At 34.0% G+C, this 144179-nt stretch overlaps 2 protein-coding genes across 2 annotated transcripts; both read left to right on the top strand.

Moving 5' to 3' along the window:
* The first annotated feature begins 44257 nt into the window (after window positions 1-44257).
* LOC150109167 (uncharacterized) lies at window positions 44258-64343 on the top strand. The gene is made up of 4 exons (XM_090405912.1): window positions 44258-44292; window positions 46798-46903; window positions 58857-59044; window positions 64227-64343. Exons 2-4 carry the CDS (start codon window positions 46813-46815, stop codon window positions 64317-64319), a joined length of 372 nt encoding a protein of 123 aa, XP_090262038.1. The 5' UTR covers window positions 44258-44292; window positions 46798-46812; the 3' UTR covers window positions 64320-64343.
* Window positions 64344-77219: 12876 nt separating this feature from the next.
* LOC150109168 (major facilitator superfamily domain-containing protein 6-like) lies at window positions 77220-115745 on the top strand. Its single transcript, XM_090401782.1, has 4 exons — window positions 77220-77301; window positions 104998-106452; window positions 115198-115359; window positions 115663-115745. The coding sequence occupies exons 1-4, from the start codon at window positions 77220-77222 to the stop codon at window positions 115743-115745; spliced, it is 1782 nt and encodes a 593-aa protein (XP_090257908.1).
* The last annotated feature ends 28434 nt before the right edge of the window (window positions 115746-144179 follow it).

The raw sequence follows: 144179 nt of genomic DNA on the forward strand, positions 1-144179 counted from the left end.
TTTACCATATGTAATTCACAGTTACATAACTTAATTAATAATATACATTGCCATTCACATTTTTTTTCTTCAAAATTTGAGAAAGTATGATTATACACAATATTTACATATACACAATTAAAATATATTTCCTATTTCGTACAAACATACAGTATAAAGTAAATTCATTATTTACAAACATTTTAGTAATATTAATGTTTTATTACATTCTATTTTCCTGTATTACACAGTAATATTAATGTTTTATTACATTCTATTTTCCTGTATTACACAGTAATATTATTACGTTATGCATAGTAATATTGATATATTATATAATAACATTATTACACTATATATAGTAAAAAGTAATATTTTACTTAATAATATTATTACATTACATTTATATAATGTAATTACATAATAATAATAAGAAGAAAAAGAAGCAACACAGCCGAGAGGTGAAGTATACAAATATTATTTAAGAAAAGATGAAAGGATTTGAGAACAAGAAGCAAAACTGTTGTTGACCGGGTGGCAAATTCGGAAGGCCGATTGGTTTCAGCCAGTTTCATATAAGACAAATAAAGAGTAAGAAGAGTCCAGGAAATGAGAAACCACATTGAAACTTTCTACCAAGTACGTCATTTGGTATCCTGACACAATCAAAGAAAATTGTAAGGAAGTGAAGTAACGTGTAAAGATAACTAAATGAATCATCACAGGGAAGACTTTGATAAAAATATAGAAGATAAATATCAAGATTGTGACAAAGGGATCGGGTAACTATTGGAAAAGTTTAGAAATTAACTAAAGGGTATTGTATAATTTTATATAAAAAGCTGTAAATAAATATATTTTGAATGTCTGGGACAATTGCTTTGACATGTCTTTAAGAGAGAGATAAGAAGTAATAGAATTGATGTAGAAAACATTCAAGAAGAATGAAATTGGGAGCAATCCTTAAGCTAGAACGAAAGAGCCTTCACAAAGATTGTTAATGAAAAAATATGCAGCTCAGTAAATGATAGTCGACCAGAAATACTCGTAATATGGAGGTATAAAGTTTTATAGGGCTGCATTGCATAATAAGAAAAATGATTGAGAAATCATGGGAGTATACAGGAATCTGTATTTAAATTTCCTTAGATTTAGAAACCGCATACCACTAAATGTCGAGAGAAAAGTTTTTCAACACAACAACAACACAAATTATATGGTGTACGGCCACAATTATATACATGTAATGCCACTACTCTATGGGCGTAACCTCATATATTTAAGGTGTAAACAGGATGCTGTGCAGAGAACAGCGTAGTATATATTTAAGTTTTAAGTCAGATGTTAGAAGTGAAGGAAGTACAGAAAGATGATAAGATATAAAATGGAATGTAAGACAATGATACGCACTATCTCCGCCATTACTCATCCTCTATATGAACCACATATAGAAATATTAAACTTGACACCAGAACTGGAAATGAAAAATTTAGCTCTTTGCTTTATGTAGATTATAATATAAAAAATAACCTAATCGAAGTCTTCAGGTTTCTTTAACTAAATGAAATAACTGCTGTAACAAATTTGAAAGAAAAATTGCAAGATCGCGAACAAAAAATATGGTGGTTGATGCTATTAGAAATATTTTAGAAGATTCAAATATAAAAAACAAACTAAGATTTTGAAGTCATGACAAATAACAGTCTAATTGGGGGGAGGGGGGAATTGATGATAAAAAGCTAGTAATAACGTAATTTTAAGAATCCAGTACTATTATAGTATCCTGTCACTCTTTAGGATACATTAGGAATTTGATGATGATATAAAATTCACGTAAGTGTTTTGTAAAATATTTTTCTTAAATAATGGATTTATAAAATTTTCAATTTTTATGAATGTCGATTATTATCCATCAGATTAGCTGACAGCTCTCTGTTTATAAATGCGGTTATCAGACTCATTGTTGACTTCTTTGATGGTATCCTGAGGTATGGTACCTGCGGTGTGAATAATTATTCGGAGTAATACAATAGCTTCCAACTTTTAGACTATTCGTATTCATTATTTTTGATAGCGATGGATTGTTTGTATATAAATTATATACTTAATTTTATGCAGAAATAAATCATTGATTTTTCACAGTATAGCAGATATTTTATAAATTATACTATACTTCAATTCCGAATTAAATTAATAGAAACAAAGAACAGGAAAACTTAAAAAATTTACATGACTATCTAAAGACTCAATTTATTTATTCGTATGGCGTTTCCTCTCGTTTTCTCCCCAGTCTCTATTGGGGCGAGTTGAGTCCCCTCATGGGGGGGGGGGTTAAGTATTTATGGCTGTAGATCCGCGTGTGTTAACGGGGCCGGTTTCCCTGCTTGCCGGATGAAAAACACCAGATAAGCTGTCGTAAAAAACGCTACTGTCCACGTCCAAGACCGGCTAACTTGGCTATGGCTGAGGAAAATCCTCAAATTCCTCACGTCTTCTACGGGAATCGAACCTGGGACACTCCTACCCCAGTCATATGATTGCGAAGCGCACAGCTACTAGGCTAATCGCGCGGAGAAAGACTCTTTGAAGGTCTGCTAGTCATTTTGAGTAGTTCATCATCATGAAAGAAAAACAACAACAACTAATAATGAGGTCGCCGTGAACTAGATTTTACATTGTCATTTACATCACTTGCTTGTTTTTTATACTACAGATTTTTTGTTTATTTTTATCTTATAAGTTGTTTATATTTGCATATTCATAATTTAATATTTTATTCCATTATATTCATATCCTTGTTATTCTTCGTCTCCCTACTACGTATTAGGCCTAATGGCCTGTTAGAGAGCTGACTTGAGCTCAAGTCGTAATCCTTGTTATTCTCTATTTCCATATATGTTTTATGTCTTCATACAGTTTCGTTTCTTTATTTTCATAATTATTTTTTTCTGGATCGTTTGAACTATGATATTGAGATTAGAGTTTAAATTTGAGACTATGATTTGAGATTAGATTGAAGAAATTAAAAAAAAAAGACAGAAAATGGTAGCATATTGCTGTAATGAGTGATGAGCAGGAAATAAAAAGAATATAGGAATATGGAAAAGAAGCATTAGCAAAGTTGAAACATTAACAGTAATTTGTAATGATGTGACAGATTACTGCTAATATTTAAAAATGGAAATATTGGTATATCACCAACGTAATAGACAACAAATAATTATTACGAGAAAAAGCAGCATTCATCTTACCAATATTAGGAATTACGAATAAAGATTGACTGCTATTTTTCACTATTAAGTATAAATGCTTGTAGTGCATTTTCAAAGATCATCCCACCATATTTTTCCTTGGTCTTCCTCTCTTTCTCGTTTCATTTGGTATCCGGGTTCTTTACTTCCTTTGCCCATCTGTTAATCTATATTCTTTTATATGCTTTTTTTCTTCTTTAAATATTAACACCATACCATCTGTATTGGAGTGTGCTATTGAAGAGTTTGAACGTGTAGAGATTTATTAGTATTTAGGATTAAGCTTACATATTCATTTGTTATTTTAGTTCTGGCTATTTACATTTAGGACCTTTAATGGATATATTAATATTTCTTTTTGGGCATTCTTTGTGCGACACACTGTAGATTATAAATGATAGTGGAGATAGCAGAAATTCCTGTCTTACCCCCTAATTAAGCAATCAACAAACAAATTTTTGTGCATTCTTAAATTCTGACTGGCATCATATGTATAAGCTATAAATTATTCTGTGTAAAGGTCCATTTATACTTAACAGATTTAGTATTTAGAAGATATTTTCCTTAGCATTATACGTTTTTCGAGATCCATACAACTTAAGTATAGACTGAATAATTAATCCAAATTTTGACGGAATCTTTCAAAATATAATGGTTTAAATTATTAATGATTTAATGTATTATACGAGGTGGGATCTGGAAAGTTCTGATAAACACCTAGAACAAAAATGATATTAAAGCAACTAATATAACCACAAGTAAGAACAAACTAGTAGCAGAGTTATGAAGGTGATTTAAGTTCATATATTCTTATATCCTGGTATGTTCTTTCTTGTGGTTATATCAGTTGCTTTAATATCATTTTTGTTCTACGTGTTTATCAGAACTTTCCAGACTCCCCCTTTTCGTAATAAGCTTAGTTTTAATTTCTTGATTTGAACTTTACTGGATTCACGTACAACGCTTAATCGATGCATTTTTATTGCTATATTTTTATCGCATGTAAGAACAAATATATATTTGTTCTTACATGCGATATATACAAGAACGATATATATTTTTATCTGCGATAAAAATATATATCTCTATATATATTTTCATCGCAGCGCTTCCCAAACTGTGAGCCGCGGCACTCTTGGGGGCCGTAGGTTTTGTTGAGGGGCCGTGCAATAATGAAAATAAATTTAAAATGTTTTAAGACTAAGTAGATTTATTTATTTTAAAAGAAACGTATTTAACTTTTATAATTTATTATTTCTTTTTTTTATTTTTTATATTTTAATGGAAAAATTCACGCATTGGTGTTGGTTCACAAACTTTGCTTCCTTCGTATTTCGGCGCTTAATGAATATTATAAATATTGCTTATTCATATGTTTCATTTCAAAGCAGTGGTTAATTGTATTTACTTCGAATGCTCTCCAGGGAAGCTCCAAAACTTCCTGTCCCTTTCATCACACACGTTCGTAATCAGGGACTGTTGATATTGACTTTATATACATATCAAAACTTTTTATATTATCACTGTCATCCGAGCTAGTTTTCTGTCACCAATAAAAGTTTCGCATATACTTAACACATGAAAAAAAGCTTAAACAAATTCATGTGGGGAGATAGTAACTCCCTTGCAGTGGTAAACAACACCCCTCTCTAACAGCCACTATACTGCAGAGGCAATAAAAACAAATACTTTTATTATGCTAGTGAATAAGGTATGAGGAGTCTGTGTAATATATTTCTCAACAAATAGTGCAATTAGACACAACTGGAATAAAAACACACTGATTAATGAATCACATGTCCCCTCATACAGAAACTATGCTGTATATATATATAGACAGAAATAAAACCATATGTTGCATGGGCAAACACAGTATCTAACTAAAAACTATTGTTATTAATTAGATGTGTGTGAGTTCGATTTCCCAAGGCAGCAATAAAATTCAACCGAACGTGTCAAAATTCGTAAAAGTGTTAAAACTAAGTAATATATATATATATATATATATATATATAATGAATGTTATGGCAGTTTCAAATATGGAATTCGATTGAAGAGAGTTAGCATTTCAACTCAATTGTCAGCTATGCTTTTATCTTTCGGTTGCGCGATCTTTTGTTAATACCGCACCAATCATATGCACTTTTTTAATAACCTGCCTTTGCTGTCTGTTTCGCGTTACTCTTAATTACCGTAAAGGGAGAAAAGTTACAAAAGAGAAAAATGTTCCTGGTCCGGGGATTCCTTTATTCAGGTAATATTCACTAATTTCATGTTATCAGTCTGCGGTGTGCCAGTATCAGTAAGTGGTGATATTATTTGATCTGGTCTACATTAAAAAATTTAACGCTGAGATGGATAAGTGGCCGATAAAAAATAAAAAAAATCCCGCGAACAATCAGAAGAAGCAGAAACAGACTCAAAAAAAGGAGAGTATTTCATATTTTACCAGAACATCCCGCATCGTCTTCAGAACCAAACGGTAAGAGGCAAGAAATGTAATATATGCATTTGATTTTTGCAATATTCGCTGTGTATGTTTTGTATTGAATATAAATACAATAAATATTATAATAATATATCTCTCTATTACGATTTTTTTAGGGGGGGGCGTGAAATATTTTAATTTTGCAAAGGGGCCCTTACATCCAGAAGTTTAGGAAGCACTGGCTTAGATGACTGATATTAATAGGTTTTTAGTTTACTTGACATGAATAATCTTCAGGTTCATTTAACTAGAAAGTAATGAAAATGGCAACTGAAACCTTCTCAGATGCCATTTTCATTAATTTTCATTAACCATTTTCATCAGTCTAAGTTGGCCTAATTTTTCACTATTTTGAAGAAAGTGCTTGTTAAAAATTGATTTGCAACATTTTCCCCGATGATCTAGCATTTATTTAATCGATTCTGCTAACGTGTTAAACATGATCAATCTGTAAACTGTCAATTTTAGGATTTGCAATACCAGGAGAATTGTCAATGCATTCCAAGTAGGGTTTAATTTTATTTCATCGCTTTGTACAACTGTTAAACCTGTTGTTATAAATAAATAAATAGATAAATGTTTAATTTAGCTTTTCACACGAAATTAAACTTACATTAAATAATATCTCAGTTTTCTACATGTGAACATCATTCCCTCAAGAAATGTTCTTAGACATAAGAACATTTCTTGAGGTATAAGAATTTAATATAAAGTATTATATAATATTATATAATATCATATAATATAATATAAAGTATAATACATCCATTATGGATATCGTAATGGATGTATTATACTTTGTCTGAATATTCTTTAGAATATTCAAACAAAGTATAATACAATATAAATTAAATAGTACAATAAAATAGTATACAATAAATAGTACAATATAAATTAAATTACTATGAAAATTTTCTGTGCATTCTTATATCGGATTTTATTTTACAGGAAAAGAAGTTGATGACAATACCGTATACCAGCTGGAAGCAGGAAAAAACGAAAGACTAGGCGACGGAAGGTTTATTTCTGAAGAACCTTCGCTCAATGGTGAAATTAATGAAGAATTTAAGATGGAACTCTCCAAGAATAGATGACTTTTGGAATTACAACAGTCTCGATGTAGTTTATATAAAATATGTGAAGTAAATCCTTAAGCTAATCCGGGAATTTCCAAAAGTAATTCTCTGTGAGGATTTTCGGTTTTGAGAGTATTGTAATGGAGAAAACATTTAGATTTGTACCATTGCATTGAGAGAGAGAAAATCTATAATTACCATACCATTTTGACATGTGAGATTAAAAATTTAAATAATTTCGAAAAGTCTGCCGAACTGTTCTTAAGTATCGTTCAGTTATTTAGATTGCATAATCAATCATTGGAGATATAGAAGGTTTTTACGTGGTCAATCAAAATTTCGTATGATGCTATCTGAATTTGTGAAAATCTGAGATCATATGTCAACGAATTATTAAAAGATAGCATCAAGCCTACAGTGTATTTGGTCTAAAAGATAAGGAGTAATTTTTGGAAGGGAACGTGAATGTAGCCAGACGAATAATTACTGTAATAAAGAAAAACAAAAGTACACGAGGATGAATTAAAGATTTTAACTAACCTTCGATGCTACAGAAAGAAAGAAACTGAAGTTATTAATGGTCAGTGAATCTGCACTAGGGGCATGGGTGGCCTGAAAGCATTGTAGATTAATTCATCTGAATTCTGACTTTTGAGTTTTCTTAAAGAGTGCAAGATTCTAGACAAAGCTATAGGTCATCTTTAGGAAGTTACCGCCATTATCTGTCGTTACCACCATCACCAGATGGGCCATGTTCTACAAAGAATGTGCATCATTCTTCACAACTGTAGATTATTTTCTTCTGAAAATGTATTTTACTAATTTGAGCAGAGAAAAAAAATACAATTTCCTATTACAATATCAAATAAAAATTATTTGACGATTTTTATGACTTTTTAACTAAATGTAAATTGTAATATCGACTCCATGTTTATCAAAAAAAAGTCGGCCATGTTTAACAGTTTGGGTTCTCTTCTTTTTACATGCGGTGTTCATACAGTCTGTGTTTACGATACTTAGCAGCGTGAGAAGGAGGTAGATGAGCTGAAAACATAGATTTATTTTATTCGGGACATTGACTTCACTAACTGATTCTGAATTAGTCGATCTTGAATCCAGGTAAGATTTTTCCCTTCCAGAAGTACACTTTTTTAACCTCTTATCTCAGTAAATTGAACGAAAAACACCAAGAGCTACACGATGCTAGTTAGGATCGTGTATATACCAATAATATATATCAATTATATGCCTTTTAGTTAGGTACATTAAGATGATTGCCACGGTTGTATAATATATTCTCGTTGGCTTCACATCCCGATTATAGAAAATTGCTGAACGTTATATTTTTTCGTTTCTCATGAAAACTGAAGATTTGATATTTTCTTAACGTAACTTACGAAATCTTTCAGCACAAGATGCTTTAGTATGCCATAATTTATTTCTCAAGTCCAATGACTGAGAGAAGGCATTATTACTTACATTATAGTGAATTTTACGGCTTTTTAAAATAGACGGCTATTTCGTCATGGATCCAGGAAACACCGTGCATTTAACTTCGTTTAAATGGTAATAAAGATTTATAAGAAATTTCAATAAGAGAATAAGAAATTTCACATTAGATTCTTCTAAATACTTGCAGAAATAGTCACAGAATAAGTTTTATAGGCTCAAAAAAAAAACATGTGACTTTATAACAAGTTTCAATTTTTTTCTTTAGGTCTGTTTGATCAACAACGCATTTTAACCTGAGATAATTAGGGTCAGTAGATATGGTGCAGATATTTCAGAGGTTGATCTGACACCTCCTGCAGGAATTTCTTATCAGAGCAGTAGTTATAACATTCATTTACTTCTGCAAGAGGAATTTTATCAGAGCAGTATGTGTGACAATTCTATAAGAAGAAACTCACTTACTTCCGTAACTGTATCTGGTCACAGATACCGTTACGGAAGTAACTGTATCTGTGACCAGATACAGTTACTGTGACCAGATATAGTTATCAGATGGATTTACTGATTGGGACACAGAAAGATAAATAAACTGCTTTATTGGCCATTAAACAAATGAGCGAGTAACCGAGTGAGAGAAAGACGTTCATTATATTTCAGTTAGAGGACAGACACATCAATCATCAAATGCGAAACACTTCACTTTGATTTTTCATTCCTGGTACATTCACACAAGTTTTATCAGCATAACTGAAGTGGTTGTGGCACGTCAGAGATGTCGCATTTGTGAAAACGATACTTCTGATGCGAAGCTCATTACGCATGATTTTCTTTGACCCATTAAAAGTCCTTGATCTATCGCGCAATAGACATCGCACATCAAGAATTGGTTGTAGAAGTTTTTGATTATCTTGCAATATATTATCGTGATATTTCTAAATGACCTTAATTTTTTTATTTTTTTAATTTTATCTTCTCCCCCATCTGATATTGGAAGGATTCAGTATTGTTCGACACCATAGCGGCAATAAATGAGTTTGTTTCTGGTGTCTTCATAATTGGCAGTTTAAAAGGAAATGGGTCTTTTATACGGTTTAAAGACTTTTATACGGTTAGTAAAGCAAACGGGAAACTAAGAACAACACAATTTAGAATGAAAAGATATTTGCTCGATATCACAAGACTAGATCACTTGATAAGAAGTCAAACCAAAGTCTTCCGCATCATAGAAAGAGAGAAATATCTGAAGTAGCAATCGGCTATGCAAACCTCTCGAAGACAAGACCAAAAACGATTGACAAAAAAGTACTGGACTGGATTCTGAATGAAAGAATAATGACCACAACGCCGATCTAAATCGCGAGGGATATCAGATTTTGAAGAGCTACATTTGGAAGAAAAGTCATTGACAATGAGCACGCTCTTTAAGCATATCTTGGAAGCACATTCATTCGGCGGTGGATTGAAGATGATAAAAGAGAGTTGCTGGATAAGTTGTTTGCAATTACGGACGAAGCAATTATCATTATGATGTCAAGTGATGCCGGCCTGGTTGGCCGAGTGGTCAGCGTATTCTCTCTCCAGTCAAAAGGCTGCGAGTTCGAATCGTGCCTTGGGCACGAATGTTCGTGATTGTCTGTGAAAACACTAGTGGCGTTGGCGTAGAAGATGCGACTTGCTGTAGTTAGTGGATCTATTGGTGGAGAGCTGTCGAGTAGGTGTCCTCCCTCGATGAGTCTTTGGACTCCCTGGAGGTATCACATAATAATAATAATTTTTTTTTTATTGATCTCTCAAATATTTACATATATACAATTCTCATCTTGAGTAACATTCAGTATATTATTTTACAAGGTTCGGCACGAAGTGCTGCATATAGTGAAATTTCCATAATAATGATGATAACAGTTTTTTTGCTACCTTCTAAAATAACAATAATTTAAAATTATATAGTTCGGATAATAATAATAATTTTTTTTCTTTTAATAATAATAGTTTATTATCTCTCAAATAATTACATGAATATACTAAATTTTAGGCAACAGTGCAACTTTTTCTTGCAAAATGGTTCAGTAAAAATTATAATTACTCGTAATATCATTATCATTTGCAGAATTTCTCATTGACACAAGAGTAAAAAGTGCGTATTATTACCATTTGTGATAATCATAATAATACTTTACTCTTAATAACTCACAAGATAAACAATATTACTTATGTTGCAGTTTACATAATAATAATTTTTTAAATTTAAATATGTAAATTAAATATATAATTTTAAATTTAAATATATAACTGAAGTATTACTATCACATTTTCTGTTTACTACAAGTATTCATTACAGAATGTTAAGTAAATAATGTTTGATAAATACTACTACTGGGATGTAACTCAACTGCACTCTCGAAGCTTTCTAATTAGCTTATCTGAAGGTGATACTGATATATATATATATATATATATATATATATATATATATATATATATATATATATATATATATATATATATATATATATATATATATATATATATATATATATATATATATATATATATATATTTGTTATTGATTTAGTTGCTGTGTTGGAAGTAGGCAGATGTTTGGGAGGTCAAATGAATGATCTGAAAGGTCTGATCAAAGCGAAATTGCCGATATATCCTGTGTTATTGCATCTGTCTTGATGGTTCACATTCTTTTTATTGTGGGCTTCTTTTCGAGCTATTTAGGAGGCTTTTTTTCACAGTGGAAGCCTTTCTATGTCTTCTGTGTTTTTAATTTGTATCGGCTTTGAAGTTTGTGACTTCCTTATGAATATCTTGGCATCTCTGGTCCACAAAAATTGGTAATTTTTTTCCATTTTTGCTTTTCTTGCTTGGTACAACAGATTCTGTTTGAATGGTGTTAAATATTCGGATACGAAGATTGGTGTATTGTCTTGCTGTGCGTTCAAGTCCTTGGCAACTGGTGTTTTCTGCCTGTTGGCTGTTATGAGATTGTCTCTTGTGGACTTGCTCTTAAGACGAATTATGACGGGGCAGGTCGTGGTAAGCCTTGGTTTTTGCTCTTCCTAGGAATCCGATTTACGGTCTGAATGTCGTTGAGCTGTAGGGGGATATCAATTACATGGCCTAATTTTAAAATCACGTCTCTGAGGTTTTCTGTAGGTGCAGTTTCAGGAAGACCGTTTATGACTAGATCTTCTTTATGTTGTTGCTGATTTAAACGTTCGTATTGTAGTTTTAGAGAATGAAGTTCTTGACGGAGTTCGGATGTCTCTTTCATCAAATTGTGTTGCCTATCATTTAGTGCGTTAATGCTCATTTTAATGTCTTTTACCGTTTGCAACATTTCTATAACTGCTAAATTATTATGTTTTACCAAATCTTCATATTCGCTAGATTTTTTTGTTATCTGTTCGTTCTGTTTATTAAAGAGTTCTTGCACAAGGTCTACTAAGCTGGCTTTTATGGTCTCTAGACCGTTTCCTATTAGTATATTTAAAGAGTTGAAATTATAGGACTCACCTGCATTTTTTTGTCTGTTCAGTTCGTCGTCTAATTCTGCCTCCGGTATAATTGGCTGCGTCGTAGCTGGCTGCTTTAGGTGCGTTTCTTTGTTCTTCCAACAGAGTACGCACTTCCATTCCTCGCGAGTGACATCGGATTTATATTTATGTTGCCCGGTTGTTTCTGAAAAGCCGGCACATTTTAAGTGTAGAATCCTACTGCATTTCGTACAAGTTATATTTTTTCCGTTGGACGATAAATCCTCCAGGCATTTGATACACTTCATGACTCACATTTTTTTCCCCCTTAGGCAGTATGGCGTGATTATAAAGATGGCGACGTCCTTTGTTCTTCGCTCGTTGTTGACCACGGTCCTCTCTGTTCCCTTTTCAATACTTCAAAATTTGGTTTCTTCTCAGCCGATCTCGTTGAATTTTATATCACCGTAGTAAGATAAGTAGGGTTACTTGGGAGCACTTTCACCTTAGAACAGGAGTTGGAACCACTTTAAAACTATATAAAACTGGAGCAGCGATATCATATCACCGTGCGTCCGTTCGTATGCCTACACAGCCCTTTATAATAATAATAATAATAATAATAATAATAATAATAATAATAATAATAATAATAATAATAATAATACGTATGTACATTTTGTATTCTTCTGGTGGGTATTTTTGCTTTGGTGAAAAAAATCCTGAATTTCTAGGAGACAAACACGACAGGCTACAAAACTATCGCATATCAGTGCTGTGTTCATGAACTGCGATTATTGGAAACAAGAACAAAGAAAAACCGATGACCTGTTTTTTTTAAGTGCTTTTCAAAAAAAGTGCAGTTTATTTCGGCAGAACATGTTCTATCGAACGAAAATATCCATAAAAAAAGTATTTGGCAGAAACAAAGTTTATATGGAAAACGAGTGAGATAGTTCTGATATAGAGGAGATGATAATCTTTTAATCAGATTTCCCTCTTCTACATTGCATTCAGCATTTTAAAGAATGATTTTGATTCAGGATTTATATAGAGTTAATTAGCAGCTGTGCAGGTGAAAAGTAATCATTGATGAAAGGAAAAGAAACAGCTTGCAGTTATATTAGATGCTGATGGAGCTATGGATATGTGTTTGTGCTAGCAATTGCTAGAGGTGGAAGTCAATTCAGGAAGAGAAATCAATATTGCTTGAAAGATATGGGAATTCAAGTGAAATTATTCGAGAGAAATAAGAGTGGTGGTACGAAAGTAAATGCATACTTTTCATCTTTCCATTCGAACTCGGCAGAATGCTCTACACATCACCAAGTAGAAGACAGTATTAGTCACTAGTTCCACTAGAGTGAGTGGCACTGCAATCGACGCCCACAAGTTCTTCAAAATAGTGGCTGTTATAGATACATGTACGAAACTAAGATTAGCGATTGAATTGATTCCTTACTGCTTGTCTGAAAAAATCTGCATGGAAACCATGTTGTTGACATGAGTACAGGGCTGGTTTTATCATTAGGCGAACCTAGGCAATCACCTAGGGGCGGTTATTTATTTTTATAAATATCCACATGTGTAGGTGTAGGTGTGCTTGTGAGAATATGACAAAATATATAGAGAGAGACAATGTATAAGGGCGCCTAAATTTTCTTTGCCTAGATGCATCAGATACATCATCCGTGATTTTTAGAGAGCTCAATTAAGGCAGTTGAGACAACAGCATTATGACCGACTTCTGTTATTTTTTGGAACGGGTTGAATACATGTTTATATCCATGTCAGATGTATACCAAATATAACACAGAGTTGGTGTTAATTCTGGAGAAAAGAAATGTTGAATATAACCGACGAAGATACTGGCAGGATCACGTGAGTTACTGGTATTTTAAGCAATTCGGAATTCTTCTGATGTTGTTTTGTTGAAAAACCCCAAAGACATTTTCACTATCCCAAGAACAGTGAGGTGTTCCTGGGGATAATGCTGAGTCATTTGTCGTTATCATATACACAGTAGTTGTAGGAGATGAATGATGCTAAGAAGCCATTATTATTATTATTTGAATGATGATAAAATGCTTTTTCTTAGCACTCTGAGGACACCGTTATGGCATAGCTACTTGGATGTTCTCTATATGATATGACAGTGGTTGTCTTACTTATATATATATATATATATATATATATATATATATATATATATATATATATATATATATATATATATATATATATATATATATATATATATATATATATATAAGATTCGCAACGATATATATATATATATATACAGAAATGTTTTGATCAAGTCTCGTTTTGTTTCTGATTCATAGAAGAAGATGGGACGCTCATGTTTGATTATGACATATTTTGCTTCATTTTAACCAACTAAGGACAATAGAGAAAGTTTCTTCAAAAATTTCTTAATTTTCATGGTCATACATCCAAGTAACTGCTTTCCACTGTCTTGCTTGGATGGTCAAAGTCAACACTATTATGAACATATTTCAGATAAGTTGTAGGAGATGAATGATGCCAAGAAGTCATTATTATTATTGTTATTATTTGAATGATGATAAAATGCTCATATACATATATATATAACATCATATATATATATATATATATATATATATATATATATATATCATATATGTATATGTTAAGAATACCAAGCAATTTTTTAAACCTGGTTTTACTCCATTTCCCAAGTAAGCAAACAGACAATTAAGTCAAGTTTGCGCCTGCAAGTGATGCAAGTCTAGCTGATCCTACAGGTAGTGCAAGACCAAGTCAACTCGTGGTAAAGGTGGCATAAGCTCTGATCACTAATCTTTATATTTACCCTTAATGCCAAAACACATTTCCAAGAAGGAGATGCATGATGTTTTGTATTAAAGGCAAGAAGCCACTACCCAGACCGGTTTAGACCTTTATTGAGGTCTCATCAGTGGGAGCTAGGCTAGAAATACCAAGATTTAGTAATACAGAGCTCATAAGTATTTTACCAGAACAAGTTGCCATAAGGTGTTTTAACCTTATTAAATAAAAATCTCTGGAGGAGATATAAATGTAGAAAAAAAAATATATATATATATATATATATTATCATTAATATCGTAATTATCTCATCATATATATATATATATATATATATATATGATGAGATAATTACGATGAAAAAAAAAACATGCTTGCCTAAAAAGAATACAATGCAATACGGAAATGTTTTGATCACGTCTCGTTTTGTTTCTGATTCATAGAAGAAGATGGGACGCATCTCATGTTTGATTTTGACATATTTTGCTTCAATTTAACCAACTAAGGACAATAGAGAAAGTGTCTTCAAAATTTCGTAATTTTCATAGTCATACATCCAAGTAACTGCTTTCCACTGTCTTGCTTGGATGGTCAAAGTCAACACTATTATGAACATATTTCAGATAAGGAAGAATTGGCTTTTGTTGGCACTATACTTCTTGTCTTATAGTATGTAATTGTCTAACTGGCATGAAGATTATTCGGAAGACCTAATAAGATACACTAGGAAAAGGGTTAGGAGATGGACCATCAATCCCTTCCCCTAACACACACTAAAACTAGTAACATTCAATGACCATTAAGGGATATGATGAAAACTCATTCCTTGACACTCAGAAAACTATATCGCTATTCTTGATGAGTGGGTGTCCGTAGTAAGATATAACATGCACCTAATGCAGAATCAGATGATCCTAGAGTTTGTAATGTATGATTGAGCGGAACGCATAATTTTACTGACTTGTTTTTACAGATTTTCGATACTGCTTTCTGATCAAAATAGGAAGAGCAACGATAACCTCAACAAAACAGTGTTCATCTGAACTGGCTATTCCTCTGACCAGGTTATATAATTTCAGTCTTAAAACAGAGAAGATTTCACAGGTGTCGAAAGAATGTATGATAATCTCATTGCAAAAGGGTGGCATAAAGATCAATATATCCAACTATCGTCCAATCGATATATCAGGAGTGGTGATGAAGATTTTCTAACGGTTGGTTAGGGTTCGCATTCATGAATGGATTGCAGAGAATCTCTATTTTGCAACGAACAACATAGATGTACTAACGGAAAGTCATATCTTCGCAATTTGCTCACCTTCTATAATAATGTTACCACTGAATTAGACGAGGTGAATGAAACTGGAAGACTTGTATAAATTGCAGCATATGGGTTTGGATTTTAAAATATTTGCATGGATAAGAGGATGGCAACTGACAGATATCAAAGAGTAGTATGGGGATGCGAATTTGCATTATTGAAGGTAATAGTGTGTGGCTCCAGGATTTGTACTTGGTTCATTATTATTCTCTCTGTACATTAATGACATTGGGAACGATATGACAGGCGATATACAACTCTTTGCTGTTTATGCAAAGATAGGTAAGGTAATCAAAAGTGTTGTTGATATGCAGTACTTCCAGAATGATTTCAATAGGCTGGTATTGTGAGCATACGAAAATGATATTAAGTTGAATGTTAATAAATGTAAGTTCATGCATTTTAGGGTGACTAGATATCCGATATAGTATTATATTGGTTGGATTATGTTAAAAGAAACTCATCAGCCTAGGGATCTTGGAGATTTAGTAGGCAGGAAGCTGAAGTACAAGGGGCATATATCTCACCTATTGTACATACAAATCAAAGAATAATTACAATGCTGAAACGTGCCTTGACACGTAAGGATAAGGAAGTAATTTTACCCAGGTCTGGTCTCCTGGTTCCCCTGATTATTCTGATACAATGGAGAAAGTGCAAAGGAATGTTACCACTGTGTCCAAAATGATATCACGATTGTGGAATATTGATTGTATTCATACTTCAAATATCTAAAAGGATCACACTGGATTTCAGTTGATCGAATTCTTCATTTATGGAGGATGGAGAGGACACGATGGCATCTTTTGTAAGTTGAGAATGAAGGCTCTCAAGAAGGGGGCGAGAGCTAGATTTTTCTCTAGCCCTCGCCCCCTTAAAAAAACCTTTACTACATTAAAGTTAGAGTCCTATTATTATCTATTAGGTTACAGAATTAAATGGGGATGGAGAGCAACATGTTTATATTATTATTATTATTATTATTATTATTATTATTATTATTATTATTATTATTATTTTAGAATTCATTTCTAAAATAATAATAATAATAATAATAATAATAATAATAAAAGCTTTCATGACTGATACCGAGAGATAAAAAGATGACATTATATATTTGAAAAGATACTATTAGTACACTAGTTTCATTGAATTGATCAACATCTTCAGGCATTACAATCAAAGAAATAAGTCTCTGTAATTCTTTATATATTTCTTTGATTGTTATGTTGATCAATTCAACGAAACTAGTGTACTAGTAGCATCTTTTGAAATATATATATATATATATATATATTAATAACATTAATAACATATATAATAACATATATATATATATTAAGAACATTAATAACATATATAATAACATATATATGTTATTATATATGTTATTGTAGATTTCAACCAACTAGTATGGAATAGTTTCCAATAAAAGCTGAAAATTGCTTAAAGTCCTAAGTATGCTGAATACTAAGTAGGCTGAATATGTGGCATCCAAATTCTTGGAATTTGTATGTCCCCATTATTGTTGAGATTAGGGTGGTTAATCAGAATTTCACAGGCTTCTTTAAATTTTCTTTCATACCAGGTTTTTGTATGATGTAAAGAGCAGGTATTTTCCCAATCAATTTGATTGAGGTGTTGAGAGCGTGATCGGAGAGGCCTGCTTCACAAAATTGTTATATTTCATGTGTCTTTTGTCTTCTTCTTTATGTATAGGGATCGTACGTCCAGTTTCACCAATATAAGGAAAGTTACAGGTGCAGTAGATGCAATGAACTCCAGGATGTGCCAATGGGAGGAGAGGGTCTTTACAGGAGTTGAATTTTGGTTTAAAAGTGGCATTGAGATTATAATGGTGTAAGATTCTATTATTTTTTGATAGCCCTTTATTGTGTGGGATGGCTATGGTTTTACTGTAATTTAACTTCTTTTTTGATGAAGTTTTTTGAAGAACTTTATTAATAGTATTTTTGTTATAGCCATTATTTATAAATGTGTTGCTAATAACCTGTAATTGTTGTTTAAGAACGTGTTGATTGAAGAAAATTATTATAGCTCTGTTATTATAACTCTCCAGAGTTTTGCGATGGGTGATGATATGAGTTAGCATGCATATATTGCCAGTATATGTGTCGGTTTGCGGTAAACCGTGAAGGATACTGCATGAGGGAAGACGTGTGACCAGTGTATCCAGCAACAGGAGCGAGTTCTGCTTTTCAATTTGATTGTAAATTGTATGCGTTCATGTTATTCTTTCAGGTGGTTAAGGAATGTGTTTAAAGTTTGTTGAACGTGTGGCCAGATAACGAAAACATCGTCAACGTATCTAAGCCACACTGTAGTTTTAGAGTAAAGGAATCTAGAGCACTTTGCTGAAAAACTTCCATATAAAAGTTAGCAATTGGGAGGAGGGGATAGTGGAGAACCAATGGCCGTACCATCTTCTTGTAGGTAAACTTATTTTTCCACAAGAAGTAACCGGAACGTAGTACGTGGACAAAGAGGGCCGTAATTTGTTCCGCAGGAGAATAACGTTTCTGCCCTTTTAACAAAGGTTCCAATCACTCACTGATTGGAACATTTGTGAAAAGGGCAGAAACGTCAAAACTGACTAATAAATCATCTTTACCGAGTATTATGTTTTTAATTTTGTTAATAAAGCGTTGCGTGTTCTTTATATAGGAGGGGGAATGATCTACCAACTCATTGAATGTTGACTAACTTCTTGGTTAGGTGATAATTAGGGCTGTCTATTACTTCAACTATCGGCCAAAGCGGAATGTTTTGTTTGTATACTTTAGGAACACCATATATTCTGGGAAAACGGGCGTAATGAGGTATAAGTTTTTATAAAAGTGTCTGACGGCCGAGAAGTACAATCCCAATACGTAAAAAAACACAAAGGACATTAAATTTAACAATTTTCGTGAAACAGGCCTCTCAGACCACTCTCTCAACAGTCTACACCAAATTAAATTCTGATTAACCACCTTAATCACAACAATAATGGTGGCATAAAAATTCCAAGAATTTGGATGGCACATATTCGGCCTACTTAATATCTAGCATACTTTGGACTTTAAGCAATTTTCAGCTTTTATTGGAAACTTTTCCATACCCAATTGGTTGAAATTTATATGTGTATGCATATATGTGTATGTATATATATGTATGCTCCAGATCATGACCTTGATATGAAGGTCGAAACGTCGAGTGTTCATTTTCGTTTATATTAAACTAACGTTTTGGTCTAACATGGCAGTTGTCTCCACAATTTCCATAATGTATAATAATGGAATGATATTATATGAATATACATAACGTTTCTGCATTTTGTCTTTTGTGTTTTTTTTATATTTTTTATAGATTTTGTATTTAACTAAGATATTTTACTTCTCTACAAAAATTCAATATCCAAGTTACTCAGTACGTTATATTTGATATAACGTACTGAGTAACTGAGTTTGCTTGTTGTGGAATTTCTGCTTTCTTCCTCGAAGCTTCTGCAGAGCTTATCTTAGTAAGATAATAATAATAATAATAATAATAATAATAATAATAATAATAATAATAATAATAATAATTTTTTTTATTGTTCTTTCAGATATTTACATATGTACAATGATCATCTATTCAGTATATTAATTGACGAGGTTCAGCACTTTGTGCTACATATAATGAGATTTAAATAGTAATGATGATAAGAGTTTTTTTATATATAACAATCATAATAATAATTTACAATTATATTTTTCAGAGTTACATAAGTTGTATAATATTACATGTTGTAGTTTACTATTTTTTTTTTCCAAGTTTGAAAAGGTGTGATTATACAACAGTATTTACACATATGCAATCTAAATATTATATTTCCTCATTCTCATAAACATACAGTGTAAACTCATGATTTACATTTAAAAGAATTTTTTTTACATTGCATACATTTGTTACAGTTATTATATACATTACACACATTTGGTTACATATGATACATTACTTACATTTGTTTACATATGATATTTACATTACGTACATTGGTTTACATATAATACATACATTAAATACATTGGTTTTCATGTGATACGTACATTACATGCATTTGGTTACATATGATACATTTTGGATGAGAACTAATTTCTTTGCTTTCATCCTCGAAGTTTATATGTAAGCTTATCTGAGGATGACACCAGTTGGTTATTATGTATTCTTTTTTTTTGTGCTGTATTGGGAAGCTACGAAATCTATGATTGAGAAATTGTGTGTGAGTGCGCGCGCGCACACACACACACACACACACACACACACACACACACACACACACACACACACACACACACACACACACACACACACACACACACACACACACACACACACACACACACACACACACACACACACACACACACACACACACACACACACACACACACACACACACACACACACACACACACACACACACACACACACACACACACAGTAAATTGGAATGTATTGATGCATCGCTGAACTTGAAACCTGAATATGAATATATTGTGTTTCATTAAGTTTGTATGGTATTTTGGGTGCGTGTTTCTTGTTCATAGTATGTCCTTAGTATGTCCTTAGAGCTCTTTTCAGGCTATTGTAGTTTGCAAGGTTGCTGTATTCAAAAGGTAATTTGTTTATCATGTCTTGGATGTAGAAGTTTCTACATCCCAGAAGTGATTATTGTATTTATATGTAATATAATTAGTAGTCTGAGGTCTTGTTATACGGTATGTATTTCTAACTGCCCTGTAGTTGGTATCGAAATAATGTTTTAGAAAGGCTGCGTAGTGACATAAATGTTTTGCTGTCAGTATTTTGTGTTCTGACATTCCAATGTTTATAAGGTCATGATTTTCTCTTTGTTCCCAAAAGATCAGTTTTGTCATTTTGTACTGTAGCGACATTAATCAATTTAATTTGTAGGGTGCACAGAAAGCATACATTGTTATAGCGTATCTTAGTATATTTTGGGATAGTGCTTTGTATATTAATATTTTTAGGCGTATGGGAACTATATCTTTTAAATAAAGTTTGCCACTTATTGTTCGGAGTTTGTTGTGTAGATGGTTTATGTGGCTATTCCAGTTCATATCTGCATTGAAGTAAATTCCAAGGTATCGTATTGTTTCAACCTGAGTGATTGTAGTGGTTTTGCTGTTCTGTGTGTTTTTATGTTGGAAAGTGGATGTTGGATGGTTATATATTTGTTATCAACTGGTCGAGTCAGTGGATTTCTGAATATCATTAATTTTGTCTTTTCTGAGTTTAGGTGTATGGAGTTTTTCGTGAGCCAGTCTATGATCAGATTTATATCATGTTGCATATTTATTTGGGCTATGCTTGCGTTATTATGGATGGATATTATTGCTGTATCGTCTGCGTATTGGAATATCTTACCTTTGAGTGGTAACTGATTAATATCGTGCGTGTAAATGTTGAATAGAGTTGGGGAGAGTACAGCACCCTGTGGTACTCAACAGGTTACTGGTAGCTCTCTGCTTCGGTTTGACCAGATACGTATGATATGTTTTGTATTTTGGAGGTAGTTTGTAAACCACCTGTGAAGAGGCACGTCTATTCCAACATGCCTCAGCTTTTCTAACAAGGTTTGATGTGTAACTGTATCGAATGCTTTAGTTAGATCAATAAAGACTACCATGGTAATTTTTTTTGTCTAAGGCGGTATTAATTACGCCTGTAAAGTCTTCCAAGGGATTTGTTGTCCCCTTATTTTTCTGAAAACCATATTGTGTTTTGGGGATAATATGAAAGATCTCAGTGTATGCTGTGAGTTTCTTCAGCATGATCCGCTCCATAATTTTATTGATAATTGGTAATGTTGCTATGGGTCTGTAATTGCTGATTAAATTTCTTTTTCCTTGTTTGCATATGAGTGTGATTATGGTGGTCTTTAGCATTCTTGGTATCTGTCCTGTTTTAAATATTTTATTTATTAGTTTTAGTAGGATAATACTTAAACTAGTTGCATGTTGCTTTATATCTTTAGGTCTGATACCATCAATTCCTGGGCCTTTGTTTGGTTTAATTTGATGTATTGCTGAGAGAAGTTCTGCTTCTTTTATGGTTGGGAACCATATTGTCTGGTTTGATCGCAGTCCAAGTGGAGGGTCTCGTTTTGTGATTGGGGGAATATTTCTGTGAAGTTCTTGGATGGAGTCTGCAAAGTATTGGTTAAAGTCATTTCTTAGTTGTTGAATAAGTTTTGCGTCTTTCATGAAGCTGTGTTTTTTGGTTTCGGAGGCGGTGGTGTTGGGAACAAAATCTAACTTCTCATTAATCAGATGCCAGGTTTGTTTCATGTTGATTTGTGCGGAGGTTAGTTTGTCTCTGTAGTAGCTTCTTTTTGCATTTCTGATTGGTGTTGTAAGGCGATTCCTTGTTATCTTATATTCAGTGTTTAAAGCTGTGTTATTTGGATATCGCTTTAATTGTTTCCATAAAGCGTCCTTTCTGTGCATTTCTAGGATTAAGTTTTGTGTTATCCAAGGATTTTGTGTTGTTTTTGAACGAATTCGGACTTTCTTTGTAGCTTTCTTATATATTTCCTCTAGTGTGAGTTAAATGTTGTTGTACACGATATCTGCTGAATCTGATGCCAGGTGTTCCAGTCTGTTTCTCTTATTCCGTGGTTGACTATTTCTTCGTCTATTATTGTTTTCTGTCGCTTTTCTTCTGTTGGACATTGCATGGATATTGTCTTGCTGTGCAGGTTTAGAGCGGCGAACTAATGGCCTGCTACTTTGCACTTTATGACTGATGCAGCGTACCTATTTGGTGGTGCTCGGACGTTTATATGAATAATAATAATAATAATAATAATAATAATAATTCTAACACTTTATTATCTTTCAAAGAAATTACATTAGTGTGGAGTACATTTTGTTACATGTTATTAAAATTATGTTTAAGGCAAGTAATACTATACTGTAATTAATCAAAATTAATAGTGATCTTAACAAAAACAATTTACAGTTTCAGTTTCCATTAAAAAGTTAAATAGCTATTTATGCATTTTTTCATTTACATTTTAATTTTATAATTCATTTTTTATTCACAATTCACATTAACAATTATTTTTTGTTAACATGCAATAGGTAATTTTAAATGCATTCATTTCACTTTTCACAATGTTAATTAAAATTTAAAAAAATTGACATTTAATATATTTAATAAGAAATAATAATAATATTCAGTTAGGGTATTGTGAGCTGGAAGTTAATTATAGTGAGTGAATAATGAGGATTAGTTCATTAAACCGTGCTAATTCCACCTAATGTGAAGCTAGGGTTAGCATTTATGAAGAGAGTGGGATTAGCATACATTATTTATATTCTTTGGTATTTTTTTATCAATGGTATGTAGGCATTGGATGCTGGTGATTTGTGAAGTGTGTATTGGTGTGAATGCTATATTAATTGTGTTAATAGAGCTCCCACAGTTCGTGTTGTAATGGTCTGTAATTGTCTATGTGTTTCGAATTTTGTGGTAGGTTGTTGAGCAGCTTGGGTATGATATGTGATCTCACTATACAACCCTATGAGTTGTTTAAGGATCTAGGGTTGTAAAGAGTTGTGGTGGGTCATGTTATGCTTTAGGAGTCACTGTTTTTGAAGAAATTCCTTAGTAACATTATGTAGCGTTTCAGATTTTTAAAGAGCTCAGAAATTTGTGCATCACCATAAAGGGTTCAGTTATTGGCTGTTCTATGTGAGGCCTCAAAATAACTGTTGAAATAATTTTCCTATGTGATGTATCTATTTTCGCTACATGACTGTTTGATGTGTTTGCGTAGACTGTTATACCCTATTATACCCTACCTGAATAGCTATTCGCAAATACCGTGATATAGGAGGTTTTTTATGTTATATGGTAACATGCCTTTTACTTCGAAAAGTTTTGCTAATATAAAGGCCAAGGTATTTTATATGTGATTTCAGGATATTGACAGTTATTTTTGTTTTCAATGCAGCTGTATGTGTGACAGTGTATCGATAGTAGTGCGGGCCGCATGAATCTCGGATTATGTATAATTTACATCTGCGTTTTGGTGCTATTCATTATAATTGAGTTTTGGCAGAAGTTATTTGTGATTTCTTTTGGGTCTTGTTGTGCTTTGGAAAGAGTGGTGTTGATGTCTTTGTGGGCTGCTAGTAGCGCAGTGTCTTCTGCTTATTAATATATTTTACTTCGTATGGCCAAGTTGTGAATGTCGTTAATGTATATGTTGACAGGGTAGGTGATATGGCGCCTTGTGGGACTCCATGTTTTAACTGTATAACCCGGCTGTAATGTGTGCCTATTTTTGTTACTTGTGTTCTGTTTGAGAGATAGTTCCTGAACCCTTCTTCCTCTTATTCCGACTGTATGTAGTTTGTTCAGCAGTATGTCATGTTCAAGTGTATCCAAAGCTTTAGTTATGTCAAAAAGTACAAGGACAGCGAACTTGTTTTTATCGAGAGCTATATTTGTGGCGTAGGCGATCCTTTCTATTCAGGTGGTGGTGCTTTTTGTTTTGGGAAGCAGTATTGGTTTTGTGAGATAATGCCGTAAATTGTTCTGTAGTCTTGTGTGCACTATTTTTTTCAAGAATTTTGAAGACGATTGGTTGGTTAGTTATTTGTCTGTAGGTCTGTGTATCATTTCTTTTGCCATATTTAGGTAATGTCAGCAATTTGTCCTTGTTGTGGAATGATACTAGTGTCGAATATTATGTTCACGATTCTCAGAAGTGTAGGATTTATTTGTTCAAAGTGTGTTGAAAGTCTGCGAGTGTTATTTCATACATTATTATTGTATGAAAAATAGTGTACAAAAATTCATTTTTGGTAATTAGAATTATAATATTTAAATTAGAAACCAATAGAAAATATTTTCATGACGGGCCCATACATGAGAGTTTGGAGTCAACTTTCGTACATTAGTATCATGTATGGGAAGAGACCAAGGTTAGAAGAAACTTATTCACGTAGGATTTGAAGACTGTGAATTGCATTCCTTGGAAACAGATGGGAGGGGATGCTGTTCCAGAATACAGCAGCAGGAATGAAGAAACAGGAAGAGAAAATGGAGTTGAAAATCAGAATGGAGTTGAACTGTAAAGAGATGTTCAGTGATTGCTGCTCGTGTTTCAATGGATCTGGGACAGAGAGAGAGAGAGAGAGAGAGAGAGAGAGAGAGAGAGAGAGAGAGAGAGAGTGAGAGAGAGAGAGAGAGAGAGAGAGAAGGGGGATTATTTATGATAGTTTTAATGAACATTTACCACAGATATATTTATAGAAGATGCAGGCAATAGATACTAAACACTTGTGTGAGAGTTGTTGGTGAGAGTTGGTAAGAGATGACTAATTGCTATCTTCTGTAATGCAGCGAGTATTTTTAGGGAACTCTTGCCAAATGTGAGAGCAGTCCTCAATAGATGGGCAGATTTATGATCTGTACCGGATTAATAACTGTTTGGGGATCAATTAATCCCTACAGAGAAAGTCGAATCCTAATTTTTTGAATGCCGAGGAGCCTGTAGTTATTTATGGCATGCCATGAACCCTCTCTACCAAGAGAGTGTTCGTGTCAATAGGAACTATTGATATGAATATTCCTATTTTGTAGGAAATAAGGCAGAATTGAGTTTTGCAGGCATTGAAATTGACAAGGTTATCCAAGCCTGCATCGAGAATGGTTTGATTATCAGAATTTGGGGTTGCAGGGATGGTTGTTTTTTGAGTTGTAGGGGTTTTGTTTGATGTAAGGTTTGTCAACTCAGAAAGAAGAATATAATTTCACTGTTATTGACGAAACTGTATATTGGATTGGTGGTCAACGGCAGCAGGATGTGTATAGTAAAATGTATTTGATGTATAGTAAAAACAGGGTAGGTCAAAGGATAGAACCTCATGCGAAGCCAGCATTAGTTGCATACTTAGAAGATGGAGAACCACCAGCACACGCATAATGCGCCTCCGGTGGGAAAACTGGCAACCTAGTTGCGGAAGGTATGGGATAGATCAAATGATGGAAGCTTATCTATTCCGATTCATTGTTTTTATGTAGTGAGCATGTGACTATTCGCAAAAAATCAGGATTGAATACCTTTTTTGGAATCTCTGACGTCTGGTTTATAACTGCAACATTTGATAGCATAGTTGTATTTAATGGAGCTGGATATATCTGGTATATATTCAGTGTCGTTGTCATTGCAACCACCACCTTTTCTTTTTTCAGATGGCATTAGCGGGCACACTTGGTGGCGGCCGATATTATATGAATTAAAAACTATTAACTAGAGAATTGCTGCTATGGTTTCACTTGATGAAATTTAAACCAGAAATCTAAAAGGATAAAGACGAGTTGCACACGTTTTGGTTGGCTTATTCCAAAGTTCCAACAAGTTAGCTTTTCTTGAGCAAACTTAATTATTATTGTGGTCTCTTTGCCTGAAGATAGAAAAATAGGATTTTGAACAGTTTTATTAAGAACAGTTTCTATCAAAACATAATTAAATAAATGCAATGAAAATTAATGAATATTGATAGCAGGATATCTCAATACAAGAGTTGGATATAACAGAATTCTAAACCTTACAGATAAATAGAGAAATATGCGTAAATAATAACAATAGACGAGTCTCACCAGACTTTTCATTTTCAATAATTTTAAAATAAGTATTTTTTTTTTCGAAAAAAAAAAAGAATATTCATAAATGTATTTGGAATGGTAGGGAAAGCATATCGGTAAATGGCTATATCATTTATATATCATAAAGTATCTCCACATGTATTTGATGTATGTACATGTTTTCAGAAGAAATGAAATTCATTCACATCATTATGTAGCAGTTTTTTAGATTATATACTGGCTCAAATTTGTTGTTTTCTTCTTACTTTTTACTTTTATTTCGTTTTCTTCTTACTTATTAATGATAACAACTTTGATAAAAGAAATCAATTTAATGTTTTAGGAATTTAATAAATAAATATCTATTTATATATGTATATAAATAAATTAAAAAATATTATATATATATATATATATATATATATCAGGATTTCATTTCTTCTGAAAACATGTACATCAATTACATGTGGAGCTACTTTATGATATATAAATGATATAGTCATTTATAGATATGATTTCCCTACCATTCCAAGTATACTACAATATTATTTGCTGACGATCAAATTGTATTCGCGACAATTTTACTGATCTTTGTAAATCAACTTCTGTTGATTTACAAAGATCAGTAAAATAGTAAAGGTTTTCAACGGCCACTTAACCTAAAATTCATGTTACGAAGAAGAAGAAAAAACATGTCTTCTTGCATTATGTTATGTATACAGTTTAAGGATGATTTACTTGAAATCTACGACAGTCTCAACACAACCACTCATATTACTTGTTTCTCAATGACGAATGGTGTAATATTTAAAGACGAATTACCATATAATTAATGGAAGTTCTTCTGTAGTATTCCAACGCTTCTTACACAATGTTGTCAACGTCTACTGTACAAATTATAGGTTCTTTCTCAGACTGTATCTGCAGAAGTACATCATTATTTCGGAGGAGTATTCCTGGGAAAAATAAGAAATATTTTAGATCATTATTTTTAGACGTTCAATTTCATAAAGGAGATTGCTTCGCCTGTAGAAATAGAGAAATTTATTGTAACTTTCAAAAGAATTTTATTCTCGTATGGTCAAGAGCTCTATAAACTGTAAGTGAAGGTATTTCTGATATTAGTTTGTATGCTTTCTTAATAACTATAGTATTATATGAGTATTATGTATAAGAACAATTTAAAGAGAAGAGTTTACAAATATAATGTTTTTTAATGAAATATATTGACACTATAAAACTGCAAAAGTGTTGGAGGAGATTATAAGAGTACCATCTTCGTCATCGTGTTGCAAGATTGCAGCAATCCTATGTCAGAAAGTTGCATCTTTTATCTGTGAATTCTCGGGGGGGGGGGGCGCATAAAAAATTTAAATTGTATGGTTTAGTATCGCTCAGGAAAAAAAGAGAATATGTCATATCCTTTCTAAAAATGGTGGCCACGATAAACATTTTAAGGCTCTTTTCTTCATAACGGTAAATACGGATGTAGAACTTACGATCTATTCCGGTCTTATTTTTAATGTAATATCCTCCTTTGGGGTTTACCTCGGCCATCTTTTCCCAGTTACGGGTGTTGGCAATTTCGTTTACTTGTTGCATTCAACTTTGTTTTTCTTATTTTATTAGTATTATTTTTTTAATGTTTAATTCTTTTAAAACATCTTTGTTTCTTTCTTTCTTTTTTGTTTTGTCTAATAATCTGAATTTTGCAGTTTTTCTCATGAATCTCATGTCACTTGTTTTTATTCTTTGTTTTTCTTGTCTTCGCATTGCCCAGATTTCGCTGATATACAGTATAATAATACAAGTGCTGTTAAAGTACTGTATATTTTTAAGCGTGCCTCTTTCTTTACAACATTCGGATTGGGCTTTCAATTTATCAGGCCTATAACCTGTAAAGATTATTATTGTTTTAAATTTCATGCATTTTTATCATTCATATGATATGATATATCACATTAAGGAAAATCAAAAGTATTTTTCTGTTCTGTTATTTTATTATTAATAATCATTATTCTTCTAACTGGAGTTTGTCCGCCATATGTCATTATTTTAGATTTATGTAAACAAGCAATGCGAATTAAAAACTTTTTTGAAAACAACCAATGCGAGAAACATATCGATATTTTCATTCCTGACTCTTCTACTATAATAGTAGAAGAGTCAGGAATGAAATTTTATATTGCTCTTTCTCAATTGTCACCGTCATCTGATATTATTATCTGATCATCAGCAAATAATAGTTTCTTTATTTTATTATTCCGAGAAATTTCTATATCTAGATCATTGAAGTGTTCTACAACACAGGATGATGGAAGTTGCATTTCCAAACGAGCGAGACTCCGATCTTTCAAGATGCATTTAATCCAAAATGCACCTGGTTTTCATACATATTAAGCATAATGGTATTAAATAAAATATTCAGTACGTATAAAACAAATAACTATTAAAGTAGTTGTTCTTTATTTTAACGATTAATATTTTAATAGTTATTTGTTTTATAAGTATTGAATATTTTATTTAATACTCTTATGTAACGAGATCTGCAGCAGCAGACTCGCCAATCCTCTTGTGATTGCGGAACTCACAGCGGTTCAGCCACCCAAAAGTTCCCGCAAAACGTGTTGGTTGTTTTTCATGTTTCTTCAGATCTTCATACACATCTTTTGCCTTCTTTTGTATGACTGCCCCAGACCATGGCGTGTTTTGATGCTCGATCCATATAGCCAGCATCCTTTCCATTTTCTCAACTGCAAGACATTTAAGATTTCGTTACTGTGGCGATGCTGAGAATCGTGGACGACAGAGCGCTCTTTCCCCTGAACCTGAACTTCCCTCTATCAAACTGATTCAGAATTTTTAACTTCACTGGTGAGATTTCCTAGGCCTTTTCTACACCTGGTCTTCGTTCACATTCTCTTTTTTTCACTTAGTTTCCTATAATTTTTCTCTTAACAGACATCTTACTCAAAGGGCGCAGAAGATTTTATATATATATATATTTATGTATATTAGGATAAAAAATAGACTGTCCTTAATATACATAGAATACACAAAATAAATATCAAAAATTGTTAGAGCTGTCCTAAAAAGAGTTAGGACATCCAGGTCTTACACATTTATACATTGATTTTCATACATTTTCGCATTTATTTTTATTTCGTTATTTTTGCTTATATTCAATATTCCTCTAGTAAAATATTAAGTACATTCATTCTTTGTAATATATATCAAATAGTACATGCCTTTTTTACTTTATCAAATGCTTTCTCATAGTCAATAAAGAAAAGACGAGTTTCTAAATTAAATTCTATATCAAATAAAAGGTATAATTGTATTTTCTTTATAAGTATTTTTTAAAAAAAAGCTGCTTTCACTGTAGAGAATCCTTTTCTAAATCCATTGACATTCTAATAATATTTTTTCATAGCATATTTAAAAGTTTTCATTAATTATGCTACCAAATATTTTGTAGCATGTATTCATTGTTAATTCTGAACTCAAGCGATCTTACGAATGTGTAACCGGTTACAAATGGAAGTTTCGGACAGTGATCTTAATGAGCTGCTTTAGTCTTATACTATGGAACTCTCACCCAATGATCTCCTTGAATTAGAGGAACAAGAAAGAAGCAAAGAAGAAAAAGACAAGACATATAATGAAAATTAAGCATTTAAACTCTCGAAAAAGCTCAAGCAATGTGTTGGAATCACAAGATTCATAGTTTTAACGATTCAGTAAATTTTCCCGCGAAATGAATAAAGTTTCTGCTTGCTGTCGAGCTATTTTAAACGAAAAGAAGCGAAAGTCAACGAAGCAGATGACACTCGAGGCGTTCTTTGAAAAAAAAAAAAGATGCACCCAAGCTTCTTAGTACATCTCATACTACCTCGACGGCTGCCGATTCACTCGGTGATAGAGAAATTAACTAATTGCTTTTTTATTTTTTTTCAAATTTAATTACAATTTTTCCGATCATTTCCGATGTTTAGGAAGAGTGTTGTAAAATATATTACAACACTGTTCCAAAACAGTTTATAAAATATATTTTCCTACGAAGAAAATGACATTTATGTTGGTTTTTGTTGTAGTTTTTCGGGAAGTTATAGCTACAACGTTTTGCAATTAGCTGATCTGTAGTATGGTAAATGGTAAGTACGCATCATTGCTTTTTGTCAAGAAAATCAAACATTTGTGTTCATCGATTGACTGTCTCGTTAGTGCACCTTTCAGTGCAGTTTATGTAAAGCTGCTCGTGATTTAATTACCTTCTGGTTTCCAACAGGGTTCTTTTCAGGTAGGTAGGTGTACGACTGAACTAGAAATATATTCTTGCTTCTTTCTGAGGATTATTTGCCATTTTGAACTGTCATACATATACTGCTTTACAACCTACCACACGATCTATAATAATGTTACCGAACACTAAATTGTGAGCTGTTGGGGTTTCATAAAATAAACAACATATTTCGATCACATTCATCACACTCTCGTCAAAAAGGATGCAACATTTAATTTCATCTATCATTAATAGTATTGTTATACTTAATTTGTAATTATTATAATGGTAATTATAAGCATCTCTCTGTATGTTTCTAGGTTTCTCTTTGGAATGGCAATTTGTGGATCGTGTCCGTAATGTTGAAGTTCGGGATGACTTTTCCTTAGTGATTGTTATACTGACATGTATAAATATACTTACAGTGCTCCTTGTGTATTGTTAAGCATTTCGTTGATCAGGTGCCAAGATTCCTTTATGTTCCGCTCTGAGCTGTTGTTAATTTGTTTCTATAATAGTTCCTTGTTGCGTTTCTAATCTGTGTTGTTAAGTTGTTCCGTTGTCCTTTGTATTCAGCTTGCAAAGCTGCACTGTTAGGCGAACTCATAAGTTGTTTCCATAGGGCATATTTTCTTTGTATATATGTTGATATGTTTTCTCTTATACATGAATTCTGTCTGGTTTAGGAGGTAGTGTTATTTTTATTGTTGCTTTACTATTTTTATTAAATGTAAGTTTAAGATTAGTTACATACAGTATCAGCAAAGCAATTAATATCATTAATACTATTATGCTGTTGTATTCTCAGTGAGTTTTAAGGCTTCTGGTTCAGTATGCAACTGTAGTGCAATGGCATAATGATCTGCTAGTTACATATTATGACGGCTGCTAATAGTTGTTTGGAGTGGCTCGTACATTTATGTGATCAATAAAGGATGAGGTGATGATGTTTTCTTTCAACTATCTCTTCTCGTGTATACAAGTAGGTGGGGTTATGGTATATGCTGATAAGCGTCTTGGTTGTGTTCTGTTGTTATTTATGTTCATAATGTTTATATTCATGTCACCTATTATTATCAGGTATTCTGAGGCGCCTTCGTCTGTAGTAGAAACCCATAAGTTTAATTTATCAAGAAATGTTATGGTATATGCTTAAATTGGGTGGTGTTTTTTTATTTTTTTATTTCGCTGCTTATATTTTCCGAACATTCTTAACTTATAGTTGATTTCTTTTACTTTTATGTTTACTTTCTAAATATTATTATTGCACCGCTTCGTTTAGTTTGTCTGCAGTGTTTGTGTCGTTGAAAGTTTGGCAATGGTAACTCGTTGTGGCTTCGTTTGCTGTGGATGCTTCTGTTAATACTAAAATGTCTTTGCGGTCTCTATCTTCCTTCAGATAAATTTGCATGTTAGCCAGTATTTTTGAATACTCCTGATGTTGATATGAAATAGTCCTTTTTTGGTGGAGGGGTAGTCTCTTCTTTCCAATCTGTTATGTTATCGAGTTTTTAAATATCACAGTTATTGCATTGAGGGATGATTATCTATACCACCAAGCAGAGATAATCACAGTTATTGCATTGAGGGATGATTATCTCTGCTTGGTGGTATGCGCTCATGCGGGTTGATATGTTGTTCCCCTCTTTAAGAGTTTAATGTGGCAGCCTGTCCAGATCTTCTAAGGAATTTATTTTATTTGGATTGTCTTAGATCCTTATGTCTTTCTAAGGAATATTTTACTGTCTCTTATCCATATAAACGGGTTATCCCCCCCGTTTTTACTTTCCTTGTATGGTAGAATAGAATAGACGAAGCCCTTTGGTCGGAAAGGCCTGGGTTCGATTCACATCAGTGACGCGAGGAAGTTTTACCGTCTCTTTCGACGAAAGGTGACTTATGCGTCTCATACAGAAGTAGTTGTTTTTCCCCCACCAGAAACCCGAGTTTTTCGTCCCCACAGAACAGGCACACCTGTCCCGTGAACACACACGGCTACAATCGTAAATACTTATGGCAAAGAAGGCAACGGGAAACCATCTTGCATCACATCTCTCTAGTAATTAGTCTAAGTGGAACTCTTTTAACTTAGATTTATGTAAAGCTTTTAATGGTGGTATGGAGTTCATATGTTCCAATATCCCTGTCTCCATTTTACACTGCACTTCTGTCAAAATATTCTGAGGTATGTTGTCAGCTTTATGCCTTGTAACTGAATTGAATTCCAAAGTTTGATACAGCTACCTCCTGGTGATTTGCTGTTAGCCGAGCTGTTAGTTTATTACGTAAATCTTGTAACTCAAGTTCAGTAAATATTTTGTTACTGAAAATGAAATTCTTTTCGTCCATAAGTCTTTGTTCTGCTATTGCAGATTCTGGGAATTTTCATTTCGAAATTAAATGCATAGGCTTTCTAAAATCTCGTTTTCCTGGTGTTGATCTGTAAAAACATTTCATAACTTCTCTGTTTTCTTCTAAAGTCAATTTTTTACGTTTGGTTTCTTCCAGTCGCTTTTCAGCCTCCTGCCCTGATTGCCCAGCAAGGGTAGCTGGCTCCTATAGCCCACTTGTCGCGTGATGCCTAGGATCCCAACATCTGACGCATTTCTTGATGACCGGGGCGTCGACTGATCCGATATGCATCTCTTTTTCATTTTCACCATTAAGATGGCGGATGGAACACTGTTAGTCTGGCTCTTCAGTTGAGACCTGTCTGACCAGGGTAGCCCTGCTTTCAGCTTTGCCACCGCCAGAATAGCTCTCCTTGCTGGGCAATCATTTTATACTTTTGGATTAATATATAAATGGTATCAATGAACTCAGTTCCTTAACCCTAAAATATTTCGGCTTATGGAACTGAGTTCGTCTTTTCTGAGTTAATTGAACTGCTTTGTCTCTTAAATGTTCAGACGATGTAGTTTCTGGAAGACCGTCTGTAAACTAGGCCTGACGGTTGATTTTAATTTTCATTATTATAATTACTTATAATGTATAATACAGTATATGCTGCAATTCGAGCTGATATGGAATTGTTACTGAACAACGCAGTATTTTTTGGAAAATTAGTCACTTATCAGAATAGTTTAATGTCTAAGAGATAGAAGATATTTGGTATAGGAAAAAGGCGATGGTTGGTATATGTCGAGGGATTTAAAAGAGGGATACTAAGTAATTTTGCATTCTAAGGCTGTTGTTGTTTTCATCTGCTTGTTTAGTAAGAGTTTAGTTTTTCCATTAAAGTATTGCGGTTCAGAAACAGCAAGATATATCGTATCTCTGTATAGACTCACCTAGGGATTTGTCGATGATTTTCTAGTTTATGAATGTAATATGCCTGCTTTTAAGTAGTGCGTTTTAAAGAGTAATATCCGGCTATTTGGTGAAAAAATATTAAAGTTATTCGGAAGTATAAACGGTAAATAGAAATTCGGATATGCGAATCTCGTCCAGATTGGTCAGTGGTGTTGGAAAAGGAAAGCCAGTTCAAGTTGAGGACATTAAGGTCACGTAGGAGGAATACGTCACTATTTGGATAGCTGGCTTGTAGAAAGTCGAGTGTAATTGATAGGAAACTGAAGAAGTCAAAGTAGTTTTTTTGTATCTGGAGAGCGGTCAACAGCAGATGAATGATTAATACTTAATAGAACAAAGGATCCTTCGGCCACAGGATATCATCAACGGGAAGAAATAATTTAGGCATTCTCTAGAGTCTAATGTCGGATCTCAGCAAGGCAGCTGTGCAGCCCTTGCGGCAAAAGCAATCATGAAGTGTGTGATTTGGCGGGGAAGGTTACATGAGGTTGGAAAAGAAGATGTAGTTTGCATTTCTATGAAATGCACACTACATTTTGATTTGATTTTGGAGTCAAGATGACTCCAACGAATCAATATCCGTTGAATTGTTGAAACAGGTTTTTCCAGATAGATTGATTTGTCGCAGTCACACTGTCTTATAAGGAGAGGAGATATACTCTCGGACTAATACAGAGAGCAACCCAGACTGCTTGTCATAACTTGGCTCGAAGAGCGTGTCTCACATACCACTACTCGTTCTCTCCCTCCAGGTTCGACCTCACAGCGCATATAGTAGTGGTAGTAGTGGGATTATGCGCAAGCTGATTGGAGGGACTAGACTCGTTACTGACAGATACGGGACCGTAAATTATCTGTAACGTCGAAGTGGAGGAGATTTCGGGTTCCTAAGTATGTTTAGTACGTCCGTGAAAAATCACTCGCACTCCATGAAGAATTGAAGTGCACACATAGGTAGCAGAAGCAACACACACACACACACACACACACACACACACACACACACACACACACACACACACACACACACACACACACACACACACACACACACACACACACACACACACACACACACACACACACACACAGATATATATATATATATATTAAATCCCCTTAGTATATAATGCAGTATATAATTAAACTAAAGCATTCATTATTAGTTTAATTAATGGCCTCTAAAACATTTTAATATGAGGCACACATTTGCTTTAAAAAATAGAAATAAAATTAATATTAATTGAACTGTTAACATTCTTAGCATTTATACTAAATCTTTGTAACACAGAAAAATGTAATAATAACAATAACAATAATAATAATAAGTAAAAGTAAATAAAAGAAGTGTAAGTAAATAAAGTCATATAAATATAAATAAAGTAAGTAAAAAAATAAGAGTAAATGTGTATATATAAATGATTGTTACACATGGTGACGTTTAACAATTATGATTATGTAGTATTTTGCATATACTGACCGCTGAATTTGAAACCTTTATGCAGATAGTCGTAAAAGCCACTTACTCTTCGTATTGCAAAACACCACTTGGAAACTTGCGTCACCACTAAGCAATATGTAAGACTGCGGCTGTTGAGTAATCGTCAAAAGCGACCTTCACAATGGGGAAAAACAAACGACATTTAAGAGTTCGATGAAGGGCTTATTGTGGGTTTCCATTTATCTAGAGTCACTATTTTGAAAAACAGCAGAGTTAACTCTCAAAAGGTGGAATATCTTGGGTGTTTAATCAATGCAAAAATAACTCGCATTACTTCTTTAAGAGGTTTTCTCAGAGAACGTGACAAATTCTCATAGAACCACAGTTCTATGAGAATTTGTCAGAAACATGATCTTCTTCGTCGTCTGATAAGGCTGGTACCTTCAAACAGTTCTTCCAGTGTGTAGAAATTCACCAAAGCATTTAATGAAGGCCGTTACCTGCCCATGTCTCAAGGAACTATGTGCAGGGAATTTAAGAAATCTGATATTTGTTAAGATAACTACTAAGAACCGGAAAGTATGTAGGTTTTGTCAAGAACATCATGACTGGACAATGGAAGAGTGGTAAAAAAAAGTCATGTAGTCCGACCAGTCACTTACACTTGTTCTGAATCGAAGGTAGGCAGAGATTTTGGCGGGAAACCCACTAAGCAATGAATCTCGGTTGCCTATTAAACACAATTCAAGGCTTTCGATGTTGATATTATATGCGGCACATTTTCTATTATTAACACACACTATTATTAATACTTTTTACAGAAAAAAAAAACAGAACTATATCTGTTGTAAACATGTAATCATATGTAAATCATATGTCTGGAAAATATGTAATCACAATATTTAATCATAAATTTAATAATAAAAAATAATTGAAATAAAAAATATGTAATCAATGTATTTATCACATGTAATCAAATGCATGTATGCATGTAATGTATCATATGTAATTCAAATATGCAATCACAATATGTAATCATAATTTTAATTAAAAATGTATGTAATTTATCTGTTACAAAATAATGTTATAAAATGTTATAAAATAATAATTACGAAATTATTATTATTATTATTATTATTATTATTATTATTATTATTATTATTACATACGCAGACGACACGGCCATAGTATCCATTCACAACAACGCAAATATCGCTTACACAAAATATGCAACACGACATCAATCAAATCACTAACTGGTTAACCGAAAACGGCATATATATAAAAAACAAAGCTAATGATATTTCAAAACCCTCCAAACCCTGCACATTTATACTCCTATACACGAAGCGCAGAACCTAAAATCAAAACCATCATACAGTGAAAACAACATCGGACTTCACTTCGATGCTGGTCAAAGTTGGAATAGCCATACAAACTACCTACATACCAAGCTTAGGATAATAGCAAGCAAACTATATAGATTAAACAACATTGCCCCAACCCACATAAAAATACTAATCTATAAAGCATTACATTATGTGAAAACACTTTAAGATATGCAATAACATCATACGCATTCTGCACAGATTACAGACTAACAGGTTACAATGGTTGCAAGATAAAATGGGAAAACTGATATTCTGGGAACAACCCACACTTATGCAGGAAGCACGGACAAAACACAAAATATTTAAGATGAAACACTTATGCCACTACACAGTCATGTTAAAACATTACTACAACCCAAGCTATAGAGTAATCAGAACAATATATGAGATAACAACCCCACATTCAACAAACTACATTACATATAAGTACAACAATCACCACGGCAAAGCCACCCGAAACTTCTACGTACCGGACATGATAAACAAACCTTGGAACATACAGAGAACTGAAACAGGCGCTGAATAAATATTATAGCGAGAATGAAAATTAGAGCAATTTCTGTTTCTCCCCCCACACACAAACCTATGACAAAACCCTTTTCAGAAACCATCACTAAAAGAACACAAAAAAACCCTATTTGCAAAAAAAAAAAAAAAAAAAAATGTTAAACTGTAATAGCAGTTGAAGTCTTCCAAACATGTACCAACAAACAGTAAAACCAAGACTGGCTTGCGACCAGTATAGAAACATAACCAGGAAACCACCACCATCTATTATCTTCCTCAGATAAGCTCTGCTAAGCTTCGAGGAAGAAAATTATTAACTTGCAATTATCTGTTATTCACAACTGTAATGTGTTGTAAATATTATATATATATATATATAATTATTACAGTATCTATATGCAATTTATCTGAGACATAAAAAATTTTTTTAAGAAATTATTTAAGAATATTATTAATTTGCAAGTATCTGTTATACAGTTGTTAATCGTGTATATATAATTATTACTGTATCTATGTATGTAATTTATCTGACACATAAAAATAAAATTAAAAAAATAAATAAATAAAAATTATTATTATTATTATTTTTTTTTTTCTCCACTACAATCATTCATTAAAAATGCTGAGCACATTCATTTCTTTTATAAATGTGCAAATTATTAATAAAAATAAGCTCAACGATGTTAGCAGTTCAATTAATATTAATTTTATTTCTATCTTTTGAAGCAAATGTGGGACTTATATTAATAAATAAATAAACTTAGAAACTAATAATGAATAATAAATAAATCACACACACACACACACACACACACACACACACACATACACAGAGTCATTGAAGTCCGTGATTCCATAAGGGAATAAATAATATTTTCGGCTATACTTTCGAACAAGACTCAAGCGAGGTAACGTAAAGCATGCACACTGGCAACAGCGCTTTCAGCGGGAAACTCCTCGGTATTCGGCACGTGCCTTCAACAGTTCCCCTAAAATCGTTAAATATTACGCGATGTCTTGTGCAACATGGCCTTACACGCACAATCAAACAACCTAGCGAAGAATCACAGAAAAAAGAGGGTGAGCATTTGATCTTGAAACGAAGTTGGAAGTTATAAAGCAACCTGAAGCTGGTAAGCCCTTCAATGTGATCTCACATGGCTAATATTAGCCATGTGAAATCACAAATTCAAATTGCAACTGTGAGGAAATATAAAAAGTCAGTGCAATAATTTATTTGAATTAATTGTAATTTCATTAATATTAATTTAAGCTGGAAATCGCATATTACCGATGTCGTAAATAAAGAACTTTCAATGAACATGTAATAAAAAAATTAGAAGTCATAGGAATACGAGGAACTGTCCTAAACTGGTTCAAAAATTACTTAAATGCTAGATCACAAATTGTAAAAATAAAGAACAGCTTTTGCAGCTCCAAAACTGTAGACTGTGGTGTACGCACAAGGAACTGTCTTAGGACCAATTTTATTTAATATTTATATCAATGACTTTTGTAATCTTAAACTAAACAGTAAAATAAATACTTTTGTAGATGGTACGGTACTAGATTTCTCTTCATACACAGCCAAAAAATTGCAAACCATAGTGAATGCTGATCTTTTAAAAGTAAAAAAATCGGTTCCAGTCAAGAAAACTCAGTCTGAATGTCCCAAAAACTAAATATGTAAATTTTAACTTGCGAAATACAACTGGCAAAATGAACTTCACTGCACAATTAATTTTGCATGATTGTTATTGCAGGACAAATTCAAATTGCAACTGTGAGGAAATAGAAAAAGTCAGTGGAATAATTTATTTGAATTAATTGTAATTTCATTAATATTAATTTAAGCTGGAAATCGCATATTACCCATGTCGTAAATAAAGAACTTTCAATGAACATGTAATAAAAAAATTAGAAGTCATAGGAATACGAGGAACTGTCCTAAACTGGTTCAAAAATTACTTAAATGCTAGATCACAAATTGTAAAAATAAAGAACAGCTTTTGCAGCTCCAAAACTGTAGACTGTGGTGTACACACAAGGGTCTTAGGACCAATTTTATTTAATATTTATATCAATGACTTTTGTAATCTTAAACTAAACAGTAAAATAAATACTTTTGTAGATGGTACAGTACTAGATTTCTCTTCATACACAGCCAAAAAATTGCAAACCATAGTGAATGCTGATCTTTTAAAAGTAAAAAAATCGGTTCCAGTCAAGAAAACTCAGTCTGAATGTCCCAAAAACTAAATATGTAAATTTTAACTTGCGAAATACAACTGGCAAAATGAACTTCACTGCACAATTAATTTTGCATGATTGTTATTGCAGGACAAATTCAAATTGCAACTGTGAGGAAATAGAAAAAGTCAGTGGAATAACTTATTTGGGATTAAAAATTGATAATTTCATGCAATTTGATAAAATCATGCAAAATTAATTGTGCAGTGAAGTTCATTTTAAAAATCAGCAGTCACTATGGTTTGCATTTGTTTGGCTGTGTTTGTACAGAAACCTAGTACTGTACCATCTGCAAAAGTATTTATTTTACTGTTTAGTTTAAGATTACAGAAGTCGTTGATATAAATATTAAATAAAATTGGTCCCAAGACAGATCCTTTGGTACACTGCAGTCTACTGTTTTGGAGCTGCTATAGCTGTTGTTTATTTCTGCAAATTGTGATCTGGCATTTAACTAACTTTTGAACAAGTTTAGTGCAGTACCCATATTCCAATAACTTCTAATTTTTTTATTAAAATTTCATGTGATACAGAGTGAAAAGCTTTCTGTATATCTAGAAATACTGCTAACGTTAGTTTATGAAGGGAGGTTTAAACTCTATTTGTGAAGTTCAGTCAAGCGTGTTCTGTGCTAAACGTTTGCCTGAACCCAAATTGGTTCATTGAAAAGAAATTGTTTTTTTCCAAAAATTTCACGAGTCTAATTTTTTGCCAATTTCTGTAATATTTTCGAAAAGACCGATAGAAGGGAAATCGGTCTGTAATTTTTTTTTGTTTCCCTTTTTATAAATAGGTATAACTATGGCTTTCTTAAAATCTGTCGGAAACAAGTCTGCCTTCAGTGATAACTTAAAAATGTATGTTAGGTGTTCCATAATGTACATTTGGCATTCGTTCACAATAGGTTTGTTAATACCATCGTATCCTCAAGTTTTGGTTGTGTTTAGCCTAGCTATAACACTTTTCATTTCGTTTTCAGAAGTGGGGAAAAGATATATGGAGTTATCAAGTCTCTTGAAAGAGTAATTCTGAGGGGTGGGTTTAGCATTTTTCAGAATGCATTCACTGACCGTGGCAAAATGTTTATTGAATCCTAATCCTCTGTCTCCATTTTCTCTTTTTCTATGGATTTCTTTAAGTATGGGGAGGTTTTCTTTGCGTGTATCTTTGCCATTTAATTTATTCACAAACTTCCATTGTTTTCTGAAGTTTCCTTGGCATTTTAGGAATTCATTTCTGTAGTATTCGTTTTTACTTTCTTTTAATTTATGATATATTAGATTGCTATAGTACTAGAAACTGTGTTCATAATATTGATTTTGCGGATCTAAAGTAATAGACAAAACGAAAGAATAAAAACTCTGATTTCCTGTGTAATCGAGGGCTTTTTTTCTTTCATTTTGTCTATTATTTTAACTTTAATCGAGTCTTGTATTTTATTGTTCAATATTGCAATAAATTTATGATACGAGAACAACATTTGTTTCCGTCGTATAAATCTTCCCAGGAGACAGTGATCAAGCTACGTTTCATACTCTGGAGTCAATAATTGTTGTATAGGGAATGTTTTCGGTTGTACTGTCTCTGTGCTATACATGCAAACGAATTAATACCGATTGGAAAGTGAACCGCGAGACGTTGGCGCTGAACTACTGCTTGAAGTTTTGTTTCCACTTGAAGTTCTCCCGAATACATGATGTAGACACGTTCTACCACCATTGATTCTCTCGTGGGGACATTAATATTGAGATATTGAGATTAGGAGCTAAAATAACCAAGCATATAAAATTGCTTGGTTATCCTAATATACAATATACCCAAGTTAAAAATTTATTCCCATCAATATCTCCTCCAGAGATTTTTATTAAAGCTTAATACACCTTATTGCAACTTATATAGGTAAAGTTGATAAAGCTCTGTATTACTAAAACCTTGGTATTTAGGGTCTAGCTACTCACTGAGGAGACCTCAAAAAAGGTTGAAACCGGTCTGGGTAGTGACCCCACCCATAATGCATTGCAGTATATATACATCTTCTAGTGAGATGTGCTTTACATTATGGGAAAATACTAAGAATAGTGATCAGAGCTTTACCCACCTTTACAATGAGTTGCACAGGTGTTGTACCATCTTTAGACTTGAACTTTGTTTCAGGCGCAAACTTAATTGTTTGCATACTTGGGATTAGGAGCTAAAATAACCAAGCATATAAAATTGCTTGGTTATCCTAATTATCCTAATATACAATATACCCAAGTTAAAAATTTATTCCCATATATATTCCCATATTCCATATATATATATATATATATATATATATTGACTCACAAAATCTCTCATGGCTGGAGCTGATCGTGTTTGGTGTTCTTGATCCACACGATATCGATTGTTTTCTCAGCAGCTACAAATTTATTCTCTTCCTTTCAAGTAAAATTACCTTAAAATTTTCCGTATTGTCTAGAGGAGAGCAATTCTCTTCATATATGATCCCTCTCTTTCTTAATCATGTCATCCCCTCTCTCTCTCTCTCTCTCACGCGCACACACACATGATATCTCTCTCTCTCTCTCTCTCTCTCTCTCTCACATGCTCTCTCTCTCTCTCATACACACATGCTCTCTCTCTCTCTCTCACACACACACAGTGGTTCTACACTCCTGTCATTGGAAGCTTATTCATCACCTACATACATTTAGAAAAACTTCACATTTCAGATAGAGCCGTTTACGCTGTTGGGCTAGCGTAGAAATTAACTTGCAGCACAGGCAGAAAGCATAATTCCAAAAAATAAGCTTAAAATCCTTGGTCTCAGTGACACAAACACTATAGGATCAAAAATCTGACAGCACATTTTCAAAATTATCTGCAAGTGTTCAAAATGACTTTCCGATATACGAAATCAGCAGAAATATATAATAATATAATATTTTATTATATTATAATACAATATAATATAACAATATAATATAATAACAATTATATTGTTATTATATTATAATAATAATATAATATAATATATAAGATATCCCTCAACAGATGATAGATAAACAGATAATAAAAAACAATTAAGATAGCAAACGACCTTGACCTTGCTTTAAGAACAGTGTGCTATCACTTTTTTTCTTTCATAATATCATTCGATCGTAAATGCTAATAAAAATCTTTAGAAGCTAAATATTGGTCAGTATAATTTTCGGTTTACAATAAAAACCGTAATAAACCTGTGGTGTAGCTTCATCGTTATGGTATTATATCTTACAGCACTACAAGATCTGCAGAATTTAAATAATGATATATCTGTTTCTGCTGTTATATACCTACGAATTCTCAACTATTTACTTTTAAACTATAGTCCTGACAACTCTTACCATATATTGAACCTACCTTGAACTTATTATATTTCAATCCTGTCTACCTTCAATCTACACCTATATACATGACACCTACAGTCTTGGACTTTTTAAAATCTATTTGTTGCAAAAAAAAAAAATGCATATATCCCAGAAATCATTGTCCAAAGATTCAGTGTTGATCTATCTTTAACACTAACTGCTTCCATATTATTCATCCATCAATGGGTTTGCAGAACAATTGCAAAATTCGAGAAACTGCTTAATTGAAAAATAATGATAGTGGTGAAAAAATCTTTGAAAGCCCACATGGCATGGTAGCCTCAGTATTCTTGATTTTGTTGCATACTCACAGAATTTTGTAGCACAAAGTTCGTCATCATTGCAAAGCAACCCTTAAAATGATTGGAGTACGGAATCTAAAACACATTTATCAAATCAAATGGTATTTATCATAGTGGATCCGACTAATGCTTCTGTTAATTTTGACTGTCTCTTTTTGTGATGAAGCCCAATGAAAAACAGCACTGAATATTATATTGATATCTTCCACCTTTTTATTCTTCCTGTGCTGTGACTCTTGCTCCTGGAGATACCGTTATTCAGTTTTGGTATATCCATTTTAAGCTTTTATTATTTTATTTTATATTATTTTTTACCTCGTGTATTTTTGTTGCGCCATTTCATTATAATGCAACACAAGATGAATACAGTTTCTATTTGGATGATAAAAGACAGTTTTGTTATCAAAGGTATAAAATTCCATTTTTTTACAAATAAATAACTCAAATCAAAAATATCAAATATTTCATAATCAAACCGAATATCAAAGACACATATCAGAAAGGAGTACGGGAACAAAAAAGGCGTTAGCTGATTTTACATATTAGAAAACTCAGTAATCTTTTGCGTTTCCTTTGCCTAGGTGGCGTAATGCACTGTGATAATTATTGAAAATGTGAAGCGTCACTTCATACACATGTTCCGTCATTTAATAGTTCTTGCGCATGTGACCCTGACCACCACTGTTTCGGAGGAAACAGAGTGTGTGCCATAATAAAGTGTTAAACGATGACATCGTAGCTGATAAAGTATTTTTTTTTACTAAACTCCACAGAAATAGATGCAGCGCAGTCTTTGGAAGTGTGTGGTAATAACGTCATTTTTTTTTTTAAAAAAAGACAACACCGCATTTTTCACTTCTGAGGTAAGAAGCAAAATTTATTTTTTAAAATCAGATAATTTTAATTATATAATAAATTAAAAAAAATAGATCGTATTAAAATAATATAACAAAACAATAGAAATTGAGCGGAATTCTAAAAATGAAAAAAGAAATAAGCGGAATTCTAAGAATGACCTTCCTTTAGTAAACCCATGCTGTTCCTTGCAGGGTATAGAATGATTGTTTACCCAATTCTGTATCCGAGTTCTTACTAACTTCTCTAAAATATTCACTACCACACCATAAATACTAATAGGTCGGTAGTTAGACACATCAGTTTTTGCACCACCCTTGTGTAATGGAACTATCATACATTCCTTACATTCCTGTGGTATCATTCCTGAGCTGAGACTCAAGTTATACGAATGTGTGAAAGGCCTAGCCAATTCAGCTGAAGATTCCTTTAACAAACTGACTGATATTCCATCTGTCCCTATTGACAAATTCTTATCCAGGTTAGGCAAAAGTTCTTCAACCTCATTTTCATGAACCTCTAACTCTTCATCCAACGTAGCAGTAGCACTATGCACCATGATACAAACACCTAGTTGATATATCTTAGCAAAGTGAGCACTCATTAACTGAACAATCTCCTTAGCTCCAGACACTCGTGTACCATCTGCATTCAGTAAAGTTATTCTTCCACATATATTATTTCTTTTGCTTGCGGCATAACGATAAAATTCTTTTGGATTGTCTTTAGCTTGAATTGCCAATTTCTTTTCATACTCCGTTTTAGCTTTTCTCACAATAATCGTTACTTTTCTGGCCTGAGCGTTATATATTTCATAACTCCTCTCACTCTTATTCTCACGATACTCTTTCCACGTCATCTTCTTCTTGCGTATCTCTAACTTAATAAAGCTTCATATCCACTTCACACCCAACCTATTTGCTCTTCGATCACTAGGAATACATTCAGATACCGCCTCATTCAATCAAGTTTTTAAACATCCCATGCATTGCTGACATTTTTTCCATTCAGTAACTGATACTATGGGACCAAACATAATATTCTTTTAAGTTAATCATAATTTCCAGCTTTTTAATTCATCATGTAGCCTGATTTAATCGGAGCTTGAATACAAGTAGATACTTCCCAAGAAAGAACAGCATGATCACTGTCACCAATTGGTGGTAAAATAGCTATATTCTTGACAGAGATCCCTTCTGACGCTATGAGAAAATCCAACACTCTTTGACCTCTAGTTCCTTCTTTCACATGGTGCTTGAGAAAGTTATCTCGCAACAATTCAATAAATTCCTGTTCTTTCTGAACATGAGATTTCTCTTCTACCCAATCAATGTTTGGAAAATTAAAATGATCCAGAATGATCATTCGATTAGTACCCATAAGGCTAAATTGGCGATGCAATTCTTCGTCCCCTACAACTGAGCTGCCAGGTCTGTAGCAACACCCCACCATATATTTCATTCTGTTAACCTCCACTTCACAACAAATAGACTCAAACTCATCGCTACATGGGACATAGTTACCATTATTGTTTTCATATATTTCTACCCTAACTGGACTTAAGGAAGAGAATGACAGAAGAGATATTAGTCATCTGATATCATCAGTATCAGATGACTAATATCGCTTCTGTCATTCCGTAAAATAGTATGTCCGTTACACTCGATCCCACTTACCATATATGATTCTGATAGTCAGGTTTCACTAATGCCAACAATCTTAAGCCACATCGTATTCAATAAAGTCACATACATAACCACATACATGGTTATGTATGTGACGTTTGTATACCATAGCTGAACTTTCATACTCTTCTGTCATTCCGTAAAATAGTAAAATTGATGATCTAGCTTCCCCGACTCTCTGCATTAAGTCTCATACCAAAAAGTAATTTCTCCAGGCTTCTGATGCCAAATGAAGTCAAGTACAGGCCATCATTCTTATACAAATCTTTTCTGCCGTAAAATACATACCACAAGGCTAAAAACTCACATCCATATCTTCTACATAGCCTGCGCGTGAAATCATTTGCTGTCATCGCCCTCCTTCTTAACTCAGTACTATCATATCTAGGTAGTAATCCTACAAATTTTACTCTTTCACATTTTTTTCTCGCTTCTTCCAACAGACCCTTTTCATATCTTCTCTCATACTATGTTTTTCACCATTTAAATTATTAGTACCAACTAGCACTACCATTTCTTTTACATATATAAACACTTTATTATTATTCACATAACAATTGTGGCACTCTAAGTTAAATAAGGTTGATGAACGCTAGTATAGAGGAGCAGAACTCTATCCTTCAGTTTTTTCAATATAGGCATTCGTTAGTGTCACTTCCCCTGTTACATTCAGTGTTTTCGCTATCGTTGCTAAACGTTTTGCATATTAGTGTTGCAAAAATAATTAATGAAAGGATTAATTGCTCGCAAAGCCTATAAAATATAACTGATGTTTTTAAAGAGATTTATGAAATGTGAGTTGAAATTGTACATTAATTTTATCTAAAGGAAACATTGGTGGAAATGGACCAGAAAAAACAGTCAAAATGGGAGTACTGGAGGCCTAACAAAGATCTGATACCTGCGAAAATAATTTTGTTCTGCTGGTTTGCAGGTAATGTTTTAAATGTATAGCTTTACTTTGAAAACTACTCTAAACCGTGTTCAACGTTAAAGCACTTTAAACAGTCATTGCACAATTATTATTTTAAACATTATTTGAACAATTTTAAATCTAGAAAATTCGAATTTTAAACAGAGAATGGTGTACAGAGAACAAATGCAATTAGAAAATGCACTAAAATATCAATTAACTAAAAATATTTTTAAAAAAATCCAACAGGTTTATAAATATATGAACAGCATTTTCGCGTCTTTCGTATTTTTTCCCTACTACAGTTCATCCCGAGTTTAGGCAAAAGTGGTTTTCATTTCTACTTCATATTTCAATTGCTATGTTTCAATAGTTCAACTTCTTGCTAAGTGAAGCAGATAAAGTGAAAAAAAATCCTTGTTTTACATATGGAAAGTCTTTACTAGTGATTTAGCCCTGCCGACCACACAAGTGATCAAATGACATCCAACGCCTAACGACTTCCTGCAACATATGTGGTGAGCTGCTATGCAAGGAAGTAGTCGTCGACTACAGTGGACTCTTTTAATGACTAAAAACAACCACCAGGAGGTTTTATCAATTATATCCACAATTGGCACGATTAAACACGTACGTTTCAAACTAATTAATTTTTCTATTATGCTTCGCTCTCTTTAGTTGGCTGACATCAACTTCAGGAAGATTTACAAGGGACATACAAAAAAAATCTAAAAGGTTTTTCTAACATCTGTTACTGTACAACCAGAAAGATAGTGACGATCAACTGACTGTCCACCATCTTTTGATTTGAAAAGGCAAATAATTTGATGCTTTTAAAAACATGCTCTTTGTAAATCTTCCTGAAGATGATGGTAACCAATGAAAGCCAGCAAAGCATCTAATAGAAAAAATTAAATTAAACAATACCTACGAGTTTAACATGTTCCAGTTGTTTATACATTTAGCAATATTCTCAATCAGACCCAAGACTAGTACTTCTGAATTCATATATTCTGATCGATGGATCTACAGTATGACCAAAACAAGAGAAATTTCAGGGCAAAGGAATGTGGTATACTACAGCTGATCCAAAAGAGAAAGTTTCTATTTAGTGGACAGCATCTTAGAAATCTTTTACTTGTTTGAAAGTTTCCAAGAATTCACTTTTTCAAACCTTTTGGTATTTATTCATTAATGAATTCGTTGCATAAAGGGCTAGTGCCCTTTATGTAACGAATAAATATTCTCTTGATATTTGATAATGAGCAATCAGTAAGGGAATAGTTATTCAAGAATGCAATCAGTAATGGAATAGTTATTCAAGAATGAAAAGTAACTGTTGAGTATCATGTTGTCTTTAGTACATTATAATCCTAGCCTAAGAGCGTTCTGGATAAGAGTTTTGAGAATTCCGATTATACCTTACTTCCTACTCAAGTATACCCAGGAAAAGGAATCCATTATTCCTTTTGTAATTAAATAATATTATAGGGAACTGGTTGCTGATTTAACAAACAATGCATCGAATTCTTCATTTGAGTATTTTGAAAAGATAAAACTTCATTGTGGTAACAAAAAAAACAGAGGAACAAGGACTGATAGTAGTAAAGGTTCGGTCGTTCCTCCAAGTGTTCCATGAAAGAACTGAATAACAGTAGTGACAAGGTGGACGAAAGACACGATCATCCACCTGCTTGTAGACATTTTATGCCACGATAAGCATCCAGCGCGCAGATCATAATCAAATAATTAAATGCCGCTATTACAGTAAGATTGGCATTGTTCTTCGCGATCGTTCTACCTATAAATACATCACTAGAGGGCCAACCAAATCACAAGTAAATATATTAAATCCATTACTAGATGATGCTAAAGATTTCGATGACACCCTTTATAAAGTTAAGAATTTTTCAACTGGAAAGTCCCTGGAAATGAGCTGAACGTTATATCAGAACGAAACCACATCAAAGTTCACCATTATGGCAGAGCTGCAAACGTGGAGACTTTTGATTTTAGAAATGAATTCTGCTTAATCCTTAATTTACACATATATACCGATTGGCATGCAACTCTCAATCGGTATTGGCAGTTGCATGCCTATACGGAATAATTTCTGCGAAGAATGGGATCTGAACATTGTTGCCAATCAACTCCATCCTAAAATATTGACTTTTTATCCAGCAGGTGACGATTGTTACATGGATGAATGTTACTGTCCATTTTGCAAGAATTGTTCATCGGTGGGTTCAACAAGCATGACAGTGACTTCCACCATCTTCCCTGGCAACCACAAAGCCTGGATATGACGCCCATTGAGAATGTATGGGATATGGTAGAAAAATGAATCTGGGAGCAAAGCCCTCTTCCGTCAAATCTGAGTTACATGAATGACTGTCTGGTATGTTGTAGACATCGATTCAATTCAACACTTTTTGAATCTGTGACAAACTGCATGTGTGCTGTAACTCTGGCTAAAGGATGTCCAACAGGATATTAAAAAAACGTTTCTAATTCAGTGACCAGTATGTATAGGAGGGTGAATTTTGTTATACTGGTGAGAAGGTTAGATAAAAGGATGAATGAATGTATACGGCGATATATGGCTTGCTAGGTGATGAATAATTCGTCTAGCAACTAATTTCTAATTTAATCAATTAGGTAGAAGGATCGCGGTGAAGAAGAAGAATGCTGAGCTTAAGATGATCTTCATCGGAATATAATTGTAATCTGAGCTCATAATTTCATTCCGATGCTGAGCTCACGATGAGAAGAATGTTGATCTTAAGATTATATTCTGTGATTATATTCTGATTATATTCTGATGGTGCGCTCATAATTATATTCATATGAATCCATTATAAATGTACAATTTCCTTTGTGGTCTTTAAATATTGTGGTGTGTTTTAATGAGTGCAGAGCTTTCTATTTCGACCTCTTAATGCATAAGGTGATAATTTTTCACTCCATAAAATATGAGCTATTTCAAAACGTTAATTTGTTATCTGAATAAGAAGGTATATGATGTAAATTACTTTCTCTCTGAAGCATGAAATCAGCATTAGGAATTTTCTTTGGAATAATAGGGAAAGTATGACACCTAGATACTCATTCATTTCATCTTCGGTAGGGGTGAAACAAGAAACGTTTTGTACCTATTTATCTAAGCTGAATAGTCAGCGGTTTACGTTGTGTATAAGTACACACCTATAAGCACAAATATAAACAACCTATAAGCCTTTAAAACTTTGTGCAAGATTTTTGTTTAGATTTGTGAAATGTTTCCTTGCTAGATCCATTTCAGATGTAATTGAAATGGATCTAGCAGTAAACGTTTTTGGATAAGCTACTAACGGGAATTTTTACTTTGGAAAGATCACGTTTTCCACAGCAGAGATTTTTGAAATTTAAATAGTAGCATATAAATAAAACTTATGCTCACCTGGACATTTGAATAGGTTCTTTGATTCTGAAAAGGTTAGGAATATTATTAAACTCGTTTCTCAAACACTTCCATGAGTTTGATAATATTCTGAACTTTTTCAGAATCAAAGAACCTATTCAAATGTCCGGGTGAGCATAAGTTTTATTTATATGCTACTATCTAAATTTCAAAAATCTTTGCTGTGGAAAACGCGATATTTCCAAAGTAAAGATTCCCTTTAGTAACTTATCCAAAAAACGGTTACCGCAGAGTTACATCGGAAATGTAACCTTGATCTGTAACCTTATGAATCTTAAGTGCGCTCTACAGAATTACGTATTGACATTTTAAATTGATCGCAATGTAACATACGAATCTGATTATTAATTCCAAGGACGTTCACAGACATGGCGAGCTTAGCATAACATACTAATAAGTTACGAAAGATACAAAATAAAGCATTTAATATAAATTACTTTTATTTCACGATGAGTATCTCATCACATTATCAGAGTGAATACCCAGAGATAACGGACAGAGTGATGAAAATGAAATGATAATTGACTTTAGGCATGTTTTCTTTCTGCTGCTATTTATCCAGGGACATGATAATATTAGTAACCTGTAGGAAACAATAAACATAGCAATTAGCACACATATAAATAACCTATAAGCATAGCCATTAATTCAATTATAAACAAATTATAAGAATAGCCAATTGGAAATTGAACGCAGGCTGATTACGGGGATGAAGAAGAGACTCTAAAGAGAATATTTTAAAACAATAAAACTGAATAAAGTTGTATAATCAGTCATTGAAATGAAATGATATATATATATATATATATATATATATATATATATATATACATATGCGCTTCATTGCTAATTCGGACTCTCTTAAGATTGTTTCTAGCCACGTTTTTACGATTTTCGGGTTCCTAAGAGTATCAGTGCTTGACCCAGAGCGGCAGAATGAAAACACCGTGTAAAGTGTGTTGCTCCTTCCATTCCGTTTGATGTAACTGTGAGCTCTTTCTGTGTGTTCACCCTGATGGTATAATAACATACTTATCACGAAATATAAGTGTTTTATGTTAAATTATTTGTTTAGTCTTTTGCGTAATTTATGTGTTTTTCATCTTTCTTCTTGTAATAGAGGAAATTTGTGCCGTTCTGTTTTTCGTTTCTTTCTTTTCTCCATTTTATTAGTATTTTTTTACAGACGTCTAATTGCTAATATGAAAAGATTTGATTTCCTCTAAAATTAAGTACATCTCTCACACATGGAGCTGGTTTCTAATTAGTGAGTCACCATCAAGTATAGCACTTCCTAAAAAGGTAAACTCCATAAAGTAGTTTACATATTAGTTCCGTAGTGTTCGGAGATGCATGAACACTTACAAAAACAAGATTCGCATATTTGGTTAACTCTATTTACATATCAGTGTTACTGAACAACGTTATCAGAGTGATAACATTGCTCAATAACATTCCTTCTAACAGAAAAATACAGATTGTCCCTGGAGCTGCTAAAAACATGTAGAAGTGCATGAATATAATATTAAAAAATTCCGCTCTTGTACCTCACGAAATGTTGGTGAGAATAATTGTGATCTTCATTTAGGAAGTACAGAAGAGAAGAGTGTTGAAATCTTGCCATGTCTTAAAATTTCAAATATACGGGTTTCGGAGCTTTTTCTAGAAATTTCATTGATGTGGATATTCGATACATAAATTCCAACCGAAATTTGTTTCGCCATTTTATTTTTTCGTTTTGATCGGATTATTCGCACATCTCTTATCTTAGCAATGATTTCAAAATTATACAAAGCAATAACTCCCCTCTGGCAGCATATAATTAAATGTAATTTTCTAGAAAGGATGCCTGAACTTTACCCATGTATTTTAATTTTGGTTACAGCTGGATTATATTTAACGGTATATTTTTTTAAACTTATTCTAAGTGAAATTAATACACTTATTCTCCAATTACAGAATAATTTTTTTTCTATCACCAAAGTCAGGAGAAAGAAATTATATCCGTAGTGTCTATGTTGACAAGATCACCAAGTGTCGGAAATGACTGCATGCACATAACAACAACAAAGTATATAAGTATAAAAGAACGCAATAACATTTTTTCATAATTGAATTCTGGGATATTTTCATTATTACTAACTGAACCTAGAGACGTTTTTGATATATGCACTGTTTCTAGCATTTTGAAATTATTTTGTAATTTTACGTGATATAATGTCAAGTTTTGCAATTCAATTTGGGCGATTCTACCAAAAAATTACTATTATCATTGCAAATTGTTGTACTAATAAAAACAGAATTATGAAAAAAATCTATTGTAAGTTCCCCAATGGGCCACACATACACGTATATATAACTGTTTACAGATAATAGATAATACAGTTTTTATATTGCCCAGCATTCAGTTCTCAGTTGGCAATCTTTCGATCTGTTTCAATAAGTATTTGTCTATAACAAATATACGCTTTTAAACAGAACTCCATCGAGTAATACTTTTAAAACAGAAAAAAAAAGAAACCTCTATGTCAAAATTTGTAGCTCGTTTATGAAAATATGATACTTCGAAATATTTCGGACTAGAAACATAATTTTTATTATCTTTCATCAACAACATTTTCACATAATCAACATTTTAGAGGAAATAATTTTCCTCTAAACAAATTTTTCCTATAACAAAGTGCATGATTGAAATCGAAAATATAAAGAATCAAAACATTTTAAGAGACATCAGAAACGTTAAACTACATTAAATTTCCTACAATGACGAATTATTAATGCCAGTTAGAAATATATTATTTGCTAATATAAATTAGCCGATTAAATTAAAATTGACCAACAAATATATACTGTGTGCTTTTAGTTCTAAATATTGAGCCAAGTAAGAGACTAAAATTACACAATTATATTAACCTCATTTAATGATATATTCTCAGTTAATGGTATTTTCTGATTCAGTTGAATTTTTTATTTCTTTTCGCATTTGTGTATTTATTTTTACTGTAAACCAAATCATGACGCCTATCTCTCCTTTCAGCCACATCGAGCTTCGATCCTTATCTCATGGTGTATCTTAAACGCAAAGGAATAACCATTAGTGAGGCAACGGCCATACTAACATTAGTTCCAGTTCCAACACTAATGGGACCTCCTCTGGCTGGCCTTGTTGTGGACAAGATGGGAAAATATAGAGTTGTTCTTATATTCTTCATGCTAACTGCCATAGCAATTTCAGTGGCCTTGCTCTTTGTTCCTGCTTCTCCACTTCCGGTTTGCGAAAACACTTCAGTCGATTTCTGCACAAACTCCCGCATTTTTTACTTCATTGGGAACAGTACAACTTGTTTGAATGAATCAAACAATACTGTGCGATTAAGGTTATCTGAGTGCAAGTTGCAGTGCAATGAGTTTTCAAACAATATCGAGGTGGTTCAGGATATATGCATAGGAAATGACGAATTCTCTTGTAATCTCATGGCACTGTTAAATACGACGTCTCAACTTGTGAATGGTTCCAGGCTGATATCGATGGACTATGCGAAACCAAAAGAGAACATGTGTATATTTGCTATGGAATTAACATACATAGATGCTGTACCTGTGAATCAGACCCAATGTCCATTTCCTTTCGTTTTGCAACAAAACTGCACCATATCATGTAAAGTCGATTCTAAAGGTCTTCAAGAAGATACTATGTCCGAGCTATTTTCAGCCACGTGTCAGTACATGTGGCAAGATAGAATGGTTACTGTAGTTCTGTCTTTCGTTTTATATCTTTTGTATATTATGTGTGGAACGATTTGTAGCAGATTACTGGATGCAAGCATACTGACACTCACCAAACAAGTCCATGGAGATTTCGGAAGAGAAAGATTATGGGCTTCTTTAGCTACTGTGATTTTCACACCTTTCTCAGGATTTTTGATTGATGCTGCTAGTAAAAATAGTGATCAAGTTGAATACTATCCATCTTTTTGCTTATTCATTTTGTTCGTACTGGTTACATTAGCTATGATGATCATCCTCAATCTTAAAGTCGTACCGCCTGCAAAGAAGATGTCGTCTAAAGCTTTACAAGCGCTGCAAAATCCAGAAGTTAGGCTACTGGCAGTGGGATTGTTATTCTTTGGTGTAGTTCGCGGATTTACTGGACCCTTTTCGACCTGGTTTCTTGTCGACTTGAATACCCCAAAGTACATTATAGGCTTGCGAAGCACTGTCACAGGATTATTAGCAATTCCGTTACTGCTAGCATCGAAATCGTTAATGAAGAAATTTGGACACGTCACTTTTATCTTCTTAGGGGCAATTGGATTTTGCGTTCGTTGTGTTGGATATTCTTTCTTAGTTAACCCGTCTTGGGTTTTAATTATTGAAATATTGAAACCAATTACTTATCATATGTTCTGGGTCACAGTCGTCACTTATGGTGGTGAATTGTCTCCTGATGGCATGTTGGCAACCGTAATAGCCATGCTAGGAGTTATTTATCATGGATTTGGTAAGATTATAGACTTTAATTCCACAAATATTCATTGGTACGTATCTGAAAGGTGTATTAAATAATGAAGTTAATATTCAAGGAGATGATAAAAGTTTCATATTTGAGATCGTTTTCTTCTCTGCATGCAAGAACTTTACTCTGTTTATTGGAGGCCTAAAGTGGCTTGAAAATTATATCATTCTGTAGAGCAAGGAGAATATTACTTCATCCGTTGTCCACTGAGAGTAATAAATATACTATAGTGTATTTATTACTATGAGTGGATTAAGGTTTACTATAGATTTATAGAGAACCTTAATATGTGGATTTGCATTTAAAAAATAAAGTAGGCCACCTACTGTTTCTGAAAAGTTTTTCAGAACAGATATTCAAATGTATTTTCACAGAATATCGATTGTACTCAGCATTCATAAAACATGAATATTTTTTCATTTCCTTGAATTGTTCAACCACTATGATGAAATTTGAAACATTATGCACGAATGGTCAATGCACGCAGTATATTTAATTCTTCGGTAACTGACCTAAACAGCACGAACACTCTATAGTTAAAGTAAGTTAGCCAAAACGAACTGAAGCTAGAATAATAAGACAGAAAGTTATGGGCTAATATTCGAAGCTTCAGGATTAATACATTGGAATAGCAGACCACATAAAGGCAAACATTAAACATCATCATTCCGAGTACATACTTTCAGAACACTCGTAGGTATGGAGGATATTTTTATTATCCAAGTCAACAAGATGCTTTTATCTCTTTCTGGCGGATAATTATAGGAAAGATTTGTAATTTAGGTGTAGTACGAAATCATTTACGGAGATCATAATTGCAAAAACTGCAAACAAAGTAACAAGTCAGGTAACCTTTATTAGGATTTCTAACGAAAAAGAGGTTATTATTGTGCATCAACTGTCAGAAACAGACCTGCTAATTAGTTTCGACATTGTCTCCCTCTTCACTAATATTCCCCACAAGGAAACAATAGACTTGTTAATTCAAAAATTTCCATCCGATATTGTGGAATTATTCAAATTTGTTATTACATCAAGATACTTCACATGGAAAGAAAAAATTTACAAGCAAGAGGAAGGAACAGCAATGGGCTCTCCCTTATCACCAAATGTAGCCAACCTTTATCTGGAACATCTTGAAGAAAAAAATTTCACGTTTGAACCTAAACCAAAAATTTGGCTACGATATGTTGATGACCTCTTTGCCGGCTGGAGTCATTCTGAACAAGAACTATACCTGTTTCTAAATAAAATCAATATTCTTCATCCTCGCATCAAATTAACAATAGAAAAAGAATCTTTACAAGGTTTCTCCTTTCTGGATTTACACATCCAACAAAAAGAAGATAGTTCCATTTCCACTTCTGTCTATCGTAACCCGACGTTTTCAGGTCGTTACATTCGCAATTCATCTGCTCACCATCCAGCTCAAAAATATGACATCATCATTAAATCATTAGTAGCCAGATCACACAGATTTTGCTCATCCGAAGAATCTTTAAACCAAGAATTGGAAATCATCAAAACTTCAGCCATACTCAATGGATAAAATCCAAAAACAAACCAAAAAATCATCAGTCACTTCTCCACACATCAACCGAGACAAGAACAAGTCCGTAGGATTCCCATATCGTTTGTGAAAGGCATCTCTGAACGTCTGTCAAAAATTATGAAGAAATACAAACTTGCTGCTACCTACAAACCAAATCAACCAGATCTATAATTTGTTACCTTCTCCTAAAGACAAACTATCACTTTTGAGGCTACCTGGGGTTTACGAAGTACCATGTTCCTGTAGGATGTCTTACTACGGACAAACAGGAAGATTTATTAGTAAACGCATCTCTCAACATCAAGACCATATCCGTCTTATCAAACCGCACAAATCTGGCCTCGCACAACACGGAGTTGAAAACCAAACCATAGGTTCAAATGGTGAACCTATGGTTCACCATTTGAACTAATTGGGTTTTAAATTGGGTCTGCAACTACGTTGCAGACCCAATTTAAACCGTAATGACGTTCTTACTATGCCTAAAGTCTGGGAAATTGCCATCTTAATTGTGCAAAATAAATTTATGTATGTTATTTTAAATTAATCTAATTTTTATCAGATATATTTATTTTAATTCTATAACACGCCACTGCACGCATAGTGGGATCCCTAACTTTATGTTATTTCTAGTATTGTTCGAAATAACTATCCTAAGATACTTAGGACGAAATATTTACTTATTGCAAATAATTTAATTACTATGGTTACATGTGCATGTTTAGTTATGAATACTCCACAGGTTTCACTATATATTCTGTCTGTTAATTGCGCATGTTCTTCTGGCTAGTTTATCTGTTTAGTGGAATAAAAATTCTGAGGTTACACATTGAAACACTCTGTCTCCTCCTTCTCCTTTTACCTCGTCATTAGTTAAAAAGCCCTTGTAAAGACCAGCGTATGATTTCCACTTCTCTAGTGCTCAACTAAGGTACTGTTGTATAATTTCCCAGGTTGTATTGCAAAGTCAATTATAGAAAATCCACTTGTCAATTAGCCTGCACGAGGTGTTCACCATTGATTTATGGCGAACATCTACTTTCCACGTGATCTTTTACAGTTTCCTTAGTGGGTGGAGGTTTCATCAGCTTGTCTCCATTCTGTGCATATTGTAGTGTGGGCCGAGTTGGTAACACTCGAGTCAATACAGTAATGTCTTTGGATCCCACGATATCGTTACTTTTTTGGCACGACTGGTTTAACACTTTGGTTGGTACAAAATATACTCATCTATCTACATGCAAAACTAGGTGGGGTACATACCAATGTACCCCACCTAGTTTTGCATGTGCAACATCGCATCTACTTGACTACGTGTATATAGAGACATTTCAGTTCACATCAATTTTCCCTGGTATCTGATATGCAGAGCACTTCCGTCACGGGTATAAAGGCATTAAAGGCCAGGGGTTCCAAAAATACTATGAATGACACAAAAAATCACTGTAAACCGAGATTAATTTAGGATATATAACTTGTGTTCTTGCAGACAACACTCTGACGAACTTCAGCTCTGTCCAGCAGGAAGTTATTTTTACTTCACCTGAATGAGCTTTATTCAGTCGAATTTGCTCCGTGGCAAAAAGTCACATTTCCAAATACATGTAGACTAAGAGGAATTCACTATACTTGACAAGAAATTATCTTGTTTTCTCCTTATTTTACTCAAGCAAGAACAAAACTGTCTGCACTTGAAATATCTTAAAGTCTGGCCTACGTGTATTCAGAGTCAGCTCACTTCAAATCACCAAGTGATATTTCAAAGTACAATATCAAAATAGTTGTCACCATATCATTGCATGTAATCTGAGCTAGAGATAGCTGTTGCTTGAATTAGGCAGTGTACTTACTTCTCTGCTGGAGTACTGTGATAATATGATATACCATCATGCTGCTTATGTAGCAAAATGAGACTCCTACAATTGAATTATCTCTTTCGGTATCTCCACGGGCTAGATGTTAAAGGCGACATTTCCATAAACGTAGAAACTGGTCTGGTAGTAACGCCTCACATGATGCACGATATACATCCGTGAAGAGAAGTTTCTGTACATTATCAGCTAATACGGGAAACTGATATGAGTCAAATTGCCTCTCTAGACAAGTAACCTAATTGTGAATATATTTTAAGTGCAAACGAAGTTTGCACCTATATAATAATGAAAACAAGCGTATAGTTTCTTGTCAGGTATAATTTACGTTTCCCATACTTTCCGTTATACTACAGTAGACTAAGTTGTTTTATCCTAATTCTTATGCAACAGAATACTGTCAATATTTCAGATAAAATTCAAAATAAATCATACATTTTTCTCATATTATAACGCAAATGTTAAAATTTTCGTTCTGATATGAGAAGAAAAAGTTGAGAAACATGAGAATTTACTTGTAAAACAAAAAGACATATTACATATAATCAGCTCATATTTTCGTATCTGTCTTTCAGGTGGTGGTATTGGCAATCTCGTAGGTGGTAGCATTATGAACTATTATGGCAGTCGTATTGCTTTTCGAATAATAGGAGCAATTGCAGGTGTCAGTGGAACTGTATATATTCTCTACTATAAATATGGGTTGCCAAATAGGAAGAGAACAAATATAACAGCAAACGTGACAGATAGCAAAATAATGAAGGTAGGGCTTTATACCAATAAGATATAAGCCTAAAGCTTATAAACTATATATATATATATATATAAGTTTTTTTTTTTACCTTGGGAATAATGCATATTAGGGTTACCAAGTAATTTTATAAACTTGGTTATTAATTACTTGGTAACTCTAATATACATTATTCCGAAGGTAAAAATAAATAAAATAAAAATAAAAATAAACTTATTTACATCTATATCTCCTCCATAGATTATTCAAAATAAAAACACCTTCTATCAACTTGTATAGGTAAAGTTGATAAGGCTCTGTATTACTAAAACCTTAGCATGTAGAGTATAGCTACTCACTGAGGAAACCTCAGAAAAGGTTGAAACCGGTCTGGTAGTGACCCCACCCATAATGTGGGTGGGGCCACCCATATTGCCGTGAGATGTGCTTTATATTATGGAAAATACTAAGAATAGTGATCAGAGCTTTACCACTCTTACAATGAGTTGTCCGAGTGTTGCACCTTTAGACTTGACCTACGTTTCAGGCGCAAACAACTGTTTGCTTACTTGAGATTAGGATTAAAATAACCATGTTTATAAAATTACTTGGTAACCCTAATATATATATAGTTTACACACACACATACACACACACAATGAACAAACATTAGCATTAGTGATAGGGTGTTGGGAAGTTGACACTGGCATCATCCACGCAGAGTGAAACTTACCTAAACTGAATGTAGACGGTAAACCCAACAGTGTATCACAATCGGCGAACATGGGCAAATGTGGCAATCTTAGAGACTTTGTAGTGGACGTGTTGTCGGCTCAAGTCAGGTGGATCATTCTATCGCCCAAGTGGTAAGAACCCGAGGCTTCTCTACGGCAACTTATCAAGGGTCTACCGCGAGTCTACCAACGTACTAGCATCCAGCACACGCCATTGATGACCGAGGTCGAAGTAGACAGTCCAGGCTCGTACAGAACCGCAGGGCAACGGCGGCACAAATCACATCAGTTTCAATATTTTTACAATAAGTTTTACTAGGAAAAAGTGGAGCATGGCTGAAAATCGACAACTCATGCAGTGCTTCGACTGTTCAAACCTCTCGATTAGGGGATTTCAGAAACGAATGTTCCAAATTTGGTTTGAACTACACCCAAATTCGGAAATTTCATTCGAAAGGCAGATACAACAGCGTAGTTCCATTATCAAACGCAAGATAATTAGTGAACTTGAGCTTGAAGCACTGAAAGCTCAATCTGTATGAAGAAGCCTATACTGTCCGTGAATTGACTGAGAATATGACGTAACAGAACTAGACTTCAACGTGCAAAATTCTGAAAATGTAGAAAATATAGAAATAGTTGAAAGAAATCTATCAGAGAAGGAACAAGAACTTGCCACAAAAATTACCTAGTAAATTAACAACAACGTAAGACGAATTAGGCTTCCAGTATTGAGGCAAGTAACTGAACAAAAACTGAAAGCACTTCTACAAGAATCCAATAAAGTTGCAATGGCTATTCCAACTAGAACTATTGGACAAACGAATCAAGTTATGTACTCAATAGCCTACGTAGTTAGGCTATAAGATTAGTAAACCTAAATGCAGTAAGGCTCAAAAACCAAAGTGGAAACATTGAATGTTGAATAAAATTCTTAAACTTGGAGCGGATTTGAGCAATATGAAAAACCTTAAGGAAAACCCGAAAACCCAAAATAACCTCATAAAGAGGTAAAATATTGGAACATGACCCATTGATAAAGTATTAGTGGAACTGAAGCAAAAAATAGTTGCAGCTGCAGTTATAATAAGAAGATATAGTGCAGGCATTGAACAGTACAAGTAAAATTCGATGTTTCGTACGAATCAGCACCAATTTTACACGAAAATGGATTGCTGGCAATGATAATTTTAAAGAAAATATAAAAATAAAATCTATGGTACAATCCTAAAAACTACAATAATAAGGAAAAGTGAATTGAACAAATTACGAATGAATCTCAAGAACGAAAAATGGACCAACACTGAAAATGACAACTGAAATGTTTCAAAAGGAAGCTAAAAGATAAAAAAATTGGTCAACAGCTGGACTGGGTGGTGAATTACATGGCTAATGGTAGAAATATCTGACATGGTTACACGAAAAACTTGCTAACCAACTTAATCATGTTTTAGAAGGACAAAGCAAAGAAGGGTGGCTCATAGCAGGCAAAACGTTTTTGATCATAAAGGAAAAGGCCCAAAGTCAGAACTATTCCAACCAATAACCTGCCTGCGAACAAGTTTTAAGCTACTCACAATTGTACAGCTATGTTAAAGCAAATTCATTTTTTCGAATTGAACAAAAAAAAGGTAGCAGCAGAAATTCGAGAGGCACAAAAGACCAAATGCTGATTAATAAAATGATTTTAAAAAATTGCAAACGTAGAAAACCCAGCCTTCATATGGCCTGGATAGATTATAAAAAAGCATTCGATTCAGTGTTTCACAGTTGGATTTTAAAATGCACAGAAATATTAGGTATTAGCAAGGGAGAACGCTAGTCTTGAAATTCACGCTTGCTCTTGTTATCATTCAGGGAGTGAGAGGTGTGATCGAAGTCTGATTAGCGGGATAATGAATTACTGATCCTTTAAAACTATATATTTAGAAATTTATGTACATTTAATCATACAAATACAACATTTATTTTACAAATGCTATTGTATCATTTTCACTTTAGCTACCTGAATACAAATTCTACCCTACGGTTCTTCTTTGTGAACTGGTCAATAACATCGTCATAAAAAGTTGGTTGTAACTTAATTTTCCCAATCAACACGCACACTTGTAAGAGGCTGTCTGAAGCTCACTGGCTAGAGCGTTCACTGTTGACTGTGTATGGCCTGTGTTTAGGCAACTGAGTGAGATGTCTTGAATTGGCTATGCGCGCACATGAAATCACAGTTCTGCAGCAAGGACCTGGAAGCTCCTACAACTGAGCAAGCCAAGGTAGCTTTGACTAGACGAGCAAGCATCAGCCTTCGTTACATAACGCGAAACAATTATTGCCACGCAAACTTAAGACATCTTGTCTACAAAAATAAAAGCCTAAATGGAATGCTTATAAATGCATGCATTTATTAACAAATAAATATTACTTCTTCTTCAAGTAATGGGCTTGCGCAGCAAGCATAGAAAGTATGAAGAATTCGCCCCTAGTATTAGCAAAAACGTACAAAACGTCTTACAAATAAGCACGCAAAATTGGAAAACAATGTTGGCTCTGAATAGAGAAGAAATTATGGAGATAAACATAAAAATGCGTTATCTCCTTTATTGCTTATCTTGTTATTGATCGCTTTAACTAGATTTTAAATAAACCTGCTCATGGTTATTAAAGTGCACAAAAAAGTGCAAAGATATCTCATCTTTTATAATGGATGTTCTGAAGCTGTACGCAAAATCAAAGAATGAACTTGAATCATTGCTTAATACTGTGCACATATTCAGTCAAGATATATCAATGGATTTTATCTTAGACAAATGTGCAATTGTCGGAATAACAAGAGGAACATTTCAATACCTGAACGAAATCGAGCTGCCTCAATGGCAAAATAAATCAAGGCAATAAAATTCGAAGGTAGCTACAAATATTTGGGAATTTTAGAAGCATCAGAAATTCTGCACACTAAGATTAAAGAAAAAATTAGAGTAGAATACAAAAGGTGACTAAGAAAATTCCTTAAGGTAATGCTTAACGCTGGAAATTTGATAAAAGCAATTAATAACTGGGCCATACATGTTCTGAGATATTTAGCAGGCATTGGTGAATGGACCCAGCTAGAGCCAGAGAATTTAGACCGAAAAACTCGAGAATTAATGAAATGCATCATGTCCTCAATCCTCACAGACATTAGGCTCTACCTATCACGCAAAAATGAATCAGAGTATTATTATAAGTAAAGCAAGTTGTCGAAGAAGAAAAACGAAAATTGAATTTTTATCTGCAGCAAACAACGTAAATATTTCTAATTAAGGTAAAGAAAGAGGGTTTATTTAAACCTACGGAGACCAATCTGGAATACAAGACCAACCAAGTAAACGTGAGAACTGAAATATGGAAAAAGAATGCATTGCATGGAAAGCAATGGTTGAAAAACGGCAGTAAAGAAAGAAACAAGAGTCAGTAATTTTTGCAGCCCAAGAACAGGCCATTGAAAGTAACGTTATGAAGGCAAAAATACAAAAATAAATCATGAAGGCATTAACTGCAGATTGTGCAAAGAGAAGGAAGAAACGGTAGACGACATTATAAGTGGATGTAGCAAAATCGCACAAACTGAGTACCTTTTACGTCATTGCGTAAAAGGTACTCAGTTTGTGTACCTTTTACGCAATGTTTGTGTACAAAATGCCGGCTTAGCTACACGATAATGTAGCTAAGCCAGCATTTATGTAAACAGTACGAGTTTAAAGTATCTAAATATTATTGAAGCAGAAAGTTGACCAAAAGGTGATAGAGAAAGAAAAATGTAAAATACTCTACGATTTCAAAATCCAGACTGACAAAAGCTTGGAATGTAATACGCCCGATACAACAGTGGTTGAACAAAGTGAAAACAAGGGGGTACAGTTTATCGAAATATCAGTACGAGGAGATATCCGAATTGACAAAAAAGAAACCGAAAAAATTACAAAGTATCGCGAGATGCAAATCGAAGATTAACGAATTTGGCAAAAGAAAACGAAATTTGTTCTCATAATAATAGGTGCTTTAGGTGTCATCCCCAAAACACTGAAGAAACATCTCAAAGCACTTGATTTAGAATTAAAAACCGGGCAGTCCCAAAAGGCCCTTTCTACAGCACCTCATTCATATTCAGAAGGTATTTCCACAACTCATAGGCCCTTGGATAGGACTCGAATTTGTGGATTATAACCAGCTTATTACTTAAAGCTGAAGAAGCAAATCAAGCTTGGATGAAGATTATATATATCATCTCGGTCTTTTCAAAATAAGCATTCTTCTCTGCATTTCATGTTAGCATCCTCGGTTGACAAAATTATGCGGCCCTTGCAAAGCATTTGCGACGATTACATGCGTGAGATTACATACTTGGTTAGCAGAGTCGATCCGTTAAACTAGGTGATTTAGTTTTATGTATGATTCTCAACATGATTACGATGTACAATGAAATAAACACTCTTTTTCCCTTTCAGATTAAGCAAGAAGAAATCCCTTCCATTTCTGTTTGCATCGCGGAAACATCAGGAGTTTTCGAACTGGCAAAATATAAACCAATTAATTCATGAGCATGCAAGAAATCATGAATTTATCATGAGTGGATCACAAGTTTTTCAAGAGTCCACTGGGCTAGTGTAAAGTTAATAAATAAATAAAATGAAATGTCATAAGAAGTGAAAAATAAATTAAAACCGGAAATGTAAATATTTAATTGGATGGTCCTGAAAAAAGACATAACGGAATCATCCCACTATCCCTATCTCCTATGACCTGACCTACTGAACACGTAGTATCTAGTTTATTATTATTATTTTATTCACATAATGGATACATATTCAAATTCAAAACAAGACATCTTTCAAACAACAATTTGACTGGTAACACAGAGCAATTCTGATTCTGCCCAAGAATCTAAGCATAGTCCGTCAGATATCGACGTAAAACACGAAGAAGTCCAAGTAATGCCGTTTTTTCTGTAAATCATACGGGGTCTCTTCTTTGATGTTTACTTCTTGTAAATGGTTGGATAGCTGTTTGGAAATTGCACCTAGTGCACCGATAACTATTGGGATGACATTGGTATGTTTAAGCCACAACTGGCCAACTTCGATTACCAGATCTTGATATTTAGCAATTTTTCCCAGTTCTTTGTTGTTAATATTGTTATCACTGGGTGCTGCGATATCCATACTTGTCGATGTTCGAAAATTGTGATATCACGTCTATCGTGTTCCAAATGCTGATCAGTTTGTATTCTAAAGTCTAAAAGAATTTTTGCTGTTTCGTTTTCCAATACTGTCTCTATTTTTTATTGCCACCAGTTATCAGAAGTAAGAAAGTCATGTTTTTTTTTTTTGCAAACATGCAAATGAATTATTTTGTTCACTTGGTCATAGCGGTATTTATAATCAGTTTGAGCTGACTTGCTGCAGGCATTGATTAGACGTTTTACAGTCTCATCTTTCGGATCGCATAATCTGATCTGCTTTTGCTATTATTATTGATCTTCAAAATTTTTTCTTTGTTTGCATTAGTTTTTGTAACGCTTTTTCTTGAGCAGATAGATTAAATCATTCTGTTTATTTTTTAATATATCTATAGTGTAGATCACGTTTTGTTCAGTCAGGTTTTTCCTCAATGTCTCAAAGAAATTGGCCACTCAAGAGTTTATTTTTCCAGCGCACACACATCGATTATTTTGCTGTTCCTTTTTGTAATCTGATTTATTTCCTGTTGCTTTTTTGAAGGCCCTCTTGTGTAATTGTTTGAAGAATTTGCTCAGAGATATTGTTGATGTAACTTTTAAAATAATTTCTTCTTCTTCCACAGTCTGTCTCACTTGCAGCAGACCCCGTCCATCTATTTTCCTCGGTAGGTACAACCGGTCAACATCACTTCGTGGATGTAATGCATGATACATAGTAATTAAGTTTCTAGTTTTGCGGTCTAATTTCTCAAGATCCTCTGTTGTCCAATCTATTATGCAAGCTGTGTATCGGATCCCTGGTATAGTCCAAGAATTCATTGCTCTAATGGTGTTTAATCCATTTAGTTTTGTTTTCAGAATATTTCTAGCTCATTTGGTGTATTCTGCTGCTGCCTGTCGTTTAAATTTCGAGTGGAGAATATCACTGGCTTCTAATATTCCTAGGTATTTATAGGGTTGGTCATCGGAAATCGCTTTTATATATTTCTCTTCGTCAAAATGTTATTTTGATGAAGAGAAATGAATTGATGAATTGCTAGTGTCATTACTTTTTCCTCGTTTATTAAATAAAATTGTGCATTTATCTAAACCAAATTCCACTTTGATGCCCTGACTGAAAATGCGAACTATGTTCAGTAAAGTGTATATTTTCTGGGCAAATTTTCCAAATAACTTCAAGTCATCCATATACAACAGATGAGAAATTTTAATATTACATTTAGGAATTTCATATGCAAGTTTTGTTTTCTTCAAAATCATAGACAAAGGTAACAAAGAAATGTTGAAGAGGAATAGTGACAAGGATTCACTTGGAAAATTTCACGTTTAATGCTGATATCTAGGAATCATTCATTGTTAACTATTAAAGTTGTTTTCCATGATTTCATAGCAGCAGCCAGAAGCGAACATATTTTTTCTTAATTCCAAATATTTGTAGTGATTTTAGGATCCAAGAGTGTGGGAGGGAATCGAATGCTTTCTGATAGTCTATCCATGCCATGTTTAAGTTAGCTTTTCGTCTTTTTGAATTTCTGAGGATCATTTTATTAATAAGGATCTGGTCTTTTGTTCCTCTAGATTTTTGAAAATTGCCTTTTTGTTTAGTCGGATAAATCTGATTATCTGATAAGTAGTGGTATATGGAATTTGCTATGATTGCAGTGAACAGCTTAAGCATAGTTGGTAGGCATATTACTGGTTCAGATATCATCCAGTCTTCCATTGAGCCTGACTGCAAAAGATAATTAAATTGTTCTGCCATTCGATCATTTAGATTGGTTAGATGCTTTAACCAATCTACATGTAGATCGTCTTTGCCAGGTGTACTTCAGTTTTTTTTTTTAATTTTTTAACGTGTGCAGTGATAATTTCTTTAGTGATAATGACATTTTGCATTTGTTTTTGTTTCATTTCTGATTCTGTTTCCTTAATCCATGAGTAATTTTTATTATGTTCAATAGGATTATCCCAAATTGACTTCCAAAATTTGAGTGGTTCTTCTTTTATTGGTGAATGATTGTTTGCATTTGTATTTCTCCGGAGAGATTGAAAGAACTGACGTTGGTTCAGTCGAAATTGCATATTTTGTACAGATTAGTTTATTCTTACTTTATATCTCTTAATTTTATGTGCAGTCGCTATAATTCTTTGTTATACATCGGTTATGCTGTTTTGTTATACTGTTATACTTTGTTACTCTTCGGTAACTTCAGCAATTGGTTTGTTGGCCAAATTATATGGGTTTATGGGTTTGTGATTGATGCTATTATTTTTCAGGAGTCCTTTAAGTTGCTCAGATCAGCTCGAAGTTTGTTGACTTTTCGTTACAACCGGATTTTCCATGGCGCAGATTGCTTTTGCTCTTGCGGTTTGCAACCAAGCTTCATTGTAGTGATAGAGGCTGTGCTGTATAGGAGCCGATTTGTTTCCTTTATGCTGTTTGGGTTGTGAAGGTCATCACAGCATTTGCCTTTAAGAGGAGTTGTTTTAGTTTAGATTTCTGTAAATCTTAATGGTGGTAGTCTTAAACTGTCATTTATGGAGTTCATATGCTGTTCCGATATCCCTGACTTCATATTACACTGTACTTTGTCAAAACAGTCCGAGGTATGTCGTCAGTTTGATGCTCACTGAGTTGAATTCTAAAGTTAGATATAGCTATCACCTGATGATTTGCTATTACTGGAGTTGCTAATTTATTGCATACTTCTTGCAGCTCAAGGTCAGTAAATATTTCGTTTATTGCAGATTCTGGGAATTTTTGTTTCAAAATTAAATGCATACGCTTTCTGAAAGCCTGTTTTTATAGTGTAGATCTGTAAAAATATTTCATAACTTCTCCGTTTTCTTCAACATCCCATTTTTTTAGGTTTGATTTCTTCCAGCCGCTTTTCAGCTTCCTGCTCTGGTTGCCCAGCAAGTAGAGCTATGTCCTTTAGCCCACTTTTCACCTCATGCCCAGGATCACCAACATCTGACGCAGCCCTTCAAGATCTGGGCGTCAACATCCGGTATGGTTGTTGACGCCAGACCACCAGTGTTCCATCCACCATTAAGATGGGATGGAACACTGGTGGTCTGGCTCCTCAGCTGAGACCTGTCTGACAAGGGTGGCCCTACTGGTAGCCATGCTACCACCGGCATAGCTGTCAACATCATTGAAACACGCAAGCCCCACCGTTACTACATGGCCGTGTTCCTAGGGGGGGGGGTATTATTATTATTGCCTATAGTCGAAATCTAAATGTGAATTTAAATCAAAATTATCTTGAACTTCTTGTCAGAATACAAGGACCTAACAGCCGTTCAGGGGTTGATAATGAATAAATATTATTAAGGGAAAATGTCTGAAACTAGAAATACACTATTCATTCTGAAGACCATAGTTGGCAACGTGCTGGTGAAGTCAGCAAGTCTGCAAGCAAAGTGATAGGTCTCAAGTATTGACTGCCGAGTCCCGAATCCATGACCAGTGATTCATACATTGTAGTAAGTTTTTCGGTTGTTTTTGTTAAATTTTTATGTTACCTGAAACGTTTTCTGAAGAAACGCTTTTTGAAGGTATATCACAATATTAACGTAGGTAGACAAGCTAATAAGTTTTTTATAAATAAATTCATTTAAATACACAAAATGTTCTTTATGTAAATGCGGAAACCCTGTTCTAGAGATTTGGTATGGAAATGTTTCAAATCACTTCAGGCCTTGGTCTGAAAAAAAAAAGAAAGAAAACTAATTTCATTTGATGTTGCACTAGCCAATTTCATACGAAGGTGAGGAGGTTGCACTCGCTTCATGGCTTTATCTGAATTGAGATAAACGCAACTAAACAACTATATTTCTGTTACCTCTTGAATATCTCGAATATGCTTCCTCTTTTGGTCTTTATTAGTGATACATACATTGCTCATGGCAAAAACATGATGTTAACAAAGAGAATCATGATTTCATTATATATTAACAGATTTGAAGAATTTAAAATATTTTAAGTTATAACTTTGAAGGAAAACACAGATCTAATCCAAGAAGTTGGAAAATTAAAACAAGAGTTAAAGGTAAAAGTCTTAATATGTTATAATAAGAAAAAAAACATATATATTATTATAAATTCAGATCTGAGTTCGTAATCCAGGTCACAGCTTCAGGAGCCGCTTGTAAAAAGTCATCCCAGTCATTCTGATAAGCACAGAAGGTGCATTCTTTAACAATATGTTGCAAAATCTGTCGTGGAGCACCACAGTCACATTCTGGAGATGTTTGTCTGTTCCGTTTATAGTGAATATCTCCACATAGACCATGATTTGTCCGAATTCTATTTAGTACCGTCCATGTTTTGCAAAGCAGATCTGATCCTGTGATGATTTGATCACCATTAAAGATGTTATGCAAATGTTATTTCGTATTTTCCTTCAATGTTTCTTCCCACTTTGAAAAAGGATTAAAATCATTTAGCACTAGTGCTTCTGCTGCTCGTAGTGATCGATAGCGAGATTTCAATCTATTGACGTTAAGAGTTTGGACAAATCATGGAAGATCCTGATGAATAGGTAGGTTCGGATTACCAGCAATGTTTTGAAATTCACGGACTGAAGAATATAATCTACGTAGTTCTGTAGGAATAATGCCTGCTAAAAGAGGTAGCCAATATGTTGGGGTCGATCTAATAGATCCTGTAATTAATCTTAAGGTATTGTTCAATTGAGAATAGATAATCCTTGTGTGAGGGCTATTTAGCCACACAGGGGCACAATATTCAGCACTTTAGAATACCAAAGCAAGGGCTGTTGTCCAAAGAGTAGATGCTCTTGAACTCCAGGTAGTGCCACAGAGTCTCTGTAGGATATTATCAGTGTCCTTAGTTTATATGCCAAGTTTGAGAGATGTTGCCTGAAAGGGAGAGAACGGTCAAGTGTGACTCCCCAAGTACTTAGGAAATGTATTATATGGATGTATAGTGTTGTTCAATTCAATTTTTAGTTTCACATTTGCCAAGTTATTATTTAGATGAAAACAAGATATTACCGTTTTGCTCCTATTTAAACAGAGTCTCTCCATATTTTAAAATATTCACCCAGAATAGTTAAGTCAGCTATTAGACTTTCTTCTCTACGACTTATACATTTATGCCGTGTAGTTATTGCTATATCGTCGGCATAACAAAATTTCCTTGATTTAGTGATGGGAAGATCAGATATATATACAGATTGAATAATAATTGAGATAAAACTGATCCCTGTGGCAGTCCATTATTTAACTTCCTTTTGCTGCTAGTTTTGTTACCTATAGTCACTAGAAATCTTCTATCTCTTAGCATATTGTTAATAATATGGATTATTGTTTTACATGGGATAATTTAATATAATTTATATAGAAGGCCTTGTCTCAAACGGTGTCGAAGGCTGTTGACAAATCAATAAATGCTGCTGATATTTTTAAACCTTTTTGAAAACCAGCTTCTATGTAAGTTGCCAAAGAGAGAACCTGGTCACAACACCCACGATTTGGTCTGAAGCTAGCTTGTTCTATTGGGACGTATTTAAAAATTGTGGAGCTTATTCTATTATAAATAAGTCTTTCAAAGAATTTATAACAACAACTGAGGAGAGTAATAGGTCTGTAACTTTCCGGTTTATGATTAGGCTTACCAGGCTTTAAAATTGAAAGTGCGTTTGCTTTTTTAAAAATAGTGGGAAGTTTACCAGTTGTAAGAATGTCAGTATAGAACTTTGTTAACAATAATCTTGCATTTCTTCTCAGATTAATTAAAAATTCTGGATGAGTGTTATCAAAACCAGGAGCCTTACCAGGCTTTAATTCATTTAAGGCTACTTCAACTTCTTGCTGCGTAAAAGGGCGTGCCAAATTTGATGTTATAGGTGAAGACTTGCTAAATTCTTTTAATTTTCTCTTTATATACCTTGTATGCTTTTTATTGATTGAGATACGTGATATAATAACAATATGTATAGCTAGTTGATGTGGGGTGATTCTTGGTTGTTCTTTAATCAAAGGAGCACTACCCCTAGTTTCCTAAGAAGGCTCCAAGCTTTACGGCTGGAATGCGTAATGTCTATACCTTCAACTGTATTTACCCATTTTTTCCTTCGGGATATATCCAAGTTTTCTAGGAGTTCGTCTGCTGCTTTTGGGTCATTGTTTATCTGATATTCATTATAAAGTAATTCACATTCTTCGCTCCAACCATGTATATAGTTATGTCTAATACCTCTAGTAATACGTTTCTTGGCAGCAAGCAGGACTACACCTATAAATCGATGAAAATTACTACTTATTGGAGATATTCAGCGAATACATTTGTCAAGTTCATTTGCGTACTTATTCCAGTCTGCCTTGTTAAAATTCCAGCGCGGGATAGGCTTTGATCTTACAAATGGAATGTAAATGCCAATGTCAATTAATACCGGTCTATGTTGACTATGAGGAAAGTCAGTAAGACCCTTCTCAGATTTCGCATAGGGTGACCTGAATTATTTTTGCTCACAAGACATAAATCAGGGTTATAGTCTCTTTTTCAGGCCGCAGATCTAAAAGTGCCTTTGTCTTTGGCATCAAAGACTAAGTGAAGATTATTTAGTTCAATCCAATCAACAAGTTTTTCGCCACATTCGTTGTTTCGAGCATATTAAAGTCCCCAATATAAATTGCGAGATGTTCAGCAATAGGAATAATTTTTTCAGGCCAAGGTGATCCAGGTGGCTTATAAATATTCGTAGTTGTAATATCTTGAACTTTTATCATTACTGTATGTAAGTTTTCTACAATATTTTGAGATAGAAGAAAAACTTCTTTAAGACGATTTCGCACATACGTTGCTATTCCATATACTTCATGATAAGTTGCACCAATAGCAGTGTAACCTGAAATGCGACCTCTTTTAAGAAGCTGTTCAGGATCAGCAGCACGTGATTCCTGGACAGCAATCACATCAACATTGTTGGTTAACAATAATTTTGATAAATAATTGCATTTGGCTTTGCTAATAGATTCAATATTTAATTGACAAATACGTAGTGTAGGGCCAATGTTTCCAAATTCTGGTTTCTGAAAGTCACTATATTCAATAAATTCAGCAGACATCGTGAATTTAGCAAGGAGATCCTTAGGATGGACTGGCTGCCTATCGCTGTTGCTCATTTACCACCACCCAGGGGACACGTATAGCTTTAGGATCACTATGGACGCGAGCAACTTTGTCCCCCTATTAGTGGATAAATGAGTATGATCCTAGTTGCTCTAGACAATCCCGATATATCATAATTCTATGAAAACCATAATTACTTTTACATTCAAAAACACTTCCTATAATATGATATGTATTATCTCTGAACCTAAGCCATGCTGGTAACAAACATCACTTCTATGCGTAATATTATCAGTTGAATATCAGTTGAATGTATCTGAAGGAGGAGGAGTCATAGACTTATTTTTTGTTGTTGGCATATATAACGATTGTGCAGAAATAGTATGACTGTACTTAAAAGATAATTTAGTGAGGCCCACTCTCTTCAGATATCTGATACTGTTATTCAGAAAGAATTGTGCTTGTTTTTCCGCAAATATGTCAGCATTATTCCGCTATCTATCAGTTAATCTGTGCTCATCTGTCTAATTACTTATTTAAGATAATATCACCATTTTTGCAACAGATGGCCTTGAATATGAATATGAATTACTAATTCTGAATGAATCGCGAAAATGCACAGAACAGAAAAATGAAAATTAATTGAGTTCTTCTCCAAGGACGAAAACACATTTCTTTTGTCAGTATATAAATCATGCTGAGACTCCAACTGGACAGAATTTCGGAAACTTTCATTGCAACGAAAACTGATTACAGTTAAAAATAGTCAGAACGTTTCATTTTAGTTTCATTCAGACTACCTGCAGGGAAACAAAGGGATAAAATGTCGAAATTATGTATTGCAGTAAATTCGTCCTGATCGAATACTGTTTAAAAGTTTAATGTGATTACTTGATATCACCGAGGGCCATCGGATTATTGAAAATTTTAATTGATACTAATAAAAATAAAAGTCAAGAAATAGTAGATTTCTGTACTTTTAATAATTTTAAAATAACCAATGTTTTTTTTCAAAAAAAAAAAGAAAGAATATAAATAAATATACTTGGAATGACAGAGGAACAAGATCTATAATTGATTATATCATAACTAATCAGAAACTTGTTCCAAGTGTGAGAGATGTACATGTTTACAGAGGAAGTGAAATTTTTTCGGATCATTATTTAGTAGTCTCTAAAATAGAAATACTAAGAAAATGGAAAAATGAAATAAATAATAAAAAAAAACAAGAAATAGAACGAGTATACAAAGTATACCTATTATAAGACGAAAGTATTAGAATGTTATATCAATTATGATTAACAGATTACCTATATTCAAAGATAAAAGAAACCTAGCTGAACCCATAGTATAGAAAGCTCACAAGATTCTTGGGACATATTTATTAATGAAATAAAACACATACATGGAAAACAAAACATGGCTTAAAATTATTAAGGGAATTAGACAACGAAGAAAGAGATACCGCACAAATCAACATACTACAACGGAAACAATGGATAGAACGTCATAAGAATTTACGATAGGACCCCAAACATAGAGAGCTTCGAAAATATTGTGGAGAATATTTACATTCAGATATTCTTAAAAATTAATAAATAACTGTTGGAGGAAATGTGAGGTTTCACGTTTCGAAGTTTCAGATTGGTTAAAAGCTAATGTTATATAAATATTTAAGAAAGGAGATAGAAATAATTGTGGAACTTACTGAGGAATAAGTTTATTAAATACAGGTTACGAAATTTACAGTAAATTTCAGAATAAAATACTTAGAAATATTGCAAAATATCTACTCTCAGAAGAACAAAGTGGTTTCAGACTTGGAAGATCATGTATAGACAATACTTATGTGTTCAAAAATTATTGAAAAAAATGCATGAGTTTCATTTACAGACTCATCTGGCTATTATAGATTATAAGACAATTCGTTGATAAAATTCACAGAGAAAACTGTTATCAATAAAATGTTGTATGCAGATGTTCAAGTTACTTTACAAAACAATAAATATGACCTTCAAAAATCAGTTTACGAATTAAACAAAATAAACTAAATATACAATTTAAAAATTTCACTAAAGAAAAAAATAGTCATGGCATTTAAAATTCACGATCGTATTAGATCAAAAATACCATAAAATATAAAATAATACAATAAATTACACAGTTTAGTTATTTAGACTGCATAATAACACATCTAAAATATAAAGATATAGAAGAAAAAATAAAGAAATTTCAGACAATCTGTATAACATCTAAAAATACATTGAATAAAAAAATAATATGAGAAAATTAAAATTTTATAAAATAATGGGCACACTCCCATTCTGTTACATGCTTCAGAAATAGACTGTTAAAAAGAAAGATGAATTTAAAATACCGAGTGATTATAAAATAACATCAAGTGTTCAGAGCCCTCTAGCGAGTAATGTATTGGACGAAACACACCAATATTCGGTAGACGTACAGAGTGGAACATAGAGATTCGATTTAACGAAAAAAAAAAAAAAAAGTATTAAAAGTCGCCAACAACGGGAAATTTTGGCGCTGTTCACCGAGTAAAATGCATTAATTTGCATTATCGCGTTTCTTGTGAGTGATCATGCAATAAAAGGAAAGCCTGTGAGATTTCTTATCATTCGTAAACGAACTGCTTTTCGATGCCTCTTACCTTACGTGAGCGAGCTTTGTTAGTTAAACTCTATTATCAGCGGAACAATAATGCCAGTGCTTGTCTTCGTAATTTTCGGCGTATGAAAAATTTACGAAAATGACCGATTAGCATAACAAACTTACGAAAACGGATTCGGCGATTTGAAACTACTGGAACTCTAGCAGTGCAAGTAGGCAATATTACACCAAAGCTTTGTTGATTGTTTATTTAAGGCCTAAATTAGCACACAAAGAAATCATTCTCTTTAGCAAATTTCTCAAGTTTTATTCTACCTTTGGCCTACAGTGACATAATTGGTACTAAATGCTATTTTAATCTCCAACCTTTGCAGAATTATTTACATTATTATTATATTTGATATAACTTCTTAAATTACAAATTTTAAGCAGTGATCTTTAAGAAAAGGGATGAAATATCACAGAAAATTAGTGAAATAAATGAGATAACAATGAAATTTTCTTTGAAAATAAGGGTGAAACAAACGTAAATTGCTCACGTTTCTTTATTTTTCCCCATGTAAAAACAATTATTTACCAAACAAGCTTACACAAGGTAAATAGATAATTTTTAATCACTATAAAAATTGATGTAATCACTTTAAATCTTGTAATATTAAAACAGACCCCAATTGAACTCTTTTTTTTATTTTAGCTAATGACAGCCTTAAAATTTTCCTGCTCGTTCACTTGAAGCAAAAAGGACTAACGATAGAAGCAACCACAGCATTGACCACATTCGTTTTTATCCCTTAAATGATAGCTTCTCCACTGTCAGGAATCTTTGTAGACAAAATTGGGAAAATTAAGCTGGTTTTATTACTTTACTTGACTGCATTATCGACTGCAATTTTGTATATACCTGATATTCCTCAAATTACCTGTGAAAATCAGACTGCAATAATTCAAAATGTTCTTCATCTCCAGGTCGTATTTCAATTACTGGCTATGATTGCATGAAAGAAAATGTAAGCAGTAATCTCTTCTATCTATGCCATTGTCAGCAAGAAGGTTCATTTAACATATCTCTCTGTGTGCAGGTTGGTGACGAGGCAGTTTGTCATAATATTTCTTTTATCACCGAAGTGCAGTTGAAATTGACAAGAATTCAATTATTTTCGAATTCGTGCACGTATGATGTTGAAACCCTGAGGATAGGTAATTTCATTACATCTGAAAATTGGTCTCTTTAGCTAGACAATGAATACAACGAATGCTCACTTACATGTGTTGCTCCTCCTTCTAATCAGTCCGGTGAAATTCACAATAACCTACAAACAGTTTGTCACAATAATTGGAAAGATAAAAGTCTCATGATCATTTTGGCATTTATCTTTCATCTAGCTCGCCAGACCATTTATATCTCCTGCCAACAAGTGATAGATCTAACAACATTACTGATGACAAATAAATATAAAGGCGACTTTGGTCGCCAAAGAATATGGTTATCGTTAGGCACAACATTGCTGGTACCAGTGTTTGGATATTGTGTCGATACAATGAGTCAAACAACAAGCTGGAAGAATTATTTCCTAATGTTCCAAATTTATAATGTCCTCATTTTTGTGATATTAATTATGGTAATTGCGATGAAATTACAATCGCAACAACCAGCAAAAGAAGTAAGTCAAAAAAACTTTAATATTATTAAAACAACCGCAAATGATACTCCTTTTATTTTGTGTATTTTGTCTTGGGATGGCAAGGGGATTTATTCAAAACTTTCTCACCTAGTTTCTAGTGCACCTCAACAGTTCAGCACGTATCATTTCACTGAAGAATGCAGTACCATTCATTTTAGTCGCACCGTTGCTTCTAGGATCAAAATGGTTAATAAAAATACTTGGTCATATACGTATTATTTCCATTGGTTACATGTTCTTCGTGGTGCGTCTAGTGGGAGTTTCATATCTAGAAAATCCCATTTGGGTACTCTTGCTTGAGGCATTCAAGCCATTATGCAACGACATTGCCTGGGTGTCCGTCATCAGTTACAGCCATAAATTTATTAATGAAGATATGCTGGCAACAGGACAAGGGTTTCTTGTAGCATTCTATCTTGCATTAGGTAATCTTAGTATCCGATGTTTTAAAATACACTGTAGCCATGTTTATTTTGCCTTTTTATTTAGTTTTTTATTTCTCGTGATAAAGTATGTTAATATATAGATAAAAGTACTGGTTTATTGCATAAAATATTATAAATTTTATATCAATATTTTCATATAAATTCCATTTCGATTATGTTTAAGGATATTTTATGAAAAAAAAAGTATAATTGTTAAATGACTGACCTCTAATAATTTTTCCAATACTTTAATTTATATGGAAACATTAATATAAAATTATAAATTATTTAAAATTACATAAAATATAGATACGATGCACAAAAAGATGAAATATAAATATCAGGGAGATCAAAATAGCCTGATGTTGATATTTCACATTTTTGTGCATTTATAAAGGTTGTAAATTTAATGCTCATTCAGTACCATGGGTGGAATAATTGTAAGGCACTACGTAACCAGTGAACCATGCAAGAATTTCAAAGAAAATCAGGCTTACAATAAAAGAGGTAAAGAGGTTCACATACCAATTCATGAAACTCATCTCCCTTCCAGATACACTCATAAATAACCCACGCTCGCGCAGGCATTCGAACCCTCAGCAGGTTGGCTGGGGATTCAAATGCCTCACACGCACTCAAACCAAGCTATTGTTACAGTGATTTAAAATGTGTTCGGAACATATATGATGCTCATTATTTTTATAGAAAAAAGAAAAACGTGGCTTTACAACATTTAAATGATATCTTGGGATACAGACTTTACGATATCGCATCTCCAGTGGCATATCCGTTATATCCATATTATAATAATCCAGTTCAAAGCATTGTATTCAATCTAAGTATTATTCTAAAAATGCTCTTTTATAGAGTAAATTAATAACACATAAACGGAGAATCTTATAAATTAAATAGATGACATCTGGACTTCGCCATATCGGTGTTCTAAAACGAAACTGCAATAGTAATTATAAGTGTGAAAGTTAGTAAGTTAAAAAATGCCAAATTGCTGCTATATATACTACATGCTAAGTGGTTTCCAGCTTAAATCGCTGTTTCTAATCCTTGGTAGGTTATGGTATTCACATCTTCTATCTCCATACAGTTATAATCTTCGTTACTTTTACAGTTCCAGTTATGTAGGAATATACAGATGTAAAACTGATCTTACTATTAGGTGAATTTTTGAGTTTAAAAATTAAAATTTTGTTTTTCCAAACATTGAGAGTGAGTTTATTCACATGAAACCAATTTGTTACTGTTTGCAAATCTGTGTGTGCCATATTTTGCATTTCATTTACATAATTTGCAGTGAATATCAACGCGGTATCATCTGTAGGTCACAGAAGTCGTTGATGTAAATTATAAATAATACTGGCCCAAGCAAAAACTTTGGGGAACACCGCATTTTACCTGAACAAAATTGCTTTTAATTTTGTTACTTTTTACTGCTTGTGATCTAGACGTTAAATAACTCTTAAACCAGTCATGTGCACAGCCTCAAATTCTTATATTTTCACTTTTTAATAAAATATCGTTGGGTACTGTGTCAAAAGCTTCCTACAGATCTAAAAAGACTGCTTAAGTTATTTTCTGTTGATCATGTGATAAATAAATCAAGTTTGTGAAGTTCAGCAGCGCGTGTTCAGTGTTCAGTTTCTGTCTAAACCCATACTGGTTCTTAGAGAAGAAATGTTGGTTTTTTTTTTCTAAAAATGTTATTAGTCTATTTTTTTATTAATTTCTCCAATATTTTGGAGAAAACCAGGAATAGGAAGATTGGCCTATAGTTTTTAAGATCATTGTTGCATCCTTTTTTATATATTGGTATTACCACAGCTTTCTTAAATTTTGGTGGAAACACACCAGTCATCAGCGATAGATTGCAGATAGTCACCAAAGGAGCTTTCAGATATTTCTGGACTCCCGCACAATTCTGACATGAATACTATCGTGGCCCGCAGCAGAAGAGTTTTTAAGGCCAGCCAGGCTGGCCGAGTGGTTAGCCTATCCGCTCTCTATCTAAGGCTGCGCGTTCAAATTCCGCCTTGGGCATAGATGTTTGTGATTGTGAAAATACGAGTGGTGGACAGTAGACGGCGTTGGTATAGTTGCGGCTGGTTAGTGGATTGAGTGGTTGAGACAGAGTTGTAGAGTAGGTGACTTTCTCGATGAGTCCTCGTACTCCCTGGAGGTGTTAAATAATATTAATAATAATTTCATTCTAAGTACATTGAACAAAAAAGTACATTGAACTCTCATTTCTTTTAAGACTGCAATTTACGGATGGATTATCCTAATTTTTTCATTGAAGGTTTAGGAAGTAATTATTAAATCTGTCTGCTAACGTTCTTTCACTGTTTAAATCTATATGATTACTGTCCTCATTATTAAGTAAATAAAGTAAATAAAGGGGGAAACCCAAACAAATGAAACTTTTAAATAAATCCTGTCTGAAAAAGACAGGATTTATTTAAAAGTTTCATTTGTTTGGATTTTCCTCCTAATGCCAGGATTAATTTAAAGATTTTTTAGGACCTGCTGCAGGTTGCCTAATAGGTGGAATATTAATGAATCGGTATGGAAATCGTTTGGGCTCCCGGTTGTTAGGGGTAATAACTGGAATATTAGGAGCCGTTTTCTTGTTTCGCATGTGCAATAAAGCGAAATACGTAGAGGTAATAAAATATTTTGTACTTTGTTTACATTATTTTATATATCCTATTTTATGAAAATCGAATCCTTAAACTGCCTAATGTAATTAATGTACGCTATGTTTAAATCACGAAGAACATAAATTATTTAAAAATATCGCATTGCCAGCCTCTTTGAATTCTTCTTTTTTTATCCAAAAGCATTTTGAAATGTGATTTACATAAGAGCTTCTTTTACAGAAAAAATTATTTTATATTTATTATTTTCTAGCCTATCCTGACAAGAATAAGGAGCAAGTGAACAAGTCCGATCCCGTATAAACCAAAGCAAAGCAAAAATATCGTTAGTTATTTATTGTTGTTTCCTGTAGTCAGCACAGGAATTATAATCATTTGACATTAGGAAAGTGGTACTACCCTTTTGTTACTGTTTACCTTATATTAGAAAAGGATTAACTTTTGAAAAGAAAACTTACTCTTTTTGGCTAAATATTAAGGAAGATTATCGTGAATAAACTGAGGTGTTTTGTGTTAATTAAATAACTTGAATAAAATCATTGTTAAAGAGATATTGGTAATTTATTATTAAACTCCAGGTCACTCTTTATTATGTTTTTTGTTTACAGGAATATATCTAACCTGTTTAGTGTATGTAGTTGAAAAGAAACAGTAAATGAGAATAAGATAGCTTGATAATAATCTTATCTTTGTCCACAAGATGAGAGGAGAGAGAGAAAATCAAAAATTACATGAACATCAAAATAAATTGAATAAAACAATATAATTCAGAAACAACAAAAATGAAACAATATATATATAGTTGTTCACTTGACCAAAGTGTTAACTCTCATGCATTATTTCCCTCCACACACATTTTTACTATTACTCCATACTGTTCCCCTCGAAGAGGAGAACAGTATATAAATATAATAGAAAACATGGAACTTTTCCAAGACACTGCAGCCCTCCAATAAGCTGTGCGATGGTTTCACACCGGGTTATGAGATTCATCTTTCACCTAAAGACAATCGCAAACATTCATGACCACGGCGGGATTCGAACCCGACACCTGTTGCTTGGAGAGTGGATACGCTAACCACTCGGCCAACAAGGCGGCTTAAACAAACGACATTCTTAAACGCACATCAGGATGATTAAATTAAAAAAAATATTAAGATCATAACACTGAATGCAATATGAGCTAATTTTCTGATCATATGTCTAAATATATAGTAAGATATGCGAGAACAATGCAACTTTAACGTTCGAGAAAACACCGGATTTCGAATCCTTTCGGGATGCTAATCTTCATAAGGACTTTTCCGCTGAATGATAGCACGAACATCTTATACTGTGGCAGGGTTTTACTCCCAGAACACTGTTCTGTTTAATCTAGAAATGACTCTTCTTCTTTTATATTTATAGTATGCAACATTTCCAATAATCAAATATGTCAAATGTTTGATAATAAAATAAATTTCGTGTGATGATACTGAGTTTCCCATTTTTACGGGAGTCCACGGTACCGTCTAGTGATGTTGACGTCAAAACGTCAACATCACAGAACAGTTGTTTAAGAAAACACCGACCGATATGTTTTCTTAATCTGAAAGGCAGTAGTTATTGAGGAACACAATGCGAGGTCGGATATTGCTTTGTAACCCCCATCCTGAGATCTCGAGAGCGAGTGAAATGAAGTCAAAGAGAAAGAACGTGAAGTTGGTTTCGTCGGTTGGACGCTGGACCGCGAACAGATGATAATCAAAGCTGCTTGTATTGTTACAGACTTAGCGAGAAGTGGAGAATAAGGGAAATAAAGGAGCAATTTCAGTTACTCAGTCAACATGGAAATGTGTAAAGTAAAAAGAGTCCACTAAACCTCTATAAGAAAAGGATAACAATTTATGTCGCCTCTTCAGGAAAACATCAAAAATGTTTATACGGATTTGTGCTGCGCAGTTCTACATTACTACTCTAGTTGAACAAAATTGCTTCTTTGTTCAACCTTGTGTAAGTTTAAAACAGGAAGATCCAGTAATTAGACGAGGTTACGGTTAAGCAACTAGTAAGTTGCTTAAGTTGCTGAAGGATAAGGAGAAATGTTAAAAAAGACATAGGAATTGCGAGAATGATAGTAAGAACTATCTGATATTATCGTGAGAATGCGCCAAATAATTCTTGATAGGTCATTTATCTTGACACTGCTTTTAGAAAGCTGATTTGAATTGGGAAAGGGAAAACAGTTTCAATGGTGAACATTAAGAAGGTAGGGCAGTTCATTGTTTCGATATGTGGACTGTAAACAAATCAAACTTCAGCATTTAACTGAAAACAACACGTTTCTAATCTTTAATTCATTATGTAAATTGTACTGAGATATCCGCTGCAATTAAACGTATTGATAATAATTATACTGCTGTCTTCATATATAGAGTCATCTCTAGAGTTATAGAGAAGAATTTATGGACTTCGAAAGACATGTTTTCATAGGATACAATTCGTTCATGAGACGTGCCTTTGGGTTATGCATCTCTCAAAAACCAAATGACATGTATATCTTTTGAAATGTCAAAATTCTACCTGATTCAAGAACTGCATACACGAAGACCAAGCTAGCAGTATGGGGCCAAAAGCTGGTAGGAAGGGAGGTACAGAAATCTAGGGAGCTCGATGTGGAAAAATCATACCAGGACTACAGGGGTTCATTTGGCTGGTATGTAAAGTACACGTCAATCACGGTTTCTGTGAAAAGACAGTTGTTCATTGCTACATCAATCGTAGCAGTTAACAACGACAGTTTTAAAGAACATTATGATATTCAATACAGCAACAGAAATCCATGATATGGAAAAACTATATAAAGATACATCCATTTTCAATCGTTCACTGTCCGACGTATCATCACATCTATAATGTTCGGTGGTGAAGGTGTAAAAGTTCATAACAGTTCCTTTTGGTTTGGCTCAAACCTTTGGTTGGAAGTATGAATGCTAATGAACATGTCACCTTTGCAGATAATGAAATAGTCCTTTCAGTGTGGTAGTTTGGAGGAACACACTTGTTTCTTTCAATATGACAATGCAAACATATAATTAAGAAAGTTTTTTTGGGAATGTCTTAATAAAACTAATGTTAGAAAAACCTGATTGGTCTGCATAGATTCCAGTATCAATCTTACGAATACTACTGAGATTTCCTATACTTTTGGATTCTCTACAGGCCAAAATACGCTTGCATGGAGCTGATAATTTATAAGAAATAATTTTAAAAATATACCTCATTCATGTCATTGTAAATGAGGGAGAATGTTTTACTCCTAGAATGCTAAAACGCTCATGAATGCACAGTCTAGTCCATGCGTTATTTCGGAGTGTCACTGAGTTTTATTTGAAATATGTTATTACTTTAATATAAAGAAGTCAAGGTAATTATCGAAATTTGGAAAACGGTAAAACTGCAGTTAATGCAACAGAAGAAAGCAATGAAATTTTTAAGCCAGAGAAGATCGCAAATAGAAGAGTGAAGATTTCTGGCACGAGAACTTAGATCTGAGGAAAGCACAAATACCATTCTTGTGACTGAATGGATCATGAACAGTGTTGTTTGAATATCTGAGGTGTATCTTTAATGTTATGGCTGCCAGTGGGTGTCCTAGTAGAATAACAGGTCGTGTTCAGCCCGGATGTCTCTAAATTGTGATGCACATCAGGCGTGCTTCTTTTCTCCAGAAAACTTGAATTGCTTCAGAAGAGAAAAAAACCAGCAATTCCTAGTTTTAGGTTATTTTTTCATTAGGTTGTTGTTGTTGAGTCCATAGAAGAGTTTCTCGATATGACTTTGGATCTGTAGAACTGCTTTGGCAATCTGTTGAACTTTGATGGAGTAGAGCTTTTCTCTTATTGTCAATTTTCTGTAGAGCAGCAGCAATTGCTAGACAAGAATAAATATGGACAGGCATTGGTTAAACTCCTGGACAGTTTTTGCATGTTTCATAGCTTCTACTACCCTCTGGCTGAATTTTCATGCCTTTAGAATGTTCCGTCCTTAGTTTGGTGATGATTGTGGTTATTTCTTTATATTCATTAATTTCACCGATTTCATTATTCTTCTTGATAGTTTGTTTTACCAATATTATTTTGGCAACAGCGTTAGCATCAGTTAGTGAGAGAGGATGTAAGTTTTGAGGTAAACATCTTGCTTCTTTGGCCCATGTAAACATTGTCTTCAATATTTACATGGGCTGGTCATTGCAGTATGCAGTTCATATTTTGCAAATTTAAGGTAGTTAGTAGTTTATGAATTTCCTATGTGAGTTTCGTTTTTCCATTTCAATGCCTCAAATGCAGATTTTGAGTCACTATAGATGGGTATTCCTTCTGTAATGTTTATTACTGGATTTGAGAGATAGAATTTGAGAGCTGTTTGTTCACAAGTGAAGTGTGAAGCTATTTTGCCGGCAGTGGTTTTGATTTGCATTTCCTCGTCTCCAGGTAGAGTTAGAAAAATCCTTGAACCGCCTTGGTTGAGTGCTTCATGACCATCAGTGTAGTCAATGACATGGTTTGGATTGTTTAAGTGATGTATAGTGTCAAGTCCTTTTCTTTTATTTTCTTGCTGTGAATCCTTTCCTGAACAAGGTTCGAGGAGATTTAAGTTTATCATTGTGTTTTTTTATTTTTTTGGTGGAATAGTGGAAAAGAATGACTCTTTGCTTATTCAGATGGATAGGTGCTCTAAGTCAATCTCTTTTCTAATTTCATGATCATATTTTAACATAGATGATGTCTTTAGATTTTCATCGAAAGTCCAGTTTTAGGTTATTTCCTCATTAGGTATAAACATTTATAAGAAAATAAATTCATTTAATGATAAAGAACCTGTGTTCATTATTATTAAATTTATGAAGTTCAACATTTTATTGCTTAGAAGGATGACGTCTTATTTAAATTTCAGCAGATTTGTGTTCATTCTTTGCAGATTGCTGCAGCGTCACCAATCCAAATATGAGACAAAGTATTTGCTGTCATACCGAAATGGATACCGAACTATAACATTGGAGCTTAAAAAAACTGCTGATTAATATTGAAATCGAATAATATTTTTGTTCATCTTGAAAAATCTTTCTTTTTTTCACTGATGTTCGAATAGAAGAATAAATGATCACATCCGCATATTGATCATAGAAAATTATATAATTATTATTATTACGTGACACCTCCAGGGAGTCCAAAGACTGATCGAGGGAGGGCACCCACTCCACAGCTGTCTCCACCCAATTAGTAGCTATTCTGGCTATTCTGATGAATCTTATTCTTCATGGCAGATTATACAGGGAGATAAAAGTCGCAGATTCATTAAAAAATGAAAAAAGAAACATAGTTACTAGACCAGACTGAAGAAGCAACACTAATGTCAAATCTCTGAAACGTATTTACTAAAATTAAGAGCCAAAATGCTTCATTTCGGAGATGGGAAATTATATAAATCAAGAGGATATTAAATCCAGCATTATTTCAAAACCGAATGTAGAAACTATGAAAGTTTCGTGAATTTGACCAGAGAGCTTAAGGGAATACACTCGCCGGCATTTACGAGTTGCCCTAGCGTGGACCACATAGCGGACATGATCGCTTGTCTAAACGTCCATATATTCGTCTTTTATTGGTCCATTTTGATAAGGTTTCACTGGCTTGACAGCTGTTTCAAACTGGTTGGTTTTCCTCGGAGACCAGGTAGAAACCTTCTACATTCGATTTTGAAATAATGCTAGATTTAATATCTACTTGATTTATATAACTCTAAAACTTAGTTTCATATCCAGGATTTAAACCCCGGTTACAGAGAAAAATATTGATTTATTCACTGAATGTTTTTGTTTTTATGATCGGTCGGTCAGTCAGTTGGTCGGTTGGTTTCGTTTGATTTGCATGTGTTAATATGTTGTTCTTCTTGGTAATGCAAAGTTTTTTCTAGGAAGTCTGATATTTTATTTTTTATTATGTGAATCCCACTAACAAAAAGTTGTAAAACCTGTCTGCTGTTCAGCGAGGGTAATCATTTACAAGCAAACAAAAGACATTCACAAACATCTATGATGACAGTGGGACTCATACCCACATCCTATTGTTTGGAGAGCACGAGCACAATATACTCGGTCAGCGAGACGATATGTTAAAATATAACTGTACTCTACTTATGAAGATGATCATTATTTGTTGACATAGATACGAGGGGAATTATATGAAAATAATGCTTCATATTTTTTGTATCAATTAGAACATGGCAGAAAGCGTCTCACATTACTGAATGGAGTGGAGTGGAGCGTTCTCTAGTTCCAGCACGGAGTGGCGCTGCGATCAGTTGCTTTGAACGAAGCCCACAGAAATAGTTTTCAAAATGGCAACTGTTATAGAAATACGTACGAAGCAGAGAATGGTGACTGAATTCAGTATTGCAGAAGATGTCGGTTCTATGGAAATTCATTCCAGTCTGGAAAATGTCTACGGAGACGACACCGTTGATGTGAGCATAATATGCAATACTCTTGGATGGTTCTAAAGTGCTTACCAAGCTACAATGAGTGTTTTAGGCTTATCTGATGTTGAGTGTGTAGAGTGCAAGCAGTTGCTGATGGTGCGATCTGAAGCTGAAGAGGTAATTTTTTTTTCTTTTAATTAGTTTAAGATTTGCTTGCGATTTCCGTTGACTATTTACTTATGAAACGAATACTGGTGAACATGAGAGTATACTTCTTCTCCATATGAATGGAACAAACTCATTATTTATGCTGTTATTTAGTCCATTTAAAAGAGTGATTTCTTTGCATTCTTTTTTTTTTCAAGTATAATCATTTATATTCGTCTTGTATTTCTTGCTGTATTGTTAAGGTTACTAATTCAATTATATTTTATTGAATTTAAATTAATAATAAATGAAATTCGAAGCAAGAGCTAAGTGGATCGGACTTCAACGTGTGGTTGAAGTCCGATCCACTCATCTCTTGTGAAAGGATCCGCAAAGAGCGACACTTACCTATAAGAATCGAGTTCTATTTAATTCTTATAGAACTTTGTATGACGAAAAAGCATGTTCGTTGATTGTTCAGTAGAAAACGCATTTATTAAATGAGTTTTATGCTGACGAAACCGTGTTCTATATGATTACACTGGCAATCATAGGGAACACGGCCTCTATAGTAGTGAAAGTACATGATATGACACTCATACAACAGACTTCTGCATTCTTCCACTTTTCCTTTTCGATACCTTCTTCTCTATCAGTCGGTGTCATAGAGAGATGTTAAGTTTTTTTTTTCCCTCTTACGTAGAAATTCGGTTGATCATACTGTTCAACAGGCGCATGCCGGTTTAAGACCTGCTGTTATACAAGTTTGAAAGTACTTAAAGATATATTCCCAGTTACTGCATTTTTCCCTTGCCAGCTTTGTTGGCCAATAGTTGGAGTTTCGAATCCCATCGTGCGCATGAATGTTTGTGATTGTTTGTAGGTGGAAGATGAATTTCACCGCCACGTGAGACCACCTCCCCAAAGTGGTCTAAAGTGGGTTGAAAAAAACTTCCACGTTTTGTGTCTAGCAGGGTTTTCAGACCAGTTGACTAAATAAAAATATTTAAACGATGACAAAACTTAATAAAAAAATTGGAAACGATCTTATCCCATCCACGATACTAATGTGCTGTAGGCTGACAACTTTTGGTGAATGGAGTCACATAACAAAAAAGTAAATATTGCATTAAAGTTATTATGAAACATTCTACTAAAATTCCTTAATAGTGGTGCACAAGATTCATTTAATAGTTATGGCTGAGAATGTCCTCGTGATAATACTAATAACACTATTCTATTTAAAGAGGGGAAAAGGCTTGTTTTTTACGAACTTGCTTTTGACATCAATATGAAATATTTCCTGCATTTGCTTTACTGATTTTATGAAAGCGTTTTTATGGATTTTTTTTTTGTTTTTGTTGTTGTAGCAACATGATATTCGTACAGTATTACAGCTATCCTACTTAAATACTTTTGGTATTTAATACTTAATATTTTTGGTATTAAAAGAAAGTACATTTATGTACTTTCTTTTAATGTCAAAAGGTGGCAGCACTAAAAAATCAGCGATGGTGATGACGTTTTAGCGGACGAAGATGCAGTACTGACAAATCAGAATTGTCTTGCTGATTTTATTCTTTTTATTATATTTATTGCTGCAGTAACGTGTATGCAGGAACACCGTTACTTACTGTTATAAAAATTTCCTTCATCTTTATATGTGGTTTAAGCATTTCACCTTTATTGACGACGCCTAATTCAGGATACATATTTTCAGCCACTTTTTCAGGTATTTAGAGATTTTTTTTCTCTGCAGGAATTTTTTATTGTTGAAAATTATATTATTGCATCACCGTAACTGTCTGAGGTTCGAAAAATAATATCAGTGATATTATTCATGACATTAATGGATAAAATTAGAGAAATATAGAACAACAATGTTTTTCTTAAAATCTATAATTTTCACCAACATTTCGAGCATGTTATAGCAATCACTAATTAATTTTTAACCCATCAAAATGGAAACGATCCTTGATCATCGCTTAGTAGTTTCAACATCTTGCTGAAACACATGAACTGACACTCATGAACTGACTTAAAATGAACAGTTTCGGACATCGGTTGACATGATAAACATGGAAAATACTCGTTTTTAAGCCTGGGATTACAGATAGAAGGGGATAAAAAGGCTAAATAAAATTTTGAAAACATCAGTATCAATTATGTAACCACATTTGGATTAGCTGTAGTTACATCATAATCGAGACTAGGATACGATTAATCTTTCTAAGCAATTTCATGGGAAGGAGAGTTACCTAGTGTTATACGGAGGCGGCAGGGTTTTTCTTGTAGGAAAGGTGGATTTTTCATCCATCAGAATAGCCAAACCGGCCCAAAGAATACTCAGAGAAAAAAGTGCACACTTAATAGAATAACACACCACTTTCATAGCTTTGTTGTTTCGGTGGTAATTTCAACACATATAACTCAAATTCTCTGATTTTCTCGAAGTTCGGCTGGATTGATCAAGTGTGATTGAAGAGTACTCTACTCCATGAGTTCAAAACAGTCGCAAAGAAGCTTTTGCTTCTCAGTCATACAGTGCAACAGCTAAGGCTCTTTCACTGTATACAGTCTACACCTCAATAATTTAAAGAAATGTTTATTTTATTTGATATTTTACAGTCTATTCACAAATTAAAGTTCTTGTCACAAATTAAATAACAGATTGTGTTTGTTTCAACGTTCAACAAACGTTAAAACTAACGTTGGTTTGCATTTATAGCGTGTATTTATCCGCTCTCAATGTCAGTCGCCTGAAAATATGCAAACTTTATTCTTCTACTGCTTGGTACACTTTCGGTTTCACGAGTTGGAAAGGGTAGAACTGGAAATGAAGGCCTTCTGTTGATAAGGATCATTTCTGTAACTCACTCGGAGCAGATGTTTGAATTAAAAGAGCAGAATCAATAATAACACCACGATCTAGAGGAAGCCCCATTTGGGGCTTCCTCTAGATCGTGGTGTTATTATTGATTCTGGAAAAATAATATAAAAATATTATTTTTCTGCAGCACCAAAGGCACGAAGTTGGATGTAGTTGGATAAAGAACATTCGTGAGATTGGGAACTGAATTACTGAGAGGAGAGGTGATATCTACGTCATTCATTTATATCATTATTTATGCCACGGAAGTTGTTCAAGTGGATGTGAAAGTACGCTTTTTATGTTGATTCTAGTATGAAAAAGCATGAAAGTTCAATAGAGCTAAGAATGAGCGATAGGCTGATGGCCCAGTGGAAAGAGAAAGAGATATCAATCTTTCCAGCCTTTCTCAAGGTTTTAATATGTTTTCTTTTGCTAAGGATTAACTCAGTAATTAACTCAGCACAAAAAGAAATATTACCATTCAGCAAAGGATATTTACGATATAAACCGTCTGTCGTATGATGAAGAAATTCTCAAATCCCCTCCCCACACACACACATATGCAGGTTTGCGGAACGTTTTGATCCTCCCTTTCCATTGTCAAATAATATTACATAATCAAATTGTAATTTATTATTAATTTATAGAAAGAAAATGAGTAGTGAATTATACCTGAAGCATAGAAATGGCAGGTAAAATATTATTTTTCCAGCAATAATTATTATATGTACAAGCAAGCAAACGAAAATTCTAAAGGAAGTGTTTTTTTTTAAATCAACAATACCGAAACACTCTTTACAACTGTGTAATTCTGTCGTGACTGAATCGTATCGTATAGTACAACTACATGATCCAACAAAGTAATAAGAAAAGCTCCAAGTCTGGTATGCATTTAAAAGAGAATTTTGTTTCCATTAGATTTCAGCAGACCTCAAATGGAAATGTTTGATTTTTTGAGCTAAATTTGTTTTTCTAAACTGTTGACTACTTGTTAATTAATTAATTTTTAGTTATTTTAAATATCAAGACTTATATTTATTGAGAGAAGCGAGAGTAGTCGTTTATAAATCAAACGATATTTAAAGTAGAGCAGTTCGTTGTTATCTGTGATGCAGTGAATTGAATAATATGCTGTTATGTGCTTCCAGGCCACTGCTGAAGCAGGAATTCCATTGTAAAAATTCATTGCGTGATAGCTCTTCCTGCAACCAGTCTATAAACACAGTTTGGCACGAAATCCTTATTTTATGAATACTCTCTTTTTTAAATAAAGAAATAAACCTATTTCTGCAGGGCTGTCTTTTTTTTCTGTTCCCCATATGCATCTGTGTTTATAAGAATAAAATACATTTCCAACGATTTATAAATGTATCGCAAGTTTCTGGCTTTTCTGTATTCGAAACGTCTGGTTTCTGTTAATCTGTATAAAAATTTAAGACCGTAAAATCACACTCTTATTGTAATCATTAAATACAAATCAGAAACAGAGAAAAGCTGTTTACTACTGATTCTTCAGCACTTCATTGAAAATGGTGGTACATGACGGTTATTTCCTCAGATATGCTTAAGCGATAGAGGAAATGTTATGAGAGTGAAAGAGGTCCGAAGTATACAAAATGAATTCGAGACTGAGAGAGAGAGAGCTTCATTTGTGAAAGATATATAAATATATATATAAGAATGACAAAAAATTCTATCTTTATCTTACACACCAGTATAAGACAAAAACAGATTTAGAACACAACTCAATTCACATAATAACGCAAAATTTACCAGAAGTGCAAGTTATCTTTGAATTCTTTATGAAGTAATTCAATGAAAAAGCAATGTTTGTATTAGTTTAAAGCAATCCAGTTCTCCGCCATGCTACCCATCCTTAACCCCCCCCCCCACACACACACATGGAATTACCAAGGCTGTTTAATATACCACACGTTATCATTTTGTAATATGTACTATTGGTGGCAGCTGTTGTCATATAATATAAAGGAAAAGTAAAATTCAGTAGACTTAATCCGAAGAGACCTTATAAGTCTGTATTAGTTTAAAGCAATCCAGTTCTCCGCCATGCTACCCACCCTTAACCCCCCTCCCCCCACACACATGGCATTACCAAGGCTGTTTAATATACCACTCGCTATCATTTTGTAATATGTACTATTGGTGGCAGCTGTTGTCATATAATATAAAGGAAAAGTAAAATTCAGTAGACTTAATTCGAAGAGACCTTATAAGTAATGTGTATATCTCACTTAATTTTCTAATAAAAAGTAGAAGTTATCTGCGTGACGCAACAATGATGACGTGTCATTCATTCATCATAGAAAAGTATTTGAAAATTAGATTCTTTCTTTTTTCTTACAATTTTAACTATCATGTTATTTATACATCTCAGTAGTGAGATGTATAAATAACATGATAGTAGTGAGGACAGTAGTGAGACCAGCTATGACATATGCTATAGAAACTGTGGCCCTGAGGAAAAATAACATCAGCAGGATGGAAGTAGCAGAGATGAGAATGCTTAGGTGGATGTGCGGTGTGACCAGAAAGGATCGTCTGAGAAATGACTATGTCAGGGGAACAGTGAAAGTTACGAACTTAGGAGCGAAAATACAGCAGGCAAGGTTGAGATGGTTTGGTCATGTGATGAGGAGGGAGGACGAATATGTGGGAAGAAGGGTCATGCAGATGGATGTGCAAGGAAGGCGGAAGCGTGGGCGGCCAAAGAAGAGATGGAGGGAGCTGGTAGAAGAGGACTTAAGGATGAAAAACTTGGATGTAGTGACAGCCCAAGACAGGAAGGTGTGGACGAGACTCATTATCAACAGTGACCCCACTTAAGTGGGAGAAGCTGCAGAAGAAGGAGAAGAAGTTATTTATACATCTCCTACCCCTCATCACCATCATCGTCAAATTCCTGATATGTACGTTTAGTGGGTGTAAGACATGAAATTGATGCATCATTATTAACTTCCTACAGGAAATTTTTTTCTCCAAATTATTCTTTTATGTCAAGAATCTAAGATTATCAAATCTTATATTTCAGCTTTCTAAGACTTCGTATTGTATCAGTCAACCTAAATCTTGACCTTCTTTTGGATTTTTTCCCCTTCCATCCTAGTAGAAACTTGTTTTTTTTTTACTTTCTGTTACAAAAGTGACAAAAGTTAGAATTCTATTTAAGAGATGATAGCACCGGCAAATTTATTTATAAATGTATCTATGTAAATTTATTAAACGGGATCCCGCAAATAGCATGTTTGCTTATTTTGGTTTTATTTCCATATTTAATTTGCCATCTTCACTGAAAATGGTGCCTAAACAGTGAAATATTTTATTTCTTCTTCTTCACGTTCTCCATTCAGGATGCATTTGATATTTCCAGCGTTTTCTGCATATTTTCATTGTCATTGTGTTTTTATTGCTGATTTTTATAGCAAATTTATTACAGCAGTTATTCAATTTAACGGCCGGCCTGGTTGGCCGAATGGTTAGCGTATCCGCTCTCCATCAAAAAGGCTGCAGGCTCGAACCCGCTGTGGGCATGGATGCTTGTCTTTCACCTTTATACATTCATTCATACAATTATAACATACACTCCCGCAAGATGGAATGGGTCACCATGGTAGAAGTAGACCCATCCTTCTCGCAATGGGATTTCAGCAGATCCCACACCAAGCGGGACATAACGCTGGGAGGATATTCAATTTAGCGAGGGTAATCTTCCAGAAGACTTGACCTGGATTTAATTAAGAGTGTACCATTATCTGCATTAAGTGATCTGAGAAACATCTCCAATTTTAATATACGATTTAACTCCACTTTCCTTTGTAATGTGATCCAAACAGAAGATGAATAACAGTGGAGATAATATGCACATTGTTTAACATATTATTTGACATCAAAAACTATTGCAGACTTACAACGAAATATAGACCCATATTTTATTAGACCCATAATGACCAATTTATAATATTGCAGCATTTTGAAATTTTTTTTTGGCATCTTGTCATATGCTTTTTCCTGACTAACAAAACTTCAGCGATCCTTATTATATTCAAATGATGTCTCAACTATTTGTCTTAAAGTGAAAATCTGATCTTGACAATCTCTGTTTTGCCTGAACTCAGCTTGTTCTACAAGTTTCTCTTCCACAATCTTTCTCAACTTCCTTTAAAGTATGTTTGAATAAATAAATCCTATCTGGTACACTTAGTAGAGAAATTCCTCTCTAATTCTCACCTTCACCTTCAATTTCCGGCTTTACAGATGGGTATATCAGCGTTCTATTCCAACATCTCGAATTCAACAGCCTGATCTGACTTTCAGAAATATGTAGTGTAGCCACGGAAAAGCTTTTATACCTCTGTATTTGTGCATTTCTGGAAGAATATCATGCACAGCTGCTGCTTCTGCATTTCCTAACAGGTTTTGATGGCTTTTTCCTACTGCGGTTATTGAAATGCACTGCTGATTCCATTTCTCTCGAAAGCTTTCTGCCATCTCTTCAAGTGAATGCCATTTATCCTTATGGCATTATATACTTAGATGTATCTCATTTTGACAGACGAAGAAATTTGAAATATTTTTGTTTATAAACAAAACTGATAACTTTCAATGACACGAATATGAAAGATTGATGTTAGTAAAGTAATTGGATAGAAATCACAACAGTTTTATTTATATTATTATTATTATTATTATTATTATTATTATTATTATTATTATTATTATTATTTATATGTGTTACTCCTATTTCGAACCATTCCTATTTAACTTTAAGCTGAGTATGCAATTCTGATTTGCAGTCGACATAGTAATACTTATGATTTCAAGATATATTCTTATTCAAAAAATCCCATCCAGTTGTTTAATGTAGTAAAACTTTAACGGATCTTTATGAATATAAATTATATCAGTGGTAAACATATTTTTACAGATACAAACTTTTATTTGATTTATGGGAAATTTCCTTTCTCAAAATCTCATGAACTTTAAGGTCATTCGTAGTTTCCTCTAGAACGGTATGTAAACGTGGTGTAAAGGAGATTTCAGAATATCCACGGAAGAGAAGTTTTCTGCAACTAGCACTATTCTCCATTCCTCCACTTCTGATTTACTACTAAAGCATTAACTTTATGTAACAACTGTAGGATAGTAATGTTTGTCGGAAAAAGCAATAAGTCGTGATTCAAGATTGATATTTACTTCTACTTGTTCCCCACTTAGTCTAACAAATGCAGGAAGATTATAATCAGGAAGTCTTCATTTCTGTGGCAGGTGATACTACTCGTATATTATATCCAAGCTATACAGTTTTGCATCTTTTTTTGTTTACAAATTTATTCCCTTTTTTATTAATGGATTAAATTATAACCCAAATAAACTCAACAATGTGAGAGCAATATCTGCCATTTTTTAAAATTTATTTCGGTTAGGTTATTAGATTAAGTTTAATCTAATAACCTAACCGAATCGCTATTTAATAATATTTAATATTTAATATTTGGATCGCTATTTAACAACCTCTCCTTTGATTTATTTTTCATAAATAAGCAGCAAATAATTTTGTTGATATGCTGCTTCGATAAATTGATTTTTTTTCGATCAGTTGCTCTTCAATAATTTGCCTTTAGATAAATTGTTTTTGCCAATAATGACATCTTAATCTGCCGATTGTTCTTTACGTGTGTTTTGGCATTTTGCCACACTATCGAACGATTATTTACATTATATTATTGTTGTATTAGCCAGATATCAGCTAATTCATCTAATTGTGCAAAATTAGTTAGCCGCTGGGTTAGTGTATCCTCTCACCAACCAACAAGCTGCAAATTTAGGAGAACCTTTGTCGCTCGGTGAGACCACTATAGGTTTCAAGCCACTATGGGCTATATCACAAGCCTATAGTGGCTTGTGATATATAAGTGTAATAATAATAGTTAATAATAATAATAATAATAATAATTATTATTATTATTATTATTATTATTATAAATTATATAAAATTAATAACTAAAAATGTTTTATTGATTGCTAAAATATTTATACATATAATAAACATCTTGTGTGACATTGCACCTTATAATTTTACAGAGTTCAGCACTAAGTACTGCAATTTCTATATTGGATTTCCATTAAAATTTTTAATAATACTTTTTTGCCTTTATATTATGTATTCACAACACATGTTCTTCTAATATTAACAATGAAGATTATACAGAATTTTGTGTATAATTTTTTATTTTTTATTTTATTTTTAATTTATTTTTATTTTATTTTTTTATTTTTTTTAAGTTTGAGAAAGAGTGATTATACATACAAATTTCTGCATTTGCTTATAAGGATTACTTGTAGATGAGTGAGGCAAGTTAATCCCACCTACTTCGAAGTTTGGGTTAGCTTTTATGAAGAGAGTGGGATTTAGCCCTCACTATTTGTGTTGTTGCTACTGTTTATGTATGGGATGTAGGCATTGGATGCTAGTGATTTGTGATGTGTATAATAGTGTTAATGGTTTCTTAACTTTGTTGGTATATTTTCCAGAGTTCGTTTTTTAATATTCTGTAGTTATCTACATGTTTTAACTTTCTTGGTAGGTTGTTGAATTGCGTGGGTATCTGATGTGATCTCACAAAAGAACCGTATGAGTTATTGAAGGGTGTGGGGATGTAGAGGGTTGTTGTAGGTCGTGTTATACGATATATGTGTCTGTCTTGTTTCGATAGGTAATGTGGAAGTAATTCCTTGTTAATGCATTTAGTGTTTCAGGTTTTTAATGCTCAGAATTCTGTGTATCGCTATGTGCTTGTCGGATATTGGTTGTTGCGTGTAAGGTGTCCAGATCACTGTTGACACGATTTTCCTATGTAGTGTTTCTAATTTTGTTAAGTGGCTGTTTGATGTATTTGCATAGACCGTTATTCCGTATCTGAGTACGAATACGAGATACCGTGATATAGGAGTTTTTTTATGTTAGGTGTAATAATGTCTTTAACTTGGAAGAGTTTTGCTGCGATGATACGGAGTTTGTTGTGTAGGTATTCTATATGTTTTGTCCATTTAAGATGGGAATCTACAGGGTGTCACAAAATTCACGCAAGAAGTAATTTTGATAGAAAACACAGGTTTTTAATTAAAAATTGTAATTTCTTATTGATTCATAAAGTATACAGTATAGGGTTATGCATGGAATAGCATATCAGGTAAATGGCCTCCACGGCTTTGCTGGCACATACGCACTCTTTTGTCGAAATTTTCCATGACCGTTTTGCATAAATGTGGCTGAATTTCGTTGATACAGCGCTCAATTTCCTCCTTCAAGGCGTGGGTGGTCGTGGGCTTGTTGGCATAAACCTTAGACTTCAAAAAATCCCAAAGAAAAACAGTCCAACGGCGTTAAGTCACATGATCTGGGCAGCCAATTCTGATCACCAAAACGGGAAATTACACGACCAGGAAATGACCCATGCAGTAATTGAATTGTTTCTCGGGCTGTATGGCATGTGGCACCGTCTTGTTGAAACCACATGCCGTCCACATCCATATCTTGCAATTTAGGCACAAAAAACAGGATTATCATGGATTATCATGATGAGCACCATTCACTGTTATTGCCTTACCAGCCGCATTTTCGAAGAAGAATGGACCGATGATGCCTCCAGCCCAAAATCCGCACCAAACAGTGACACGTTGTGGATGAATTTGTTTCTCAACAACACTCGTGGATTTTCTGAACCTCAAATGCGACAATTTTGTCGATTAACGAAGCCATCAAGATGAAAATGAGCCTCATCGCTGAAGATGATTTTGTTCGAAAAATAACCATCCACTTGTTGTTTCATAATCCATTCAACGAACTCTTTTCGCTGTGTGTGGTCAGTAGGCTTCAGTTCTTGAGTCAATTGAACTTTGTAAGCATAAAGATTCAAATTTTTCGTGAGAATACGCTGTAGAGAGCTTCTCGAAATGCCCAATTCAAGACCACAGTGCCGAATTGATGTTCCTGGACTCTCAGCAACACTCTCACGAACTGCTTCGATGTTTTCTGTTGAACGACTTGTTGAAGGACGGCCAGAGTGTATAAGATCACTAATTGATCCAGTTTCCTTGAATTTTTTAATTAATCTTTTCACAGTTGATGAAGTTAAATCACTATTCCGACCATATTTTGTACGAAAATTGCGAACTGTAGCTGCCAAACCTTCATTATTTTTAAAATATTGCTCAACACTGAAAATGCGTTGTTCTTTCGTGTAGCGCTCCATTTTTAATACCCCTGATCTGTCAGCTGTCACGCTGTCTTTTTTATCTCGTTGGCAACACTTTACCGCACAAATGGCGCTAAATTTAAATCTTGCGTGAATTTTTGGACACCCTTTATAACTATATATATAAACAAAAAATATATAACATTAATTAAAAATAGATAACATATCCTTAGTTTGCCCACAATACTAATATATTAATATAAGATTTAAAGCCCCATTACTAAAAATAGGTTTGCAACCTATTTGTGTGTGTGTGTGTGTGTGTGTGTGTGTGTGTGTGTGTGTGTGTGTGTGTGTGTGTGTGTGTGTGTGTGTGTGTGTGTGTGTGTGTGTGTGTGTGTGTGTGTGTGTGTGTGTGTGTGTGTGTGTGTGTGTGTGTGTGTGTGTGTGTGCTTTCGTATTATTGTGTATGTATATTCTATAGCTACTCCATCTAATGGTTGTGTTCTCCTCTTTTAAACCAAACTTGTTCTGCGTACGAGGAAATACATACAAAGCATCACGAACTGTTAGGCACAGCACTGTTTTCCCCTATGAGAATTATTCAGTAGCTACTGGGAACCTCTTATACCAGACGTAAGCACATCAACCGTGTAGACTGATCGCAGTATTATAGTCTTCACTCGGATCTATCACCAACTTATAGTATTCAGCGGCTGTTTGAAAGACTGCAGACATTTTCCTTTTTAAGTAAGGTAAGTTTTCAATTTCCTGAAATGAATACCATTTTAGCAAGAAAAAGTCATCAGCTCTGAGTAATCTTGTGTACTGTATCTGAGTATCTAAACATCTAGTGATGAAGAGTTTTAACTTTGAAATCCGTTTATCGAAAAATAAATTTAGAGTAATAATAACATGAAGACCTGTTATGTGACAATAACTAAAAATCTTAGGCTAGTAAAAAATAAGCATATAAAAATAAAGTAATCATTATTCGATGTCGAATGTATCGAGGAGTGTTAGGGAAAAAAAAGATGAAGGAGATAATTTTGGGCTTCTATCCTATTAAACCTTATAAAATCAAAGCAGCTTCTGCAACGGTCTGACTCACCTAGAAGTAAAAGAATTAGCCTGATTTAGCTCTCTATTAAGTTTCATCTTGGTCTGTTGCAGTAAACTGATAATAAATTCTTTTCTTTATTGAAATAATAAGGGAAATGACTTGTTATTATTTTAGAAGTGTCTGAAGTTAGTACCGTAGTTAAGCATATGCCAAAATTATTATTATTTTTATTATTTAACTTTAGAGTGAGTATAATAAATGAGAATAGAAGTGTAAATTTATTCGCATATTATTTATTTATTTATTTGAAGATAGCTTAATTGTATTCAGATTTAATGCAATGAAAATAAAAAACCGTAGGATGACTGCTGGTCTCGTTGGCTGAGTGGTTAGCGTATTCTCTCTCTCTCTCTAAAAGGCTGTGGGTTCAAATCCCGCCGTGGGCAGGGATGTTTTTGATTGTCTGTGAAAATAGTGGTAGTGGTCGATGGTAGATAGCGCTAGCGTAGTTGCGGTTAGTGGAGTGGTGGAGACGGAGAGTTGTAGAGCAGGTGCCCTTCCTCGATGAGTCTTTGGACTCCCGGGAGGTGTTATGTAATAATAATGATACAGATCTCCGAGAATACGTTCGCCCACTCGCTCATGGCGGGTAGGTTTTGGCAGCTCTAGCGAGTAGCTTCAGTCTGGACAAAACAGATATTTAATTACAAAATAGCTTTCTAAACTTTTTTTTTTTTCATTTGAAGCTAAACACAGATGCACCAGTAATCACTTTATGTAACTCCTATTGATTGGGACATACAATTAAAAAACATAGGGAAATTTTAGGCGAGTATATTTTTTTGCATGGTACGATTTTTTAATAATTTGTCAAGTCTATACACACTCACACATATCTTCGATAATATAATTGTTAATTTATATCAATTTACAAAGAAATCGAAGTGTCAATGAACGACTTAAGCATTCGCAGTTATGTTTAAATCTAGATATTTTTATACTTCCAAATATTACTGAAATACATAAGCGTACCTTTAGTAAAGTGACAAGATTACTTCATAGGGAATCATTTTCCTTTTAATATTCAACTTTTATGATTTTTTAAAGAAAGTTTCAAAAATCGAACGAATGACAATATTTCATTTGCTTGTGGCATCCATATTGTGAATGCATTTTGATTTTCTTAAGTTGCTCGTTCCACACTACACTGACCTATGTTTGTCACATACTTGCTATTTATTGAACATAGCCCTCGACTTTTTATTAAACAGATCGCTCATTTCGATGTCCTTTGAGAAGAAATCCGAAGAAAACGGAATAAGAACGCCGCAAACAGAAACGGATGTCGATAAGGTAAGCTTTATGATCCATATATGTTTCTGAAAAATGGTAACCACAATAATAAATACATCGCTAATCAAAAACCCAAACTCATTATTATTAGAAGCCAATGATTTGCTCGGTCTGTGATCTTTGATCTCTTTAACATGATGCGAAAGGCATAAGAATTACACTAACTTATTCACGGTTGTGTATGATTATGGATCCCTAACTCTTTCTTCAGTTTACTCATATTATTTTTATAAATATTAACAACTTATATAAATAAATCTTGCTCACTGACTGATAAAGGCAGTTGAAATGAGTAATAATAATTGCTTGATGTTTTTTGTTTCGAGAAAACAGAAGACATCTGAAGAGTCTAATATTTCCACAACAACAACATTAAGATCAAAATGGGAATGGTTGAAACCGAATCGAAATCTCCTTCCTGTGAAGATTGTATTGTTCTGTTGGTTTGCAGGTACGCTTATCATAATCTTATAGGCTTATTGTTTCTGTAAGTCGCTATACCCAAATATCAGAATAAAGATAATATCCGTTATATTATTTGTTAAGAAGGTAAACAGGAAATATTTACTACCTGATTTGATATGATTTATTGAATGAATTTGTATTTTTTCGAGAAATATATGTTTTTTACAAAGTTGGTTAGAATGGAGTTAAAACTATTCTTTTATATAACCAGTCTCTTTATTTTACAGCTGAATTCCACAAACATCCATTGCTGATTCAAGATTCAAAGAATTTTCGTATATAGCACTTTAATGTTTCTTCTTAATAATTCTGTCTCTGTAGCCCATTTATCAACGACGATATCCTCTGGATGAAATGCTTTGGGTTAGAATCTCACCGATGACAAGATTCTTCATATGGTATTTTAGTCGGTCTCTTAGGTGGAAGAGATTTTTCTCCAAGAAACTCAAAATTTTAGGCAGATAAACAGTCCAATAATACAGCCAATTAATAATAAAAAAAAATCAGCGGCCTCATAGCCATCGTTGCTTCGGTCGCACCTCCACGTCTCTATACGCTCGTGGGTTAAATGTAAGTAACTGGAAACCTAGTCCTGAGATCAAATGGTACTTTTTCAATCCACTTCGGTCCTGTATTGAGCAGGAATGTGATTTCATGCCGGTTGATGAAAAGTATCCACCAAAGAAATGTGGTATCCGGAGAGTTCATTGAAAATGCAATTAATCGAAAGACAATTAATCGAAAGCTAATTAATCCAATGAACAATTCATCGAACGACAATTCGTCGAAAATATAATTCATAGAAAAACCAATTCACCGAAATTGAAAGCCAAACGGCTATTTTTCTGGCAATCTTAATAATAATGAAGGGGATACAAATCCTTTGATGTTTAACTGCCAGTAAGCGAAACTCTAAGAACTAGGACTAAGATCTATGAGATTCATACCGAAAAACTATCGGCAAATCCAAGTGTAAGTAACCACTTGGTAGTACAACACCAAGGCAACTCGTATCAAAGGTGGTGCAAGCTCCTTCACTATCCTTGATATTTTCTCATAATGAGATATTTTCTCAGAACTTACATACCTTCACTATAGTGAAGGTATGTAAGTTCTTTTCACTTAAACCTTGTTATCTTCCAGGTCTACCTACTGGATGAGACCTCAAAAATGATTGAAACCGGTCTGGGTAGTGACCTCTCCTCATAATGTAATTACATTATTACATCCCTTAGGGGCTGTGTTTTTACATTATGAGAAAATATCAAGGATAGTGAGGGAGCTTGCACCACCTTTGATACGAGTTGCCTGGGTGTTGTACTACCAAGTGGTTACTTACACTTGGATTTGCCGATAGTTTTTCGGTATGAAACTCATAGATCTTAGTCCTAGTTCTTAGAGTTTCGCTTACTGGCAGTAAAACATCAAAGGATTTGTATCCCCCTTCATTATTAATTCACCGAAAATTTTAACTTTTCGAAAATGTTAAGATGAAAGTGATCCATTTAGAACAAAAACTGAACCGTGCAGAGAGTAAGATAGCAATGCTACTTTAATAGGGAATAATTATAGAACAGTATGGTTTCTTATTGTCTTTCTTGTCCGATAACTGTTTCATGTCTGTTCATGGGACTGATTTGCCTGTTTCTGGGAAGAAAATCACAGCCTACGCAGGCTCCATTATTATTATTATTATTACTAGTAGTAATATGCGACTTCAATAGAACAATTATTATGTGATGAATAAAAGTTTCAAATGGCGAATCTGATTCAGATTCTTTTACAAGAAAAATGTCGAACCGTTCCAGTTTTCAGTTCAACTGTATTCGTGGCAGCAAACAAATAACGTGTCCAAATTATGTATCACGGTATCTCTCTGACTTAGCGGAATTAGTATAGAAGTTGTCGGTAAAAGAAGCTGTCTGCACGGTTCAGTTTTTGTTCTAAACGGATCAATTGTATCATAACATTTCGAAAAAAAAGTTTCGAAATGATATTAGCAATTCCGCTTTGGCTGGATGAATTTAATGAAATTTTAGTTAAAATTTTCGGTGAATTGTTTTTTCGATGAATTGCCTTTTTGATTAATTGTCTTTCGATTAATTGTTGTTTCGATGAATTTTCATGGAACCAAGAAATGTAGCTTCTATGGTGTTCATAATGATTTGGATAACATCTAAAATTTCACATTATAGATGTTGTCCATCACCATAATATTCCCAATGTATTTTTCATATCTAAGCCATATAATTTATTGCAAGTAAAATGTCTGAATAAAAATAATGTATTTTTATGCACCGAAATAAGAAGGTTGTGAATATTTATCAAATGAAATTACATATGAATTTACATATGCAAGTTACATTACACACAGCCATAATACAGAGAAGAAGCGAAATCCAATGGATTAAATTGTCCTCACTAAAGTGTCCTATAATCTGATTTACAGAAAGCCGTCATCGATCTCAGCGTAGTAATACTAGTAACGAAATAATAACAATCGTTCTTCGTTCAACTGAGAACTGAGTAACGTTTTAATTGCATTCTGAGAATTCGGTGAAAAAGGACGTTTAGCATTCTGTATTACAGTATAAAGAATTTTAAACCAAAATTAATTGTTGCTTCAGACTTGTTCATAGTTGCTTGAGTTGTCGTGTGTGTGTGTGTGTGCGTGCGTGTGCGCGCGTGTGTGTGTGTGTGTGTGTGTGTGTGTGTGTGTGTGTGTGTGTGTGTGTGTGTGTGTGTGTGTGTGTGTGTGTGTGTGTGTGTGTGTGTGTGTGTGTGTGTGTGTGTGTGTGTGTGTGTGTGTGTGTGTGTGTGTGTGTGTGCATACATTGCATGCTGCTTCGAAGTACTGATTAACATTTATATTCATATTTTTGTATCAATGTTCATATTTATATTTACATTTTTACATCTACTGTATATGTACGTATTCCGACCTTTACATCCATATTTATATTTACTATATAATTCACACAATATCAATGATTTACGTTACACTACAACGACTGGATCTCATTTGCAAATTTCATTAATTCTGAATAATACTTTTGCATAATTGTTTGTTTTGACGCTGGCCACTTATCTCCGGAAGTGATGACGTATTGTATTAGAGGCATCGGGATGAAGTCTAGTAGTTCCAGGATATGGTATCTGTGTGGGTAATGTCTTAATTTTTCTATGTCCCGTTAGTAGCGTGGTTAAACCTGGAGAAATGGCGTGTTTTTTTCAACCTGAATCTGCTTCTGATGCATGGCAAGAATTTGTTTGTTGCTGATCCGTTTTTATGATGTTCTCCATTCTTCTTCCCACAAGTTTCGGCTTCTTTCCTCTGCAAGTGTTTTATAGCAGATTTCGAGTACTTTTGGTATCTTGTTTCTAGCTGTTTCTTTAGCCAGCTGATCCCTCCCTTTCTCTCTCGTTTCCTGCTACCCCCAGTATGCGCGTTCACCCAACAGAACTTGATTCCCCACCACTTTAGAGTCAGATTCCAAACCAGATTTCTTCTCTGTTCTATTAATGCTATATGGTTGTTCTGGTTTTTATTCAATATATAGTACTTCTACTGTCACTATAAATTGTTGTTGTCTTTTACAGAGGGAGGTGAGTGATAATTCCCAGAAGTATGAAATTGAATTAACTATAGCAAGTTGTTCTGCTTGGTTGTTTATAATAGAGAGGATGCGGTCTAGAGCAACGTTCTTGTATAATGGACTGCCTGCTATATGCAATGAAACAACAACCAACGTTTCTTTCGGTTCTGCTTCCGACAGTGTGTGTATATATGGAATTCGTCATTTTCAGATTTCCATCTCCTTAATATTTGTTTTCTTTGCTGGGTGAGGCCACCTGTTGTAGTGAAGCGGACATTCGTAGCAATTTGATGAATGTTGTAATTTTCGTTATATATTCCGGAAGTAATTGTATACATATGAGATAATTCTTGTATTTTCAGGCAGATCGGTGTTAGAGCTGCAATAGCGCAAGCTGCATCGAAAGATATTGTCCTGTATCTTTGAATTATACGTATGGCTATAAGGCGTTGAACTCTGTTTAGCTTTTGTCGATTTTTCTTTGATTTTGGTGTATGCTTCCGGGAAGGTGCAGCAAAAGATATCAATGGTTGTATAGCTCCAATTTATATTGTTTTCAGCGTTCAATGGCCTAATTCCCAGTTAAGCCTTGCGGACTTAGCGAGAAGGTTTATTATATGTACGCTTTTATCAGCAATATATGAAATGTGATCGTTGAAGGTAAATTTTTCATCTATGGTTACTGCTAGGTATTTTAGCTCACTGGCTACCTTGACAATTTCCTTTTAGAACACCATTACAGGTTGATTTGATTTTTTGCATGAAATGAGTAGAACTTTATTGAAGGTATCTTTCTTTTCGCGTGCCCACTCTGCAATTTTAAAGGGTTATTCGTTGGCCGTTATTTCTAAGTGTAAGTCGTCGTGTTCCCGAATCATTATCATCTCATCATGGGAGAAAGTTATGACTTTTCTTTCAGTAGTGAAAGGAAGTTTTAACAGCGAGTCGTACTGGGTGTATCAGAAACCTGATGTCCACAGCAGAAACCTTGCGGGCAACCTCGTTTGATTTATTTCGTTACAGCTGTGGTTTTTAATGTCATGGCGTCTCTTCTGAAAAATAATTTTTTTCTGAGATATATGTGTTTTAGATATTTTAAATCTCTTAACTGATTGATTATGGCAGGCAACCACACAGCAGCATCGAAGGCTCCTTGTACATCGAGTGAGATCAATAGCAAGTCTTTTTTGTTTGCCGTAGACTGTATTTATTCTCCATAATTGTTCTGATTGAGGTCTAAATGCATATAATTGCTGCCTAATAGGTTTCTTAAGTAGGTGTGTGGGCAGAAGTATTTATTACAATGAATATAAGCTGAATAACAATCTGTTGTTCAAGTGATTGTTTTCTTTTTTTTTTCTTTCAGCAAATTCCAGCCTTGGCCCATATCTCATTGTTCATCTGAAACAGAAAGGACTGTCTGTTGTTGAAACCACAGCAATAATTACATTTCTTCCAATTCCCCAGCTACTTGCACCTCCCTTAGCAGGAATAATAGCTGATAAGATAGGTAGATTTAAGCCAGTGTTACTGTTTATTCTTACAGGATTAATTGCATTTTCTGTGGCCATTTACTTCATTCCAGCTATTCCACCACCTGTTTGTGAAGAACAGCGGGCAACACTGGAATGTCTTCCTTCTCAAACATCTCAAGTGAAGTTCGCAGGAAGTGAATGCGTGGCAGATCCACAGGATGCTACAGTCCAGTTATCCCATTGTACTCCGAAATGTTCAGAGGAGGATAAGCCTCTTAATATGACGTTGTGCTTCAGTGATATGGATAGACCTACATGCTATGATCTTTCATTTGACAATATGACTTTTCCTGGTGACTTTGAGCTGAAACTGGTGAAAACAACACAGTCATTGGAGTCGTGCGTCTACAGATTACAGCAGATGAATCCGGAACACGAGAACAACTCTGATTTCGAATGCATTTCAAACCATTTCGAAAACAAGCAATGTATAGTTCAGTGTGATATCCTTCTGTCTAATTCTTCACGGTATGCCACTGAAGGATTGATTGTGAAAAAGAAGTGCAAGCACTTGTGGGAAGACAAAATCCTTACGATCGTCCTTTCCTTCATCTTATACCTATCCTACCATACTTTTCAAACAACATGTTTCCGAATGGTTGACGTAACAACTTTGGTAATGGTGAATAATAACAAAGGTGACTTTGCTCGAGAAAGAATCTGGGCATCTCTTGCTACCGTAATTGCTTCTCCAGTGGCTGGCTATCTTGTGGACATCGCCAGCAAATACATGGGAGAGACGAACTACTATCCAGCATTCTGCTTGTTTTTTGTATTGACTCTTGTGACTATGGGCATGGTTGCTGCACTGAATCTGGAGGTGAAAATGCCTTCGAAACAGATGTCCAAAAAAGCGGTGAGTGTGCTTAAAAATCCAGATATTGTGCTCCTTTTAGTAAGTCTTTTCTGCCTGGGAACGATTAGAGGTTTTCTAGGAACATTTCTGAATTGGTTTCTGGTGGACTTGAAGAGCCCCAAATATATTATTGGACTAAGAAATACTGTATCAGGGATTCTTGGCATTCCTTTCCTTTTAGGATCCAATTGGCTGATCAATAAATTTGGTAGGGTTACCTTCATTATACTTGGGTTTTTTGGATATTTCATTCGATGCGTCGGTATATCATATTTAGTTAATCCTGCGTGGATACTCGCACTGGAAGTGATCAAACCGTTCTGTTATCATATATTCTGGGTGGCTGTTGTGACCTATGCTGCTAGTCTTGCTCCAGATGGTCTTCTAGCAACAGTTCAAGGGATTGTGGGAGCCCTCCACTTTGGAGTAGGTAAGTTGTTTTCTATTTTTCATGAAGTAATTAGATTTCTTCTGAGAGAACTGATATGATTCAATAAATACTACTCTCCTGTCATATATTACAAAGTCAGAGCATACGTACGGTACTTAGACAATACACTTCTTTTAAGATTTCTTCTGTACTACCCAGTTATTTTTTTACATCCTTCCTAAAGATTTGTAAACGTGTAATATGTAGTACCGCGGTTAGGAGTCTAAGACAATTCAGGAATTCTGATCTAGAGAGAAACTGGCATTTTTATATTGCTCTCAAAAGTGAATAATTTTGAAATTGAAAAAATTAAGGATCATACAATCATTTTCGTAACAGGCTGACGTTCCTTTAAAGATGCAGGGACAATTATTTTATTCCTCGATTTTTACAGTTTCATTGAAAGTTTACCACTAAGCTTCAAGAATTTTCCATCGTATGGAAGTTGTCGTACTAAACGAACGCATAGCTCACACATGGTTGGAGCCTTTCTCAAATTGGAAACCCGTCTTAAAATATTACGTCTCCCTTCCTACAAACATTTGAAACAGTTTAGATATACCAGCCTATGAAAACACTGAGTAAATATCCATTTAGCAAAGAAAGAATGAAGAAAAAGTTATGAAACCTAATTATTGAAAAAAAAAGCAATTTCTTCGATTATCCCTATAATAAAATTGCCGCCAACATGTAATCGCATACATTATCTGATTCTGAATTCAACCTGTTTTCAAGTGGTTTCAGCTTTACGGCATCACCGAGTAAGATTCCAAAAGTAGATATCATGGTGCATGTGGGGAAAAAAATCCTTAAAAGAGCCCTTAAAGAGATTGTAGATTTTCGTCGCAACCAAACAGCCTCCGAACTCCTACTGCTGAGACAGTTTTGATTCTTGAACTGTCGCAGAAGTCCAAGAGAAATTCTCAATGGCTCAGGAAAACATTACAGCAATACTCTTTACTTTAGACGCGAATTAGTGTCGTGCTGCAGAACACTAATTGTGTCCTAGATCTGGACACTTATTGACATCTACACTAATCAGGATAACTTCGTAATCTCTGTTTAAAATACGCACTCTAGAATTAATCTTATACTCAGCATGTTCAGTCTGTTATGTTACACAGATATTTACCTAACAGAATGGAAACAAACCAACATTCACCCCATTCCAAGCAATGGAGTTAGCCATCAAATCACCGTCGAGTTGCTCCTCAATCTTCACAAAAACAATGGTCATCAGCAGCAGTAACCTCAACACTGCTTAGAGGTCCAGCAATTATTCGGTGATCAGCAATAGAGTTTCTGCTATTCTTGTTCCATAAGCGATATCCGTAACCAGTATTTGTAAATTTTTATACACAGGCCATGGAATCATTTGGAATATCATGTGATCGAATTTATATTTCGAAAACGTTCTAAGGAGTCTGACAGACACATTCTTAATTTGTATGTTCTAAATAGAAATACGATCTACCATCGTATGTTCTATTTTCCAGAGTATAGTGATTAGGTCACATATTCACGCTCTGGTATTATTCTTTCTTATGATTGCATAGTATCCTTCTTTTTGTACATCAATGCAAGAGAATCTCAGGGCTTAGTGATTTTGCTCACACGTTTGTTTCTATACATCGAAATGACTAATCACTGAAGACAAATCCCATTTGTAATCTTCCTGATGGCAGTACATTCTATTCCTTTTCTTCATCCGACAAATTGTATAGCGCTCAAATGATTTAAACTTCAAAATCGTTCTTAACCATAATCGAAAAAAAACGATTTTCTTCCCAACCTCCGCTTACAGTGAGATTTATCTTCTTTGGTTGACTTACACTTCTAACCTTTCTTTGCACTAACTCATCACATTACTAAGCTATTCAGCCTACAAAAGTAATCTTAATAAAAGAATAAATGAATAAAAACAGTTAAACAGTAAAGTAAATTTAAATAAAGCATTGTGTCCTGTTTTATTTAAAGTACTACTTCTCGCCTGTAAGAGTCCTTACTACATCAAATTTTAATCCTCTGGATCTTTCAATACTTTTCCCATATTACGAGTAGTGCGTCAAAAACCTTCCTACTTGGAAGAGGACAAGCCAACCCCACTTAAATGACTCCTCCGCTCTCAACCACTTCATCCCAATCCTCCTCCTCCTCTCTCTCTCAATATCTTCTCAAACCTACTCTTACTTTATCATAGCTACTCTGTTCTTTATTATGTCATTATTGCAGATGTTTTCATGGAACTTCTCCAAGAAAGCAGTTTCCGTCAAAGTAAAACACGAGCAAATGCGACTGGTGAACATTTTTACACAGGTGCCAGCTCTAAGAAATCGAAACAACTTCTCATCCTCTTCTTTCATTCTATCTACGTCTCTTCTGTGAAAACAGCCTTTCCCATATCGTTTCCTCCGAGGATTATGATTTTCAACTATTAATGAAACAAATTAAAATATCATTTATATATAAACGATGTGTTGAAAACTTGTTCTTTAAAAACATTTCGTTTCCTGTTTTAGACAATTATTTATTCACTTACACCACAGCTGAAATTCTACAAATAACGTATCAGTGCCATTATTAAAATATACTTACTTACTGCACAACGAATATAAAACAGAAGTGGAAAATTAGATTCAAAGATGATCCACTCAAAGATTCACTGCACGTCCTTTCCTGTATACGTTTCTATTTCAGCTTTATTCCTTTTGAATGGGCATTTACAGCGACCATTTATAGCTGAATTGACCACCACCATTACACTTCCTGTTAAATCTGTAAGATCACGAGCTAATAGCGATCTACTTTTATAACCAATTCAAATTCAGTCTTACTGAGCCAACTTCTCATCAGCCTATTTCGTTCCATCTTACTTCTGCTCTTTTTTGAATAGCCTTCCCCGCACTTTTTTCCTTAAGAACTGCAATCTCTAGCTGCTCAAAATACCCATTAAGAGAAAAAATTCTCTCTCATTAACTGCGGTACTTGCTTACACATGACACTGTTGCTCTTTAAGTTGTGCCATCTTACGCGTGTTGAGGCGATATAAGAAAATATCAATAATGGAATAGAAATACTATTCCCACTGTAGGTGCCATGATATATTTCAGAATTTCAGCATACCTTTTCCCTAAAGGAAAATTTGCATGCCTTTCTCGTAATAATGACGCAGAGTACGATGTTTTCAATTCTTTCTGCCGATTAGTGTGTCATTAGTTCCACTAAAAAACAATTTAAAAGTTTATTATAGCAATGCATTCTGTAAAGAACAAGACACTGCTTTTTACAATACAGTGTTATTAAAAATTTCATCCCTCATTTAATGATATAAATGCTCTTGACTACATTAATTTTCTTTTCGCTCATTCTAATAATACTACTTAAGTCTCTTATGTTGGCAAGTCTTCCTTTAGCCGAGTACACAGTACTATTATTTGCCCTCTTGCTTGTTTTCCTTCTGAAGTCAAAACCAAAGTACTGCGATCTTCCTTTGGAAGAATTCTGAATCAGTCAACGATTTTCCAACAGATTCACTTTTATGTGCACTCACACATATACACCAAATTTGATATTTCTTCCTTCCCTACGATATCACTATGTATCTGCAAAATGTACTAAAATATCAAGCTAAAATCTGGAATATTTCAAGACTACAAGAAGCTTTGATGATGAATTATACAAATTATTCAAGAATATTAATAGTTCATATAAATGCAATTGTATGTATCATTACAGTTTTAAAAACGTACAAAAAAAAAACAGAAAAATAATCGATGCGCATAAATCATTCCAGCAGCTATATGATGGATAAAAATAACTTTATTGCTATTGTTAAATAGTTGTTACTGTGCTGCGTCACATTTTCGATATTTTATGGTCATTTTACTGATATTTTATTACACGTTAAATCGTTTTAATACCGAGTAGAGTACAGCAGTGCAAAAACAGGTTTAAATGCTCGACTTAAATTAGACGGGAAATACCAAGTGGCGACATCTGTAGCACATAAAGTATTATTATAAATTGAGTGAGAATTACCTTGTCATTTATTATTTACTTACTGTTAGACAGTTACGCAAGAACAAGAGATAAAGTAATAAATGTGTAAAATAAACAAATTAAATAATTGGAGTCTTAAGAAAAAGGCGATATAACTGTTATAGTAATGAATTGCTATAACTGCCACTGTACAGCAATAATATTCGTTAAGAAGACAATTGAATCTAGTGCATTTATCATAAGTAATCTGGAAATAACTATTATTATTACTATTATAATTATAATTATAACTTCAAATCATTTCGCTAATAAAAATCGAATTATAACGAAACGAAATATTTTATAAGCGAGTTCTGAGCCTCAGGATTGCTACGCAAGCAAAATCACTGCGATACAGACGACTCATATAACCAAATGCACATTACATTAGCAATTTTCTCTAATTGTTTATATGCAATAAATAATTATTTAAATTAAGGGGATATTAAATCCCACATTGTTTTAAAACCGAATAAGAAACTCAAAGCTTGGAATCAGAGAGTTTCTTGCCGAATATAGTATAGTAAACTATAAAGTATCGGCGATCACTAAGCGTCCGCTAAATGCAAGTGACCCTAGCACGTAGTGCAATACCGGAAATCTCGCAGCAAAGTCGGTAAAGTTCTGATCACTATTCTTAGGTATTTTCCATAATGTAAAAACACATTTCCTAGGAAATGTATGCTGTTATTACATTATGGTGGGGAGGTCACTACCCAGACCGGTTTCAGCCTTTTCTGAGGCTTCATCAGTGAGTAGCTAGACCAAGTTAATACCAAAGAGTATAGCGAAAAGAACTTATACTCTGCTATACGAGTTTCCAAACAGGTGCAACCATTAAGTTACTTAAATATAAAGAGCTAATAAGCTTCATTTCGGCAACAAAAACATTATTTAAATTAAGGGGATATTAAATCCCACATTGTTTTAAAACCGAATAAGAAACTCAAAGATTGGAATCAGAGAGTTTCTTGCCGAATATAGTATAGCTTATTAGCTCTTTATATTTAAGTAACTTAATGGTTGCACCTGTTTGGAAACTCGTATAGCAGAGTAAAAGTTCTTTTCGCTATACTCTTTGGTTTTAACTTGGTCTAGCTACTCACTGATGAAGCCTCAAAAAAGGCTGAAACCGGTCTGGGTAGTGACCTCCCCACCATAATGTAATAACAGCATACATTTCCTAGGAAATGTGTTTTTACATTATGGAAAATACCTAAGAATAGTGATCAGAACTTTATCGACTTTGCTGCGAGATTTCCGGTATTGCACTACGTGCTAGGGTCACTTGCATTTAGCGGACGCTTAGTGATCGCCGATACTTTATAGTTTACTATACTATATTCGGCAAGAAACTCTCTGATTCCAATCTCTGAGTTTCTTATTCGGTTTTAAAACAATGTGGGATTTAATATCCCCTGAATTTAAATAATGTTTTTGTTGCCGAAATGAAGCTTATTAGCACTTTATATTTAAGTATGCAATAAATAAATTTTGATAATTAATACAAATATGAGATATATTATAAAGACTGTCCTTATTTCATAACCGAATGTGAAGAAACTTCAAGTTTCGAAGATAGACCGAAGAGCATATGAGAATACAACTCTAGGCATCGGAATTGCTTGGCTTCACTGCCAAGGAGCCGATATATATTCATCTTTTATTAATGTTTTTAGGTTTCACTGGCCTGACAGCTATTTAACGCTGTTGATTTTCATCAGAGACCAGAATGAAGGAGAGAAAAAATCCTCTGTTTAATCGTATTTTTCCTAACTTTTGGGTATCGGCATATACAGCGTTCTATTAGAAAAAATACGTTGGACTCGGTGCTTAGTAAGAATCATCCTGCGTATCTAATTCAATTTTGCCGTCTTTGTGGGGCCAGTGATAACGCACCGACTCTCCAGCCAACAGGATTGGGGAAGGGAGGGTTGGATCTGACGATAGGAACGATCATCTTTTTTTTGGGGGGGGGGGGAAGAGAGGATACATTTCATCTATCGGTGTGTACATGTTTGGTCTATATAAAGCGGGATTTCGGGACTATATAAAAATAAATAAAAATATTAAACAATAAATGAAATAAAAAAAGAATAAAAAAATTTCTTATATTGCCCACGGCAATGATGAACCGCAAATTTATAATCTTTCTATGGTCATAGATAAGAAAAGCTGAACCATTTGGGAAATAATCACAATATTCTACAATGGAATACGCAAGTGAAACTGCAAGATTGAAAGCGAAAATAAATTCTTTATTATTTGTTTATTATATCATTATTATTTTCTAATTTAATATATAAATTCTTTAATATTTTATAACTGATAAAGGAATTGTTCCGGTTGAATATTAGTGATGAAATGAGAAATGCATAAGACTCTTCAATACCAGTTGAAGTGTCTTAAACATTTTTCATTTAAACATCCCCCGCAGCTTTACATTCTAACAACGTACTTGTCAAATAAGGAAAAGATGTCCTCCAGGAGCAACTTAACACAATCATTTTCGATTTAGCAGGGATAAAATAGGCAGTCATAAATCTTAATTATCTCTTCATTTCCCCTTGGACTCAGTGACCTATCGCAGTTATTTTACTTACATTATAGAAACCTAATTACTGCTTTGATAATGTGGTGGATCCAGCTTCGCAGACTTGCAATGTATTATCTGATAATTTATCGATCAAATATATATATATATATATATAATGGAATTAAACTACTGAACTTGTAAGGATTGCTACACCATAATAAGAGAAAGGATTACCTACAGTGCGAAGTAAAGGAAATATACTATGTGTGTGTGTATGTGTGTGTGTATAAATATATATGTATATAATTTTTTTTTTAAATGGGAAGTCATGTATCGCATTGACCTTTTGGAGGATAGGCCAGGGAATATTAGGCTAAACTAAATAGATAATTGGGGAATTCACAGATATTGTTATAAATGAAACTCATAATATAATTGAATGGATTAGTGAAATTAGTTGTAACTTGAACAATGAGGACTTCTTTAGGTTTACAATTAGATGACGGTAGAGCCAAGAAATATAAACTGCAATCGATAAATTTGAATATATAAGTGAAAGAAGGAACTATTTTAGTAAGGTCCTGAGTCTCTTGCTAATAGTACTTTGCACAGCTTTGTTAATAAAATTAAACAAGAAACGCACCATAGTTTTTTCAAAGTTTATTGTTTAAAAACCTTAGTAACTATGATTTGTTTCTAATTACTTAGATACAGTATATACCTTTGACATCATATACCATATTTGAATTCTATAAGACATTCGATGCAATAGGAGGCTGCTGCTTACAAATTGAAGGAATATACACTTCCTGTGGCATCGAGATGGCAAAGGAAAAGTTGAAATAAAAAGAAGAATGTAGCACTGAATGGTTACACTTCTCCTTTAGCTCACAATAAACAAATTTAAGATTTAAGACTATATAAAGACATTTGAAGGGATGGTAATCATTTCCTCGCTGTAGGAACCACCTTTTTCAATTATTTTTTGCTCTGAACGTTTCTCAATATTCATGATTTTATTCGAAGTCTACTGTTGCGAAGTTTGAATAGATATCCGTGTAAGCCTTTCCAATTTCCCAATGATTTGTTGGCACTTTGCCATAGCCAACAGAATAATTATAAGACAATCAAAGGTATTTTAATTCCTGAAGATCCAGTTTTTGCCTAACGTCAGTATCTAATAATGTTTGTTTTCTTCTGTCGGATATACCGCTAACATTGTGCGATAAATTTAAGAACATTTATTTATAAGTCAAAATTTATTCTTTAACAGTACTAAAAAATATATACCGATGGATAATTATATTATAACATGGTTTTAAGTTAGTTTGAGTTAAACAAGGTATTCATCATCTCTCTTTTCTAGGATTTGATGCTTTTTGACTACATGTAAATGATGATTGAAGACACAACTATTTCTCTACAGTTATTTAAATATTATTTAACTGTTTTTTCACCATTGATCAAGATAACAACTTTTAAATTGTTTTAATCAGTCTGAAGAATAAAACGATAATTTAAATATTTCCACTTTGTCAATGAAAAAAAACTACCCCGGAAACATATTAATTTTTAATTGGAATGCAGAATAAAATATTTCTGTATATTCCCCAAACCCGTCTTATGGTGACTAAAATTGATTTTGATGCCTGGAAGCAAATGCTGCCATCTAGTGAGAATCGTAAATATTGTTGTTTTATTAGCACGAAGGAAACCACCTTGCGTCACTATCTCCCCAGTAATAAGCTGCAACAATTTCAAAGAGAGGAAGCCTCAGGATCTGATCACATTGGCGCGGGGTGCGGGTAATGGAAACCCCTATGACTATTATTGACATTGAAATCTTTTTAAAATTTTAAATATGATATTCGTCGGCCAGTATTATTTTAACTGGATGTTAATATCTTCATACTTTGCAGAATCCACAAATGTAAATATTAGCGTATTTTTTGTTTGTTACATATATGCTCTTGCTAAATTAATAATAATAATAATAATAATAATAATAATAATAATAATAATAATAATAATAATAATAATAATAATAATAATAATAATAATATTGACTTTGAATGAGTTATTTTGTATATGAATTTAAAAATATAGAAATAAAACCTCCCGTTCATCTAGTACGCAGCTCTTAGCCGCCTTCATTTTCACTACATTTTCAGGTCGTGGTTCTGGAACTCTAATAGGAGGAAGTGTGATGAGTCAGTTCGGACCACGTATTGCTTTCCGATCACTAGGTATAGCTTCCGGAATATGTGGCTTTCTGTATGCCGCAGGATATTATTTCATCATCCCTGTTTTTCACGAAAGAGAAAAGAAAAAAGGTAACAAAAAGATTTAGTTTTGCGGCCTCTAGTATAACATCACCTACTAGTATAATGATATAAAATTAAAACTTGAAGTAATAAAACAGAGGTGAAAAAAAAAGTAGATTGATTTCCAATTGATCCCTCTTATCCAGACAGGCAAATGATTTCGCATTGGTTTTGAAACCTATCATGTGTGGAGTGATATAAAAAATTAAAATAAAAAGAAATTAGTCGTAGCATAATATCTTTTGATTGCAATACTATTAGTATTTGGATAAATTACGTAATATTAGTTGATTAGTATTTTTATTTAAATAGATCCTCATGGTGCATGCGAACAACAAAATCACCATCCAGAAGTTCTCGAAAAAAATGGAAACACAGTAACCTGCAACCAGTAGTTCAGAATGAAGGATTTCAAGTCCCACAATTTCCGAAAACGGTTAATCAATGTAAAACTTCAATGCATATCACTATGCAGAAATGTTTTATTATCTATTTAGATGCTTGTTGCATCAAAATATTGAATTATCTTTATGAGTGATGAAGATAAATCCTGATTTATACCATTTTTAATAGTTCCAATAGTTTTGTTTATATGGCTCTTACCCAATAAACATTCTTGTAAACGAATATTACATTCTTATAGTTAGTCGCATAAGGATTTTGTTTATTATTATTAATTTTATATATTTTTGTGTGTTTATTTTTTTAACATAGTCCAGAAATCCTCCTCTAGAGGCCAAACAAAGACCTTTTTTTTTCAAGACATTTTAAGCCTATAATAAGGGATTGTGATCTCACACACCAGGCAATGAAATTCATTTCTCACCTAAAGACAATCCCAAACATCCGTGTCCATGGTGGGATTCGAACCTACAGCCTATTAGTTGGAAAGCGGATACGCTAATCACTCAGACAAATAGTGAGTGCGGAAGGAGAATAAGCAAGATAAATTTAACTAGTAAACCTTTAAGGATGCTGTGCACATATACCGAACTTTAAGATATAAGAAATGACGGCTATCATCCTACATGTAACTATTTATATTAAGTCTACGTTGACTGGTCGCATGGAGGATTATTTCCTAAAACGAGAGACGTTAGAACTGTCAAAAAATCATGAAGAAAGCCATAAACAACAAGATTCTTTTTGTTGTTGTTATTGTTGGTCTTCTTCATGATTTCTTCTTAGTGATCACAATACGGATTACACTATTCTTTTCTATAGCATACCTTGCTAACCATATCCATCTTTGGACACAGGTCGAAAGAAACGGAGAAACTCATGTGATTGTTCTTGATATTTCCAAGGCATTTGATCGTCGCATGTCGCTTGTGATTACTCTCAGTGTCTTTTGTGGCAACACTGCTAGCTTCCTCTCTGGTCGATCGTTCTTCTCATGTCATTGGTGAAAAAATTCCTATCATTAGATTTCTTTATCAATATTATAGTTTTACAACTCACCTTTACAACTCCCAACATTTTATCCTAAATCCGTCGCACCTTGAAATGTGGTTTACACATTTGGGACGGCACACAAAAAGCCTTCAAAATAAAGCTGAATAATATATTATTGTTTCTCTCATTAACTCCTTCCAGTTGCTTTCTCATAGAGGTTACATTCCTTTGTTATGTCTTGTTGTCTGTAATTATACCACATTCTTCGTTGTCCTGTAATCATGAACAAACACAAACTGCTGCTGCTGCTGGCCCCTATTCATGCAGAGTCACCTCCTCCAAACTTATAGTACGAACTTCTGATCCTCTTCCTCCATTTTTTGTACCTCTGTGCTTTGAAACCGTCTTCTCATAACTCTTCCTTAATAAATACAACTCCAGTTCTTTAAGAAACGTATTATCATGTTCCTTCCTGCTCTTTAACTACTTGTCCCAATACAGCAATATTATATCACAGGTCCTATGACTTCACTTGTGCGGGATTAATCTTCAATTTAAATTTTAATGACCGAATTATATCTTGATAAATTCCAGTTGACCAGAATTTCTTAGCGCCAATGTGTGAACATAGAGAACTAGAGTTCTAGCATACAGATTTTGTAATGTACAATGTTGTTAACGAAAAGTTACAGGATCATTTTGAGATATCAAAATCGTCAAAATGTGTATCAAACTTAGTTACTAAACTTAGCTAAGTAGAAGGGTAGCCACTTCTGACAAGATCAACATAAGACAAAGAATTGTGACGTGATTGGTTGTTGAGATGATGGTATCATTGTGTGTGTGATGTCATGAGTTTGGATTGTTTGGAATTTTTCTGGGGACCATCTGTGTGTGTGTGAAGTCATGTTGTTTGTTTTCTACGCGTATGGAATTATGGATGATGATTAGAGATAAGATTCGTGTTGTGATTGGTGGGACACTTCTGACAAGATCAAGATAAGATAAGGAATCGTGAGATGAATGTTTATTGTTTTCAGATGAAGATAAGTGACGTCATTTGTTACTTGTAAATAAGTGACGTTATTGTTTTGAATGGAAAAGGAAGATATTAGTGGATAAGGATTCGTGTCATGATTGGTGGGATACTATGAACAAAATAGGGGTAGGGTGAATGGGGGGAAGCTACGTCAGTGTCTTGGATGTGTATTGTTATGAGTTGTAGATAAGTAAATGGTTTGGGTATGGCATTATGGGTTATGGATAGTGATAAGATAAATTTGGGAATGTTAGTAATTTCGCTGGGGGCTCCCCCTTCTGTCAGTAACATCACGTGGTGTGTTGGGTTCGCGTAAACATTGTGGGTGTGTTTTAGAAATAAGGAATCGTAACGTTGTGTGTTTGGAAATTTCTGGGGAACATATGTCTCTCTGTGATATCACATGGTGTTTTGGTTTGCCTATGGAATTGTGGGCGATGTTTTTGAGATAAGATATCTTGGAATTTTCCCAGGGTGACACACACATCTGTCATTGTCATCATGTTTTGTCTTTGGTTGTCTATAGATGGCTGTACTAATTTTCCAATACAGTTTGGGTATTTCTTTCCTGTTAAAGGGTGGGAACGCTTAGAGTAGAGTCGTCATGGCGGCAGTGGTTAGCCTTTTCTAAATAATTTAATTATATGCTGATTGCCCTCAAACACACACTTTTTTTCACATACATACCTCATACGTATTTTATTATATATTCATATTCTGAAGACTATGGGAATTCTTTCTAGAAATTCTAATGATAATTTAAATTACTTATAGTCTTTTCAGAATGGCTGTTCTAAATGCGAATATTCCAAAAAAAATATTCCAAAATAGTTGAATTTTATATCCACAGCACAACACAAACGCTCACACAGAACAATAATTCTGTAAATAACCAGAAATATATAGTTGGCTACATCGTTTAGATTTCCACCCGTTTGGTTCCATTCTTTTTCATGGAGATGACTCATTAATTTCTGGTCTTAGTTTTCGACCTCTATCACAATATAGAACTGTTTGTTTTAATCACATCCTGTAATATATGAGTTGTGGTATTGTTCAAAAGGCATCATTTCCCCACGGTTGGATGTTTCTCAAATACTTACACATGAGTAAGTGATTAGCATTCACATGATTGTGGTGGCACATATCCTAAAATTATTCATTCCTGATTAAGGATACACTTATTGCTTTCAAGTAGATGACTTGTTTGTTTGTTTACATTTTGTGTAGCTAGGAAACTGGAATTTATTTCAAATGAATATTTTTTCTTATTCTTCTGATTTCACATTTGCACTGATGTTCATACTGTATGATTTCCCACTGGTGCTTGTGCATAATTCACGTGATTTTTCTCCATGTGACATTTGAAAACAAATTGAACTATGGGTTTTACATAGCTCAATTATGTAAAACTATTTTTTTCCGTTAGTCCCGATTGACTGTTGTCCTCTCAGTCCGACATTTATTTCACAAGAGGGATATTTATATATATATATTTTAACACAATTATTATATTAGATATTGTATCCAATACAAATAAATAATTATTTATTATTATTTCAAATGAAAATTGGCTCAGAAAGAAAGAAAGAAATAAAAAGAAAAAATTTACCCTCAAATAAATATTTATGATCACAGCAAACAAGAAATTCATGAGCTTTTTTAAAGTTTTGAAATTCATGCAAATACTGTTTTCATCATTTGGTATAATTTAAATGAAGAACAGGTCTGGCTATTAAGTTCGTTAATGTTCTTTTTTTTATTGTGATGAACACAATCATGTAAACTCAGTATAATTTGTAAAACAAAAATAACGGTATTATGAAGCGTATAATGTAATATTAATAATAAAAAAGAAACGAAAACATGGAAATAAATCCGCTAACGCCTTTTATTCCGGAGAGGAAGTAGGCAAGGCTACTTCTTTGAAAGAACAGTGAGCAGATAGCCTTCTCTCTCTCTCGCTCTCTCTCTCTCTTATCCAATCACAGAACAGATGGCTTTAGACTATCAGTGATTTTTAGTGGGAGGATGAGAAGTAGAGTTTTAAAAATCCATAAATCTACTGGTGTAATTAATATAATTGTAAGTGACTTCACAATGCAAAAATTATTCAGATTTAGATGGTTTCGGCCATCAATAAAGTAAAGAAAAAGGTTTCATGAAACATTGACTCCACTAAAGAAATTGAACTCTTCACTCAGGATTTTCCTATGAAATAATATTGCACAGATTTCATAGCTTATACAATGCCTAAAACGTCAATGATATAGGATTCTTATTCTAATCTGACTGATATTAACGACAGCTCATAGAAGGAGAAAGAAGGAAGAGGACTGCCTCAAAATTAAAAAAAAAAAAAGGAGTAATATTGAGTGTAAAAACACGGTTAGGGATGATCAATGGCATAATTCAAATAGACGCCACGTAAGTGATTCACCAATCTGTTTTGCCTTCAACAACAACAACAACAACAGCAACAACACACACACACACACACACACACACACACACACACACACACACACACACACACACACACACACACACACACACACACACACACACACACACACACACACACACACACACACACACACACACACACACACACACACACACACACACACACACTTGGGTTATTGATTGTGGTTATGATTACTCTCTTTGGATGGACTTGTGGAAAAATGTACGTCAATTACAGACGATATTTAGGCCATTCCTTCTGACAAAATGACAGCCATATCTGGTAATGAAGTTAACAGAAAAAGTGACCACTATCGGGATCACGTCCTCAATAGCGCTTAGAAGAGCAATCTATATTAGTCATTATAAATCTTACATTGCTATTCATTAACCTGGTCGCCATTGTGCTTAAGTGTGTCATGGGGGAACTACTATTATATTGATAATCAACTGGGTCATTTCCTTAGAACTGCCACAGCATAAGAAGGAAACTGCGCAGATTCACAAATATAACTTTCTTTATTAATTTTTCAGAGTACTACGAGAAGACATTATAATCCAATTCAGGAAAAGACTTCCATGTACCAAAACGTTACTGATGTGAAGAGAGTGTGTCATCATTTGTCATTCCATTAGTGAATTAACTGCACTATGAAAGTCGAATACGGGGGTAATGTTTAAGAGTTTCGCTTAAGGTTTTTTCAGAGTTATCGACATCTGTGGATGTCTTCCTGAATATTTACCTGATTTAGAAAGCCACTCCTGTTCAACTAGTGACATGTATACTCATTGAAATTATTTTGTTATCTTCTTATTTTCTTTCCATTTTTTAGTCTAACTGCTATTTGTTTGGATTTCTTTTCATATCAAGTTCCATGGATCACACCACAATCATTTTTAGTTCAAAAATTGTTTTGTTGTCTGTAATAAATTCAGCTGCGTTAACTTCCTACTTTTACATTGAAATTTCTGGTGAAAAAGTAGAAACGTTCTTTGATTTTTGCCATTAAACATGAAACAAACTGCCAACAGCAATAACGACAAAACTCTATACTACCGAACTTCGCCTGCAATTCCTTTTTAAAATACTGGGCGTTGGGAAAATACAAGAAGGCGCTGTTATGATCTTCAACTAATTTACGCTAAATATCATTTAAGTCCCTGACTGCCGAAAAACTTTAAATAAGAACAGGAATTAGAAGAAAATAAATTCCCTATTGAGATTTTATTGTAAACATTAATAAGAAATATTGGTGGATTTTCAATTTTTTCTAGTGTGGAAAATGCTGTTTTATCAGTAATTCGATTTTAATCAGCAACGTTAATAACCTTTCTTTACGTTTAGCAATTATGCACTTTGTTTATTGTCAGAAATAAAGGTGTGTTGCAAAAACCTGGTGGTGTCATTTATAAAAGTTATTCCATTTCCATAATTACCTATGGACCGGTAGTTACTTACCTCAGTAATGAAGCCTCTGAAGATTCATCAGCTGATTAATTCACGATTTATATTTTTATATTCATGTATTAAAATGTAATAAATTATATATTTCGTGGAAGAAATGCATGTTTCTTTGTTGAAGAAATTTGAATGGAAAAATATATTTTACAGGACAATACAAACAATTTTTGTTCCTATGCTCATCATTTATCGAAAGTGTAAGGTCATAGTGCAGAGCAGGTTCGTGCTGATGAGACAGTGAAGGTCAATACCGTTGTTGGTTGCGATTTTCTCTATTATGCATGCTATACATGATGAGACCCTATGTGCATCATGAATGAAAAATCAACTTAATGTAAAGTAATTTATTTTCCATATAAGGGTAATTGTGAATATACTCCTATTTCGCGTGCAAAACGTTTTACTTGCGCTCATATAATACTGATGAAGATCAAAATATTTATGCCAAATGTAATGTATTGTTTCAGTGGTCGCCAAAAGATGGCACCACAACCTCTAAAACCTATACATCAGACCTAAATGGTCACGTCATGTTTTTGATCTAGAAGGTCACGATATTGTTATTATACGAATCCAACCAACTTTATGAAACTGTTTTGTATATGGTGGAGTGATGTAATTCCCCAAGCTAAATCAACACTACATGAATTGTTTCAGTTCTCCATGTTACAGGAACAGTTTTGACTAAGAGTGCTACTTTTCTCACTGGTTATGAAATATACCCTCAAGAATCATTAATGAATAAATAACGAAATACAAACAGTTACTTCGTTCTATTTATAGGCTACAAAGGGGGAGGGGAGAGAGGACAACATAGCGATAAGCGATAATTGAATGCACAAAATGTATTCTGATAATTGAAAAACGTAAAAATTAAGAATGAAAAAAATAACGCATGAGAGATGAATTATACAAATTTTGGATTTGAAAGAACTGAGAATAAAAACCTGTTATATAATTTATTAAGCCGGATTTTTTTTAAAAAAGTATATTATTGTATATTATTGTCTATTAATTATAGAAATAAAGACAAATACCAAATAATATCCTAAAAGCTATCACAAATACATATGAAAATAATCAAATACAAATAAGATTAAATTACGAGCTATAATATACGAGAGAGATAAACCAAGGGGTCCGACAGGGATGTCCCCTCTCAGCAACTCTTTTTAATATCTACTTAAATGAAATAATAACAAAATGGAATCAAATTTCCATCAAGGAATTAAACTTTCTCCTATAGTAAACTCAAACACTCTCCTCTTTGCCGACGACCAAATAATAATTACAAATTCTGAAGATAAACTACAGAAAGCTATTTTAGATCTAAATGAGATATCCAAAGATTATGGTATGATAATATCAACAGAAAAATCAAAAACTATGGCCTTTAAAGGACAAAATATAGCAAGAACTAAAATAGTAAGAGATAAGAAGATCTTAGAACAGGTGAATTCATTTAAACTACCTACGATATATGATCACATATGAAAATGAAAAAGATATAAACGTAAAAATTGCAAAATATTTAAAAATAACAGGTGTAATTAAGTCTATATTTAAACCAAACCTAGTTCAAAAACAAACCAGATAAAAGTATACAATACATTAGCCTTACCGGTCTTAATGTATGGAAGCGAAATCTGGACAATAAAACAAAAAAGGCAAACAAAGGTTAACAACAGCAGAAATGAAGTTTCTGAGAAAAACTGCAAAGTATACCCTATTTGATCACAAAAGAAATGACAAAAATATGAAAGAATTAATACAAGAACCAGTAATAGAAAAAATTAAAAAATATAAACATAAATGGACGGAACACGTTCAAAGAATGAAAACCGAAAGAATACCAAATCAAGCCTTAAAGTACAAGCCAATGGGAAAAAGAAAACCAGGAAGTCCTCTTAAACATTCAACGATGACTTTTACGGCCGGAACAGGCCTAGCATGGCCTGGGTTCCAATATTTTTGACGGTTCATTACACTGAACCATCAAAAATATTGGAACCCAATAAATACAAAAAAATACAAAGTTCAAATTAATTTATATTTAGCAACGTCCATGCTCACCTATACTTTGAATCACAGATCCATAGTATACGAGGGTCTGCTGAAAAGTTATGATAATCACCATGAAGGAATTGAGGCAGAAATATAACATGTAACATATTATTGTACATATTTCCAAATAAGTGTCATACACTTGTCATAACGCTGCTGCAGCATTTGCTATCTTCTGAGAAAAAAAAATCTTTCCCTTGTTGCATAAACAAATCCTTTATGCTCTAGATGTTTATCAGAACTTTTCAGCATCCCCATCTTACACAGTAAACTTTACTTGTGTTTGTCACACGTCTCAAGTGCAAATAACTCAACTTTTCAAGTAGGCCTGCCGTGATTGATCCAGAGATATTGGTCTGTATGAACAAGACTTTCCATATAGTTTCAATGTATTCCACAAGTTTAAACAGTAGCATTTTAGCTCTGATCGATTATCTTCATTGTAGTCACTTTTTATCTTTAAATTAAGCCAAACACTCCCGTGTCACCGGGATTTTTTCTAACGGCATAAATCCAGAACACCTTCATGAGAACTTTCAAAATCCAGTGCACAATTTCGCGACGAATAGTTTCACACTATAAGTGTAATAAGTGCAATAGAAAGCAGTGGCTTCTATGATCCTAGGTATCCATCCAATGGCACAAGACTGTAGAAAGAGAGATACATTTTTCCAAAGTAAGTCATTCCGGAGCTAAACGTCTGGGAGTAAAAACAGAACCATACTTCGAGTGTCACTTTATTGAACTGGAATTTAGTGTTCTTTTAGATATCAAACGTGCTTCTCGTTTAAAGGATAGTCAATCGTCTGCGTAACTTGTTTGACAGAGACATCATACATTGATTTCATAACCATAGTTGTTCTATCATAATTCAAGACAGAAAGAACAATAACCTCATCTCACTGAAATGTGACGTTAATTCTAGATCTTGTTTGTGTTAGGAAATTAGGACACAAGTCCTAATGGACTTGTTTCAATTAGGAAAGAAATGGACTGTACGGCATTAGAGAAAGTCTGAAGAACATTTATTTAACTGAAATAAGTTCATTAATGAACAAGAGTAGAAAATAGTGTGGGTGAAAGCATTTAGATCAGTTGACATGCAGACACTGGTGAATGAAATTTGATGAATAGGAGAAGCGATACCATATAGGGAACAACCAGAGACGTAATCACACCTCCCCTTGGTAGTACTTTGGAATAAGTTGACGTAAACGTGTGCTTACTCCTGATATTTGTTTTTAAAAGTGATTTCATAAATAATTTCACTTCGTAAAAGCACAGAGACAATTCTTGAAAGGATTAATCTCACTGAGAAACCCCAAAATATCCTTTCTGTCCCAAAGCAATCATTTCATTCTTAAAACATAACTGTCTTATGCAAACGCCGGGTAAAGATACCGAAAAAACAAAAATACCGGCAACAAAATCTCTACAAAGAGTGGATATTTTCGGCCAACTAGAACCGATAAAGACAGCTATACCATACAAGTATCGCAGCTATAATCTCATCGTCAAATATACCAAATAATAATAATAATAATAATAATAATAAAGAAAGAAAAGTTGTGTACGCCATTTTACTTGTAAATAGTCACATGCTCACTGCATGGAAATCGTTGAATCGGCATATAAACTTCTCGTACATTTGAACCAGCCTTCTTCTGTCCACTATGCCTCTTTCAATAAGACAGCTCATGAACTCAGAAAAAGGAGATGAAAGCTTAGAGCAGAGCCTCGCTACCATGGGTTAAACTTTCTCCCGTAAAATCAAATGAATTGAAGCTAAGCTAGAATACATCCATCGTATGTATTGAAAAACAGCTATCATCGACAGCCAACTTTTGAGACTTATCGCATCGACGGTGCAATACTCGATCGAAAAAGAGACAAAAAATATAACGATTCATCCTCAACTTTCATAACCAAAGCGATGACACACTGAAGCAAGTATAACTAAAGTAACGTAAAACAATTGGTTTCGATTGTAGAAAAACGACTACATCCCACCGCTTCGGACCTACAAACATAAGAAGGAATCTGACGAACTTCCAGCGATTGGTGAAAGTAACCTGCGATACACATCTTATGTGCATGGCAGTGCTTAACAACCTTAAAGTCAGTTGTTCTCAGCATCTCCGGTACAACCCATCTCAACTTCCCAAAATGTACATTCTTCACTTTTTTCACTCCAAAGATGGCTTTTCTGCATACAGTCACTATGGCATCCCATGCCAGAGCGCATTCTACGTTGCATCTCCCATTTATGACCCCCCCGGGCTTCAACTCCTTAATCCCCACTCTTCTCTCAAATTTATATTCTGTCTATATCACTCTAGGAATCCAGAGATTGGATACTTCGCCTGAGATAGATCCCTGCAAAAGTATAAAGCATTTAAACTTCCTATGGTCATGTGTTTCATTGACTAAACGTTTAACTGTATTCAGGATATAAAATATTGGGAAGTAATGAAAATAATTTATTTTCCTCAACACATTACCAAGTTGATAGCTGACTGGTTCCGTGAATATGCAACCATGCTAAGAATGGGTGTTGTATTAACTGATTGGTTTCAGGTTGGGAAAAGAGCAAGGCAAGAATACCTGCTCCATAAGCACAAATACCTGCTGAGAACACCACGTGGACATCATTTCATGAACTTAACGCAGGAATTAATAGAGGGAGGGGGTAGAATGATTAGTAGTCTAAAGTACGATGACGACAATAATGATACTACTACAGCTGGTGTGTAATGACAATGAAGAACTAGGACAAATCCTTTCCATTATTAAATAGTGGAATTCAACTCAGTCCTAGCAAGACAAACCTTATGGTTCTTAGTAGAAATGTAAACAGGGAAGATCCTGAGAAATAAGCGTACCTTCATAGAGAACGAAATGAGGAAATTAGTGTGTCCGAGCATCTCGAATCCATTATTAATGCGAAGAATTGCTGAAAGGACAAGTATAGCCTATCTGACTATAATCAACAACTCTGCCTTGTCTTTGCTTACATCAAGCATTCAACTGCAAGAAAATAATTAGTGTGGAAAATCGATTTCCAAAATCCCAAAGCAGAAAGCTTGCATCCTGTTCAGAAGGAAGTTAATCCCTTTGGTCTCTTGCCATAACAGTTGGCCACAACTTTTGCCCAACACTGCTCTCGCTCCTACTGCGAATGGATCTATTGTATCATCATCCACAGAAAGAAAAGCCGGACCCGTACAGGAATCATTCTTTTCCTCAAATGCAGCATGAGTTATTTTGGAAAATAATCGCTTAAACCGTGCAACACACAGTGTTTCCACTGAGCTTTCACTTAATAGTAATCAGAAAGTCTTGTCCAAATTAAATTGAAAATTGAAATTGATATTTTATTAACCCTGAATAAGTGATGCAAATGAAAATCTAATGCAATATATGAAAGTATTTACAGCTATAGAAGTGGTATAATAGAAATAGAATGTATACTACATGCACTGTCTATCAATTTTCCTGATAATGCTAGAGAGAAAATGAACATTTGCTAATATTTTCAAATATCCTAAACTTTCTTAATTATTTTTGAAATATCCTTTAAACCACATATTTTTACTATACATTTTACCTTAAATTTCTTTCCAGTAATATGGAGAATGATGTCTGTGTTATCCTTCGTATGGAGGTAATGAGGAAATAAGAGTTTCCAGTCTTGTCATCGTCCACTTGGAATTCTTTTTCCCTACGTGATTCTCTATCCTTGTTTGTTGGACAGACAAATAGGCTTCCTCACAGGAGGGAAAAGCTATCAGTTCGGATTAGGAACACAGCATGGTGGTATTGATCTCTTATTATCACATGAGGCTACAAATCGCTGCTCAGATGAATCAGCCTCTGCATGATGAACTGCACCTGCTCTACTCAGGCAGCAGTAAGGTGTATTGTAGGTTTAACAAACATTTAAGGTAGAAGTCATCATATAAAGTGCTTATAGCGTTTTGAGTAAATAGAATAATTGTAGTTTGAGTAAATGAAGCTTGTACATCACATAGGACGCCATATCGATATCTGAATACTAAACGTTCAACGGTTTAGGTGGTCTACAAAATGCGTAAGCATCTATCACATTCGTGTGATCTGTCCATCCATAAACATATATAACAACAGCGCCATGATGCAATTAAGTTTTATGAAAATTCTATATTTTGATGAAACCGAATTTATCTCAATCCTCTTGTGTGTGAGTGTCATATAAAAGTGATGCCAAAGCCATAAAGACGATTCATTTAAATACAGAACTAGAATAATAATCGATGACCTCACTGTACAAGAATACTGTAATCCAACGTGCCTCTTTTGTCACTCATATTAGATAGTATTATACAAGTTTACTAAAGGTTGGGCTGCCACCCCCCCCCCCCCCCACCCCCCCCCCCCCCCACCCCCCCCCCCCCCCACCCCCCCCCCCCCCCACCCCCCCCCCCCCCCACCCCCCCCCCCCCCCACCCCCCCCCCCCCCCACCCCCCCCCCCCCCCACCCCCCCCCCCCCCCACCCCCCCCCCCCCCCACCCCCCCCCCCCCCCACCCCCCCCCCCCCCCACCCCCCCCCCCCCCCACCCCCCCCCCCCCCCACCCCCCCCCCCCCCCACCCCCCCCCCCCCCCACCCCCCCCCCCCCCCACCCCCCCCCCCCCCCACCCCCCCCCCCCCCCACCCCCCCCCCCCCCCACCCCCCCCCCCCCCCACCCCCCCCCCCCCCCACCCCCCCCCCCCCCCACCCCCCCCCCCCCCCACCCCCCCCCCCCCCCACCCCCCCCCCCCCCCACCCCCCCCCCCCCCCACCCCCCCCCCCCCCCACCCCCCCCCCCCCCCACCCCCCCCCCCCCCCACCCCCCCCCCCCCCCACCATAGAAACTCGGTATTTATTTGGAGTTTGGTTGTTTTGCGAGATGAAACATCCGATTTAACAAGAGTCAAACACTTCAGAGTCAAACCCTTCAAGAGTCAAGCATTATTATCAGACCAACTAACTCAATTTCTGTTGAAAAGCCTTTATAAAGATCATCTTAGATGGAATTTGAAAATAAATCTTTACCAACTTATGCCATCTTCAATACTGACTGAGCTCATTTTCACCTTCCTTACACTGTAAAATATCACGCAATTTGCATTTTTTGGTTTAGCGAATGTCCTTTTTAACTGCTAAGAAGATAGGGAATGTGAAGAAGAGATTCCCTACGATTCCCAGTGACTGGTCATCGTATTTCTTCCCATTTGAATCACTTTTTCTTTACTTGCTTTCGTTTAAGGTACTTCCCCCTTTCGGTTTCACACAACCATCGAATTGCATTCCCCCTCACACTAAACAAATCTGACAATTTTCAGTTTGACTAATTAATATTACTTATTTCTTTTTTTCAGAAAATATTTTTTTTCCAGAAAATGCTGTTGATCCACTATTAAACAAAATTCGCTCCGCAGATCTCTGTTTCGAAGAGTTTGGTTGCTTCGAAGATTGAATTCAGAAATGAAAAAAATTAAGAAATGACGAGAGAATGAGTGAGGGAGAGAGAGTAAACAATTGAGTGACATGCACGCAAGAAAGAAAGAAAGGCAAAGTAAGAAATTCGTACGGCAAATGCACGCCATCAGGATTTGTGTTTCACATTATATCTCTTTGATTATTGAATAATCAAAATACAATCTTCATATTTCTTAAAACAAACAAACAAATAAATAAATGATGCTTCGATCCCACTTAACTGATCACGAAAGAAACGCAATTGAGAAAAATAAGAGATAGATAGATAGACTCTGTGTGTGTGTGTGTGTGTGTGTGTGTGTGTGTGTGTGTGTGTGTGTGTGTGTGTGTGTGTGTGTGTGTGTGTGTGTGTGTGTGTGTGTGTGTGTGTGTGTGTGTGTGTGTGTGTGTGTGTGTGTGTGTGTGTGTGTGTGTGTGTGTGTGTGTGTGTGTGTGTGTGTGTGTGTGTGTGTCTAAACAGCATTCGCTTTTTATTTTTATAGTCAGGCCGATGTGTGAGAAGACTCCATCGAACGCAAAACGAATCTTACATCGCTCATTGCACGTTCCGAATGTGCATGATGTGAGTAAAGAAGAAGATGGGAATTTGAATTACCCTCAAGGAGTGTACAGGTTGCTATGACAACATTATATGATTAAGTTTAAATTATTTATCTCCCATCAACACTTTTCCTCCAAACCAGTCTATTACTTGTCAGCCCTCCAATATCTGATGTTTCGTGCTTCTAAAGCACATTTGACTGAAACCATCCACTTACATCTTGATCTTCCTCTAGATCGTTATCCTGCCATCTTGGCATCAAACAATTCTTTGGCTAGCCTTTCTACTTCTATTATATTTAAGCCATACCACCTTAGATTAGTTTTGTTGACACATTCGTGGATGCTATTAATGTCAATTCCATTCTAATATCTTCATTTTTAATATGAATCTGCCATGGATGACATCGGTCCATTCTCCCACATTTTTCTCATAATCTTCATATTTGTCTCCTCTAGTCGAGTGTTTTATTTCTAACCCCATTTTTAGATTGATAACTTATAAAATTGAACACCGCCTTGTTAACCCCCTAGTTATGTGTTTTGGCTAATTTCTCTCTTATTCCATATAAATTTATTCAGCTTACTACGCACGATGCCAGCCTTGTTTAGTCTGTTGTCTATTTCCAGATTATCATCTTTACAAAAGTTGTGCATAAGCTGAAATATTTTACTCTTGCTGTAGGATCTAGATTCAGACTGCAGCTGAAGTTTCATGTTCTCCTGCTTAGTTTCATAGTTTTGGTCCTTTTTATTGCTAATTATTATGCCAAATTTGTTACAATTTTTATTCAATTTGGCTAATCCTGGAAACTTGAACAAGGCGCCTTTAGAAGGTCAGCATCATCTGTATAAAGAAAAGAGCTACGCTTGTCATCTACCATTTTAATATCAGACCTAATGCTACTTTCTTTCGTAATGTGATCGTATAGATGATGAATAAGAGCGGGGGTCATGTGCATCCTTGTCTTATGTCTGATTATACATGAAACCATTTTCTCCCATTTCCTTCCATTTTAACTGCTGACTTGCAACTTAAATATAGACTATGTATTGTTTTGTATAATGCTCCATTTTCCCCATATAATTGTAGTGTCTTGAAGAGCGTTTCTCGCGACTGCTTGCAATATGTCATTTCCAAATCTACAAAACGCAAGCACACATTCTTGTCATATTCCTATCCTTTCTCAACTATTTGTCGTAAAGTGAAAATCTGTTCCTGGCAGCCTCTATTTGGCCTGAACCCAGCTTGTTCTTATATAAATGTCTCTTCCACAAAACTTTCTCAGACTCTTTTCAAACATTCTTGCACAAATCTTACCTGGAAGTCTCTTACTCTTTGAACTGGTCTGTCTACTCGTAGTATATAAATTTCTCTGTGATTTTCACATCCGGTTTCATTCTCTTTTTTCACAGATGGAAACTACGAGAGCTCTTCTCTACATATTCGGAATTTCACCTTCTGACCAGTCGCTCTGAATTATATGCAGTCACTGTGAAATGTTTATGCTTCCATACCTAAGCATTTCTGCTCGCACATTTGCTCATTTGAATTTTCTACTTGAAGTATTAATATATACTCCTGTATTGAAAATTTTCTAGTATGGTTCTGCCACTGCTTGATTCTTTTAACAGTTTTTCAAAGTAATTATTTCGGACATCCTTATCTTCAGTTTTCATGTCATCTTTATTATATTTGATTTCTTTTAGAGTACCTTTTCCCTACATCTCGAAGCTTCTTCAGTAACCTCCAGAACATTTTGCCACCTTCCTGATATCTGTTTTCTATATTCTTACCAAAGTCTTCCGATAAGTTTTGTTTAGCTATTTTAACATATACGAGTATCTTACATTTCTCTCTGTATTTTTGAGGCATTTTCCGATTTATTTGTCAGAAACATTTTTATGCATTTTTTTTTCGAACTGCTTCTTTAACTTCCTTTTTCTTCCATACGGTTTCTTATTTTTCTATCCTTACTCACGACTTCGCCATATACCTCCGTAATATCTAGCTGAATCGATGTCTCCTTCATAGTTTGTCACTGGAATTCAAAAATGTGCTTCTTGTTTTCAAACTTTTTCAAAAATCCTTCAATGATGTTTGTTTACTCGCGTCTACAAGTTTACCCTTAAAACCTGCCCACCTTTAATTCTTTTTAAAACGCACTTACATACTGTTCTCATCATTATAATTTCCATTTTTATCCTTCTTAGCACTTAGTAATTGTCGCTTAGAATTTCAAACCTTTGTACTTTCTTGTATCTTGAACCAGCACGAAGATATCAATACCAACAATGATATGATCGATGAGGATTTTCTTGTTTCTTGTGTCTTCTCTGCACTTCTCTTCTCATCATGAAGAAATTGTGCATATCTTCATGATGCCGTATAGTGTTAGTAATGACTAGTTTGTGTCCTGAAGAGAAATCCAATAAATGCTTTCTATTATTGTTGGTTTTGCTCTTTTTTACAAATTTTCCCAAAATGTTCCAATATGTCTGGTGCAATTCATTTCCTACTTTGCTGTTCAGATCTCCACCAAGGACCACTTTTTTCATGTTTTTGTCAGCGGCCTGTTCTAATGACAACAAATTCCTCAACTTCTTCCTTAGAAGAACGATCTGTGAGACCATAAGCAAAAACCAGTTTACTTTTCCATTTTTTCATTTTTTGTCCGCTTACCGCTACTTGAAACTGCTTGTCAATCAAGACGTTTATGAAAATTCTTCATTTGAATAATCTGAACATAAATAACTAAGAGTACAAATGCTTCTTAATTCCTCCGAAGTGTCTGCATATTTAACTGCGATGGAGTTTTTCAGAGGTTTCTCAAGTATTCTTGATAAATAGGTTGATAGATTGAATAATCCAGAAAATGTCAGATGTTACAAAAAAAAGGTATGGAATGTGATGCAAATATCATTACATTTTAGCTCGTAACTGGCTGTGATTGTCTTAGTATGGGTATTATTTGTGAAGGGAATGATCTGTTTTATGAATGTATCTCACTGGGAGATTCCCATTTATAAAATTCACTATCTCCGTGAAACTGAAAGATTGATGCCAAACCTAAATGAAGAAGGAAATGAGCTTGAAATACCGTACTGGGGTACATGAAGGGGTCTCTTCGTTCTCTTCCCAAGAACGTACTCATTCATGAGGTTTTCTTTCTTATTTCTGTCCTTCTTTTCGAATACATACTGGACAGAGCTTTTATCTGGAGGATAAACTTCAACAAAGAACACATTGGAATAAAAAATCCCAATTCATAAAGTTGATCCCATGAATAATGATGAACGAAAAGTTTCGAAATGGGTATTGCGAACTATTAAAAAGAGTGATCAAAGATAATGTCTTAAATACTTAGGGGTCACATATACAGTAAGACTACATAAGAACAGAAAGAAAGAAAGAAAGACAGGGGTCATTTCTAATTGTTCATCTGTTTGGGCCAATTACAATCCAGTTTTAAATGAACGTCATTCGTAGTGGAAATTAGCAAAGAACCTGAATGTGCCTATTTGTTAATGATGTGTTATAAACTGCACGTAGGAATATTCAGGTGTTTCTTAGTCTTTCTTCCCTTCCTGGTGTTTTTTTAAATTGATCTAATTTTATCTCAATAATATTTACTGTATTCTGTTTACGATACTCTTCATTGTAATCTTAGATTTTTAGAAAAGGCTTTACAGGAACACTTCATATTTATACATAAATTTCTTTGAAATCGGATTCAGATATCTTTACGAATATAATAGAATTCAGATTATTCCACTAGGAAGGGAAGAAAGACTAAGAAAAATCTCAGGATACATGCATTAATCTTTAAAAATGAAAAAAAAAGAATCTGAAATACACAGTTTAGAAAATCAAAGAAATGGGGAAAATGAAGATTTATGCATAAAACATGAAGATATGAAGGAAGGAATCTTATGAGGGTTGTCATGTTTTCAAATTGATATAACATCTTCTACGGTTCTTAGCAGGGTACATTGGTCAAGGGCTCTTCAGCACCAATGACCTCGAAAGGTATCCTTGGATAAGCAGGATTCCAGATGAAGTGGTTAGCCGTATGCTTATAAGTCCACTTCGTATGTAAATTGCATGTGCTTTCTTGGCCTGTTAGTGGAATGAAAACCCAGGGTTTCCAGGAGGAAAAACCCTGCCATCCAAGTACGGGACTGACTAACTCAAGCTTCAGTTGAAATGCCTCGATAAAGGTTCGTTGCGTTCTTACAAATTAGATACTTAACGTTTAAAAAAAATGAGTATATCTTTATCTAAAATACTTTCAATAATTCCAATGATTCGCAGCTGTCCATGTTTATCCCTCTGGCATTAACCTACCAATGGCTTTGGAGATAATCGAGTCTGTCTTCAAGTATTTCCCCCTTACGTGGATGCGAAACATCACTTACCTACCAAAAATATTGCAATATATAATTATATGTTATGTAGTTAATATATAGTATATTATTAATAGAATGTATAGTCATGATCAGATATCGAAAATAAATTAGGGAACCGTTTTCAAAAAAGCCGTGCTACATGGTTGCCATGAGAAACGTTTTTCGGGAGTGTACACTGGACTGGAAAAGGATGACCAAGCAATAATTTCTATTTCATAATAAAGAAAACCGCTAAAAGTAAAGACAACTTCAAGATTTGAGAAATGAAGTTGTTTAAAATATATTTTTCACTTATGTATCTCGTGGTCCAGTGATGATTGAACCAAAATGAATATATATACAGAATATCGTGAAGTGAAAACGTAATGGAACTACCAAACCCCTCGTCCGAACTGATAAATCGGCAACAGCGAATTCTCGAGCATGTTGTCACAGAAGTGATTGTTTAGTTAATGAATAGCCATCTTGCTAAAAACTATTAACCTGGTATACGCAGTATTACCTCTTCACCATATGAGAAAACTCGTGGATGAGAAGAAAGTACTAGACTTGTTGCACAAGCTGAATAGGAATTCTGCAGTAGGAGCAGGTGGGATATCAGAATCGATGCTAAAAGAGTGTTTAACTGAACTGGCTGTTCCTTTGACTAGACTATATAATTTGAATCTCAGAACAGGGAAGATTCCACACGAGTGGAAAGAATGTAAGGTAATCTCATTGCACAAGGGTGTGCAAAGGACCACTGTATCCAATTAAAAGAATTTAGCTCTCTTCAAGCTAAATTTTAAAATTTAAGCAAAATATCAAAGAACTGAAATTGATAATAATTAGTTTCAAATTTTCTAAATGTTTCTTAAATTATTATTTTGATCTAATTCGTAAATCATTTGCTCTAACATTAGTATTATTTCGCTGTTCATAATAAATTCGGGCAAACTCGTGGAAATTAGCACCACCCACAATACGTGCTGTTTAAGACAAGAAATGACCAGATCAATATAACTAGAAACTGTTTTACATTGGAGCTCGAGATATAATGCTAACCACATCGAAATCAAATTATAAAATTAAAAAAAAAAGATTAAAAACTTAGCTAAACGTCCGGAGAACAAAACTCAAAAATCATTATTTAAGCATATAAATCATTGGATTATATGTCCACACATAAATTCAATTATTTTTCACGTCCTGGCTACAATACAACATCATGATAAATGATTGTCAGTTAATTCCGGCTAAATCAGCCTAAATTTCATTAACAATAACATTTTTAAAAAATTAAAAAAAAAACGTAAATGTTTATCTAACCTGAAGAGTTATCTGGAACCAGCGCTACTACAGATATATCTCTTTTTCGTATCGAGTTCAGTCCAATGTCATCCTCCTTTGTAGAACTTACTTCTCGGTATCTTTGAGCAGTTATTATTCTCTAAAAATGAAAATCTCGGATCATTGTTGAAAATTAAATAACACAAGCGTTTATATTCATTATTGATTTATTATTGTTTAAACGGATTCGAACAGAGCTAGACGTCATAACAATTTGCATAGTGCGGTCTTGAGAAAGCATCTAATACCTACACTACTTAAAACCCTACCATATCATCTAATAAAAAACATTTAAACAATTACAGAAAATTAAAATACGGTGGAAATTCTTCTAACAACATCCTAAATACACCGATAAAAGCTAGCAAAAATAAAATAGTAATAATAACGTTATATTAATTGATAACCCTACTGTCTCTGAAGAGCTCACACTAGCTTCGAACTCTGTGACAATATTCTACGTCATCATCCTTTCAATACTAAAATTACCACACAATTCACATAATATATTTTATTACTTAATTTACTTTACTTTAGCCACGTAATTTACACACACCTATTTAATTTTTTTAAGAAATTCATTAAATATTAAATACATATCATTTTATACCTTACGATCGTACTTTGCTAGTGGCATCATGCAATCACCTGGCAAGACTATCACGTTGTTACGCACACTCTTTTTTATTTTTATTTTTGTTATTAACAGTATGTTCCTCTTTCAGGGTATGTTTGAATTGTAATTATGTTAATAGAAACAGATAAATAAAATATTAATAATAAATTTAGACATGGGCCAGATATCTCTGATTGGCTACTGGTGGAGATTGAACTGCCCACTCAGTCTCCAAAAGTTAGATAGGGTTAAGAGGCCTCGCCTTCTCCCTATAAGGGAATAAAAGGCGTTTGCTGATTTATTTTATTTTATTTTTAATTTGTATAAGCTAAAATAAATACAGTTCAACTGCTAAAATATTATTATTATTAATATTATAATTATAGTATTATAGTTATAAAAAAAAAATATTATTATTATTATTATTATTATTATTATTATTATTATTATTATTATTATTATGAAAAATATTTAGTTTATTGTAGCAGTACTAAATACATTATTGCACTGCATTGGAAATACATGTCGTACATAAATAGTATATAAAGATACTAAGTACAGAAACTGTAATCTTTCCGTCGAAGTATCGTAAACATTTCATTGTATATATATATATACAATATATATATATATATAGTCCTCAAGGGCTCACTCTAGTGAGTAGTGGCAACGCGAACCCAAGGCACCTGAAGCTGGACCACGCCTTACTTCATGTAATATACACCTGTTATATTATCTGCAGACTAGTCTCTACTCTTCTTTCCCTCTGTATTTCTTTTCATCTTGCTCCTTCCACCCAGTCCTATTAGAGTATTCGAGAGCTAGGGGCAATTCTTTCCTATTTTCGTATTTTTTCATCCCATGCACCTGCCCACCCCCAATTAAAAATGGTGAACACAAATCAGAACTCTATACCGCATTGGTCGTCGCGCAGGTTACCAAGGGCGGCACTGGATGTTGGTCTTCGTGGACAGCCAGTGACAAGTGGGCTACAGGAACAAGATCCACAGAACTGGAAAATTAATTACTAGGAAAAAGTGGAGCATAGCTGAAAATCGACAAGTCATGCAGTGCTACCACAGTTCAAACCCATCAGTTAGGGGATTTCAGAAACGAATGTTCCAACTTAGGCTTGAACGAACACCCAAATTCCGGAATTTCATTCGAAAGGCCTGATGAAGCAACGCAGCTTCATTATCAAACGCAAGATATTTAGTAAACGTGAGCTGGAAGCACTGAAACCTCAAGCTGTAAAAGAAGACTTTACTGATCCTAGAGTGACCAAGAATATGAATGGAGTAGAATCAGATTATAAGGTGCAGAATGCTGAAAAACTTGTAAATATACAAATAGTTGAAAGGAAGCTACCAGATAAGGAACAAAAACTCGCAAGAAAAATTATCAAGCCAATGAACAGCAACCAGGAACGAGTTAGGCTTCCAGTAGTGAGACAATTACCTCAACAAAAGCTGAAGGAACTCCTACAAGAGGCCAATAAAGCTGCAAGGGCTATGCCTACTGGAACTGCTGGGCAAACGAATCAACTTATGTACTCAATAGCCTACGTCGTAACATCTAAATTAGGACATAAGATTAGTGAACCCAAATGCAATAAGGCTCAGGAACCAAAATGGAAGCATCAACTGGAGAATAAAATTCATAAACTCAGAGCAGACGTGAGCAATTTGAAAAACCTTAAGGAAAAGAAGCTGAAAAACACGAAAATCCGAAATAACCTCATAAAGAGATATAATACTAGAACACGACCTATTGATGAAGAATTAGAGGAAGTGAAGCAAAAAATAGTTGCAGTTAAAATAAGAAGATACAGTGCACGCATTGAACAGTACAAGCAAAATTCGATGTTGCCTGCAAATCAGCACCAGTTTTAAAAGAAAATTGATTGCTGCAGGAATGATAATCTTAAAGAAAATATAAATATAAATACCAGAGACAAAGAAAATACACTTAGATTTTGGATAAACCTATGGGATAACCCTAAGAGGCACAATAACAAGGCAAAGTGGATTGAACAAATTAAATCGAATCCCAAGAATGAAAACTGGATCAATTGAAAATAACAACTGAAATGGTTCAAAAGCAAGGTAAAAAGATAAAAAATTGGTCAACACCCTGGAAGGATGAATTACATGGCTTCTGGTTAAAATATCTAACAGGCTTACACGAAAGACTTGCTAACCAATTTTATGTTCTAGATGCAAAAAAAAAAAAAAAAAAAAAGAAGAGCGGCTCAGCAGCAGGGAAAAAGTTTTTAATCATAAAGGATAAAGAAAAAGGTCCAAACGCAGAAACCGTCCGACCAATAACCTGCCTGCCAACAACTTGAAAGCTACTCACAGCATACTAGCTGATAAAATATACAGCTATCTTAAAGCAAGTTGTCTTTTCCCAGTTGAGCAAAAAAAAATAACAGCAAAAATTAAAGAGGCACAAAAGACCAATTGCTATTGATAAAATGATTCTGAAAAATTTCAAACGTAGAAAAACCAACCTTCATATGGCTTGGATAGATTATAAAAAAAAAGTTCGATTCGGTGCCTCATAGTTGGATTTTGAAATGCCACAACTATTCAGTATTAGCGAAAACGTACAAAACGTTTTGCAATCCAGCATGAAAACGATGGTTCTGAATAGATAAACATCAAAAGGGGTATCTTTCAAGGAGACTCATTATGTCCTATATTGCTTATCTTGTCATTGATCCCCTTAACCAGAATTTTAAATAAAACTGCTCATGGTTATCAAATTGCGCAAAAGAGTGCAAAGATATCTCACCTTTTATACATGGACGATCTGAAGTTGTATGCAAAATCAGAGAATGAACTCGGATCGTTGCTTAATACTGTGTACATATTCAGTCAAGATATATCAATGGATTTTGGCTTAGACAAATGTGCAATTGCTGGAATAACAAGAGGAAAGTTTGAAGATCTGAACGAAAGCTCAATGATGAAATAATCTAGGCAATAAAATTCGAAGATAGCTGCAAATATTTGGGAATTTTAGAAGCATCAGAAATTCTGCACAATAACATCAAAGAAAGACCTACAGCAAAATACATAAGACGACTAAGAAAACTCCTTAAGTCAATGCTTAATGCTGGAAATGTCATAAAAGCAATTAATACTTGGGCCATACCTGTTCTGAGATATTCAGCAGGCATTGTTGAATGGACCCAGCTAGAGATGGAAGATTTAGACCGAAAAACTCGAAAATTAATGACAATGCACCATGCCCTCAATCCTGGCAGTGACATTGATAGGCTATATCTCTCACGCAAAAAAGGAGGTAGAGGATTATTACCCATATTAAACCCATGGAGACAAAATTGGAATACAAAACCAACCAAGTAAAAGTGAGTTCTAAAAGATGGAAAAATAAGGCATTGCATGAAAAATACCTTCACAGCATAGAGGACAGCGCTGACAGCAACTTGACCTAGCAATGGTTAATTAATAAAGCACTAAAGAAAGAAATAAAATCGGTAATTTTTGCAGCGCAAGAACAGACCATTAATACCAGTGTTATGAAGGCAAAAATACAAACAATTCAAGAAGACAGTAAATGCAGATTGTGCAAAGAAAAAGAAGAAACGGTAGACCACATTACAAGCGGGTGCAGCAAATCGCACAAATTGAGTACGGTAAAAGGCATGATAACGTAGCCAAGATAATTCACTGGCATTTAGATAAAATAGTATGGGTTTAAAGTATCTAAAGGCTATTGGGAGCATAAAGTTCACCAGAAAGTGGTTGAGAATAAAAAAGCTAAAATACTCTGGGATTTCAAAATCCAGACTGACAAACGCTTGGAATGTAATGCACCTGGTATTACAGTGGTTGCAAAAAGAGAAAACAAGGGTATTCAGTTTATCGAAATATCAGTACCAGAAGATAGTCAGATTGACGACAAAGAAAATGAAAAAAATTACAAAATGGATTATAAAATGCAAGATGGATTAAAAATTGGGCAGCTGCAAAAGGCTGCTTTGTTCAGCACAGCTTTCATTTTCAGAAAGTATTTTCACAACTCATAGGCCCTTGGGTAGGGCCCGAATTAGTGGAATATAACCAGCCTTTTTTTAAGACTGAGGAAGCAAATCAAATCTTGATGAATATTACATATATATATATATATATATATATATATATATATATATATATATATATATATATATATATATATATATATATATATATATATATATATATATATATATATATATATATATATATATATATATATATATACTTCTTACTGTGTACTGTGTTTGTATTAAAACGCAAGTTATAATATATTATTTGTGTATATTACAAATAATCGTTTTGTTAGCACGATATCAAATTTTCAGCAGCAACAACAACATCAAAAAATGTAAACTTGCAATCAAGTTATTTACCTTGTATAACTGTGAAGTTTAACTGTAAACTATTACTGACCATAACAGTAACACATCTAGTTACTTTGATCGATAATATTACTAATAATCTATCAACTGTTGTTCTATACGAATTGAACAGTGTGCAAAATATGATATTAATTGCAATCTAAACTTTTAAGCTTTGGAGACCTTCATATCCACCACCCAATAACAGATGTCCTTATGGCGATGCACAATGATGATAGGTATATATGTTAAATAGCATACGTGAATGATATGACAAGTATATGTTAAATAGCATACATGGATGACGAAGATTGCATAACTGATTACAAATTATTATTATTATAACTAACTTAATGAATTAATTCTACTTTAACAAAACGAAACCAGTACTCAGCACTGAAATTTTTGTGTCATGGTTTTTTTTGTTTGTTTGTTTGTTTAGGTTTTGTTCGTTTTGTTTGTGTATGTGTAATTTATTTGAAAGAGAATAAATATTTCATATTAAATATTAAAATAATAATATATAATAATATAATATAAAACGGAACGTTATTATATTAAAGCCCATGACTAATTGCTACATAAAACTCGAAAAATGCGTATCTTTTATTTTATACGAATTATTATTCATTACTCGTATTATTCATATCACATGTCAAGATAATAATCAGTTATAATTTTCCTGCATTAAAACCGTTCCTTGTTTCTATGTATGCTTTCATATGACAACTTGTAGCAGATGGATCCTTCTGATGTAGAAATTGCTTTTCTTCAAAATATGCTCATATGAATTTCGGTTTCAGGTTTATATCAAGAAGAAAATAAAGATTCGTAAATTATTTATTAAACAAAGATTAATAATCAAAGTACTAAAATGCAAATGAGAAAGCAGTCGAGTTCAGAGTAAAGAATTCCGATTAATTACTGCTCTTCTTTCTGTTTCATGCATTCATGAAGATGAGGTGTGTACAAAGAGGGACAACAGAAAAAAAAACATTGTTTAAGGATCAGGAACACGGATGGAAGGTAACGTAGAGCAAACCATAAACAGAAGATAAGAAGCATTGCGCTGGAGGTAAAGCGTCAAGAGGTTAAACAGAAAAGGATAAGATATATTATCCAACATTATTACATGAAATCAACTCATAACAAAGTGAACATGAACAATATAAAACGAATCATTGTTCAGAACATTTTCCATAAATATCCAAAAATCTAACTAATCGTCTAAAATTTGCAGACAGACTCGAATATTCTGAAAGTAAAAAGAATGCAATTAGAGCATGAAAACTTTAAAAATGAGAAAAAGAAATGAAAACGATAATTGAAGAAGTTTTAAACACTACATTTATAATTAGAGTTCCATCAAGTTGGAAATTAAAAAAAAAGACCCACTGAAGGCATACTGAAACAAATAAAATAATATTATTTATATCATACAGATTTCAAGTATCAAAGCCATCATATGACTCATTAAAGCTTTTAGCACGTTCATAGAAAAACAGTTGAATATAAATATTACAAAAATAATATGCATTAATATTTCTGTTAGCAAAACTAAACACTATGTATAGACAGGTATATAAATACTACAACTTCGGTATTGATATACACTCTGCTGCCTGATTAAATTGGAGGGATGGGATGCTCCCAAGTCAGTGCAACTTTCTCAGGGTGAAATGGTGCGAGAAGGGAACTAACGGAGTTTGAAAGGGGCGTTGTGATAGATGGCCATGTTGCAGGCCTATCTGTTGGGCAATTTTTTGATGCTGTAACAGGGCATGAAATCGGCTCACATGTCCCTTCTCACCCAGGCTAGCTTCGACCTCTATCTCAGAGATGAAATGTTTCATCTGTGCGTCTCTTCCGCAGGTTCTTCCATGGTCTCTGCACCAATAAATTACTAAACATAATTCCTCCGTTTGCTATTACGCCAGTTAAAACAAGAGAAGCAGTTGCTCAAAATAGTTTTATGGTACAGCCGCAGACTCATCGAACCTGCTTCTCCCCTTAATCATTTATTAAATTTTCCCGTTCTGGAACAGCTTTCTCCATGATGTGTTTCCCAGTGTTTCAACACTCTTTATCAAGAATGTCACTAAGTTTCTTCTTTCTCAATTTTTGTCTGCACCTCACACGGCGATGTGGTGCTATAGGTTCTATTTCCTTTCGTGTGTGGGATAAATATAACAAAAAAGTCCCATTACACACACAACACACACACGCATACACGATTATTTTGACATCCATGGATTAATACGGAATGGATGTCCATTGCAAATGCAATTTGCAGTTGGTTATTCTTTATCCTAGCTTCGTATCTGCTATCGTTTTGATTTTAAGAAAGAATTAGGTGAAAAATACTGGAATTGTTTGAGGTTCCTCTGTGGTCGTATCTGAGATTTCCTCAGAAATTAATATCTCTTGTATAAATAAATATATATATTTGTAATAGTCTGCTGATGCCATTGGGGAAAAGTAAAATAATCATATTTTTTTACAGATTTCATTTAATCAAACATTATAAAATAATGGATATGTTCAGCTTTGTCAAAATTCATGCTCTCTCTCTCTCTCTCTCTCTCTCTCTCTGCTCAACAGAGGTAACTTTGTTTGTGCTTAAACAGCGTTAATATACGCAGGCATGCTTTCACTCAGCAGTGTTTGCTCACAATGGAATGTAGTAATATTTCATTTGCAATAAATACGATTATATTTCAAAATATTAACCGAAATAGTTTACGAGATTCCTCTTTGGGTACGTACGTATCGCTTTTTCTGTTTATAGGAGGATATCATTTCCGTTTTCACTTTCTTTTCATTATTTTCCATGAATATGCCCTAAGAAATTCCGTATTGCATTTATTATTAATCATTACGCTATTCTAATCATTGTTATGCAAATTAGTTTTTGGTATTATTTTTATAACAGGAATGTTACTCAGCTGAAACAACGATTTCCCTTTGCTTGATTTTAACCTCAAGCTGAATCGTATCAAGAATGGGGGACTACTCTTTTCACAGACTTTCTGTAACTAAACTAAGACATCTAAGTACGTAAAGTGGACTGCAATTAGGTGTACATGGAGATTGTTAGGCAATCACTTCTGCTACTGCAATGTTAGCGACATTGTTGCGAAAGTTAAAAGAATGCAGAGATTGTTTAAGAGTTAACTTTATTTTGATTCATGACATTAAAATTAAAATTAAAATTGAATATTTTACATCAGTGACATCTCGTTAGAAATTAGAATAATAAGGGATATGTTTTTATGATATTTTCGGGTTTCATCATTCTTAAGTCATCTTTCAGTTGCCATCGTTAATCTTCTTCTTATTTTTTCTCAAGCGTACATTCCTTTTCCTTTATTGTTCACTAATTCTGTTGCATTTTTCATGCCACTGCTGAAAGGGAGAAGTTCTAAACCAGAAGAAGTTGTTTATTTATGCTATTGTAAACCAGATAATACTGTATGCCATATAAGTCATAAAATAGTTTGTGACATCCAAGGAAATCGTATAAATCAATTATCTTTAACTTAAAATATGTGCACCGTTACTTCTATGCATTGCTTCAGC

This window comes from Typopeltis vanoorti, chromosome 2, assembly GCF_054136105.1.
Source record: "Typopeltis vanoorti isolate ZY-2024b chromosome 2, IOZ_Tvanoo_1.0, whole genome shotgun sequence".
Taxonomy (NCBI): domain Eukaryota; kingdom Metazoa; phylum Arthropoda; class Arachnida; order Uropygi; family Thelyphonidae; genus Typopeltis; species Typopeltis vanoorti.

Bases quoted from the DNA above. Each gene is read 5' to 3' on its own strand.
- LOC150109167 (XM_090405912.1), top strand. From the start codon at position 46,813: ATGGACCAGAAAAAACAGTCAAAATGGGAGTACTGGAGGCCTAACAAA. The intron at 46,904-58,856 runs GTAATGTTTTAA...TCTGTCTTTCAG, and splicing joins TTTGTTCTGCTGGTTTGCAG to GTGGTGGTATTGGCAATCTC. The intron at 59,045-64,226 runs GTAGGGCTTTAT...TTTCCCTTTCAG, and splicing joins CAGATAGCAAAATAATGAAG to ATTAAGCAAGAAGAAATCCC.
- LOC150109168 (XM_090401782.1), top strand. From the start codon at position 77,220: ATGGGTGGAATAATTGTAAGGCACTACGTAACCAGTGAACCATGCAAG. The intron at 77,302-104,997 runs GTAAAGAGGTTC...TTTTTCTTTCAG, and splicing joins TCAGGCTTACAATAAAAGAG to CAAATTCCAGCCTTGGCCCA. The intron at 106,453-115,197 runs GTAAGTTGTTTT...CTACATTTTCAG, and splicing joins AGCCCTCCACTTTGGAGTAG to GTCGTGGTTCTGGAACTCTA.